This window comes from Paramisgurnus dabryanus, chromosome 6, assembly GCF_030506205.2.
Source record: "Paramisgurnus dabryanus chromosome 6, PD_genome_1.1, whole genome shotgun sequence".
Classification (NCBI taxonomy): Eukaryota; Metazoa; Chordata; class Actinopteri; order Cypriniformes; family Cobitidae; genus Paramisgurnus; species Paramisgurnus dabryanus.
This window is the reverse complement of record NC_133342.1, coordinates 35,844,338-35,988,516: the sequence shown is the minus strand read 5'-3', so window position 1 is coordinate 35,988,516 and position 144,179 is coordinate 35,844,338. Positions and strand designations below refer to the sequence as shown.

General features: G+C 38.4%; 8 protein-coding genes across 10 annotated transcripts; 4 read left to right on the top strand and 4 right to left on the bottom strand.

Moving 5' to 3' along the window:
• The first annotated feature begins 1,573 nt into the window (after positions 1–1,573).
• Positions 1,574–29,120, top strand: casq1a (calsequestrin 1a). Its single transcript, XM_065277097.1, has 11 exons — positions 1,574–1,998; positions 9,820–9,913; positions 20,877–20,977; positions 21,137–21,248; positions 21,335–21,408; positions 22,958–23,088; positions 23,171–23,216; positions 25,067–25,121; positions 27,650–27,750; positions 27,849–27,923; positions 27,999–29,120. Exons 1-11 carry the CDS (start codon positions 1,762–1,764, stop codon positions 28,350–28,352), a joined length of 1,380 nt encoding a protein of 459 aa, XP_065133169.1. The 5' UTR covers positions 1,574–1,761; the 3' UTR covers positions 28,353–29,120.
• A 4,477-nt stretch (positions 29,121–33,597) lies between these two features.
• Positions 33,598–45,009, top strand: LOC135767402 (uncharacterized). Of its 2 annotated transcripts, XM_065277103.2 has the most exons (5): positions 33,598–33,996; positions 34,435–34,556; positions 39,491–39,575; positions 42,339–43,196; positions 44,407–45,009. In XM_065277103.2, the coding sequence occupies exons 1-5, from the start codon at positions 33,723–33,725 to the stop codon at positions 44,412–44,414; spliced, it is 1,347 nt and encodes a 448-aa protein (XP_065133175.1). In that variant the 5' UTR covers positions 33,598–33,722; the 3' UTR covers positions 44,415–45,009. The 2 variants fall into 2 exon arrangements, with proteins under 2 accessions (XP_065133175.1, XP_065133174.1); XM_065277102.2 differs by having other exon boundaries at positions 42,339–45,009.
• Positions 45,010–49,482: 4,473 nt separating this feature from the next.
• On the bottom strand, positions 49,483–56,326 carry tox4a (TOX high mobility group box family member 4 a). 2 transcript variants are annotated; one of them, XM_065277051.2, is made up of 9 exons: positions 55,443–56,326; positions 54,972–55,037; positions 54,578–54,880; positions 54,164–54,418; positions 53,740–54,087; positions 53,226–53,306; positions 52,399–53,139; positions 52,164–52,315; positions 49,483–50,567 (listed from the first exon to the last, which is right to left on the bottom strand). In XM_065277051.2, exons 1-9 carry the CDS (start codon positions 55,545–55,547, stop codon positions 50,510–50,512), a joined length of 2,109 nt encoding a protein of 702 aa, XP_065133123.1. In that variant the 5' UTR covers positions 55,548–56,326; the 3' UTR covers positions 49,483–50,509. The 2 variants fall into 2 exon arrangements, with proteins under 2 accessions (XP_065133123.1, XP_065133121.1); XM_065277049.2 differs by having other exon boundaries at positions 53,740–54,090; positions 55,443–56,319.
• A 1,318-nt stretch (positions 56,327–57,644) lies between these two features.
• Positions 57,645–83,441, bottom strand: chd8 (chromodomain helicase DNA binding protein 8). Its single transcript, XM_073815005.1, has 39 exons — positions 83,342–83,441; positions 82,522–82,682; positions 81,410–82,385; positions 81,047–81,325; positions 79,712–79,828; positions 78,334–78,818; positions 78,128–78,242; positions 77,706–77,906; positions 77,494–77,562; positions 74,700–74,755; positions 73,526–73,643; positions 73,308–73,391; positions 72,973–73,110; positions 72,412–72,533; positions 71,977–72,220; positions 71,620–71,796; positions 69,019–69,162; positions 68,837–68,935; positions 68,601–68,760; positions 68,153–68,363; positions 67,877–68,072; positions 67,619–67,789; positions 67,247–67,537; positions 66,928–67,148; positions 65,762–65,964; positions 65,493–65,649; positions 65,290–65,379; positions 65,096–65,199; positions 64,239–64,362; positions 64,074–64,149; positions 63,689–63,963; positions 63,045–63,277; positions 62,307–62,951; positions 61,878–62,221; positions 61,707–61,793; positions 61,505–61,606; positions 61,314–61,424; positions 59,431–59,535; positions 57,645–59,060 (listed from the first exon to the last, which is right to left on the bottom strand). The coding sequence occupies exons 3-39, from the start codon at positions 82,304–82,306 to the stop codon at positions 58,683–58,685; spliced, it is 7,629 nt and encodes a 2,542-aa protein (XP_073671106.1). The 5' UTR covers positions 82,307–82,385; positions 82,522–82,682; positions 83,342–83,441; the 3' UTR covers positions 57,645–58,682.
• Positions 83,442–85,152: 1,711 nt separating this feature from the next.
• cbln12 (cerebellin 12) lies at positions 85,153–88,621 on the bottom strand. Its single transcript, XM_065277195.1, has 4 exons — positions 88,466–88,621; positions 87,054–87,672; positions 86,863–86,982; positions 85,153–86,786 (listed from the first exon to the last, which is right to left on the bottom strand). Exons 2-4 carry the CDS (start codon positions 87,351–87,353, stop codon positions 86,589–86,591), a joined length of 618 nt encoding a protein of 205 aa, XP_065133267.1. The 5' UTR covers positions 87,354–87,672; positions 88,466–88,621; the 3' UTR covers positions 85,153–86,588.
• A 1,391-nt stretch (positions 88,622–90,012) lies between these two features.
• Positions 90,013–94,934, bottom strand: trim110 (tripartite motif containing 110). Its single transcript, XM_073815116.1, is given in 6 exon segments — positions 90,013–90,514; positions 90,915–91,186; positions 93,168–93,310; positions 93,437–93,459; positions 93,563–93,796; positions 94,744–94,934. Coding segments are annotated over 6 exon segments (1,185 nt in total). The 5' UTR covers positions 94,912–94,934; the 3' UTR covers positions 90,013–90,169.
• Positions 94,935–99,469: 4,535 nt separating this feature from the next.
• sall2 (spalt-like transcription factor 2) lies at positions 99,470–108,925 on the top strand. The gene is made up of 3 exons (XM_065276941.2): positions 99,470–99,545; positions 101,079–104,593; positions 104,720–108,925. Exons 1-3 carry the CDS (start codon positions 99,470–99,472, stop codon positions 104,852–104,854), a joined length of 3,726 nt encoding a protein of 1,241 aa, XP_065133013.1. The 3' UTR covers positions 104,855–108,925.
• An 815-nt stretch (positions 108,926–109,740) lies between these two features.
• mmp14b (matrix metallopeptidase 14b (membrane-inserted)) lies at positions 109,741–129,157 on the top strand. Its single transcript, XM_065277060.2, has 10 exons — positions 109,741–110,235; positions 119,521–119,669; positions 120,051–120,173; positions 120,508–120,815; positions 123,950–124,111; positions 124,197–124,363; positions 124,518–124,656; positions 125,552–125,702; positions 125,788–125,903; positions 126,941–129,157. The coding sequence occupies exons 1-10, from the start codon at positions 110,167–110,169 to the stop codon at positions 127,417–127,419; spliced, it is 1,863 nt and encodes a 620-aa protein (XP_065133132.1). The 5' UTR covers positions 109,741–110,166; the 3' UTR covers positions 127,420–129,157.
• Positions 129,158–144,179: the final 15,022 nt, after the last annotated feature.

The window sequence follows — 144,179 nt, the reverse complement described above, 5'->3', positions numbered from 1 at the left end:
GTGTGAATGTCTCGATGACTAATGTTGCATTTACACCAGCCGCGGTATAGGCGGCAAAAAACGCGCTATTCGCGTGTAGTTGGACATTCAACATTTAAGTTCACTCGCTTCATTTGCGCATGAAAGCCGCGCGTGAAATTCTAGTCATTCGAGAAATTCACGCGGAAATTATCGTCATGGGAGGGGCTTCTGCGACTGCGCTGAGACTCTGCCATTCCGCTCGCTTCCTGTTATCACGTCACTATAACAGCAAGGTCCTGATTGGTTAACGCTGCACGGAAATCCGCCGAAGTTCAGATTTCTTAACTCGCCCGTTTCGCGCAGCAACGCTCAAACCGCCTGGTGCGCGCCATCCGCACTGCGTGTTCCGCGCCATTCACGCCACGCTTACCGCGTGTACCGCGCAGCAGGATAATAATCTGCATGTAATCTCGTCTTTGCATTGACTTAACATGTAAATCACCTGCGCTTGCCGCCTCTTCCACGACTGGTGTAAACTCAGCATAAAATTTCATGCGCGAATGAAGCGAGTAAACTCAAAACGTTCAAGCGGCAAACTAGACGTGGTAGACGCGAATTTGACGCCTCAAAAGCGGCTGGTGTGAACCCATGGTTACTCTACCTGATGGTCATGGCAAACAAACATTATCACTATGTAATGATGGATTATGCTAAATGGGCTGATGTATTTGACACAGTCAACATTGCATATGCAATTACATCTCCTCTACTTGCGAGGTTCTTTCATCACATCATCTCTAACACACACACAGCTTTGCTTTATCATTAACTACCAGCTGATGACTAAATAGGCATTAACCCCACAGCCCTACTAAATAAAGAGAAACATGAGAACATGTAAGATCATATTTTTATTAATAACTCACTTCTCGCCTTTCAACTTGTAATATAATCTTCAGATATTCTGCTACCCCAAAACGCACATAATCTTTAACATGTGCATGCATAAACCAAAGTCCCCCTACCAAATTTAAGCACGTAGGCCATAAAAGCATGAGCGTGTTTGTGTCACGTATCATACGTCCCATTCTGGATCAGTATCTCTTTCTCGTGGGTCCCAGACAGACGTACCATCCAGAAGCAAACTGACATCTGTGAAACCCAAGGAGGTGCACCAGCCTTGTCCCTCCATCTTGTCCTGGAGTGACCTAGTGCTAAATTCTAGCACAACAGATGAGCCAAGTGCAGCAAACAAGACACCCCCCAACACCACCCTCTCTTGGTGTCCGTCTTGTATTTTTAGCCAAGATCTGAGCTTTGTAGAGCTCAATATCGTAGAAAAATTCTAAGGTCATCACAAAACTTTCATCATCACCCATTTTGCCATTTCATACACTGTCTTGAGTCTTTGACCAATTCAAACACTTTCCTTTAATTAAAGTTCTGTAGGTCTGTAGGTTTCGCTCTACCTCCCCCTGTCTGGCTCACCCACTTCATGCCTGCAAAAAAAATGTCTCAGTCTTTTTTAGTAGCCCACTCCCATCTTACTGTCAATCGATCTTAGCTTCTCTCTCTCTCATACACACACATAATCCCACCCCCTAAATGTCCCTCGACCCCACTACTCTTCTCTTTTAGCCGCGTGTAGGGGTTTCACACAGGGGCCTCAGGACTTGGTCTTGTCTGTTCTGGGTGGCGGGGATCATAGGTCCTTTCCGATTTAATTTTATGAAGTAACTAGTCAAGTTGTTTTAAAAATTCATTGGAGTTTAATACATCTCCCTACTTAAGCATTGAATCATGAAGTGGAACCTGGTGTTCCTCGGGTTCCTTCTGACCTTCGGGCAACTGTCATGGGGCCAGAAAGGTATGGACTTCCCTGAGTACGATGGAAAGGACCGCGTTCACGACCTTAACTCCAAGAATTACAAGTCTGTGATGAAGAAATATGACGTGATGGTGGTGTACTACCATGAGCACGTTGGATCCAGCAAAGCAGCCCAGAAACAGTTTCAGATTGAGGAGCTTGCCCTTGAGGTGGGTTTGACCCAGAATTGGCCGATCTGGGGAAAAGTGGAGGGGTAGTTATTGGTAGCACCTAGTTTTCGTATAACAGTGGAATATTAAAAAACCATGGATAGTAATGAAGATCCTTCCCAGTGGACGTCTGCATGGCATTCAGGAAAGTCAAAATGTGTCAGAATGATCTATAGTAACACACAAGATGCACACAAGGTAACAAGTGTCCCAATCATAGTGTCCTAATAGGTGGAATGTTGTACATTATTTTTATCGGAGCAAGATGGATGTACACCTGACAAGTAGTTTTTAAAACCAGATATAATTAAGTATTGGTGTTGCACGGTTGTATTTACAGTCATTCGTTAGGCTTTGTGATTTTATCCTCTAGCTGTTGCATTGATTTGCTTGGCATCGCCTCCAGATTTAGTTTTGTCTGGGGAAAGTTATTGCCACCAATCTGATCAAGATAGTTTGGTGCTTGACAGGGACTGAGTGAGGGAAAAGAATCAAAACGTGAAGGACTCTCAAGAAGCATAGCAGTATGATGGTGCAGGTTTGCTGACTTTGTGAACAGGCAAGTTAAGCTCAATGGGAAGATCTGGATAGTTATTTATAGACTTCCTTTTTGCTCTTACACCATGTCTACATAGGACACAAGTGGCTTAAAGACACAGTGTTTATGGTTTATGAAAAGTTGTTAGTAATGCCAATTATAACTGCAAACACTTGAACTTGACCAAAATGAAGTAAGCTGGTGTGTGTTAACCTGCAAGTGGCTTAAACAGTAATGACTCTGTTGACTGCAGCTTAACTTATTTGACCTTTTTGGAAAACAATTAATTAACAATACCGATCTTTTCGTGGTTTTCTGAATGAGAAGAAAAGTAAGTTCAGTCAGATCAGGGGAATGCAGGACATGTCACATCAGTGATGTCAACACTGTAGACTATGGCATCTAAGTACAGAAAAGTGCTGATGCACCTCCCAATGCATCCGAATATGCCTACGCCCCTATAATATAGTATATGAAAATCATTATGTGAAAGGTGTAGAATATCCAAAACCTCAATATGCAAAAATCAGTATGTGAAAAATACCTGCATGGTCTCCTACTTCAACTAACATTTTTCGGTATGCTTTTCTATCCCATAAGTAAATACATAATTAAAAGGATAGTTCACAAAATAATAAAAATGCATCATTTACTTAACCTCAAGTTGTTTCAAACCTGTATACATTTATTTGTTCTGCTAAACACAAAGGAATATATTTTAACCAAACAGATCAGGGGCACCATTCACTTCAATAGTAGGAAAAACTAATACTATGGAAGTGCAGAGGTGGACAGTGAAGTATTTTACATTTTTCAAGTATTCATATTTTATTAGTATTTTTCTTTGGAAAACATACATTTCAAAGCATAATATAATAATTTTACTCCAATTTCATAAATACAAGTTTTTGTTTTACATTTAATATTTAAGTACATTAAATATTCAGTACTTTCTAATCTTTACTTAAGTACAAAGTACTTCAATTATTAATTAAATAAAATTAAGAAATTTTTATAATTACAATTAAAAAATAGTTTTTAGTAAAAAAGTAATTACAAATTTAATGTTATTAAATACATTTGATAGGGGTGGTTTCCCGAACAGGGATTAGCTTAAGCCAGGACTACCTTAAGTAAACTATAACTAGTTTTAACAAACATTCCTTATTAAGAAAAATACTTTTTTTGAGGCAAAACAAAGGGCACTGATGTATTTTAAGATATGTCAGTGTAGGTTGTTTTCAGTTTGGACAGCTCTTACATTTATTTTAGTCTAGGACTAGTCTAATCCCTGTCCGAGAAACCACCCCAATATGTAATACAAAGGAATAATGTGATTCTATGCTTTAAAATGTGTGAAGTCAAATTTTTCCAAAAACAAACACTCTGATAAAGTACAGATGCTTGAAAAATGGAAATTATAATACTTAAGTACTGTTCACCTCTGTGGAAGTGAATGGTGCCTATAAAACAAAGTAATTTATTGCTATTGTGTTGTTTTTCTTTGTTTGGTCATAAGACAATAAAAGCATAGTTGTTTAACCCCATAATTTAATGGTTAAAAATATTTAATATCTAATGCAGTGCATACTGACACACATTAGGTCAAAGGGATAGAGATCTTTTCACTTCAGGAAATTGTTTCCCAGTTTCTGAGATATGAACTCTTTAGGTGAAAAATTGTACTTTTTTTAAATGGTATCACCCCAGTGACAGCTAGCAAAAACATGTTGTGACCCATTTTCTGACAGTGTACAAAACTTGTTCCTTACTTTAATCTATTGTACATTCTCTTGCAATAGATTAAAGCTATTCCTAAGTAGAACAAACCTGTTTTTGAAAAGTTACCTGTCATCGTTTACTAATAGACTTTGTAGCAAAGTCTCTTTGTAAACAGTATACTTGTAATGCCAGTGTACTAGGCTCATAGGTCAAGTCGGATTATTATAGGCATTAATGACAAATTTCTTAAACAACATCTGCAATTATATACATTTGCATTTATTAATTTAGCCGACAAAAAAGCATACACTCTACAGTCCAGATTTACTAACCACTTCCCCAAGCGCAAATCACCATTTTTGCATTAAATTCCGACTGTTGGGATTTACTAAAGACGCGCAGTGGATCATTGGCGCTGTGGTCTAGTTTTTTTGCGACATAAGCATTTCTAAGAGTTTCCCTTTCAAACTGTAAGGGACAAATTTAACCATCCATTGGCCCAATGGTGGAAACCAGTCGGCAGGGCGAAGAATTTTAGCCTGTTCAGTTTTTTTTTACAAAACGCAAAATCTATGGGAGGAGAATATTTAAAAGATTTATGCAACGTGATTTACTAATGTTTGCGTGTGTGATATTACTGGTATATTGAGCTTGAAATGGCTGATATTGTCACAGAGATCAGAGAGCGCTTGGTACAAGGCAGAGGATTTTTTTTAACATGTAACCGTTTATTTGGAATGCCAGAGGAACATATTATTAAAAAATATTGTTTGCCAAGCCATGCTATTTTTTATTTGCAGGATGAAATAAAAGAAGTTACTATGATAAGTCACACAATACCAGGCATTTCAAAACCTCTTAACCCTTCATGTTTGTTCTTTTCAGTGTATTATGGCTTTGTAAGCTGAGATTTCATATCCCAAATTTTTCGCTGCGATGTCTGTGGTGCTGAACTCAAGCGCATCAGGCGTTAGTAGATCACTAGCACCTCATCAGCTCTGCTTATTTGCGAACCTGAACTAATTTGTGCTGCTCTTAGTAAATTGCATAGGTCATTATGGCTTTTTTAGATTTGCGCTCTAACGCTTATTTGCTCAGTTAAATAAATCTGGCCCTTAAAAATGGCTGGGTTATTTTTAAACCATAATGGGTAAATATTGGATATAACACATGCTGGGTTAAAAATTACCCCATGTTGTGCAGAACTACAGTTAAATCATACATAAATACAGCAGATGTGGATTTATAGAAGCTTGTGAAGTATCAGCAAACATCAGCTGTCATGTGAACAAGGCACGAAATATTACTATCATCTCCCTGAACTCTCTTAAGAAACAATAATTACATGTGGTCAACAGATTACACCAACATGTTATCACCTTTACTTTAAAAAGTGAAAGTTAAAAAGTTAAGATTGATAAGATTTTATTAATTTAAAAATGTCTTCAATTAGTAACAGCTAAAACAGATTTTTTCAACTTAATTTAAGTTAAAAGTTAAGATTGATAAAGCTTAATTTCTGTAAAAAGTAAAAGTTGGATTAACTTAAAAATGACTTCAATTGCTAATACCTAAAAAATGTGAATTTTTTTCAACTAAAAATCAACGGAGCCCCTAAGGAGACATGGAGCAAAAATTAAATGAAGTTTATTTTCACGTGTGCACGTGAAACTATCGCTTGCTCACCTGAAACTATCGCGTTTAGTTTCGCGTGCTCACATGAAATGTGAAACTATCGCATGTGATATCGCATGTGATAGTTTGCGCATGCACAAGTGAAACTAAACTTCATTTATTTTTGCTCCATGTCTCCTTAGGGGCTCCGTAGATTTAAGTTGAAAAAAAATCACATTTTATGTTGGCACGCAATAGTTTCATGTGAGCACGCAAAACTAAAGTAAAAAAAAAATCTGCACATAAAGGTTTTGCGTGAACACATGAAAATTTCATGTGAGCACATGAAACTAAACTTTAGATTTTTTTTACTCCAATGTCATATATGTCTTTTGTTAGTTGAAGTATGTTTTTTAAGCAGAGCATCTTTTAACTTTTTACAGTGTACCAACTGAATTGTTTTTCCAAAGGTTTTTCAACTTAAAATTTTCACTTGAAGTGAGAACATTTAAGCTGATAAAACTTCCATTTTTAAGTGTTACCAATTGAAGTAATTTCAGTAGATTCAACTTTCACTTTTTACAGTATTCTGGATACAGCAGTGTGTCTCAGAGCGCAACCCTCTTTAGAGATATTGATTTATTTAGCATACTTCAGAAATTAGCTGGGATGATTTTAATGTTTTTAGATTTAGATTGCCCGTATTTTGTAGGATGGACTCAAAAGTGCATCTGAGTTTGTGTTGGCTATTGTTTTAGGATCACAGACCCAGAAAAAATTCCTAAAAATCCTTAAAGGTATAGTCTATCCATTTTCCATATTAAACTATGTTATTACCTTAACTAAGAAGAGTAACTAAGAACTCTATCATCTTAGGGCGTGTACGTAAGCACTGTGGCGCGCGGCGACACTTTAATAGCATTTAGCTTAGCCCCATTCATTCAATGGTATCAAACAGAGATAAAGTTAGAAGTGACCAAACACATCACAGATTTAAAAGGGTAACTACATTGTATGGCAGAATAGCACTTTTGGGAGTACTTCGACTAGGCGCAGTAACACTCTCCCTCTCCCATTATGAGAGGGAGAAGGGGAGCGGATTTTTCAGGCGAGTTGAAGTACTCCCAAAAGTGCTGTTCCGCCATACAATATAGTTCCTCTTTTAAATACGCTCAGAAAAGCGCTACGTTTTATTTTGTACCACCAAACTTGCTCGTATAACTACTCGTCTTAAATAGGAAAAACGTTGATGTGTTTGGTCACTTCTAACTTTATCTCTAAATGGCAGCATTGAATGAATGGGGCTAAGCTAAATGCTATCGAAGTGTCGCAGCCCCAGCGCTTACGTGCACGCACACAGATGATAGAGGGATGTATCAACTCTTCTTAGTTAAGTTAATAACATAGTTTAATATGGAAAATGGATAGACTATTCCTTTAAAGGGGACATTTCAAGAAAATCTGTCTTTTTCATGTTTAAGTGCTATAATTGGGTCCTCAGTTCTCTGATTAACCTAGAAAATGAACAACCCAGTGACTTTGTTTTGGTAAACCAGTCTCTGCAAGCATGTGGAAAAATTTGGCTCCCTTTTGATGTCAGAAGGGGATAATACCGCCCCTTAATCTGCACTATCCAACCACGGCACTGCCATTTTAGTGCAGAGATCAGCTCATTTGCATTTAAAAGGACACAACCGAAAACGGCACATTTTTGCTCACACTAACAAAGTGGCAATTTTAACATGCTTTAATATATGATATTTTGAGCTAAAACTTCACATATGCACTCTGGGGACACCAAAGATTTATTTTACATCTTAAAAAAGTCTTACATGTCCTCTTTACATATTTATAATAAATAATTAGATTTTATGGATTTGATAGAACAACATTTTATACATTTTTAATTTCTTCAGGTTTTTTGATGTACCCTTATCAAAATGTACAATATTAGGAAGATAAGAGTTGTACTCTGTATGAACAGAAAAGGTGCCCAGCGAGATGATTTTTCTCCTGTCTGATTCAAAGTCTTATGGCCGTAATCGCAATAATTTTGAAATTCTTACAAATGTACATATCATACAAAAATCAGTGCTGCGATTAAGCAGTTTCAATGTATTTCAGAGCCCCAGCCCTTGATAGGCCTATCATTACATAAAAATAGCTCAATTGTAATATAAACAAACTAATTGGTTATTTATTACCCCAGCAGCTGTGGGTATTGTGTATGTGCTGCTGAACCCGCAGTAGTCCAGTGCTGATGTAATGCTACAAGAGTTATAACAACTCTTATAACAGTTTCTGGCTGCTCTCAGAACAGATGGGAGTACAGGAGGATTAAGCATGAAATCTGCAGTGTCGACTGAGAAGACGCTGGGTGCATTACTGTACCTGTCAGCGGATCCTTGGAACTGAACGTCACCGCCGCCTTGCCAAAATAGTCCTGGTTGGTCTCAGCAGTAGCACTAATAATAGATCCTTCTGCTGTCATAGCTGAGACTGCTATAATACAGTTCATCTGCTTTCTGCCCATATAAAAACACTTGTATGGCGTCTGCAACTAGTTTCCTGTTTGAACACCTTAACCAAAGAAAAAAAGATTGACATTTGGCAAAAAATACCAAGTGGGTCTATAAGTGATTCGATTTTATTAATCGTTACATTTTACAACTTTTACACTAATATAGCTAACATTTAAATTTATGTCAATCTTTGACTAATGGCCATACTCTATCCAAGGTTCATATTTTGAAGTGATCCTTGAGATTCACTTTCCTAAAGAGTTTAGCTCTGAAACTCACCTGTCTGTAACTTTCCAGTTTGGACTCTTAAGTCTGCAGGAAACTGAACCCTTAAGAACCTCTGCTAAATTAACAATAGCACCTCATGTGAATACTAAACAAAAATTGTCCCATTAGACTCATATTACAATGTTTTCTTTGACATTTCCCGGAGAGTCCTGCATAGGAAGGTCAACATGTTGCTGATCAGCGTGGCAAATAATTATTTTAATATTCTTATTTGTCAGACTCTCCACTTTAGTTTCATTGCAAAGGTCCACTCCTGTTGACTCATGACTTCTTCCAGGTTACCTTATATAGATGGGGTCCATTTGGCTATAAGCCTTTAGCTGAGTTTAGCTTAAGATTTGTTTAACAGATAGATATCGCACGCACCTTCCTATTAGATGCTAGTAGCTTATGTTGCATTCATTTATAGCACAAAAACCCTGAAATGTAAAAGAAAACACCAGACTCTGACCATTATTGTATCAGAGACACTAAAATGTTTAACTTCAATCAAACAATGATCTTCAACTCATGAAACAGACAACACAACTGATTTCATAAAAGAGCTCCAACTTCCACAACATGCCAGACATCAAACTGTATCTGTCCATAACCTTTGAATGAACTCCTTTCGGAAGGGATTGAATTATTTAAATAATGATACATTTAATGATTATAGTTGCAAACTTTGTGTATTTATATTAAGTTAAAGACGTGAGTTTATTCGGTCTTGAGAAAAGTGTGTATGGTTGTGTGCGCCTTTCAGCGACTCAGACACTCAGAGACTCCAGCCGAGCAGGCAGAGCATTTCTCCATGCCAACCTCTTCTTATGAAGCGCTGCGATTGGTGGAGGCAGCCGTCCATCATATGGGTCAAGTTTCACACCGATTTAGAAAGTGCAGGAGCAGCGCTCTTGATGACGGGCTTTTATGGATGTAAGACTGAAGGAACACTGTCTACAGTTCTTACAACATGGCCTGAAATATCTGCACGGCAGAAAAACAAAATGTGTTGTGACTGTTCATGTCTAACAGGATGATGTTTGCACTGCATTTGAAGGGTTTACAGATGTAAAAATGAGTTTCCAATTTAATACAGTCCAACAATTAAATAACAAAAAGGCATAAAAGTTGAAAGCAGTATGTTTTGTCTGACAGCTTGCTGCTCAAGTCCTGGAGGACCTGGACGATGAGGACATTGGCATCGGCCTTCTCGATGAGAAGAAAGACAGTGCTGTTGCAAAGAAACTTGGTATGTCCATGCCAAAACAAACCTCTTTTAAACACCTGGATCACGACCCCCCAAAAAATGGGTCACATGTTTGTGGATGATTATGCATGAAATAATTGTCAAACATTGCACTGTAAAAAACATATTGTGAAATTCACAGTAATTAACTGGCAGCAATTGACAAGTAACTTACTTTAGAAAAAGCACAGTAAGTTACTTGTCAATTGCTGCCAGTTAACTACTGTGTTTTTTTTCTATAGTAAGTTACTTGTCAATTGCTGCCAGTTAAATACTGCGATTTAGCCGTACTGTAAGTTACTTGTCAATGGCTGCCAGTTAACTACTGTGATTTTTCCGTAAAGTAAGTTACTTGTCAATTGCTGCCAGTTAACTACTGTGATTTTTCCGTACAGTAAGTTACTTGTCAATTGCTGCCAGTTAACTACTGTGATTTTTCCGTACAGTAAGTTACTTGTCAATTGCTGCCAGTTAACTACTGTGATTTTTCCGTACAGTAAGTTACTTGTCAATGGCTGCCAGTTAAATACTGTGATTTCTTTTCCACAGTAAGTTACTTGTCAATGGCTGCCAGTTAACTACTGTGATTTCTTTTCTACAGTAAATTACTATTGTCAATGGCCGCCAGGTAACTACTGTGATTTTTTTCCACAGTAATTTACTGGCAGTCATTGACAAGTAACTAAGCAGAGATTATATGTTTTTAATATATAGTTCATTTTGGTTTTCCCTACAGCATTCGATTGGTTAGTTATTTTCTGTAAACATTCATCAATGTTAAAATAAAGTTGTAACGGCCAGCCTTAAAGGTTGAGTTACAATTATTTAAAAACTCAAGACTGTTAAAAGAAGGAAATACAAAAAAGCAAATCTAAAACAATATAAAAGTCCAAGCGTGTTAAAAGTCCAAATGTGCAAAGTTTCCACTGTGTATATAAAATCCAAGAAAGTGATATCCAAAGTCCATAAAACGTAACTGGACAGGTAAGCCCAAATACACAAACTCCACAACCCAGCAACCGCTTGTTTTAGCTATAGCGTCAGCTAACCATGTGCTCCTGCTCCTTCCTTTTATACAAAGTTCCATGTCATGTGACCCCTCACATGACAGGCAGACGAAGCAAAATAAAAGACATACACACATAAAATAGCAAAAGGATAAAATGGCTAAGAAAACATATAAAACTAATTTAAACTCAAATATACATAAGTCACAATATAATGAGTGGTAAAACATGTATCTTGTGTGATCATGTCACAACGTTAATTATATAATTTAAATATGCTAAATTACAAAACAATACAATAAGTTTTCTGATTTGAGGGAAAATGCTACTATTTCACAGATATGTACTAAATTAAAAAATTTTTTTTACAGTCAAATACATTCAATAAATGCATGCTAACATTTGTAAAATAACATTTTAATTTGGATGAAAAAGTATGAATTCCCAAGAAATGTATCTTAAAACATCTTAAACTTTTGTTACAATCTAAAAATATCTAAATATAATTCAGTACAATCTGTAAATAAAACAAAATCATTAATTATAAATCAAAAGTACACTTCAAGTTTCCTCCAATTTTTATTAAACACAATATTACTGTGAAGTATAATAACTGAAATGCAAAACAAATTTATGTCTACAATATTTTCACTCCAAAATAAATAGTTCTAGTGCACAACACAACCATTGATTCTAAAAATGATTCTAAATTCAGAATCCTAATTTTACAGTGTATAAGTAACATTAAAATATGCCCAAAAAGGTCAGTGAAACCATACCACAACAGACAATGTTAAGAGATTGAAAAGCTGTTTTCATTTAAATTGCTAGTAATCTACTGGATCCTACAGTATGAATAAACATATTTACAAGATTTACTAAAAGTTAGAATTTATGTTTAATTCTTTTCAACATGCTTAAACACATTATTGTTTAATTTACATTAAACGTGCCTGTATTGACATTTAAGTACGAAATAATATCAGCTTTGAGTGGACTAGTTATCAGATGTTTAAGTGAATCACCAAAACATGACTCCAAACAATAGACCTTTTCCTATAGATTATGTATCATATATGTGAAAAAAGTTATTTATTAAGTTATTTATACACACTTCACTTTGATGAAACTGTGCAATTTTATTTCCTGTGTGCAGGTTTAGCCACTGGTAAAACTCTAATGGGACTGCTCTCCATTCAGATGGCTTATGTGTTTTCATGTCTCACCAGCATATGGCCAAGATGATTTCAGTGTAATACTGTTTAAAGTATCTATTAGCCTACCATGTGTATTTTCTCTAAAATTAAATATTTTAGCAGCAAAAGAAGTCACAGAAGAAGAAGCTAAGCAAGTTAACCCACAAACGAAGGAAGAAACAGCAACTTGTTGTGTATAATTTGAGAAGACCAGTAATGATGGAAGTAAATAAACATCGACTTTTGATGCAGTTTGAGTTAAATCACTCCTCAACTTGGCTCATTTTTGTTTTCACCGTCACAAACGGAAATACCTATGACACATTTTTTTTTACCTGACGGGGAGGGGTTCTGGTGGACCAATCTGACGCGCTGTAGATAGACGCGCGTCAGTAGATCTGATGCGCTGTTAAAAATTTTGTGAGGTGCGCGTCAGGCTACGCAGAGCTATGCACAGGCTACAGACCTATGCACGACTATAAATCGCCCTTTAAACTGACATACTGGGTGCATCCCAATTCAGGGGCTGTGGCCTTCCAAGGCCGTATCTGAAGGCAAATGACATCACCGGGCTGTGACGAAGGCTGTCACAATTCGAAGGCTCATTCATATAAAAGCCTCTTACTGTGGCCTTTTCCCCACTGATTCCGAGTTAGGGCTGTAACGCTATAGCTTGTCCCATTATAAAGACCTGCCTGATTATGCATCAAAAATCATAATCATTCAAAATATTCTTTATTATCATGAAAATACCTGAAACTATTTGAAGAACAGCAATATAAATATTCTTGTAGACATTTCCTGGAACAGCGTTTGCAATGCTAGCCTACTTCTTCTGTGGCACAAAGTTAGTTTCTGCACGAGAGCGCCCCCTGGCTTTTGGATGTGGCGGCATTTCACCGTAATTCATGCAAATTCATTAATTGAGAAAACGCGCATTTGCACGATAAATCGTTACAGCCCTACCGAGGATCCATAGATGTATCCTTCACAGCCTTGGCTATCCCAAAATTCAATATGAAGTCTGGGTATTTTGAAATAAACATTCAAAACTGTAGTTAAATAAAATTGTATATTTTGCTAATTAAAGGTCCTTGTGTCTGTTTTACTATTATAAATGATGTTTAAGTGATGTAAATTAATATTATTGCTGCAATGTTGTGTGTTGCATTTTGCTTTTGTATATTTCTAAGGTTGGTGAATTTTACATACTGTTGGATAGTTTAATCTGCATCAATGTGTTATATTTTCTAAAGTATACAAAGAACAATTCCCGCACACTATCTGCTTGCTGAAAAAAATGTATTTAATGAAAGTTGCGTTGCAACGTTTCGATCAACTGATCTTCATCAGGCAACTGATGAAGATCATGTTGCTCTTCATGTTGCCTGATGAAGATCAGTTGATTGAAATGTTGCAACGCAACTTTCATTAAATACATTTTTTCAGCAAGCAGATAGTGTGCGGGAATTGTTCTTTGTATATTTTGAGACTTTTTGTCGTCTTATCCTACGCACCCATCTATTGACTTCAGGTGTGCGACGCTAATTTGTTTGAATATTTTCTAAAGTAAAATAAAAAAATCTGCCACCATATTTATTTTTAAAAGTCTGATAGGTCTCAGCTTTTGTTTCCCAGTGACAAGCGTAGTGGGCGGGAAAAGCAAGTGATGCCCCCGTAGGCTAGACCGTCTCATTTCATTTCACTCCGTGGCGTTTAGAGGCTGCTGCCTTCAAATATTGAGCCTTGCCTTCAAAGTCCGCGGCCTTAAAAGGATCCAGACCCTGAATTGGGATGCACCCTTAGTTTGTTCAAACTAAACCAGTGCTCACATAGCAGTCATTGGCCAGTTTACTGAATGACAGTCATATTAACCAATTATACTCAAAGCAACATGACGAGTCAGCCAATACAATTTGGTAACACTTTTTTTCGATAGTCCACTTTAGACATTTTACTAATTATAAGTAACTTTGCAACTATTTATCCTACCAATCTTTACCGTATTAGTAGACTGTCTGCTTAATATCTATTCACACTTTATTGTGATGATATTGTGATAAGTATCTTTGCAGGTGCATGTCAACTTATTCCACTAACCCTAACCTCGTCCCTAACCCTAACAGTCTACTAATACTCTAAGGACAGTTAGACAGTTAGTTGAGATATAGTTGCAAATTAGTGAAAGTTGGTTCACATAGTTGAAAACTTATTTATAGTTGTATAAGTATTAAGTGTAACCTACAATTTATTTCAGTGTGGTAGCATATTTAATGGAATGTTGTGTGTACCATATTGTAGACAAAACAATAATCATAGTGACTTTCTCCTTTAAAGAAATAGAAAATAAATCTAATTTGTCATTACTAGCATAATACTCAAATATAATATAATAAATATACTTTAAAAAGGAATTCCCAACAAAGATTATTGAAGAAATAATTTTCTTCAGTTTATTTTGAGTATCCTGAATAAGATTAGACATCAGCATGTTGCTAACAAAAATTGTTGTTGACTGGACTTAAATACATTTACTGTAAAATGTGCTGTAACACATCATGAAGTTTGATTTCTCAGAGTTTTTAAAAATAAAACTCAATCGGGTTTAAATGTCAGGAGTTCCTGTCGGGATGAAAGTAACACTTGTTACTCTTCTCCTACTGCCAATACTGTTGCATTATGTTGAAAATGTATATTTTTTTATTTGATTTAATTTTATTGTGTTCAAACTGTTAAAAATGTTTTTTTTTTCAAAAATTAAAGTTTGTACTGTCAGGTTGCTTTAGAAACATTTGATGAAACCAAAATTTAACCGAAAATACATATAAACAAGATCATAGTCATGTTTATTTACTAAAAACAAGTGTAACACAAAAATCTATCTTGTTCTGTTCTGCTTTTGAGCCACCTATGTGTTACTTTCGTCCCTGCTGACAGAGTCTAAGGCCATTTTGTTTCCAAAATTTCACCTGGAATTCATAGTCCACACTTGAGTTACTGATCACAGCAAAAATATATCTGTCTAAAACTTTATCTTTTAAAATTAAGTTTTTCTGAAAAATTGTACTTTCGCCCCTGCTCACCCCTACTGTGAGTCTCTACAGTACAATGTTGGTTACTGTGAGTCTCTACAGTACAATGTTGGTTACTGTGAGTATCTACAGTACAATGTTGGTTACTGTGAGTATCTACAGTACATTGCTGGTTACTGTGAATCTTTGCAGGATATTTTATTTACTGTGATTTTCTACAGCACATACCTTTTTACTGTGATTTTTACAGTTTAAAAACACTACTGTGATTTCACACTGAATGCACTGTAATCCACTGTGAACTTTATTACAGTTATTTGCTGTGCATGAACACAGTTAATTACTGTAGATTTCACAAGCATTTTTTACAGTGTGATATAGGCTCATCTTAGAGACCATGAACTAAAATACATTTGATCACATAATGAAGATAAACGTGGCTTGTGTCAATGTATTTTGTGCAGTTAATATAATATATTTATTCACTGCACAACCTAATGTAGGAGGCTATTTATATGTTATGTAATCCAGAAGTGAGTGTCTGTTACTATAGGCGAGTCAAAGAGATACTATAACAAAGGTCAAGGGTCATTTTTCTAAGTTTGTTCTTTGTTTACTTACAGTTAGATTTGAATCTACTGCATGTTTGCTTGTGGCAACAATACAGTTTCATGTTTTATTTAATTTTTTTGGCTCGGTTTTGCAGACAAGGCTTAAGTCTATAGTCCCAGATTAAAATGCATTTTTGAGACGTCTTAACTGAAAACAACTTGCTCTGAGGTATTTTACGTTAAATGCTTCGTAGACCTAGCCTAGAAATCTAGACGCACCCTAGCGGCCGCAAAATATATTTGCTGCCAGGGTTTAGTCTAGGCACTCACAATACACTTAACCGGTCCAAAAACCAAAATTTGGTCAGGCCAATCACATCGTGTGTAGCGTCTGTGGGGCGGGCTTAACATGATGACGACAGAGCTGCAACGGTTCCTACTTGAAAACAGAGAATGGCTGCTGCTGCTGGCGAACAGCTATCTTTTGAAGCGGCTTTGGCCGCGACTCTGGAGGACTTAGACTTATGTTTTTCTTTGAGAGAAGAGCAAATAAACCCTACTGAAGTCCTTTTTAAGCAAGAAAGATGTGTTTGGAGTTTTGCCGACTGGTTACGGTAACTACGTCACCTTCTTCGTTGCTCTGATCCGTCATAGCGCTATCCTATTGCGTGCAGAGGCATTTTGAGGGACAACCTTATATCCCGCCCCTTGCATTGAGCCGTTTGTGTGAAGAGTTGCCAGACCTTACATCTTGATGTAGGTCTGGCTAACCAGGCTATCGTAGACCAGGTGCGTCGCACGCATTACAGTTCCATATCACTACGCCAAGTCAAAGTCACATCACTGTGGCACCATATTTGCAATGATATTTGCCTATCAATGCATGTAGCTCTGAAGAACTTCATTGTAACTGCTTAATCGCAGCACTGATTTTTGTATGATAATTTGCATTTGTAAGCTTTGTAAGAATTTCAGAATTATTGCGATTACAGCCATAAGACTTTGAATCAGACAGGACAAAAATGAATAGCAACTATACTCTCAATAATCAAGGACTTTGCTGCCGTATCATGGCTGCAGGAGGCACAATGATATTACGCAGCAGCCGAAAATAGTTCCCTTAGTATCTTCATATTTTCGGGAACTACGTTATATCGTTGCGCCTCCTGCAGCCATGTCACGGCAGCACAGTCCTTGATTATTACGCCATAATGAGAGTATAGTTCCTAGCCATATCTGCCTAGAAAATCACAACTTTTAATTTACCGTCGGTTTCAGAACTACAGAAAAGTCAAGTTTTAATTATGAAAAATATTGAAACTCTTTATGCTAAATTATGCTAAAAGTACCGCCAGACCCGTAGATCAGTTTAATTAGGGTGACCACCCGTCCCGCGTAGCGCGTGTGCGTACAGCGTTTGAAGCCCAATTCATGCGTCCCGCAAATTGAGATCGTGTCATGCATAATCAATGCTTGCTCAAAAAAAAGTTGGTCGCTCTATATCCTTGAGCCCCATGCAGCCAAACGAACATTGCTTGACAGTTCAGGCTCACTCGCCACTCGCACGCTACTGTTGCCCCTCAGCTGAACTGCTGACTAGGCTGTTGTCAACTTTTCGTTGTTGTCATGACAGCGAAGTCCGCACGCAGCCACGCACGTGCATAACTTTTAGGTGCGCGCTTTCCATTTCTAAAAATGGAGAAATGAGTCTGACTCTGCACCGCCATCATCGATTAAAAAGAGAAGGTGTGGGTACAAGAAAGATATTTTTGTGGCTAAATGTGTCTCCAGAACACTGAACAGTTTTTTTCCTGCGCCTGCCTTTACTAACATGCAAGTTCACCATCCTTCCTCCCCCTTCTCGTTCCGTGAACCTCTGGAGTTGTGATTTAAGACTTTTTTAACTGTTCCTGTGTTATTGTAGCCTGGTATAACCAGACTCTCGTACATTCATTTCATTTGTACAGAGAGTCTGGCCACGCTCCATTGCAAAGCGTTACTTCCGTTAAGGAGGGTCCATTGTTGAAGTTTAAAACTATTGGATCTGCCCAGAGTCACTCAGGATCTGCCAAAGCCAATCGCTAACATGTGTTCATGCAACGAAACCGTCCGGAAACATCAAGTCAGAATAATCAGACAAACAAAAGTTACCAACCTGGTTCTTGCTCCGGCTTTAACTTCTGTATATTCGGCAGTTTTGCAACAACGGACCGAATAGCTTTTCTCACGTCTTTCTCCGCTGCCATTACTGAACTACAACTCAAACTGACGCACGACCTCAACGTCATCGTTCTTAGCCACCCCCATCTGTTCGCTGATTGGTCCTGCAGATTTTTGCAGGAGAAAACGAAACTCTATAGAGCCATCCCAGACGTACTGCTAAAGCGAAATGAAAATTAAGCGGAAGCACATAGGAGGGCGGAGCCAGGCTAGTGTTATTGAGCAACTTCAATTCCTGTTAATTCTATAACTTTATATTATAATTTATTTAAAGTGAATAAATTGTAATGAAAAATAAATTAAATAGCTAAAGTAAATCGTAAGTGGAAGTGCATCTGTCAGTTAATTGAATGTTCAAAATATTATGAATCTTTATTTAAAAAAATACACATTGGTTGCCCTATATTCATGAGCATACATCAGCAATTACACATGTTTAGGGGAATAGGGCATTATTAATATGCCATGATTTTCAAGAAAAAAAATCTTAGTATTTTTGTCTTGTTTTCAGTTTTATCTAAATGTGTGCATAAAACAAGCAAAAAATCTACCAATGGGGTAGGCAAATTTTTCTTGAATTTAGTGTTTAAGAAAAATGTTCAAGATTTTTTTGCTTACCCCATTGGCAGGATTTTTTGCTTGTTTTGGGCACAAAATCACTCATCAGGAAAAAACATCTTAATTTAAGAATTTTTAGATATTTTTACTGAAAACAAGACAAAAATTCTAAGAAACTTTTTCTAGAAAATAATTTTTGTGCAGTGTAAGGTGTTATGTGCTAAACATGTAAACCACTATCAATAAGTCTGCCTGTGGGTTGGGTGCACCGCCGGGCTATGGAGTGTCCCACATTGTCCCTCGGAAACACACCCCTTGTCCCCCCTTGGGCTTATTAGCAGGTGGTCACCCTAAGTTTAATGGATTCCAAAATGGTAAAAATCAAATGTTTGACTCTAGGAGAGCTGGAAAATAAGAATTTTGTCCCTTTAAGAACAAAACCTGTGAAATGTTCGGTAACGCTTTAGATTACAGCCCGGAAAGTACTACGTAAGTACAGCGAATTTACAGCGTATGTTTCTGTAATTATAGTTTACTTATGAAGTACGTACGTGTAATTATAAGGGAACAATTTATAATATTTGGGGAATAAAGGGGTAACAACCAGGAAAAATACAAATAATATATGCAGTGAAGTACTGCGTAAGTACAGCGAATTTACAGCGTATGTTTCTGTAATTATAGTATACTTATGAAGTACGTATGTGTAATTACAAGGGAACAATTTATAATATTTGGGGAACAAAGGGGTAACAACCAGGAAAAATACAAATAATATATGCAGTAAGTATTTTAGATTACTAAACAAAACTTAAAATTCAGTTAATGTGTTTATGCTATTTATTAGTACGATACATTTTATTTAGAATTTTCAATAAAGGTTACTTACCTTAAGAAAGAAAAAGAGTACAGGAATTTGTTGGGTCATCAAGCAAAATTAAAAATAGGCAAGGCAACTTTGGTGAAAACAAAGCAAGCAAAACTAGAACTACACTCTTAGAACAAATGTGTTAAAAACAACACATTAGTGTTGATTCTGGGACGACACACTAAATGCGTTGTCCCAAAATCCACCCATCTCTGTGTTATTATGGAAACAACAAATTTTGTGTTATATTTTAACACAACTTGTGTTATATTTTAACACAAAATCAACACAAAATGATATATAATGTGTTAAAATTACACATAATGTGTTAAAAACTTAACACACAAAGATGTGTAAAAAATTAACACATCCTTTCTAAGAGTGTATTTTCTGTAGTTACTGTTTTGTGTTGTTACAGTCTAAGTCGAAATGTTTTACCCCCTTGTTTCACGTAGTTACAGAGTAAGTACAGAATCTGCGGGCTGTAAATTAAAGTGGCACTTGTTACCCCCTTGTTTCACGTAGTTACAGAGTAAATACAACATCTGCGGGCTGTAAATTAAAGTGGCACTTGTTACCCCCTTGTTTCACGTAGTTAAAGAGTAAATACAACATCTGCGGGCTGTAAATTAAAGTGGCACTTGTTACCCCTTTGTTCCGAAAATATTATTAATTGTTCCCTTAAAATTACATGTATGTACTGTATAAGTACACTATAATTACAGAAATGTATGCTATAAATTCGCTGTACTTACGCAGTACTTTACTGCATATATTATTTGTATTTTTCCTGGTTGTTACCCCTTAATTCCCCAAATATTATAAATTGTTCCCTTATAATTACACGTACGTACTTCATAAGTAAACTATAATTACAGAAACATACGCTGTAAATTCGCTGTACTTACCCAGTACTTTCCGGGCTGTAATCTAAAGCGTTACCAAATGTTCCTTACATATATCAGTGTAATTTTGTTTCAAGATGCACAGCAGTAATCATTTGTAAAGTCACATTTAGATACTTAAATGTCTTTATTTACATATGACTTAATAATCCTGGCTTAGTCTTGTCTGTAAAACTGGGTCATACTTATCTTATGTAAAAGTTATCTTGATTGTAGGCCTACTGAAAATACACTTAAATTCCAAGTACGCTAGTACATTGTTATTTATTTGTGCTAAATACAGTGTAAAGATTATACACTACAAAAAATCTTATTTAAAGTATAATTCTACTTCAATAGTACTTCAGTACACTTGAATAGGTATACTGTACCAAATATCAGTAATACTAAAATGTATTGAAATAAATGGGGTCTCAAATAGCACAATAAAGTACACTTAGTTGTTATTTTTAGAAGTACTAAAAATGTACTTTCTCACAGATTTTTAAATATTTTAATGCACCTTTTTGGTTGTCAAAATGAATTCAGTAGCCTACAGGAACAAGCATGACCTCTGGTGGACATTTTAAAACGTACCTTCATGTATTCATGAATTTTCCAAAGTTTATGTATGTCTTTGTGGTTTTCAGATCTTGAAGAGGCTGACAGTATCTATATCTTCTTTGAGGATGAGGTCATTGAGTATGATGGAGAGCTTGCTGCAGACACACTGGTGGAGTTCATCTATGATGTGCGTAATAAGTGAGACCTAATTCATTCCTGAGGCTATTTGTTATCCGTAATTTATTTCCTGGCATTCCTTGTCTCCTGCTTGTTCTGTATATCTCTTACATGACAGTGTATACAGGGTGTATAGTGTTATCTTTCTTTTTCTGACCCTTTTGCCTAGGTCATTGATGATCCGGTGGAGATTTTAGATAATATGCGTGAGTTGAGAGGTTTCTTTAATATTGAGGAAGACATCAAGCTGGTGGGCTTCTTCAAGAGTGAGAATTCTGAGCGTAAGTATTCGTAATGAGTCATTTTCTCCTATGACAGAATAAAGTAGTATAACAGTTCAAGTTCAACCGTGCTCTCATTGTTTTAGACTTTCATGCATTTGATGATGCAGCAGAGGAGTTTCATCCACACATCAAGTTCTTTGCCACCTTTAGTCCAAAGGTAAAAGATCTGATCTTAATTCATGCATACACACACACACACACACACACACAATTGTTGGCATATGTGGTTTATGGGGACAAATCCATAGACGCAATCCATTTTATACTGTACAAACTGTTATGTTCTATTCCCCTTAACTACCCCAGTCCCTAACCCCAATGTCACAAAAACCTGTCTTAAATCTAGAAAAAATACCATGTTTTTTTAGCTGTTTAAGTTTATGGGGACACTTCCTGTGTCCAGGAATCGGTTTAAAACAAACCGACTTAGGTTAAAGGGCACCTTTTATGCAAAATTTACTTTTACAAGGTGTTTGGCCATAAATGCAGTTTATGAACACAACAACCCTACAATAAAAAAATCCAAATCACTCATTTTTTAATGCACATTAAACAAAAGCAATTTCATGAGGCAGGCAGTTTTGATTCTCTTATCAATGTGATGATGTCACACTTATAAATCCCCGCCCACGGCCACTGACTGACAGTCCTATTTTATCATAGTTTTCGTCCTCAGTGAGTTGTACACTGCAGTATTTCATAAGTGAAATACTATTGTCTCAGTCTTTGATCATATTTATCAGATCTTTTTTAACCCTTATGTGTTGTTGGGGCCATTTTTGCAATTTTTTTTGTCTTAATTTGGCCACAACTTTCTCTGTGTTTCAGCAAATGGAATGATTTTTGGTGACAAATCTTATATTTACACATATTTTAAGAAAATGCTTTGAAATTGTATACCGTGGGCAAATTTCCTACCCTTACGTGTTGTTAGCGGCCAAAAAATGCCACTAAATTAAACTGCTGTAAAAATTTATCGGATTAATTTTTTTCACATTTTTTTTTGCATAAATCTGTTAATCAACCTCAGTACTGATCAAAACTAGCAAATGTTTGCAAAAATTCCATGATTTTAACTCTTTCATTGCCAAGTTTATAAGTAGTGTCACTGATTTGGGGAAAAAGCACACAAAAGGACTGATTTTCAATATAAAAAGGGAATGTGAACTGGATTTTCCTTTACTAAATAAAATTGCTGCTAATGTATCAGATCAATTTTTTTTATGTTTTTGCATAAATCAGTTAATCAACTTCTATCAAAGTTCATAAATGATTTGGGTAAACACACAAAAAATTACTTATTTTCAAATATATTTAAAATAAGTCATTTTGTGTTTTTATAACATAAAATAACAGATTTATGCAAAAGGAATTGACAAAAATGTTTGCTGATACATTTTTACAACCGTTTAATTTAGTGGATATTTTCATCCTGAACAACACGAAAAGGTAGTGAATTTAAACAATGCACAAGGGTTAAAGGTACAGACACAAAAACATTTTTTATCCCACCCAAGTAGGGGCATTGTGGACATGATATAATAAATTATCTGTGGGGTATTTTTTAGAGTGTGGTTTAAATATGAAGTAGTTGTCATCGATTCATCAAAGCACATGTATATCCATATTACATATTTATACAGCTCAGTGTCTTTTCTTCCACTGCTCACAAACAAGCTCTCTAAAGCAGATTTTCCTGTTTGCAGATCGCTAAAGCTCTAGACTTGAAGTTGAATGAGGTGGACTTCTACGAGCCCTTTATGGATGATCCCATTGTCATTCCTGGTAAACCCTACAGTGAGGAAGAAATTGTTGATTTCATTGAGGAGAATGACAGGTGTGTTCATTCGTGTGACAAGACATGCTTTTGATTTAAAAAATAAAATCAAGAATTTATGTTAATGAAAAAATCTCCACAGGCCAACACTGAGGAAAATGCAGCCACACAACATGTACGAGATCTGGGTAAGTTGGTCTACTACAAATCACATGATATATCTGTGAAGCAAGCAACAATACTGTACAAAACTGCTGATGCTGTCTTTAATTTTTATGTTTAATAAAATGGAAATACGTCATTTTAACTTACTATTTTAAATTGTGACCAGAGATGAGTTACTACAACTTCAAATTTTTGCTTAAACTTAATTTGATAAGTTAAAGTAATTTTTTTATAAATATTTTTGATATTTGTAAGACCGTACTGTATTGGTAATCTTTATCCCCAAAATAATAATTTAAATTTAAGAATTTTTGCAGACACTTTTATTCAAAGTGATACAGTGCATTTAAATTATACATTTCATTTTATCGGTATAACAGTTATCTGAAACTGCCGAATGTAGCATCTGTGGGAATAATTAGCATATTCATATCTATGGTACCAGCTGTGTAATTAAATACAGGCAGGGAATAATTTGCATATTCACAGATCTGCGTAATTGAGGCAAGGGTGTAGAGTTGCATTCAAGCTGTTTTAAAGCATAAAGGAATTACTGTCACATGTAAAACTTTTACATATGCTATTATGATTCTCAAAAAAGAGTTAAAAGTGATCAAATTATCGACTACAGGGGGACTTTAACATAACCCTCTGTAAGAACTACAAATGTCTCAATTGAACTACAACATCCATCTGTACATGTATCTCTCATTTAAATCATAATTCACGTTATTTTGTGTATTGTATGGATATTGTGTGCAAATATTTGAATGTTCCATTTCTATTATTTCATTCTGATTGATTCTCTTGAACATTTCCAAATTGGGTGACCAAGACTGACCAAGACAGTGCCAGTCTGACCAATCAGAGTATACTGAGCATTTTAGACAGGAGGGCTTTAAAGAGTTTAAAGGGGCAATATCATGAAAATCTGACTTTTTGTTTAAGTGCAATGATTGGGGTTCCATTGTTTCTATCAACCTAGAAAATGTGAAAAAGATCAACCCAGTAACTTAGTTTTGGTAAACCACAAGCACATGAAAAATAGGTTTTTAAAATTTGGCTCTCCTTATGATGTCAGAAGGAGATCTTAATACCGCCCCTTAATCTGCACTATCCAACCACAGCACTGCCTTTTAGTGCAGCGAGAAAGAGAGAGATTGCAACAAACCACCATCATTGTGATCAGTGTTTGCACTTCATCCACTCATTTTCATATTTTAAAAGACACATCTAAAACGGCACATTTTTGTACAAACCTACAAAGTGGCAATTTTAACATGCTATAATAAATTATTTATATGGTATTTTGAGCTAAAACTTTATGTGCTCTGGGGACACCAAAGATTTATTCGACATCTTAAAAAAGTCCTGTGACATGGCCCCTTTAAATGGCTTTAAAGAGACACTAAAACAGAGTGTTACAGACAGACTGGATAGATGGATGCTGCTATAATGTAAAATATGAAAAATCAACCCAGGCTCACTTGCCTGTAGTGTAGTGAAAATGTATCCACTTTTTGAACAATCTTATTAGGGACTTATTATAAATATATACGGTTTCATTGGACGCACGTGCGTTGTCGCGGTTTCGCATCTTGATAGACCTTCCAGTGTCTGTTTGTTAAATGGTCTGGCAAGTGGCTAAACTGAACTCTGGGACAAATACCTTGTCATACATGTTGTTATTGATTCTTTACGGGGTTTACCGGAAGTTACGTTTGTTCCAAGAAAGGCGTTTGTTTATGTTGTTACTATTTAATGTGAAAATACTGTGACCTCATTATTTAAAGTAGTATGTTCACTGTTATTATACTGGCAGTAGAGCACAGGATATTTCTGTTTGTGGACATTAACTGTTTTCTTCTCACAGGAGGATGCTATTGATGGCGAACACATAATTGCTTTCGCAGAGGAGAGTGACCCAGGTATAAACTTCATAATGTATGCACTCTAATCCAAAAACCACTTGCACAGTGTGATATATTTCATACAGTTGTGTACTTATATTATTCAAAAAGTTTATTAAGGATTTATAAATCCAGAGAAATTCCTATTTTAAATAATGGATTGTCCTTTGTCATTATCCTCGGTTTCTGCTTGTAGAAACTATGGTAACACGAGTGGACAAATGCGGAAGTGGTGGTTATACAACATCAAAGACACAGGGCTCTATTTTACACCCAGCGCAATGCAGCGCAATTGAGCGCAATGCGTGAAGCAAGTGTCTTTTGCTAGTTTCCACCCTGCGCAATTATCATTTTCACGTTTAGCGCCACGTTGTTTAAATAGCAAATGCATTTGCGCCCCCTTTTGCGATCATCGGTGTTCTGGTCTGAAAACAAAGTGTGTTCAGGCATATTGTTGGTGCGTTACAATTTTTAGTCAACTAAAATAGACTACGCCATTGACCAACAAAAACCTGGTCTAATTTCTAAAGTCAATGACGCAATATGTTTTTTTGTTATTTAAAGAGCGCATTAGTAATATGCGCCTATAAACCATACGACAACGCAGGTTTGCTTATACATGCATGAATGGTCAGCAGCAAAAAAACGCTTTTAAATATGAAAGATTAAAGGATTTAATGTAAAAGATTATTATTGAGTCTCTTGGACATAAATGAGGACTAATTATGAGACGTTAGAAAGCGCAAAGAGCTGCTTCACCTGCAGCCTGGTAATAAATGTTTTGCTTTAAACAAATGCATTTGTTTTTAAATGTTTTTTTAAATGCTACCTCACGGATTTATTGTATATGATGACTCTGTACCTGTGGATATGGTGAGATGAGAAACATTTTTAAGTAATGATTAAAAAAAATCATGATGCTGTCCAAGTGCTGAAACGTGCGGAGAGCCGTTTGTAAAATCTTTATCTCCTGTTTGTTACAAATAAAGTATTTTTAGAGCACAAAACTTGTAAATTATTTTTTGATGATATTGGATAGCCATACATTTAAAGCAATTAAAAGCCTGCTATTTTTACTTCCATGACTAAAAGAAAACGGGTTTTAAAGGTTTTATTAAAAAATAACAATTTAAAGGACAAGTTCGGTATTTTACACTTAAAGCCCTGTTTTCAGATTGTTTATGGTGAAATAGAATGGTTTTGACTGAAATTTCGACATATGCGGCTGCCCTGAGAATTTTCGGGTGTTTGTGTTTCAGCTCAGACCTCTACAATGGGTTTATAGGTGCACTGGAACAATCCTTCCTAAAATGCATTAAACTTTCGTTTACAAAGACTTGAAACTCACTGAGTGGTCAGGGGTGTTCACTGATATGCTCACACAAAAATCGCTGCAAAAGATGCTTTCCAACAGCTGTTTAAGCATTCGTTGTTAACTTGTGAACCTATTTTTCCAAACGCCTCACACCCGTACATACTTCCGCTTAGAGCTTGAATAATAGACACTCCAGCCCAGGTGGTGGGCGCTAATCCGCCTTTGCCAATTGCAAGAATAGAGACAAAGTTCCCGGCGCGGAGTAATACCGTACCTCACAGCACATCTAATACAAGTCAATGGAGTTGGCAAAAACTACGATAAAACCTGTTGGAATGCGTCTTTTGCAGCGATTTGTGTGAGCATACCAGTGAACACCCCTAACCACTCGGTGAGTTTCACGTCTTTGTAAACGAAAGTTTAATGCATTTTAGGAAGGATTGTTCCAGTGCACCATTAAACCCATTGTAAAGGTGGGAGGTGAAACACAACCCCCCCCAAAATTCTCGGGGCAGAAATTGTCAAAATTTCAGTCAAAACCATTCTATTTCACCATAAACAATCTGAAAACAAGGATTTAAGTCTAAAATACCAAACTTGTCCTTTAAGTGAAAAACAACACAATTATTTAACATTATTCTTAAACTGGGGATCTTCTTCCTCCGCTTAGTTTTCCAGTTTACAAAGTCCGTCATCTAAATAGGGATTAGACATAGCACCAGCGCAACTGGTTTTAAAGGGGATGAGAGCTGAAACTCTCATTGGTTTATTGCACTTTACGCCCATAATACTCCCATTACTCATTAAAAAATAGGACCAATCCTTTACGACCATGCGCTCGGCGCACAAACCATTTTTCCCGTTAAATTAGCAAAAGTGGATTCGGACACGCCCATTTTGACGTTGCGCTGTGCACTTTAGACAATGCGATTAGATCGTTAAAATAGGGCCCATAGCTATTGTGCCTTGCAGCTGATTCATTACGATGGCATAAAATAATGTGATAGAACGTTAGGTGATAAAACATTAATTTGAATGGTAAAAACAACACCTCGCATCGTTCCGCTCTCCTTCATAATGCCTTTAAGCTTCGCCTTTGTTTTGAAAATGCAACCTCTAGAGGTGAAATCCTACATATTGTGCCTTTAAAGGAACTTTAAATGATGCATCATATATACATCAATGCTGCTGTAATTGTCACATATCTGATATGTTCTTGGGCTTCTTTCAGATGGCTTTGAATTCCTTGATATTCTGAAGGAGGTGGCAGAAGATAATACAGAGAATCCTGAGCTGAGCATCGTCTGGATAGACCCTGATGACTTCCCCCTGGTATCCCTATGGCTTTTATCACAGTTAACATTATTGTTGTGAATATAGATGTTTAAATCAGTATTGAGTAATGATGAGAATGTGTCTGCGACCTGCAGCTTGTACCCTATTGGGAGAAGACCTTCGACATCGATCTGTCCTCACCTCAGATTGGCGTGGTGGAGGTTGATAATGTGAGTTTTACAGGAGATTGAGTCACAACAGTAAGTTTTTGGGGCTGCTCAACTAAGCTGTTCCATCTTCTGCAGGCTGAGAGTATCTGGCTGGAGATGGATGATGACGATGACATGCCCTCTGCAAAAGAGCTTGAGGACTGGCTGGAGGATGTGCTAGATGACAAAATCGACCCTGATGACGACGATGATGATGATGATGATGATGACGATGATGATGATGACGACGATGATGATGATGACGATGATGATGATGACGACGACGACGACGATGATGACGACGACGATGATGATGATGACGACGACGATGATGACGACGACGACGATGATGATGATGACGACGATGACGACGACGACGATGATGACGATGACGATGATGACGACGACGATGATGATGATGACGATGATGATGATGACGACGATGATTAAGCTCTTATCTTTATACATGTTACTATGTATTGTCCAAACTGAGTCTAAAGTTTTTGCATTTGCACTGTTCGAATCATCATCATCTAAATTCCTTAAAAATGCCATTTTCATTGAAACGTCACCTTGTTACACACATCTCTATTGACTAGCATTGTGCTCCCACATGGCATCATTTTTTCTCCCATTGACTTCACATTTTATCCAAAGGCCACATCCTATTAAACAACTTTAGGTATTCAAATAATATCTATAAAAGCCTAAATCAGTAGTAACAGGTGTGTAATGCTTTCCCTTAATTTCCATCCATTTCATTGTCTTTTTTATGAACATACTGTAATTGGCAAGTAAATACAGGATGAATACAACTGGAAGAAGGCCTCGCTTTCACGCATGTACAACCAAAACATGTCAGATTATCTGGGGGAGCAGCAACATTATTTTAAGTGTAAATCCATCTGTTAAATTTGTTGTTACTGTCTCATTGTTTATTTGTACTAATATGTGGATGGATTGTTTGTCCCACTGTGATAGGTCCTAAAGGTGCTAAGCAGGCTTTTCCTCCAGGTCATTAGTCAAAGCTTCCTTTGTTAAGACAGGATGTGACTATTTGACATTGGACAGAAAAGGATTGTCCAGCCTTCCTTTTGTGTCTGAAAAGTGCAGTAAATCACAAACGTTTTCTACTGAAAAACATTGATATTTTATTTTTTTTAATGAAGACAACTTGGTTTTAATCTTAAGTCTTTAAATAAAAAAGAATTGGAATTATGTGGTGTAAATCACAGTTTTAAAATGTATCTTCAAATGTGTCATATTTGAGACTTGCAGATTTAAAGTTTACATATATAATATACTTATAATATATTATATCATCATATATAATTATAGATTAAATATAATTTAAATATAATAAAGATTACTTAATTTAAAATTAAAAAAGCTTAATCGTTCCATCAGATATTATGATGAAATTATATTTAAAGGTGCAATGTTTACATTTTAGGCTGAACTATTGAAAAAAATGAAATATAGTATACATAACTATGTCTTCAGTGGTGTATAAAGACCTTACATTATGAACTGTATTGTTTTTATTACCTTAAAATGAGTCGTTTTTATCTTCATACAACGCGGGTCTCCACATGGAAGTCACCATTTTGCGCTGCCATGTTTCTACAGTAGCCCTAAATTGACAAACTTCTAAATCGTCACTAGGTTGTTTCAGACGATTACATGTTTGTCCTGTGGTGGCTACCGTAGCTTCTCTATGTGTTTCAAAATGGAGGGGTGAGCGGTTGACTAGATGCCACTAAAATCTACACAGTGCACCTTTAACATGATTATGCAATAAAGATGCAACAACATTCAGAGAAAAACAGTAGACATTTTTAAAATGACGTTGCAATCATACAGATCTCATTAAATGTTTTAAATCACATTACAACCTCATTGCCACTTCAGGTTCTTGGTGAAAAATGTCCAAAATTGTGATATTTACAGTATATACAACACGTCAACTTGTGTGTTACACCTTTAACCAACTTCATTCCTATATAATAAATTGCATTATGCATTTCTTTAAAATATTGATTTATTAACTTCACTTTGGTGAACACCAGAGCTGGTTTGTAGAAGTTAAAGACCAACAAAGTCTTTTAAAATTGTGCAATGGCACGTGATTGCAATTTAGAAAACTTTATTTTAGGTCATAATCTTAATTAATTGGTAATGTTTTTAAAACATATGGTGTATAAATATTGTTTACCTGGAGATACACATTTTGTAAAAGTAAAAGGAATTTTCTATGCATAAATTTTAGCAAAGACCACAGTAAATTATTGGAAAATTCAAGTTGCGTTTTCTACTCTATGTAGTTGCGTAACTATTTTGAAGAAGTAGGAACAGCTAAATGCACATAAAGACAAGGTAGAGACTAGGAACCCACTGCGCAAAGTGACATTGAAACAACGTCTTTTTTGCACATCCAATTTTGGTCCCCAGAAGGTGCAGACTAGATGACGTCTGTTTTTCCAATGTCTACTGAATGTCCAGTTTTGACGATCATTGGACCTCTGTATAGGGGCTAATTGTATTCCAAATGCATCGTTGTGGATGTCTTTTCTACATTACATTTAAAGCAACACTATGTAGTTATTTTACCTTTAAATAATGTCTCTAAAATTATTTCAGTGATAGAACAACTTTTAACTGGACAAATTGTACTGTTGCTGCAACCTGAGCAACCTCCTAGCTGCTACAAGCACACTCTGAAAGTGGCGGTGGAGGGTAGGAAACACAGCCCCGCCCCTCCCCCTGCCTGCAGAAGAGTGTCTGATACCAGGCACTGTTGCGCTTTTCAACCACATGGGGGAGCTGTAAGCCATTTTTCCATGGAAACTACATAGTGTTGCTTTAAACTTCCACTGTGCAAAGAAACGTCGAAACAAGGTATGTTCACTGGACCTCTGTATAAGGGCTAATGGTAGTCCAAACGTGTTTGTTGTGGACGTCTTTCCTACATCAAATTTAAACAAATTTGAGACATTTAGACATTTTTACACTGCTTCTATCTCTGTAGTCCCATTTCAAAAGGTGGCATACTGTTCAAATTAATTTTTCCTATAGCTTCATTTGTCACAGCAGCAGATGCTTCATTTTCTAACCCACAGTGTTCTATTTGCCTTGATAACATGTACCACGTTAAACTCAACTGGAGATGATGTAGACACAAACTGCGTTCCAGAGACATAATGAACCAGTGAATTGGAGGACAAATTAAAAAAATACATAAATAATTCAATAACAAATAATGTTTAATCACAAATAACCTATATTCATACAAAGTCCAGTCGAAGAGAGCGCATCAGGGAAAGAATATAAGGTCAATGTGCTCTCTGGTCTAAGGTTAATCTTAGTACATTTTACAAAACTTAGAAAGACCATGGCGCTCTTTTAAATTTAACAAAAAACTTTATTTTAGATGGCTACATACAAAAGGTATATAAACTCTCCAACGTGTTTCGGCCCATGTCTTCCTTGGGAGAGTGACACACACAGAAATTCAGCAACAGGTGAAAGCAGTTAACATTCATTAAGTCATGTGAGTAGTCAACAGTTGTCATGTGACCAACATCTCCATTACAGCGTTTAATGTCAATATTCTGCATGTCTTAGATGTCAGAATAAGTTACAGGCGTTCAAATGTTGAACTGCATATTGACATCAGTGGGGTCATGTTTAGAATAGCGGACCTATTTCGGTCTTGGACCGACAGACGTAATATAGACATGATCTGCACGTCCATCAGATGTCTAATGTTTAGTGGGATGCTATATGTGCAGTCTTGTCCTAGCATGGTGAGAGATTTCAGTAATAATTACAGTATTGATATCTGTATACTTTATTTGTCCAGCACGGGACACAGTGCGGGTTTATGCAAGAAAACATATTTTTGCTATAGTAACTTTTGTTATGTCTTGTCAAAACAATTTCAAAATTTAATCTCATCTGATCAATAGGGCTCAATATTTTATAATATTTCAATTAAACATTTGCCCTGTAAACATGAATGAGCCATTCAGCCATTGCATGTTTTGACTTGTCAAAATTGAAATTAATTTATTAACATCTTTTCACAACAACACTGGAACAAAAATTAAATAGTAAATATACACATACTTAATATTCAAAATAGATATTAGTCTTGTAACCAGTTTTTAACATGGTTTCTTATTTGAGGATGGACAAATTTTAGTAACAGGACTGTAGGTAACAAGTCTAAGTTTTAAGCATAGATTTAGCAAATATGTGAAGCTGCATGGAATAAATGTGCTCATAGCATGAAGACACTGAGCAAATTCTAGTGATTTAAAGAAGATGAAAACATAAAAGTCTGACTTTTTCCATGTTTAAGTGCTATAATTGGGTTCCAGTTCTTCTAACAACCTAGAAAATGTGATAAAGATCAACCCAGTAATTTAGTTTTGGTAACTCATTCTCTGCAAGCACGTGAAAAATAGGTCATTAAAATTTGGCTCTCCTTATGATGTCATAAGAAGATCTTATTATAATAACACCGCCCCTTAATCTGCACTATCCAACCACGGCACAGCTATTTAGTGCAGAGAGAAAGAGAGAGAGAAAATAATTCACAGCACAATTGAGTTTCAATTGCAACAAACCACCACCATTGCGATCAGTGTTTGCACTTCATCCGCTCATTTGCATTTTTTAAGGACACACCCAAAACAGCACATTTTTGCTCACACCTACAAAGTGTCAATTTTAACATGCTATAATAAATTATCTATATGGTATTTTGAGCTAAAACTTCACATGTGTTCTCTGGGGACACCAAAGGATTATTTTACATCTTAAAAAATTATTGTGACATGGCCCCTTTAAAAAAAAAATTTGTCAAAGAAACAATTTTTTATAGGACAGAACAATAATATTGGCCCTCAGCTACAATATCATAAAATATAGCCTACTAAAAAATTTTTGTTTGTGTTCTTATGACCTTTAGAAGATCTAGATTTATTCTGTTAAAATGTGTTTTTATTACAAGTTTTTCAGATGGGGAGTGTGTGGGAGTAACAGGGCTGAGTAAAATAACTACAATGTGTATTTGAAATATCTACAAAGTTATATTTAAAGCAAGATGCAAAACACAAAAATGCAAAAAAATAAAATACAAATCTAAAGGATTTTATGCTTAAAGGCAATGTATAGAGATAGAGAGCAGACTGATCACAAATTCTATTTTGTCAGTTGTCTATCGTTTTTATTAATGTTTTAATGTATATAGTTTAAATTTACCGCTTAATTATGTGCAGGACACTTTGCTTAATCATAAAAAATATTTTAGGGTTAGTTTTCTTGCATTTTTATACATATAACATAGGAAAGGTTATGTAAAAAATGTAGTGGAGTGCCTTCATTTGTAAAAAGTTAACATTAACACCAAGACAATGGAAACATGCATCTCTACCAGTGTTTTTTAACCAGGGGACCTCAACAATTATTAAAAATAAAGGAAAACAAGCATTATAAGCTAAAACAACCAAAAAACAAGATATTCTGTTTTGTACACATATTCTAGTTTTACCAAGCTCTACAATTTAATAGGATAGAGATTTTGAGTGTGGGGGCGCTTGAAGTCAACAAAGTTAAGATCCGCCCTTCAGATTTACAGAAGCCACATCTGGATTTGGCGCCAAATCCAGTCCAGTCCGGTACGCGTTGACGTCATCGTGGAATGTCAGCAGACACGCCCACTACTTCCATCTTAGCCATGTGGATATGACCACAAGCGATCGCTCGACGCTTCGGACTGTTTATACATTTTAACTCATATTGCACGTGAGCAGAATGTCCGAGTCAGTGTCGAGGTTTCAGGCGGAGGTGTCGGCCGTTATGGAGGTTTTACTAAAGGTGGCCGTCGTGGAGATAACGAAAGTTTTTGAGGGTCGCTCACTGGACTCTCATGGCTGCACGGTCAAAACAGGAGATCAGATCCAAACAGATTTGGTTTCTGTGCCGGACATCAGGGCTCATATGCAAAATGCATTGACTAATATGTCTGATAAGACGGTTTGTAGCGTCGGCGTGCAGGTGGAGGAGACGATGCTTGCACAAAACAACGGTATGTTTGTCAAACGGCAGACTGTTTACTAGCCTTGCATGTAGCCTGATGTTGTTTGCACACATTTGTCGATATAAACAGGAGTTATACCGGTTCGGGTGTGTCCTTTTAAAAAAGTAGCGCTGTAAAATTAATGCTGCCGTAAAGTTTGACTGATTTAAGGCAGAAGTCGGCATTTGCAGAACCCATGCTTGGTTGCATATAACAGTGCGTTTTGTCGTAATTAACAAGTAAATGTTTTTTTTTTTAAGACGCAACATATAATTTTATAATTCTTCGTATTTTTGCATAACAGAGTTTGTGCGCAAGTGTAATGGCGTACTAGACGCATTAAAGTTCAAGTGTTTATCGAGGTGAACCCAATGTGTTTTCAGACGACCAGCGTCACTTGACACTCTCACGTTTTTAGATTTAATGTTTTGTTTTGTTTGTTTTCAGATGACGGCACATCCAATGAGAAAGACAGTGTTTGTCAACAGGATTGCAAAGCATTGGAGGGCTTGTGTCCCTCTGAAAGCCTCTGTAATGTTGATCTTCCCTGCTCCATCTTCATTGACAATGTAGGTGGCGCTCCATACCGCTCCGTATCACACGGCTTTCTGTGTTGTGTGAACTTTGGCATGTTAAAGGGATAGTGCACCGAAAATGAAATTTACTGTTAATTTACGTACTCTCGGGCCATCCAAGACAAAGGTGGTATTGTTTATTTAGTAAAAAAGAAACTTTACTCCTGCTTGAAATTTACTGCTGAAATTATGGTCCTAAGTGATTTGTATAATGCAAGTCCTTGGGTGCCATGTCTCTAAAAAGGTCCAAAAAAGGCCTATACACAATGCACAATCAATAGGTCTACCTTGTAAGGAGTGTGTAAGTAAATAAGGGGTGAGAAAATTCAACAGCATTTTTTTTTTCAGTGTACTGTCCCTTTAAGAGCAAATAAAAAACAACTCTCTAGCAGAAGCACTTGTTGCTTGACCAAAGAAAAGCCTGAGGTTATAAATACTTATCTTCTCTGATATTTTCAAAAGACGTTTTCACTTGCGTTGAGTTTGTGTTGTACTGTAGCTGAACAACATTCATATAATTGAGCATGATCTGTAAATATTTTTGTGTATAATATACGTCGACCTGCATGGAAATGCCTGAAGTGTTTTAACATAAATATTAGATCTGAAACTCAGAAGGTTTGACAAAGATAGGGGCGTTTGGGGGGTTAGATATTCGAATATATTCGGATACATTGCATGATATTCGAAATCCGTTCTCAAAAGTGACAGCCCTAACTCCTACACATACCTATTCACCTTATTCCGCCACGCCCCTTTTTAATTCTTCGCTCTTCCGCATTTTGTCAACCGACTTCCGCTGCTAATATGGCAGAGTGCATTCGGTGGTTAGTTTGGTGGTTAGAAGATTGTTTGTAGTTCACTATAACTTTAGTGAAATGACAAATATCGCTACTGCTGTAAATGATTTAAATTAGGAGCACGGTTAAAACTTCATACGACGATTGGATAGTCTTATAATGTCCCATCAATCGTCTCGTGGTTAGACGATATGAATCGGCCGCGGCAAGTAACCTGGCATATTTAATTACCTCGTCCTGTCAGGAGTTGATGGAGCAGCATTGAAAATTATTAAAAGTATGTCTACCAATATTTACACAGTGATTTCGTCTTTTTTATAGCAAATGTGCACCTTAGCCAGTCCAATAACTATTTTGTTTTTATGTGGTACCATGATAGAATTCATTTGCAAACTTGCCAACACTTATTCCTTCAAATCATGAGACTTAAATCATTTTAAGTGGAATCTACAAAGCTCACATATGGTTTAAGAAATTCCTTACAGATAATATCTGATCACACTGTAAAGGTTTATATAACTGCATGGCAGGTTACATCTGATCACATAGTAAATGTTTAATATAACTGACAGGTAACATCTGATCACATTGTAAAGATTTAATATAAATGCACAACATCTGATCACACTGTAAATGTTTAATATCACTGCATGACATCTGATCACATATGAAGGTTTACTGTAACTTTACAACCGGTAAAGCAAGACCACCCTGCAATAAATTAAGACACAGCTTTATCGGAGTCATCAGGAGCTGATCCCAAGTGTTTATCTGGAAGCTGTTGGTGTATGTACTGGTAAAGTGCTTGGCGACTGTGTAATGGATGCAATATCAACCCTGTGTAAAGCTGAACCAAAGATGGTTGTTTCTCAGCAGAGATATGTACATTTGTGCCAGCTCAACACATGAAGCAGAAGCATTAAAGCAGTTTCTCGGACAGGGTTTACAGGACTAGGCCTTAATTATATTAGGACATTTTAGTTTTTACAAACAAATCCTACAAAAAAACAAGACTGGTGCGCATCTTGTGACAAAACAATGGCACTCATATATGTTGAGGTATGTCAGTAAAAGGTGTTTTAAAATTATTGTAGCTCAAATAAGCATTTTAGCCTGGGACCAGCATAAGCCCTGTCCGGGAAACCGCACCATTGTTTTCCCATATCAGATGTATGTTGCTTCAGGTTGAGTTGTGATTTTAAAGTGTAGTTGTGTTCAGAGACGGATTGATCCTCCCATTGTGTTTCTGCATCACAGTTTAGGAACATGTTGATTGTATATCATCCTCACAGTTGTCCACTGCATCAATACACATCAATGCATCTGTGAAAACAATATAACCATAAACAGTTTTATGTTAGTATTTAAAAGAAACTTGCATCATGAGAATTAATATATAAATGACACCCATACTTAAACAGAACAGTGTGTAAGAGAGAGATGCATTAAAAAGAGACAGAAACATTATACACACAACCTTTAACTTCAGTGTTAAATAATACGTAGTTTAATAGGTCATTATTATCAATATCTGAATGAGAAATGAACTGACATTCTAGCATCTGAAATCTCAGTAACTTGTAGGAATCACGTGAGCTACTGTAAGAATGCAATGTACTATAATATACTGTTGTACTATCGTAAATATAAAAATATAGGTGGACAATTAAAACCATTCAAATAGTTGCATTTTATAAACTAACGTTACTGATCTTAAGTGTATTTGTAGAACGGACATCACAAATCTAACTTTAGGCGAACGAGCACAAAGTTAGCTAAGATAGCTTACCTGAAACTGGCCACCTTTTCAACACCAGGCGTGGTTTAAAGTTACCGGAACATCGTAGTCGAACCATTACTTGGGATAAGGGTGTTCCTCAGTTGGCTTAAAATTGGTAAGAAAGAAACATAAAGGCGCTCGAGTGAGCTTTTTAAGCTTAACACGTCGCCTTCAGTCACTGCCTCAGCTGCTCATCGTCTATGCGGCCGGAAGAACGTTGACAAAATGAGCGAAATGGCGCCGCCCTTGTTGTCGTGAAAAATAAGGTGAATAGACTGAATTAACACATGCACATGACATCACTGTAATCACAGATTCGTGTTTATATAGTTTACACAGAGATATCAAGGTGATGTTTTGTTTTAAACTAGCACTTTGAAACTTTCTTCAAAAGTTTGTGTTTTCAGGACCCCAAAACACCATCGTTGTGTTAAAGAACAGCCCAACCTCATAAAAACGTTCCCATTTATGGTTGAAATTGTTGTCGTGTAAACGATCTTTTAATGTTTACTTTTTTCACAGCATTCCCTTTAGCATCTTATGCAAATGTGACTCTTTGTTATCTTTGTCTTTTCTTTCAATCAACTTCAGGGGCCTCATTTAAAAATAAATTTGATCTCACGATTATTTCTCAAAAGTGCGTACGTGTGATTAATAAAACGAAAGTGCACACAGAAAATGCACAGATAGATGTGAAATCGATATATAAAAATCTCTGCCTTTAAAGGTGGGGTGCACGATCTCTAAAGGTCAATGTTCACATTTGAAATCACCTAAACAAACACGCCCAACCCCAATAGAATCTGGACCTTCTTTTGATAGACCTGCCCCACACATACGCAACCCAGGCAACGATGTCGGTTAGTAGACATGCATCCCTTTTCCAAAGCTTTTCTTAAAAATCGTGCACCCCGCCTTTAAACGATGCCTTATTAATGTCATTGACATATTAAAGAGCACCTCACAATGTTTAAATTTTATGTTTAAAGCTTTTATTTTTCAAAAACCTGCAGTTTGCATTAGGGGTGGCACGGTCCATGAAAAAAATCGGTTCGCTTGTCTCGGTTCGGAGCGCGTGTGTGCCGCACGGTTCAACGGTTCATGGCATGCGCAATGTAGTCTCATGCCCTGAATGTGACCTCAGATAGCGTGTTTCCCTTTCGCGCGAAAGAAGAGGTGACTGGTTTGGAGTGTAAGTACTGCAGGTTATGTTACGTGTAGAAATGGCAAGTGGGAGAGAAAAGGAAGTCTGCCCGCAGTTGGAGGATGCGCCAGCGTCGTATAAGTTTGGTGTGTGAAAACATTTTTATTTCATGTTACCTATGATGACAGCGGAAATAAAACAATAGATTGAACTGCAGTCTATGGGTTGAATGTGCTCGAACAGCTACAGCTACCATTTATTTAATCTGAGGTACTGAACACTGTTTTACGTCTTTAGCGCTATTTTTAGCCTTTCATTGATAAAATTAAAGCGGCTGATTTCCGCGTAGTTCATTTTGCTAGCGTGTGAAAGTTGCGCGATCTTATTTCAGAAATTGCCCCCAAAGTAATCAGGACAGAAGTGGTCAAAAGTGGACAAAAGAGACGGATTTAAATATTACAGGTGTAAAGGTTATGTTTCTCTCTCGTCCACATATACTCTCTGCAGTATTAAAGCAGCCTCTCGGTGATAAATCTATGAGCTACACTGAAGTTGGCATTTTAATAATGCAAGTTATCTTTGTGTGCTAAAAATGCACATAAAGTTCATGTAGATGGCAATACACATTTTTCTTTTTGCCAAATAAATGAAAAGCATGTTGAAATCATCAATGTCTTCCCTCTTGCTCTATCAAAATCTCATCTGGCTTTCCTCAGAGATGGTCCCAATAATGTGCTTAAAGTCAAATTCAGTTTGTGCATGATTACATTATATAACTTTTTTAATACTGTATCCTAAATTATGGATAATTAATACATTAATAAGATAATACATTTCTGGAGTGTTAAAAATTTAAACAAAAAATAACAAGAAGAACCGTACTGAACCGAGAACCGTGACCATAGAACCGTGATACGAACCGAACCGAGGGTTTTGTGAACCGTGCCACCCCTAGTTTGCATACATCTGCTCAGACACTGACGTGGCTCTAAGCACTTTTCCACGTCAAAAACAGTTTTATAAATATGGACTTTGCTGTGGATTTTTGTGATGCAAACTTTATAATCAAATCTGTACATACGCACGCTTTATAAATAAGGCCCCAGGATGACTTGGTTTTCTCTGAACAATTTATCATATTTGTGATGGATGGAAAGTTAAATAAGCAAGTAACTAAATAATGTGTATTGTTTGCTGTTTTTAGGGGGTTGGTGTTGGAAAAGCAGACTGTATAACTGACTGTCCATGGATAGGTGACTTTAAAAAGCCAGAGACAATTCAGGAGAATGGTAACCAATCATTTTTACCTACATACCTCAGTTAATACATTTTGTGTGCAGAACTAAACTCTAATTCTTTAATTGAAAAATAATACTACACCTTGTTTTTAATGATTAAAGTACTAATGCCTTTCCTATTTTTAGGATATAAATTAAAATCATTAATAAAATGAATAGTACATAAATTCATCTGTTTAATTCCTCTAGATCAGTGGTCTTTCCCACTATTTTTTCCATGAGAGTCACACAGATAGGACAAAGTTTGATACTTTTACCACTAAGGATAAAAAGTTGCACCCAGTCATAAATCAATCTGTCATCCCTGAACATACAATATGCACTGCAATTGTCAACATTAAGTGCGTTTACATGCACAGAATAAGCTGATAACTAATACAAATCTGCTTATTATAGACCGTTTCAGCGGTAACAACATAAACAAGCCGCTGTCGCGGTCCGCACGTAACTTCCGGTAAACTCCGCTAATAATAAATAACAACAAATTCTTTAAACATAGTTTATTTATATAACAAGCAAACAAAACAACACATAGATTACCTAGGAAACCAAAACATTTGTTATTTTCGACGAGGCATTTGTTCAAGAGATCAGTTTAGCAACTAGTCAGACCATTAAAAAAACGAAACCGGAAGTAAGGTTTGGATCCAGACGTGTATCACGTGCGTCCGATGAAACCATCTATAGAAAACTGTTTTCATGCGTTTACATGCAAATCAATAAACCGGCTATGCAGACAACTGCGTTTACATGGGACTTGAAGAATTATCAGTTTTCTCGCAGGCAGTGACGTCACCACCTATAGTACACAATAGTCGATCAAAAGGTCAACCATATCTGTCTTTAGTGATGTGACATCTGAAGCGAAGCTCCGGAGCTTGTGTCGAGCAAAAAGGGGCGTTCCAGATGAAGCACCGATTCGAGGCTTGTATCGTTTCCGTGAAAATCACGTGACGATGACAAACGAGGCCTCGTTTTCTGTTGAATACGTCATTGCTTCACTCTGAGTGTCGCCTCCGGATAAAAATGGTTCGAAACTCGCGCCTCTTGTGGGTTTTGCAGTACGTTTGCATTGGTGTTGAGGTGTTGGTTGTACGTATTGGCGAGTTTGTAGTGAGTTTGTAGTATAGTTATCAGTATATATCATAGCCAGTATTATATATTATATTACACTTAGTTTAGACGATTATAAGAGTAAATTATACATAGCCTAGGAAAGTAGATCATTAGAGTAAATTAGCATATATCTAGTTCTAATACCTATAATACGTAATTATTTTGCTATATATATTATGATATATATATAGCCTATATTAGTATTAGTTTTATTATTATATATAGTATTGCTGTTATTATTATTATTATTATTATAAGACTAGACTAGGAGGACTGAGTATCCATTGCGATATTGAAACAAACAGAAGCTCCAATATCCCAATTTATATAAGCTGGCACTGACCGTCTTATGTTGTCCAGCATCATCAGTGCCCTGTGAGAGGGTGTTGCAGTTTGCGGTTTCACACTTCCAGTCCCATAAGCATTGTACTATTGCACCCCTCAGTTCAATAAGCATTGCACTATTGCACCCATCAGTTCAATAAGCATTGCACTATTGCATTCCCAGTCAGCACTGCACTCATAATAATTTATTTACACTCATTCGGGGCATTCACGGTTATCAATAACCCAAAGATCTACTGAACAATTTAATACAAAGTTGTGTATGTATGAGTTGTGTGTACATAGGTTAACACAAGCAGAGTAAAATACTTTATTTAATACACAGGCAATAGATAAAGCGAACACCATGACAATTTGGTTGCTCAGAATGAATAGATTTGTGTGCAATACATTGCTTTCCACACCAGGTGTCACTAGAGAGCACACTGTTCATGAGGCTTCGGGTAACTGAACCTTTTGGCAAATCAATGGGCTGGAAAGCCTCAGTGGTTCAGGAAGCCTCATTTGGCCATCACTATCTGTCTTAAGCTGTACTGTTGTATCTCTCCTCGTGTCTGCAGAACCTGTAAATGTAACATGAGCTTTTATTTTCACAGTTTCTCTGCCAACTGCTTTAGTCGAGGGGAGACTTTTATGCGTTACCTTGCGCTTACTTCCTCGTGTGACGTTTATCTTTCATACGCGGAGACATGCGCACATGGACAAAACCGTGAGAAAGCGGGTTAATGTGTTTACATGCCACGCAAAATCGGCGTAATGAGCAAAAAACTACCTGTGCCGATCGGTTTTTGCTTACGCTGTTTATGGGCTTTCCCCGATTAAAGAAAACCGCTTTACGCGTTTACATGACCCCACGTGTTATAAGTTTATTAAGCATAATCGGCGTAAGACTGTGCATGTAAACGCACTCAATGACAAAAAACAGGATTACCTTAATGCTATTGTTATAATGTGTGCATGCAGTGTCCTTCAGAACCACTAGGGGACCCCCTTGCTATTAATTTTACAGACCAGCTGTCATGTGACATCACTGTGCCCAAAGAGCAATTTGAAAGCATAAGCAGTCTAATCTTACGGTACTTTGATTTCAAATAACAATTGGTCTGTAACGTGCTTATCGACATGCGTCTTAATACAATGGGTCTGGTTTTCCAACAAAGCTAGTGTCCGGAGCAAAGTCAGAAAAGGGAATGACTGCATGATCATATCACCATATTATTTATTGCCAAGCAAGGGAATAAGTAACAAAAGTACATTTCAGACCTGCTTTAATGAAATAATTTTGTCTCTTAGGTCTTCAAGGACTTGTAGAGTCGTCCTCATGCTCTGTAGTGAATCCAGAGATCAGCCCATTCAACTCTGTTGTAGTTAGCATTCCCAGTGAAGACCTCAACACAGACACTATTGGCCAGCTGGACCTCGGCCTTATGGATGTAAATCCTTTATCCATTGATGAGACATCCCATGTAGATCCTCCTCAGTCCAGTGGTACTATTGCCAAACCCGTTCATCTTAGCCAGGTAACCAGTAAAAGCACTATAGAGGCCAGACACGCATCCAATTTAAAAAAGGTGCGTTTCCAGCTCAGCCAAACACCTTTTGATTGTAAACTGTTGAGGCCTTGCTCTGTGCAACTGGTGAATCTTCTGATGTTGTCAAGTTCGGTTAAAAGGACAAACGGTGCCAGCAGTAAATGCCCATCTGCACACAAAGATCTGCGAACCCATCAGAATACCCATACGGGACGCAGACTCTGCTGCTTTACGGAGTGCGGTAACGGCATTTGGCGTCTTCAAGGGGTCCTCACGCGCGGCCACCCTCTCGTCTGCAAGATCTGCGGCAAAAAGTTCAAACGCAGGAAGACCTTGAAAAGACACGAGCGCTTTCATACGGGCGAAAAGCCGTACTCGTGCAGAAAGTGCAAAAAAAGATTCGCGCTTCGGAAGAGCTTGAGAAGGCACGAGAGGTTTCACACCGGAGAAAGACCTCACAACTGTCCTCACTGCAGAAAGGCCTTCCGTCTCAAAAACAATCTCAAGGCTCACCTGCGCTTTCACACCGGTGAAAAGCCTTTCCCTTGCAACCTGTGCTCCAAGAGTTTTCGGATCTCGAAGAACCTGGAGAAACACAGACTGACTCACGCCGCGGCAGGTAGATGTCAATCTGTTAACCCGTGATTGTGTTTGCTTTCGATCTAATACCAGACACTCCTACCTCACCTAAGAACCACTGGATCTAAACAATAATTGTGTTAGAAAGTTGAAGCACATCAGGGGTGGGTTTCCCGAATAATGCAAAACTCGCTGCTGAACCTGCATGGTTGGAGAAACTAGCTAGTCACGACTGTCAGCTATCCACTTTATTGCACATCCGTCGTTTGAACCATGTTGGTTCAACAGTGTAGATGATGATGTCATGTAGGGCGGTGGTGTTCGAATGAATCATCGATTCTCATGTGTGTCTCATCAGTAAAGCCAGTTCGGTGATTAGTAATAAATCGCCATTACCTGCTTTCAGATGGAGCACCATTTACTACACAAAGCTGTATTTCACTGAAAGCTAGGCAAAACCGCGTTCATAACCGTGGAAAATCGTCTCAGATTATGAATGTGATTTTGCCTTGCTTCTTGGTGAAATACGGCTCTGTGTAGTAAATGGCGCTCCATTTGAAAGCAGGTGATGCCACTACTAATCACCGGCTTTACCGATAAGACACACATGAGAATCGGAAGCTCTATATAACGTACATTGCATCTGAAAACTGATATTGTTATCGTATTTTAGTTCTCTGTTGTTTTATTTCAAGCTATACCACAGGGCTGTTGAATGCTGTATTCTGATTGGCTGAGAAATGTTCAATGGGTGTTGATTATTTTTCTGTAAACAGCACACCTAACCTGTCAAATGTCTTAAAAATAAACACCAGAGCAATATTTGTTGTAACCAACCGTGGTATAATCGTTATAATTAAGCTTGCACAATAATGCACACCCACGGTCGTGCCGCATTACCACCTTGGGGTGCATTATTTTCTTCAAATCCAATGGCCCGTCGTCAATTATTTCTTAGATATTTCATTAAGTTACTCCTCCCAGGGATTCCCCAGGGTCTTAAAGCCCATATTTTACACCCATGCTCACTTTTCAAAAACAACTCTTTAAGTTGGCCAACAATGATTTTGGGAAACACACCCCTGGTCATCTTTTTGTTAAGTGATCAGTCAGTTTTATTCCTGATTTTGAGTTGTAAAGGGGAGTTTTGCATCTTGATCAGGAATTTTCTTCGGTTGTAAATATTTGTTGTTATTCTCTTTTTGTTATCATCAGATGATGTGTGCACAATATCATTTTCATTTTTTTAGGTAAATGAGTGTAATATCTGGTGTGTCTGAAGCATTGGAGAGAACAGTCACAACTGTTGTACAGTCGGTCCCTGCGTTATGTAGACTTCACAGATACTGAGGTCTTGGCTTTTTGGATGTCGGCTTTTCTCCAAACTTCTGGCATTTAACTGGTGTCTTAACATCCATTCAGATATGATTTCAGCTATCTGGACTTATTCAAGAGGATTCATGTACTGATATACACACTGGAGATAATCTGAAGCTGTATAGTTAACTATTCCTTTACTATCTTTACTAAAAACAAAAAAAAACATACGAGCTCTTGCTCACATTTTCTACTGTGGATTTTATATCTTCTTTCTTATATTTTGATGTGTGCTCTGTTTAGACAAAGTTAACGTTTCCAAATGGTCATAGTGGCTGTAGCGTTTTATAAACGAATCTTTGGTTTTCTGTGCACATTTTGTTTGTTTTTTACACCGGAATATTTTGTCAAATTTGTGCTTTAGATTGATATTGTAAAAGATTTGAGAACAAAATGACATTTCTTACTTGCTGTCAATCATTCCTCATAGCCATTATGACCAAACCTTTGTATATTTCTTTTGTAATAAATAATCATCTCAGTTCCTTGTTTTTTTTTTGTCATTATTATTTATACCGTGTTGTAAGTGTAGGTGTGTGTAAAGAATGAAGGGTTCTTTAAAGTAATGCATACAGATCAAACAATGAGGAAGATGACAGAGAATTGTTGTACCGTAACAGCAGGAGAGCAATTTATATATTGTGCTCATTGTGTACATACATATATATGCCACAAACACTTAGCCCATGTGTATTGAGGTATTTGGGACAGATGTGGCACTGGGCCCAAGGTACAGCCCCTCATGACCCCACAGGACAGTTCCCACCCCAGGCCACTGCTTGCATGCCAGGGCTACCCTATTTTGTTTGGATGTATGGTGAAAAATGAAAACCTCTAATGTGTGATGAATTAAAGGAGTAGTCCACTTTAAAGATGGGCCCATTGACTTACCATAGTATTTTTTTCTACTATGAAAAGTCAATGGACCCCATCTTTAAAGTGGACTACTCCTTTAAAAAAGTGGACATGTAGTGGAGAACCAGACCCGGGTAGTTATCAAGTCAACACACACATCACACTTACCCTATATATTTGTAATTTTAAGTTGATAATGAATTAATATGTCGACCAAAAAATCCATGGTGTTTAATGCATAAAAAAATGTGATGTGCAGTGCGAACCAGGTCAGAGTAAAGGCCGTGCCAGCAGACACATCCACACTTAACCTATATTTATATTTTGTTTAGGGTGCAGATGTTAGATAACTCAAGTCAATAAGGAGAGTTTACTGAAATGGTCTCCATACTTACAATTGCAGCAAATTGAGTTCAACGTTCAGACTAAAATTAAAGCTCACATAACACACGCCATTTCTGCTAATCTCATGTAAATCTATAGAGTAGTACTGCATATTTCATATATCCAAAGAGTCTTCAGTTTTATCAAATTACCAATAGTTTCCAGAAAAAAACAAACTTCTGAAGGCGCCAGTCGACGCAAGTCCCGAGCAAGCAACACTCACAAAACATTATCCCACCAATTGCCAACAAAACACAGACATTTGATGCAGTTTTACTTACCGCCTGCTACTTTAATTCAGCGTTAAACACACTTGCACAACTCCGCTGCTACCCCAGATAAACAAACTAGATCCATTGTTTCCATAAGGCTTGTTTTTTTTTTAAGCTGAACAAGGAATAGTCTACTCATTTTCAATATTAAAATATGTTATTACCTTAACTAAGAACTGTTGAATCATCCCTCTATCATCTTAGTGCGTGCACGTAAGCGCTGGGGCGCACTGCGACACTTCGATAGCATTTAGCTTAGCCCCATTCATTCAATGGGACCAATCAGAGATAAAGTTAGAAGTGACCAAACACATCAACGTTTTTCCTATTTAAGACGAGTAGTTATACGAGCAAGTTTGGTGGTACAAATTAAAACGTAGCGCTTTTCTAAGCAGATTTAAAAGAGGAACTATATTGTATGGCGTAATAGCACTTTTGGGAGTACTTCGACTCGGCGCAGTAACACCCTCCCTCTCCCATTATGAGAGGGAGAAGGGGAGCGGATTTTTCAGGCGAGTTGAAGAAAAGCGCTACATTTTATTTTGTACCACCAAACTTGCTCGTATAACTACTCGTCTTAAATAGGAAAAACGTTGATGTGTTTGGTCACTTCTAACTTTATCTCTGAGTGGTACCATTGAATGAATGGGGCTAAGCTAAATGCTATCGAAGTGTCACAGCGCGCCCCAGCGCTTACGTGCACACACTAAGATGATAGAGGGATGTATCAACTCTTCTTAGTTAAGGTAATAACATATTTTAATATTGAAAATGAGTAGACTATTCCTTTAAGCCTCCCTCACAAACAACAACACTTCTTTGGTGACGTTGAGTTCGTGTCAGCTCTTACGGTACATTCACACGGGGCCAAAGCGTTAACGGAAGGCTTGTCTGAAGTCTGGCAAACAGCCAATCATTGTGGCCGCAACACAAGCTCCGGTCTTCCATAAACGTAATTGGCTGGCTCTGCTTAGGTTATTTGCATAAGGCGATATGATTGGCTGACGCACGCGTTGCCGCTTGAAAAGTTGAGAAATGTTCAACTTCTGCCGCGAGCAACGGCACTGACGCGGCGCCGACGGATCTACAATTCAGTTCGCCAACGCTTGACGTCACCCATTAAAAGTGAATGGGAAGCGTCAACGCTTACGCCCCGTGTGAATGCGCCGTCAGTTGGTGCGTTTGTGCGCTATTCCTGTTAAGTGTCCATATAAGGACTTCCACTGTACTTCCTGCACTGAAATTGCCCATAAAAGAAATAAAGCAAGGTATGAATCTTTTATGTTCGAAAAAAAAAAAAAATTCTGAAACTTGTGCGAAGTGCATTTAGCACAGAAATACTCTGTCATACATCCAATTGCTTTTTTTGACACTTTGCCTATGTTTAGCATGAGGAATCTTAACTCTTACCCCCGGTTTCACAGACAAATCTTAAGGTTAGTCCTAAACTTAGAGACATGTTTAAGCTGTCTCAACAGAAAACAACTTGCACTGACGGATCTTAAAATATTCCAGTTCCATTCATTTGTCTCAAGATACACACCAGTAACATCTCTTTCTAAAATGTTTAAATTGAACTGGCTTTAGCAAAGCCTTGTCTGTGAAACCAGGCCCTACTCAACAGTGTTAATAAGTCAGAATTGATAAAAATAGCTTTAGACCCCCCTTTAACATTGAGACCAGTGGCCAGTTGCATAAACATAGCCGTGACATTAAGACTGCGTCTTAAGAATGATTCTTACTAACTAGCCATTAGTTAGGGCTAATCAGTCTTATTATTTGGATTTAAATTAGACCAATCTACCTTTCTATGTAACATACTTAAAACAGTTATGATCGGTCTTGAAGAAAAAAATTCATGACTAACTTTTAAGACTAGTCTTAAAGTTTTATGCAACCGGCCACAGTAAACATAGTCTTAAGAATGAGTCTGACTAACTAGCAATTAGTTAGGGCTAATCAGTCTTATTATTTGGATTTAAATTAGACCAATCTACCTTTCTATGTAACATACTTAAAACAGTTATGATCAGTCTTGAAGAAAATAATTCATGACTAACTTTTAAGACTAGTCTTAAAGGTTTATGCAACCGGCCACAGGGCTAGTTGTCTCAGAATCTCTGTAAGGTAAGTTTTGGGTAAAGGTGCTGCAAGTGTGATGATCTCTCTTTATACTGAAATGACATCAGTTACATTCTGAGATGCTTATTAAAATGGAAGTCACATGTCTTAACTATAAACAATTCCAACAAATAAACCATGCGACAGACAAAATACTGATATCTTTCTCCTCCAAGGTTAAGTGTCATCTGAAATACAGATGGGTGCACAAATGTGACTCTGTGAAATCCAGGCTAAAGTCCGATTATGAGATATAAAGCAACAGTTTTCACATTAATTTCAATCTTTAACTCTGTCAGTATTAAACATATCAAGGTTATATTTTCACAGAATGTTCTTGATGATTTTATGTAGAGAAAGTCAAATCACAAAAATGTTCACAGGCTGAGGGTCACACATCACCATTATTTCCTTTGTTCAGGGATTATTAGTAAACTATTAAAGTTAAAATAATTAAATCAGTCAAGAAAAAAAGGAAGCCCTCTAAAAGACAATGGGGCGGTTTCCCGGACAGGGATTAGACTAGTCCTAGACTTAAATACTTTTAAGAGCTCTCCAAACTGAAAACAACTTGCACTTACATATCTTAAAATACATATCTTAAAATACATCAGGGCCCTTTGGTTTTACCTCAAAATGAACACAGGTAATGTTTTTAGTAAGGCATGTTTGTTAAATCTAGTTATATTTCCTAATTAAACTAAGGCCTAGTCCTGGATTAAGCTAATCCTGGTCCGGGAAACCGCCCCTATGGGTCTTATTCACTAAGCATCCGTACACACGAATTTGTTCGTGAAAAATGCATTTGGACATCTTAACTTACAAATCATGAAATAACGAAAAACTTTCATAGTAAAATTTCTTCTAAATGTTTGCAAAAATGTAGGAACAACTTAGCTCACACGTACACAATAATCATGAACAAAAAAAAGAACGCTATAATAATATTTTTTTCCTTTTTCATGATTATTGCGTACGTGTGGTCTAAGTTGTTCTTATATTTTTGAATACATTTCAAATACATTTTAGTGTGAAAGTTTTTGTTCAATCATAATTTGTTAGTTTTAACATCCGTACGCACATTTTACGAACAAATTTGTACGTACGCATGCTCAGTGAATGAGACCCATTGAGCTGACACGAACCAGCCACCTCACCTATAGCCCATCTACATTGGGTTTGTGCTAAATCATGTAAACCACACAATTGAATGACATCTGTATGACAATGTTGCAAGATAAGACAGTGAAAATGTAAAATATAGCCAGTTTAAAAGTCAATAAAATAAATGATAATTCAGAGAAAAGAAACGGGATATTTATTTGTCTAGAAAATACTTTATTGTATATACACAAACTATATTTTTTGTTTGGCAGAGGAAAGTCGTACAAATTAGAACTGACACAATGATAAGTGAATGAAAAATCTATTTTTGTGATAACTAGTCCTTCGACTACTTTCAATAGTCAAGAAATTTTTACCAGCACTGACCTCTGCAGTTTTCTTAGCACGGTTACATAAAAAGCTCACATTAGAAATGAATTTATTGCAAACAACTATTGAAACTTCATCCATTTTGGCTGCCCCTTTATTAATACTCAAGTAACCTTTGTAACACCATTAAAAAAGCAAGCAAAACTATTTTTTATCCAAAACAAAGGTGAAAAAATTCTACTCACAGACAGATCGAAGGTACTTTTAACAAAACAAAACATAATCGCAGATTAAAGGGATAGTTCACCTAAAAATTAAAATAGTCATCATTTACTCTAATGTTGTTACAAACCTCAGTTCATTTCTTTGGAAGTCAATGGGACCGATTGATTTGGTTACATAGTAGGAAAAATGAATACTATGGAAATGAATAATGAGAGAATATTAATTTTTTGGTAAACTTTACCCTTTGACTACATACGTTTCACAATTCTTCTACATCTCAGACCTTTCACAATTATGCCATTGAAATGCTTCAGATTTGTCTCACTTTAAACCCAAATACAAGTCATGTATATATAAATCACTGAAGGTCCAAGTAAAGTACAATACTCAAAATGTAGGTTATCTTCTGAAACAAAGCATTTAGCCAAAACATGTGGTTCGCAAAGCATAATCAGTTATATTTGAACCAAAACAGACTTGGCTGCCTTGGATTACTACTCTAACAAATGAAGTGTCTGTACGTTTACAACACAATAAATGATGCTCTTTTCCCACTGCTGATGAGCTTTTTACACTAAATATATTTACAACAAATACTACATTTCACTCAGTAGATCCAGCAGAAATTTCTCTTGACAGAAGACATATGAAGGTAAGTGAAGACCCCGAACCCACAGGATTTCATTTATTTGACGGTGGCGAAGTTCTGGCCCCTAATTGAACACCAAGCCATGAAAATGTCCCTGTAAAAAAGAAACATATAGAATTTGAACAAGTACACACACACACACACACACACACACACACAATATGAAGTAGTATGCTTAAATATTTAATTCAGTTTTGTGGACAGAATAAACCATGCAGGGCCAAAAACAAACTTTTTGACACCTGCCAATATTTGCTCACTTGATAAAATTTACCAGCTTTAAATATTTCTATTGCATTAATTTACAAATTAGTTCATCATGATTCATAGATCCTTGTTATAATGTGTTACAGACAATTGTATTTGTATCAACTAACATTAACAAAGACTAATAAATGCTGTAAAAACATATTGTTCGTTGTAAATCTTTGCTAACTAGATTTATAAATGCCTTTCAGTCACACTCTTTTTCAAACATTTCTTTTTCGAAGTACCACGAGAGCGAATTATAAGCACTGTTCTCAACTTGTCCTGCAATACTTCATAAGACACAAAGATGTCACCAATGGTGCCGATGGACACCAATTCATATACTCACCACTGGAGATTGTTACCTGAATGTACTATAGCGAAGCCAAAATTGTAATTGATTATGTAATCAGTATTTTTATATATTACGTGCCTAGTTAAGCAGTTACATTTTTAATCACTTTCAAATGCAACCAAAATATATAACACAAACATTTAATTAAACTCTTTGTTCAAATTGGGACAGAGATTGTGCCATATTCATTTGCAACAACAAACTAAAAAAAAATACACTTATTTTTTAATAAAGAAAAATAAATAATGGGCGAAAAATCTTTCAGTATTTTGTGCCAAAATGTGCAATAGTGACAATGACAGAGGTAGTTGTAAAAAATTTAACAGCTCACTTGCTGACACTAGCAGAAAAAATAAACAAAGGTTTATGGGTAGATTGAAATTACGTTATGCGGAGTGTGTCAAAATAAAGGTATCTTATTTGGATATTTTATGTGTGGCATCAATGCATCGTATCATTAGAAATTTAATCGAGGTGTCGATCCAAATCAATAAGGGTGTCAAAGGGTTAAGCGTGATTAATCACATACAAAATAAAAGTTTAAAAAACTCTATTTCGGCATCTTAAAAGTAGTTATCCATTTCCTAGTACATACATAAATGTTAGGTTTTAGGGCTGTCAAACGATTAATCACGATTAATCACATACAAAATAAAGTGTTTTTGCATATTATGTGTGTGTGTACTGTGTGTAATTATTATGCATGTATAAATACACACACATTCATGTATGTATTTAAGAAACAATTACATGTGTATATATATTTATTTATATTTTTATATAATTTATATTATATATAAATAAATATAAATATATCTTTAAAACATTTTCTTAAATGTATACATGTTTGTGTGTGTATTTATAAACACACACGCAAACATTACACACAGTACAAACACATATAATATGCAAACACAAACATTTATTTTGTATGCGATTAATCATTTGACAGCCCTAAAATCAATGTATTTTTTACACCCCTAACATTTATGTATATATTAGGAAATGGATAACTACTTTTAAGATACTTTTATGCAGCCCCATCAGTGTTAAATAGTTTTGATGATTTTAACATGAAAAACAGACCTGCAGTGTGTGGCCACACACTCGTTACTGCAATATTCCTTATCCCAGTCACGGCTCTCCACAGCCGGGTTTGTGCATCCGGCTCGAACGCAGAGATTAGAAGTAGGAGCAGAGGAGGAGGCTGCAGGAGCAACACTGACCTCCATCTCCATCTGAAAAAGGATCAAAAGTTTTTGCCACAGTACATTTGTTAATTTACCCCAATCTGTAAACAAATTTATGCAAAAAAAAATACCTCCTCTGAAGCAAGTTCCTCAGTCACAACCTCATTCTCCGCGGTGACCAACTGCTCGCTAGGATGCTCCACCTGAAGCTCAACAGGTGTGGGAAGTGCCGAAGCAGCGATGGTGGATGAGGAAATAACAGGGTTGACGCTAGTCGCTGTAGTAACAATAATAGGTGCGGACAAGTTAGAATGTAATGAAGCAGGCACAATCTTTATCTGGAGAGGTGGCGGAGGCGTAGCAGTGACAGCCACTGAACTTCCCACCCCCCCGTGGGGCTTGGGCTGGAGAGGGGGCGGGGCTTGGGTCTGTACCATCTGTTGCAGACGTGGTGGAGGAGGGGTGCCCTGCATCTGCTGCAGTGGTGGAGGCTGCCGGGCGGCAGACTGCTGCATGGTTCGTATCCCAGCTGGGATCACCGTCACCATGGAAGTGGGTATCTGGTGGAGCTGAGCACCTCCCTGTAACATCTGCTTGGAGATGATGATTTTGGTGATGGTCGGTGCTGGGCTGGGGTTAGGGGTAGGGGGCTGACCGATGGCCATGGGTAAAGACCCCGTGCGGGAACGGGTGGTGACTTGAGGCAGGTCGAGGATGATATTGGACGCGCAGATGTTGGTGATGGTGTTCTGGTCAGGGCTGGGCGGAACCCGTGCGGGGCGGGCAGGAGCAGTTGGGGTGGTAGAGATGGGTGCGGGACTGGGAGTTGATGGAGGAGTGGTGGGAGCATTGTCCTCCACCTCGGTAGATGGCTGAATGAAAAAGTGAATAAAAAGTCAAGAAAGAAAATAAATGACAAATCTAATTCCTAAGAAAAAGCTTGAAGCAAATGACTCACCTTCGATAGCTGATTTGCTCTGTAGGCTGCTAACGCTTTCAGATAGTCTTTCTTGGCTGCTTCTGTTTTCTTCTTGTAAACCTGCGAGAGTTAAAACAAACATTAAAACAGATTTGGGGTTTATTTACTGCTCAAGTTATAAGGAAATGCTTCATTGCAGCATTTATGTAAGAGAGATTACTTAACTATTAATATTTGATCATGATAACAGCATTAAAGGATTGCCATTATTGATTAGTTTGGTCTGTGTCCCATTGCTGGGACCGAGGCATGTCTGCACCACAGGTGTTACATGATGATGTGAGAAATAATGATGGATTTCTTCGTTTAATACAAGTGTCTTTGTTGGGAGCTTGTGCTGTTGCAATGAGACGGTGGGCAAGTGATCACAGACCAAACTAATCGATAAAGACACTCGTAGAACGCTACCGATCACTATCGACTATACAATTAGTTGTTGCAGCTCTAATTAACATTCAGTAAAATGTTATATTTAAAGGGATCCCTACTACACCTGTTTCTGCTCTTCCCCAAGACTGTCCCACATGGACGCCACAATCTTCGACACCTCCCCAAATGTGGCATTTGGGTTTTGACCTTTAATGGCCGCCTGGGTGTCTCTGAAGAACAGAGCATAAGCTGATACCGGTTTCTGCGGTTCATTAGGATCTTTCTTCTTCCTGCCCTTCTTAGCTCCAGGTGCCACTGCCACGTCTACATTGTTCCCAGGCACCATGGCCGGCTTGCCACCCACCCTCCTCACAATAGCTGGAGGGGCGGTGGAGATCTGCGTGGAAAGTGTCAAGTTGGGGACATGCGATATGATCGCTGGAGAGGCTGAAAAGGAGTCTACCAGCATGGTCTTCTGAAAGAGAAATTGGTAAACGTTACAAGATGTAGATATCAATCAAGATGAGAGATTGATAAAAAAGACTCACTTGTCTGAAATCTTCCATGTCTTCATCCTGCAATGAGCTGGCTGGAGATGGTGTAGCTGACAGCGGCTGATCAGGTGACTTTGACACACTGCCTCCACCACCGAGACTGAGTCCTAATTGAGCACTTAGATCTGAATGGTCTATAGTAGTGAGCTGGTTGTGTCCTAGGAGACTGTGGCTCATCTCATTTATTGGAATATCAATAGTCATGGAGGAGGAACTATTGAAATGAGAGCCAACAGAATGGCCAAGATCCTATTCCGAAAAAAAAAAACAAGCAAGAAAAATGCATTATATGGTCTCAATCTACCAATTACTCCAACCCCAAATCACTTTAGAAAGATTTTATATGACTTTTGAGTTGAAAGCAAGAGAAGTAACGTATTCTCACTTATGAAACAAGACAAGGCTTACCACACCCAGCGTTGAGCCAAGTAGAGCACTTTCCCCCGATTGGTTAATCACACCCAAACTTAGGTGATCCATCCCCTGAGATGATGGATTCATGAAGGCGGATGCAAAAGATGGATCGTTCCCCCCTACCACCACAGCATTACTGTTGAGACTGTTACTGTGAGACCTTGACCTCCCAGCCTGTTCGGCCAGCTCTCCAAAATGAGCCTCCACATCTTCTACAGTGAGGGCAGAATCTGGATCCAGGGAGATGGGTGGGATTTCAAATTCCTCATCACCCAGACTGGGCGTATGAAATGTTTGCTAAAATAGAGGAAGGAATCAGTTGTTATTATTATAAGCATTGCATGTTGACTTTATGTTTTATGAATTGGAGTGAAAGTAACGGTAGTACCTCAGATGAAAGAAAATGATGACCAGGCCCACTGATGGTCAGGTAGGAATCGCTGCCACCTGCAAACTAAGAAATAAAGGTTTAGCCTTGGAAATACATCACAAAGCCTAAGACTAAATATGTCATACGCACAGAAATAAATGACGACAGGCTATTGAATTATTTGAAAATAATGCACACCCAACGTGGTAATTGGGTGTGCATTATTCTCAAATAATTCATAGGACCATAGTCAATTATTATTCTTATACCACGGTTAACACAGACATTGCTATGGTGGTTATTTTAAGACATTTGACAGGTTAGCTGTGCCTTTATAATGCACAACCCTGGAATATTTCTCAACCAATCAAAATGAAGCATTTAACAGCCTCATGGTATAACATTTGATATTACTCAGTAATGCGTATATACACACAATACTAAATCATAACACAAAGCATGTGCGCTATTTAACGAAGCCAAACTTACTTTGTTCACCGATTCGTATCCATTGTAAGACGATCCATCCATAAACTCGGAATCAACATGTTGACCAGTCCCGTCAGTGAGATCCGGATAAAAATTCAGATCCATGATAAATAAATGCACTTATAACACAAAGTCTTTACGTATCCTGAGGTTACGAGCGACGGGCCTTTTAACAATCCAACACACACAAATGAGAGACTTGCAACAAAACCTAAATCTAAAGACCAAGTGCCTGGTTTAGCCCGGAATTTCTTAAAAAATTGAAATACAAATGGCATTCACCAAAGGAACAACCAAAAACGCAGCTTCTTGTTTTCGGTATTGTCCAGCATGTGTCCTGTGATCTCCGCCGCTTTCCTGAATAATGCTGATAAATGTCATTAACCGATTCCTCGCGTAGCCTAAATAGTGTCAACAATCGTTTAAAAATAATAATAATAATAACTTGTGTAGGCTACCAGTTTAGCCAGCTAGCAGCAGCTACGTTTAACTGGCTAAATGGTGCAAGTTGTGTTAGTGTTAAACCCAACGTGGGGTTTCATATAATGCTGATGGTTACAGGACGAGGAGAAATATAATCTTGTTGTTTGTTATTTATAATATACAGCGCCTAAATAAATAAGACTACAATTGTATTATTCTTAAAACATTTAAGCAGGGGTTTACTAGCTTAGACATTTGCTGCCTGCTAGCGCTTCAAAATGGACCGATGCGATCGGTACTCTGCCTGTTTTGTCTGTTTGCGTTCACAAGTCCCATTAATCGCACTCCGATCTCACGTTCAGCCCGGTTTTGCTATAATTTCAGACAATAATTATCATATTGTCCAGAGCGTAATAAAAAATACCATTATCTCATGTGAACACTGTTTTCAAATAAATTAGAAAGTTTCTAAGTGGCATTTAGGTGTCAGCGGCTGATATCGCAGTCACGTGGTTACTGACACTTTTCTCAGTGGTGATTGGACAGCAAACACAGACGTTTAAAATAATTTGATATCGATATTGAATCATTTTGTAGAATGACGACGCAGCTTTCCATTTGTATGTCGAGTTGCAATCCGCCGTGTAGTTGTTTTAATAAGTGAATGTTTATAAATAAGGGTTCTCAATTGTAATAATGTACTAAAACGGTTCTGGCTAGAAGGGATACAGCTAACGTTACAGCAAAATCTTCTCGCGAGAGGTTGGGTTTATGGTTCAGAGGCCCGCGAGATTTCGCGAGATTTTGGAGTTTTGGCCGTAGCAGTATCCCTTCTTGCCACAACCCCGGGGCACCCTCGAACAGCCATGCGCCTCCTGGAGGATGGGTATTTTTGTCTCGTACTAAAAGGTTAACGTTTACCCAATGGCTAGAATGGAAATCGTTCAATAAAATGATGCATCTTGGAGTAACTTGTACTAATTCACAATAGAACACTAACCTCGTTGCTTTTATAAAAGTTACCACACACAAAATACAAATATTTCAGCAAAAACATTAAGTAAAATCACCTTAAGCATTCCTTCCGCTGGAAAAAATAGTCCCTGACCGAGCGTTAACCATAGATATGTATATAAAGGCTAGATGGCTCAAGGCGGAGTCCCTAACGTCATCACCTGGCGGCCATCTTACGACAGGGCGCTCGCTCACTCGTAGCATTGAGTTTAATGGTGCAGGTACTTTTAAATGACCATAACTTGCTCAATTTTCTACCGATTTTCAAACGGTTTGGGTTTTTACAAACGTTATTAACGTGGCTATAATTCTGGATGCTTTAACATGTTTCATGAATTTATTTTTTATTTTTAGTATAGGTATGCAGTGTCATAGGTACATCTTTGACGTTTATAACAAACCAAACCGTTTGAAAATCGGTAAAAAATTAAGCAAGTTATGGTCACTTAAAAGTACCTGCATCATTAAAACTCAATGCTACGAGTGAGCGAGCGCCCTGTCGTAAGATGGCCGCCAAAATGCGGACGTTGCTCTCAATTGGCCAGCAGCGCGGACGAGCCATCTAGCCTTTATATACATATCTATGGCGTTAACTACGACAGATGCGCGTTTACCTGGGAAGGGTGTGCGCAAGGATACACACAGTATCGTAAATAAAACACCGACCCATCAGAATCAAGGACCGGTTTTTTCATCAATTCTTATTTACACGGGCTACTTAAAGCTAAAGATTCCAGCTAAGGTGAGAAAGCATTTATTCCTTTCGGTAAAATAAAATATTGACTTTCCTTATCCAGCATAGTAGCAGATGTTATTTAACCCCTTATTTCATGTTTTAAAAAAGCACCTAACTTGCCATTTTAAAAGTTTAACAAAGTTTATAGCTCACAGAAATGTGAACTGTCCATAGGTAAAGTAAAAATACAGTTAGTGGATAGTTGTTACAGCTGTACAGTTATTACAACAGTACAACATTCAATGGCTATACATAAGCCACAATAAAATAAATTCATCAAGTCTCCATGTCTATGAATGTTAGGAAGTTTGCTTGTACGCAACAGAAGAGCATGAGGATTTGCGCTTTCATTCAGAATGTCAATAGAAATGTTAATACAAACACCCAGTGTGTTTTTGTAAGACACATGAAATAAATTAAACAGACATCAGTTTCCAATGTAGACTGCTATTCATATTTATATCACAGAGACAGTTTGAGTCAGTTCATGAAACAGGAATAAACTCATAATTTTTGCATCACTGCAGGCATAGGACCAACTATACAATACAGCCATCATCTGTCTAACAACATTTCAGTAACTAACCCTAAACCCCAAGTCCTACCCTCCCCCCTACACACACGCACGCACAAAAAAAATGATATACATCCAACAAAAACATGTTCTTCACCAGACCGAGGCACCACGACGGCTCAGCTCAGTGCATGACTCTGAATCCTCCAGCACACTGTTATACAGTTCAGCCTGAGGGTGGGAAACCTTTCAGAGCCATAATGGATGAAAAGGGCTTGCTATGGGTAAGTGACATATTTTAATCAGCTGGAATTGGGGTTCTGCACAACGTGCCAAACAAGATGTAAAAAACAAAGAAAAGCGAGTGACGCCTGTTCCTCTCCTCAATTCACTCAAAACGGTCCAGTAGAAGGCCAACCCCAGAAAAAAAGGTGTTACTCAATATTTAAAGCAATAACATCAACAATAATTATAAAAATAATGAAGGCAGAATATAATAAAATAAAAGACTGTCATGATCTCACTCTACTACATTGAACACATTGCGATTTGGTCAATCCTCTGAACTCGAGGAAGAGTCTGAATTTTTAGGTGCCATGATGACATCATCCAAAATGGCCTCCCTGTCTGAGCTATCGTAGCCACCTTGTGACAAACTGTCGCCTTCGTCCATATCCAGAGCGCTTGGCTCCATTTTCACATCGTAGGCAGGAGTAAGAAAGTGGTGAGATGATGCGAGGTGGCCGTCGTCTTCCAGGTCCTCATCGTCCATCATGTACGCTCCGTCAGAAACTAACGTCTCGCCTTCTCCACCTCCAAGGAGAGGGTCATCAGACTGGATTGAAGGGGTGGAAAGGTAATGTCGGCTCTTTTTGGGGATTGAAGAATGTGGACTCAACAGTCTATGGAATAAACTCTCCGGCAAGAAGCCCTGAAATTCAAAAGAATTCAAAAAAGCAATTCATTGTGTTGTGCTTAAAAATATGACAAAACGTAAAAAACTTGTACATGACTTTAGATTTTATCAGAAAAAAATGATATAACCAACATACGCAAACATAACAGAAGCATCATTTTTTCTGTCTTACCTATACATAACATTTTAAGGTAATAAAATCATTCAGGTACAGCAAATCATTGCCGTATGCAAACTACGGTATGAACACTGCGATATTTCGATCATTTGTATGTATCTTGCGGGCATATTCATACATTTATGCAATCTGACAAGACCAGAGCAGATGAGAATGACAATTTGGTTAACCAATACACAATACTAAGATAATACAGGAAACACTGACCGAGCCGCGAACAGTATCAGACCACTCTGCGGTAACAGCGTGGTTAGGATTCTCCTCCAGGTGCTCCCTCAGGTCCTGTAGTGCAGGACCATATATTCCACCGAACTGAAAAGCAACATACCATAAATTCATCCAATAATTCACACAAAATTACACCAGTAAGCAGTTACATTAATAGTTTATTCTGGGTAGGTACACACCAAAATAATTTTTACATCTTATAAGATTTTCAAAATGTGATAGAGCACAAACATGATAAAAAATCCTAGATTTGCTCCCATAGTGTGTGGTGTGCCATAATGTGTAAAAAGACAGCACACCACACACAAACAGATTTTCAAACAGAGTCTCAACTGTGAACACAGGAAATCTCGCGAGACTTCAGAATAAGCATGGCGGACGATGTGCAGGAAGAAATTTCAATGATAGTCTATTACGGTAGGTTTTACACGACACGTTGTATAAACATTCGTGCTGTTGCCAAAAATCAACAAGCTGATCCTCCATCTTTGCCGTCCACATCAACTTCACTTTGTGCTGCGCCATGACTGCTTCCGTCTTACATCATCTCGCTTTCTGATTGGATATTGTTTTGTTTCACGTGATAAACTCAAGAGCGTGCATGCGTTTGTCCTCGGGGTTCCCCCCACACATCAGGATTTCTTGTTTCATATTTACGATTCGGGATCGGGGCGGCTTCGACGTTCTTCCGATCAGGTACGGACACTCTTAACACATCTCACACCAAGAGAAAATCTAAAACAATAATCTGTAGAACCATCAAGATAATCGGGACATAGATAGGATTGTCAGAAGGGGGGGAAATCGGCTCAAAATCAGCCCGATTATCTTTTGGTGTGTACCCAGCATTAGACACATCTTAGAAGCTAGCAAAATTTTCCTCAAAATTAATCATTACTTTTAATTATCAGTTACATAAAATGTGTATTGATCAAACTGAATTTAAAAGATAAGACTGATAGACCTCTCACAACTTCCGTATTTATGACCGGAAATACGCAATCGTCGCGGAAATCTACTTCCTCTGCAGTCAAGGCAATGTAAAAAGCCGTATCTGTTCCATCAATTCCCTGTTGATGGTGAAGTTAGACAGAAGTGGATTCAGGCTATCCGGCGAGACTTATAATGTGTCGTTTTAGTTAACAGTTCAGTAACAGTTAGACTCGCTCTCTACTTACCTAGAAATTTATGGACAAATTCTTCATGGAAAAAGTTTTCCTCCATTAGTCGTGTCACATCAGCAAATGTAATATTTGGCAAATTCCTTAATTAAGTTGTGTAGACTCTTTGATCCATTTTAAACTTGCCCGGGTTTATGTTTTTCTAGTGTGTTGACGCTTGACAGGAACTCCGCTTACACGACGATTACGTATTTCCGGTTACTGTGAGAAAGGTCTATTAGCCCGAACTAACTGCTAGTTTTTCAGATTTGTTCTTACACTGTAAAAAGTTGGTTTAACTTAAAAAAAGTACTGCAAGTTATCCGGTTGCCTTAAAATTTTGAGTTAATTAAACATAAAAATATTAGTTGACAACATGTTTCACACAACTTTTTTACGTTAAATTAACTCATAATTTTTAAGGCAACCAGGTATCTTAACTTTTTTAACCCTTTCCCGCCACTGACGAGTCATCTCATCAATTAAGAGAAAATGCTTCCCTGCCAATGACGAGTTCTCATCATAAAAAAACGCTGGCACTAGCTAGCAATTTTTTTAAACGCTGGCAGGGAAAGACTAAAGTTGAACCAACAAATCCTCCAAAATAAGCCATTCACATATTTTTCAGGTCAAACAAGTGTTGTTTTTAGGATGCTGTGTGTTAATGATGTCAGAGATGGCTAATATCTTCGCTTTCCTTACTTTCTTGCCTGTCCTTAAGTCTATGACTTTAACTCGTTCACTGCCTGTAAGTGCTGCACCAATTTCCACCTTCTTCCTCCTCCTCTTCCTTTTGGTCCTGTTCACCAGGAGCTGTAACAATGACAGGAACATTATCAGATGAATAAATTCATTTAAAACTGAAGTAGAGTTTAACAGGGGTTGGTCCTTACCTCTAGCATGTCTCCCTCCACCTCGTAGTCTGGATTCTCTTTGAGCCAGTTGGGAAGGTCCCTCCTTCGAGGAGCATGGTGAACTCCCTCCGCACCTATTAGCTAAAGCACAGACACCCACCGTGTTATCACTGGGCATAACTTTTAAAGTATTATTGTGTTTGACACACAAATAGATGTCTGAGAGAGTGCATTTATGTACCTCCTGGTCCTTTCGTTTCTTGCGTCCACTGTCTTCCCCATTTGGCATCAGAGCTTGCTTAGAGAACGTCAGCTTCAGGCCCTCTTCCTACAGTGATAGATCCAAACATAAAAATCAGAACAAGACTTTATTTTTAGATTTCTACAAATACATTTATGAGCACCCTCTCACCTTCAGGAGTTTCACTGTGAACTCTGTATCTTGGCCTTCGACGGATTCTGCAGACAGGGCGCTGTTGCTTTTACGTGCCACTCGGGGGTAACCCAGGTCACCTCCAAGGTCATGGTCTTCAGGCGCTCCACTGAGCTGAGTTTCGGGAATGTAACGGCGGCCCGATGGCCAGTGCCCAGTTATTACGAGGTAACAGAGGTTATCTATTCGGTTTATCAACGCGCGATCTTTGGGCCAATCGACTCTGAGAGGGTCAGTAAGGGACTCTTGTGGGGCGCCTTCTTGGGATGCGGTCAGCGACAGGATGCTGTTCTCTTCATCGCCATCACACATCTTAAGAGCTGCTGTTGGAAGATCGGACTCGTTACATTTACAAATTACTGTGATGTCATCACACACCATGTTTTAAATAAAGATGCATATCCTCACCTTGTTCTCTCTCTGCATCGCTGTCTCCGCTGTCGTCCGAGCTGCCCGAATTACGCGAAGACGACGACGAGCCCGAGTCTGAATCAGAATCAGAGTCTGAAGCTGCTTCGCTTCTCTCTGCTTTCTTCCCACTGGACCCTGCATGTTTGCTCGGTTTCCAAGCCCAGCCAACTTGCCCTCCAACTTTTCCCACAGAGTGAGAGAAGTGCGTGGCCAGGGAGTCCGAGTGACACAGGGTGTCCGTCCCCACTAGGCGAGAGCCATCGTCTAGCCCCTCCTCTTTCATATTGGTCAGGTCCTGCGATTGGCTGAATGCGAGAGTCTGTGAGGCTGCTTGGGCTTGCTGGTTCTGGAGGTAGTCGAGGCGGGCCTGGCTAAACGAGTACTGCGGGTCAGCGAAGATCGAGAGTTCGGTGCGACTGACCCCATGTCTGGAGGCGGCTAAGAGCAGCTCGTGGTCGTGCTGTGGGATGCTCCACCAGTTGGGCAGGTCAGCGCTGGGTGGCGCCAGAGCGAGTCGTTCCTCCAGCGACGGATGGGGGAGAACGCGCTCGCGTAGCCGGCACAGCAAGCTGACCCTGTAAAGTGTGCGTGAGGCTCTTTCTTCTGTGATGGGGGCTAGGGGCTGGGACATGTTTTGAGTTTCTTTAAAGAAAAAAGGCAGAAACAGAACAATTAATCCAACTATGAACTATTAAGTTGAGCTCTCCTAGAACAATTAAACTAATTCAAACGTACCATCACCACGTGCCGGTCGAAGGTGGCACACCTGCCGACACATAGACATGAAGCACTTGAAGTAACGCGTCAAGCTCTCATCCGTTTTCTTATCAAGCCGAGCAAAAGTACGGAAATGCGTCCAGTCCATGTAATGCTCGTCCCCTTCGGGAGCGTCGGCCTCCTTCTTTATCCTTTCTACTCCAAAGGTTGATACCACCCTGTAAAAATCACATTCCTCCCGACGGGTCCACCTGAAATAGGGTTGCCAACTTCAGCAAAGGGAAATAAGGGACAGTCTTGGTGGTTTAAATGAAAGTAAGGGACAGAATAAGGGACACTCAAAATATCTGCACTGTACAACGTAGTGCATTGCAGTATCTGTAGTTAAATATGTGAATGTTTCCCAATTGGACATTAAAATGAATCTCGGATTTGTTTTTCTTAATCTAGTTATGTGCTTAATTGTAAAACTAAATCAATCATAATAAAATGGCAGACACATTACACACTAACAACCTGCCTCCGCAAATTGTGACTACAAAAATATTTTTATTTATTTTAAGAGCATGTTGTCTACTTCAACGCCAGAGCTTTAATACGGAAACGCTGCTTTGATGTCTTAAAATGCGGGACGATTCCTGAAAAGCCAGACTGAAGAGTACCTTTGTTGCCGTTCTTGTCGGGCTATCTCTTTGAGTTTGGTGGCTTGTTCGCAGCGTCTACGTCTTCGATCGCCCTTCTCTGCAGCTTCGATCTTAAGTTGCTCCCGTCTGTAACTGCGCTGATACGCTGTGATAAGGCGACGCAGTCGAGCTGTGAGCGATGAGCTTGTTGGCCAATAACACAAATCTGAGGATCCTGAGGAAGCGCTTTCGACCTGAACGGGTGCGGAGCGATCCTCCACACAAATCTCATTGTCTGCATTCACCGAATCACCCTGAGGAGCAAAACATGTATGATTTAATGCAAGGTCTTAATTAAAAAAAATTATATATTTAAGTATGTAGGTAATAACAGGAAGAATAACGTCAACGTGAATGCGTTTACCTCTTCATATGCATCCTTGGTGTGTCTCAACGCAGGTTTAAATTCTGGATCCTCCGAGTACTTGTCGTAGTCCCCACTTAGACAGAAAAACACAGTGTTACAAAAAAAGAACAACAAAATTTATCAAAAACCCTGACACTGCAATGTTGGCGATCTCAAACTCACGCGTCCCCAAGCTCTGGGTCTACTGCTTGCTGCTCAGCGTTAATGTCCTGCTCATTTGGGCGTCCACATCGCTCAACGAAACACAAGCAGGGGTCAGCACGCATGGTGGTGTACATCTCATATCCTGAAACAAGAAAAATAAAATGGTTAGTTTTGAACACTACAAGAAACTGAGATGTGCATGATTTTCCTTGCATGAGAGAGCTTGTAATGCAAACGGCTTTGACCTTTCCTTGAACTAGTGAGCGAGTTGTTTCCAATGACATGCTTGGATTAAATGGTAGCATGTTTAAGAAGGTTGCGGTCTTGTCACAGTGTCACAGGAAACTAATGCCCCACCCTCCGATACTATTGTGTATCTGCGATCTTTAAGGCTGATCTTACTATGGAGAATATCGGCAAACACTAACGCGCGGGGGGGGGGGTTTGCGTTTATTAAAGAGTAACTAAACCATAAACCAACTTTTTTTAGTTAATGATCTGTAAGAATGGGGCTTAATTAGTGCTTGAGTAACTTTTTTTGACATTTGGGCTATAAAGTGTTGCAATGCTACAATATATGGTGTAAAAACATCTCCAGAGTGCTGCCCTCTTCTGGTTGAACGGTGGCTACTGCAGTTTAATTTTCCTATTGGATGTAACGGTACAGCGTGATGTAAGCGGTACGATCCTACAAAAGCAGGTTTAAGTTCACCACGCCCTTTTTACGATCTCACCACACCCTTGGTACGAGCTCAGTTCGTCCCCTCTATCTCCGCTGGGGTCTGCCCACTTTTCTTGTATTTTTCAAATATTGCCAGAGGGTGGAGTCAGGCTCTGACCAGGGGTAAACCTTTTTAAATAAGGGTCACACATACCATGCTTATAAACTCCGATAAGCAAGCATCGATCGGCTTCTGCGTCCCACCAACCGGATGGAACATCCTGCTGCTCCATTTCAGGTAACCAGATATCAATATCCCTGCACAGAAACACACCTGCCATCAGTCAAGTGTCACCGTTTGCTTTCCATGTGCATGGATAAGATGCACATACCACTATACAACTATACCTTGCATCAGCTCCTCTCAAAACAGAATCGGCATGTTCTCCGATGACCTCCTGCTTCAGGTAATAAAGCATGCGTACTCTCAACAAGACTCTGAGAGGGAAAAGAAATGAAAACAGCAAAGCAAGTCACAATAACTACAAAACAGAGTGATGTCCTATAGAGGCAGCTTTTTAAGGTGGCATGTTGCAAAAAAAAATACATACTTGTTACACTGGTGCTTGAGGTGCTTGCGATAACTGTCGTCCACGAGCAGACTGTCAGGATTGTACTTGCGGATCCACTCAACCTTCTGCACATCGAAAGAGCTCTGAGCCTTCACCCGTTTGCCCTTCCTGCCACGAGGGACTGGAATGGATAGACCTAAAGCAAAGTAGAAACGTTTTATAAAAGCTACCTGATATGTGACTGCGAATGATGGCTGCCAGTATCAAACCAGACACGAAGAAGGCATCAACTAATGAGCAAGCCGTACCAGAATGGTTAAGCAGAGCTTGAGGTTCTCGTCCATTCTCTGGCGGCGTGATCAGTTCCCAGATGAAGCTCTTGATGTTCTCATCTCCACGATAATGCAGTAGACAGAAGACCAAGATCACCCGGCAGATGGTCTCCACATCTCGCTCGCTGAGTCGCCGCTTACACCGAGCATGAGACAGGATATCCCTCCAGCGCCCCCAACTGTCCAGATAAAGTCTTGTTAACATTTGAAGTAAAAAAAACGGCAGCGTTCATTTGGTCTTAACTAGGGTTGTAAAATTCTGGGAATTTTTAAGGCTGGAAACTTTCCATGGGAATTAAAGAGAATAAACTGGGAATAAACTGGGAATTTCCCATAAATTCCCTTAAAGGTATAGCGGAAGATTTTCTTTTTCCGGGGAATCATCAAGACTATTGGTCATCCCAGTTATCAATCATTCTGGTGATATTTTGACGTAAGACCATCGTACTTGCTCGTCCCTAGGTTCTGCGCATGCACAATTTCAGGTGTATATATGTGGTGGGCTACGGTTTCAGCCATTCATTGAAGCTTGCATTCTCACCGTTTTTCTTTTTTTCAAAATGTCTGAAGGTCGCAAGAGAAAAATGTCTACGAAATGTATGAAAAGAAGTGAAAAGCCTATGAAGAAAGAAACAAGACCAGAGTGTTTTTGGGAGAATATTTTACAGGCTGGCATGTGCTAAAAGCACAGGATGGGCTTTCCACTGAAGTTTCTACTCGACAGTTAAAGTTTGTCATTTTATTTGGAGAAATCCATTTCAAATCACTGCTAGTAAAAGTTGATGTAAGCTATGATTAGCGACCCACTCAGACACCCCTAAAACATTTCAATGTTCAATGAGCCATGCCTACAGCAACTTGTAAACCGAGCAAGAGAAGAAATAGGCTCGTGCATGCTCTCTCTCGTGCACACTTTTAATAGGCGTTCCCTCTCTGGAGCAGGTAGAGTGTTGCGCATGTATATTTTTTTTAAAGTGGAGGGGCGGTTCTTTTCACAAATTTGGGAAAATCTTCCACTATACCTTTAAAGTTTCCAAATTGGAATACTTCCAAAATTCCCCAGATTAAGTTCCCATGGAAAGTTTCCTCCCCCTTGCAACACTAGTCTTAACATGATTAATAAGAAACAAATATTCACAAACCCATAAACAAGTAAGTGTTTCTCCACTCGGAAGCAGTCCGTCCGTCCATAGCCTCCGCCAGAATGCCGGTCGGACCGTCGGGAGGTCCGGGATTGGCGAGAATTATGTGCTTGGTAGTCGTCATCACTGTCCACATCAGACAGCTCACCGCCCTCACCGCGTAGAGTTGAAAACTGACGAGTTTGCTTTCTCACTCTTGGTGTGTCTATCACTAATGTGTTCTGCAAGCGGTAAAAAAGACAGAAGAGGAAATGAGTGACGGCCAGACTACAAGGATACAGTGATGAAGATCAAACCCACATTATACAAGCTACACTACCTTCCTGTTGAAAGTGTCCATGTCCAAATCTGCTTTCTTGGCCCACTTCTGCCAAAACTCAGGGTCATCTAAAGCAATATCAGTGCGGTTCTCAGTTGCTACGAAGCTGGCCTTGGAGAAGGTGGATCCCTTTCCTTCACTCTCTATGGTGATGGTAGTTGCCCTCCTCTGAAGGATCTGATCAATATCCTCCTCGCAAAAGCGACTGCCCTCGTCGTTCTCATCCATTATGGCAGCATAAGCACCTTTACGGAGTAAATCCTCAATTTCCTTCTTGGAAAACTGTTGTATCTGCAGAAAACAAGTTTACAGATTACTCTTATTCTCTTAAAAGGGCAACGTAAAGCTTAATATACTTCTTTCTATTCTTACCCCATTAACACTGCTCTCCTTATTTCCACTCATGCTTTGTAAGACAGCTCGATCAAGCCCCAGTTTAAGACTGGCTTTGTCCAACATCTCCCTTTCGTAAGAGTTTCTGGTGATAAGACGATACACCTTCACTGCTTTAGATTGACCGATACGATGACAACGGGCCTGAGCCTGTGGGGCGGAGAAGGAAAAGAAGGATGATATAAAAAGTCATTTATTTTGATGCTCTGAAATAACGACTCCAAGAGAGACCCCAACCTGAAGATCATTCTGTGGGTTCCAATCCGAGTCGAATATGACACAGGTGTCAGCAGCAGTTAGATTAATGCCCAACCCTCCAGCACGAGTACAAAGCAGGAAGACAAACCGGTCGGAATCTGGTTTGCTAAAGCGATCGATGGCCGCCTGGCGCAGGTTTCCTCTGACCCGCCCATCGATGCGCTCATACAGGTATCTAGCGGAAACATTGCATTTAATATAACAAGGCGAACATGTTTGTTTTTATTTCATCGTTTATATAGTGTACAGCTATACCTCTTGTGTATGAGGTAGTCCTCGAGGATGTCAAGGCAGCGCACCATCTGGGAGAAGATGAGCACCTTGTGTCCACCGGCTTTGAGGCGTGGAAGTAGCTTATCCAGCAAAACCAGTTTCCCTGCAGAGCGCACAAGAGCCTGGAGATGGAAGTCTGGAGCCAGAGGATCATAAACCTGCCTCAGCTCAGCCACTATCTTCTCCTCAGCTCCTGCATGAAACAAGAATATAAAAAATTGAAATTGAAAAAAGTCTGTAGATGTTCGAGAAGAGGAGCATGCAAGCAATCGTGAGATTCAAGCAATAAAACGTTTAATAAGCAATTTTTGATCAAAGTTAAAGGTCATAAGAACTAAATTTAATTTAAATTCAAACGAGGTGAATAAGAGAGAACTTCTACACAGACGAGGTTGTGAATGTTGTTGTGTTATGGGGTGAGGTTCAGCACCTGTAATGAGGTAAGGATGGTTGCAACACTTTCGAAGCTCCATCATGGTGTTGAGGAGATTGGGCACATTGCTGTTATGTGTGGCTCCCATGCTGAGGAAGCTGAAGTTACGCTCCAGAATAGCACGGTAATACTTCTTTTGAACGTCAGTCAACTCCACCTGAGGACCACAGCATTTACCACCATCAGAATCAAACGTACAAAAGCATACTGTTATTTAAGAGCCTTATATGCACCTCTATAATGGTCTCCTGTTTTGGGGCGAGGTTCTTTTCTACGTCCTCTTTAAGCCTACGCAGCATCATGGGCTTCAAGATAGACTGCAGTTTCTGGACCTGATAAACGTAGACAATGAGAGCATTAAGAACAGTTGACCTTCTCAATCTTACCTCCTGGATTTGTAACCGCTTATCTTTACCTGTTCCTCCGTTTTAAGATCTCCAAACTCGCGGAGAAACTCGATTTCAGAGGGAAACTGAGCTGGTTCCAGAAAGTGCAGAAGGCTGAAGAGTTCCTCTACTGTGTTTTGCAATGGAGTGCCTGTCAACAACACTTTATGCTCCTGTAAAAAGGGAAAAACGAATAATGCATGTCAGAGAGGAGGTCACATTCTATATTGTTCTGAATCTGATCTCTAACAAAAGTCCTTTATAAAAATACAATTATCTTAGCTTTTTGCTCAAAATTTGATATTTTTGAAGAAACCTACCCAATCTTTGAGAGGTGATTAAAAGAAATCAAATAAAGATAGGGTGAAAAGTTATTTTTTGTTTGAAAGCAGATGGGCTGTTCTTTCATTTGAGATATTGTATGTTTATATATTTAAAGAAGAACACTGGAACATCTGGAAGGCATTAAACTTTTGTGAAAATCATAAAAAATCCTGTCACTGGACAAGGACTTTGCTGCTGTAACATGGCTCCAGCAGGCGCAATGATATTACGCAGCACCTGAAAATAGTCCCCTTGGTCTTTCAATAGCAGGGATTTTCAGGTGCTGCATATTATCATTGTGCCTCCTGCAGCCATGTTACTAAAAAGAGTAAAGTTTCTAGCCATATCGGCCTAGAAAATCCAACTTTTAATTTACCGTCGGTCTTAGTCACTGATCTATATAAATGACTGGATTGCGCATGACGTCACACTTGTGAAGCCACCGCGCCGCCATGTTAGTATACCCAAACGTTCTATTAAATCAGTGGACGTTATCAGATATTAATGATAAAACATCACTTTACTCGTCTTCGTTTTTATATGTGAAGTAACCCTGTACATTATTACAACACAAACATCCTAAGCATGTAAATAGTTATTTACTGAAAGTTGTACATTTTGCGTTTTAAACAGTTATTATACATTCATCTTTATTACAGTATCAGATCAGCAGACAGACCGCAGCATATTTATTATTAATGACAATAAACGTGCTCATTCTGAAATCGAAATAAATAATCATGCTTTGTACCGTATGTGCATGCAATAATTTGCTAGTTTTGTAATTATGTTATCTAAACTTACAAGTTACCTAAACTTATTTAGAGAAATAACGCTGACCGTCACCGTGTAGCTGAATGTCAAAAAAAACTTTATTTATACCCGTGTCATTAACAAATGCAGCAGACACACTCACCTTAACGGTTTTTTATAAATCCATTATCCTGCCCGATTAAAACAAACATTGGAAAAACACCAAAATTAACAATTCATTTACGTACACATATCCTAAAAATTAACCTTGTGTAACTGATACGCTGTAAAGGGGGTAAATTTTGATCATGATTTTGAATGGAAGTCAATGACGCCCTCTGCCCGGTTGAGTATACCAAGATGGCCGCTCGAACTCTGCGCTGGCTTCACCTCACGCAGTTACGTCAAGCGTTCTATGCGCAATCCAGTCATTTATATACATCAGTGGTCTTAGTACACGATGTAACTACAGAAGAGTCAAGTTTTAAATAGGAAAAATAACGAAACTCTTTGGGTTTTTTTAGCACGATGCTAATGGTCTAATCAGATTCAATGGATTATGCTAAGCTATGCTAAAAATGGTACAGCAAGACCCGGAGATCGGCTGAATGGATTCCAAAACGGTAAAAATCTAAATGTTTAAATCTAGGGGAGCTGGAAATTAGCATATTTTCAAAAAAGTGACCCTTTAACACATTTTAACTTCATTTTATATGTTACACCAACTTATCACTAGCCAAGATAAAAAAATAAAAGTTAAAATGACTTGTAAATCCAAGTTGATTATACTTAAAATGTATCTTGTCAATTAAGAGAAAACACTTCCCCTGCCAATGACGAGTTTTTACGGCAATCTATTTTTACGCTATTATCCACTAGGTGGCACTCTTACCCAACTTAAAAAACATTTAAGCATCCACTGATTCAAAAACAGTAAAAACTTTTTAAATTTGATCTCTAACAAAAGACCTTTACAAAAATGCAATTATCTCAACTTTTTGCTCTTAAATATTAGTAGGTTAGTAGGTGATCAAAAAAGAACAAATGAAGATTGAATAAAACTTTTTTTGTTTAAAAGGAAAGAGTCTTTTCTTTTTATATATATATAAAAAATTCTGAAAAGCATTAAACTTTTGTTAAATCAAAAAATGCTGGGACTGGCGGCAACTTAAAAAATATGCTGGTGGGGAAAGAGTTAATAACGCTAATAATCATTAAAAACCATTGCACAATGTTACAGAGATATGTATCAGGCTATAAACTAGTTATAGACAGATAAAATGCAGTAGCCGAAACATAGGTTGATATTTGGAATTTTAATAAATCTTTTTGCTCCTTAAATTAATTGATCCTTATGAAAATATACTACGGCAAGACACTAAATGTGACATTACTCACTTTTTAATGTGACATTTTGTTAAGTTAAGCCCGGAGTATAGTTTGACTCGGATGTATACGCAGACGTTCACCACTTGCGCATTGCATCAACATGCAATGCCTCTCCTGGGCCATATAATAAACACCCTGTGTTAAAACTTAAATAAGCCACTTACAAGGTCAAGCATCTTAAGGCTGTCCAGCAGTTTGCAATTTCTGTTCTTCAGTCGATGAGCTTCATCAATAATAACACATCGCCACGAAATCTCCCTCAGCTCAGGGCAATCTGACAGAATCATCTCAAAGGTTGTGATGAGAGCATCAAACTTATAAGCTCCTGGAATCAAATGTCCCTAAAGAAGACAGAAAACATGACAAGAAAGTCAGGATAAGAGCACCAGAAAAGGTAAAATCTCTAACCAGTATAAACATGCCTGAATGCGGGGGGAATCGCATACAAACCAGTTCATTGGCTTACTTAACCTAGCTCTACATTTCCAAGAAAAAAACTAACACAATGCACATAAACAGACCTTGTCATCTTTGCAGTACATCTCATACTGCTGAATCATCTGTCGGCTGGCCAGACTGCCGTGGTAAACGATTGCATTCATATCAGTCCAGTTGGTGAACTCTCTTTCCCAGTTTGTGATGGTGGACAGAGGCGCAATAATGAGGAACGGCCCCTGGACACCTGCAGAAAACTCCTCAGACAGGAGAGCTATGGACTGAATGGTCTTTCCAAGACCCATTTCATCTGCCAAAATGCAGTTTTGCCTTTGGAGGAGGAAAAGGGGGAGTGTGAATTGGACTGAAAGCATTAAAGTTATGTCAACATTTAGTACCACACAACCTAAAGGGTAACAAACATGGACTGATCTCATCAATGATCAAAACATTCCTCTACATTTGTGAAATACAGTCTTTAACATCCATCAACATTAGAAAGGCAACTGTGGCCACGCTACCTGTTGTACCAGTTGAAGAGCAACCAGTTGACTCCTTCCAGCTGGTACTCTCGAAGCTGATTCCCATTTTTATACTCCCTTGACTCGTCAAGCTTCTTCCAGGAACTGGCAGGTGGCCGAGGCTGAAGGGAGATTAAGATAAGTTGATATAAAGCAGTCTTTCCTCTCTCATTGAAAACATAAAACAGACCCAAGTCAGAAGATTGAAGTTATAAATAGGAAAAATATCAAAACTTTTTGGTCATTTTTGAGCGCGATGCTAATGGTCTAATCAGATTCAAATGGATTATGCTTAAAGTGGTACCGCCAGACCCGGAGATCAGCTGAAAGAATTCCCAAACAATTGTTTCACTATAGCGGAGCTGGAAAATTTGCATTTTTTTTTTTAAAGTGGAGTGTCCCTTAAAAAGCGAATTATTTGGTTGCATGTAAAAGTACCTAATGATAGATACCCAGGGTCATGCAAATCAAATGTTATTATGAGTAGGCATTGGGAGAGGAGAAAGAGATTAATTAATAAATTAATAAATGATATGTGATATGAGAAGGACAGAAGCTCACGGTTCTCTTGAGGCGTGCCGGCCGACTTTCAATCTTTCTAAATTCTTCCACTTTTCCTTCATCAATGTCTTCCTTCAGCTCCCAAGTTGCATCTTCGTAGGGCAGTGAGCACCATTTCACCAGGTAGTACACAACCGGCTAGGAGAGAGAAAATAACACTTCATCAAAATCAACTAGTATAATAATATTTGCAATCTACCAGTAGAAATAAATTGTCTTTGCTTACTAAACACAACAACACGTCCAGTGTACCCCAATTCATAAAGAATTCACTCTTACAAACTCAGCCTAACAAATTTTACAGCTTTCCTTCGGCAAAAAAAGGGTCCCTTTACCTCCCCATTGTCCTTATCGACACTGTGCGATTCATCCAAGATACGATCAACCTCCACATAGTCTGGATTGAAGGGTTCCTCATCCTACAAAAAAAAAAAAAAAAAAAAAAAAAAAAAAAAGAGTTAAGTGACATAAAGGTGTGTACTTAACAGTATAACTATACTTAACAGCCACAAGCCATACACAGCAAGGCACATTTGCTTAATTTTAACTTTACCTCTTGGAAGAGATTTCTCATCTGTGCCTGTTTGGTCTTGAATCTCTTAAGTTTCTGATTGATCCTTTTATCTCTCTCCAGCTGCTCAAGACTGGCCCACTCACAATGCATGTATGAGCTAAAGGCACACATCACAAATTACAAACATATTCCCGTGACACATTAAAAGGTGTCTTCACCAGTGTTGGGCAAAGTTACTTTTAAAAGTAATGCATTACAATATTAAGTTACTCCCAAAAAAAGTAACTAATTCCGTTACTTTTTCGTTACTTTGTCTTGGCTGAGGCTTGATCTCTTTCAGGCTTTGCAGTTGTTTTTATAACTGAAAAGTTCTGCATTCAGAAATTGCATATTTCATCACAAAAATGTTGAACTCTGGCCTGCCATCTCAGTTTCTGACTCAAACTGTTCCCACACAGGCGTGTATGCATAGAGTGCATAATGTGACTATGTTTAGTTTAATGCAGTACATCATTTTTTTTAATCGAATTAACTATTTCACCGCCATTGACGAGATATCTCGTCAATTAAGAGAAACCGCTTCCCCGCCAATGACGAGATTTTCCGTCTTTTCGCAATACCGCTATTATCCACCAGGTGGCGCAACTTTTTAAACCCGGAAGTATTGCCCTGTGGCAAGCGGCTGCATGTCCGTGTCTGTTTTAAAGATCGCTCTGAATGGGATCTCTATGAAAAGTCCGTCACAAAAATAGAATTATCTCTGCTTTTTGCTCAAAATGTGGTGTTTTTGCAGAAACCTACCCATATTCAAAAGCTGATTACATAATAACTACTGAAGGTAGGATGAAACCGTTTTTTTTGTTTGAAAGCAGAGGGTCTGTTCTTTCATTTGGTATATTGTATGTTTATATATTTAAAGAAGAACATTTTCTGGAAGGCATTAAACTTTGGTGAAAATCATGAAAAACGCTGGCGCTGGCTGGCAACTTTTTAAAAAAAACGCTGGCGATGAAAGAGTTAATTAAACTAAAAAAGTAACTTGCATTACTTTTTAAAAAAGTAACTCAAATATTAATGTGTACATTTAAAAAGTAATGCGTTACTTTACTCGTTACTTCAGAAAAGTAGTATTATTACGTAATACACGTTACTTGTAATGCATTACCCCAACACTGGTCTTCACTATACATTAATCCGAAAGAAGCTGACTTACTAGTTTTTGTATTTGACAAAGAACTCCTCCACATTGATATACTGCCCTGTTGAAACCTGTAAACGTAAAAGGCAAGCAGCAGTCAGATCGATTCTTTATAAAATGTTGTCTAGGCCACACAATTTATTGAATACAACATAAATTGAAATATGATTACACCTTTAATGCCATAAATTAACAGTAGTTAAAGGACAAGTTCGGTATTTTAGACTTAAAGCCCTGTTTTCAGATTGTTTTTGGTGAAATGGAACGGTTTTGACTGAAATTTCGACATTTGCGGCTGCCCTGAGAATTTTCGCGTGTTTGTGTTTCAGCTCAGACCTCTACAATGGGTTTAATGGTGCACTGGAACAATCCTTGCTAAAATGCATTAAACTTTCGTTTACAAAGACGTGAAACTCACCGAGTGGTCAGGGGTGTTCACTGATATGCTCACACAAATCCATATTTTTCCAAACGCCTCACACCCGTACATTCTTCCGCTTAGAGCTTGAATAATAGACACTCCAGCCCAGGTGGTAGCGCTAATCCGCCTTTGCCAATTGCAAGAATAGAAACAAAGTTCCCGGCGCGGAGTAATACCGTACCTCACAGCACATCTAATACATGTCAATGGAGTTGGTAAAAACTACGATAAAACCTGTTGGAATGCGTCTTTTGGAGCGATTTTTGTGTGAGCATACCAGTGAACACCCCTGACCACTCGGTGAGTTTCACGTCTTTGTAAACGAAAGTTTAATGCATTTTAGGAAGGATTGTTCCAGTGCACCATTAAACCCATTGTAGAGGTCTGAGCTGAAACACAAACACGCGAAAATTCTCAGGACAGCCGCAAATGTCGAAATTTCAGTCAAAACCATTCTATTTCACCATAAACAATCTGAAAACAGGGCTTTAAGTCTAAAATACCGAACTTGTCCTTTAAGGGCTTCTGTAGAAACATGGTGGCACAAAATGGCGACTTCCACGTAAGGGGACCCTCGATGTATGTAGATAAAAACTTCTCATTCTAAGGTAATAAAAACATAACGGTTCATTATGTAAGGTCTTATATACACACCTGATAATATAGTTTTGTATATTATATTACTTTTCTGTCAAGAGATCCTTTTAAAAGTTACACACTGCACCTTTAAATAAGGAGACATCGAAAACTTTCTGGGAGGAGGTACTTCAGGACCAGGATTGGGAAACACTGGTCTAGCTGTATCAGCTGATGTGTCTTTCCCATATATTCGTTGCAATGCCGTTGCTGCTAGTGCCTGCATCAAAAGCTCTGCATTTCTTTTTTTGTGCACAGCATTCAGTTTGGCAATTACAAGCTGCACTGCTAGTAAATTTATAACTAGCCAAACTAAATGCAGTCCTATCTCCTTTTTCCTAGCGGGCCTTGTTTTATATAATGTTGGTTACTAGGTTACCAATACCGTCATTCGCTTTCGAAAAGATTCACTTCACGAAACCCAGCTAGTGTTTTCGCAAGAATTAAGTGTAACTGTGGCCAAATCATTTATGAGCCCTATTAACTTCCATAGTATTCGTTTATCCTTCTATAGAAGTGAATGGGTCTCATAAATGGTTTGGTTACAACCAATCCTCAAAATATCTTTCTTGGTGTTCATCAGAACGAAGAAATTTATACCGGTATGTAACAACATGAGAGTGAGTATATGATGACAGAATTCAAATCATTTTTGGGTTAACTTTCCCTTAAACACCAATGTATACGGAGTAAAACAACGCAAGTATCAATAACAGTATTGTTTGTCTGGAAGTTTATGGATATTCTTGTACCGACCCAATTATGGCCCTTTTACACTGCATAGTACCCCATGGTTTGGTTGGCTTAGTTTGGGTCAGCTTACTTTTGGGAACTTTTCCATTAGGTGCAGTACATAGTAACCAATACTTTTTTTAGTACCACCTCGGTTGGGGTTCCAAGCGACCCGAGCTGGTACCAAACGTGACGCGAAAACACTGTAGATCACTAATTGGTCTGAAAGAATCGTCACTACCAGCGTCATTGCTATAATGTAAAAGATTAGCTTTACTTTATTGCTAGTTTGCGCTGTCTCAAGCAAACATGTCGTCATCTGTGCTCTGCTATAAGTTCCCAAACTCCCTTTTAGCGATGAAAAACATCCATAGGTTAAGAATCAGGGACACCATAACAGTTTTTTCCAGACTTGCATCATTAGCGACGAGCACGTCAGCATTATATGCAACTTCAATGAGGCACAGAGGAGCGCGTCGACCGATGCCACGGGTGTTTGTGCAGAAACTGTCATGTGAGACAGAGGTAGTGATAAACACGATGTACAAACATCTATGTGTGGTGGCCAATTTTAATTTTGTGGCGGACTGAGAAATAAATAAATGAATGGGAATGTACAAGGACGCTCTCACTTGTATGATGTCACAGCAGTAGGCAGCACAAATATAACGACACGCCTATAATCCCTCCCACTCCGAAGTGATACTAAACTCAATGGAAAACCTAACCACCCAAAATGAGGTGGGCTGACCCCACCCAAACTAAACTAAACCGTGGGGTACTATGCAATGGAAAAGCGCCATTACTTACCAGTTCTCGATGCCCATCCCTAATAATCCCCATTTAAAAAAAAGACACTTCAAAGTTTTAGGTTCACACACAGTTCAACATTACAGCTGCCGATTTTTTACAGTTTAGATTTTTTGCCTTGAAATATAAACATTTATAAGAGATTATAAACATTTATTGCAATTTAAACTCTATTCTGAGTGATGATAAGTAGTGCGAACATATACTTGCCTCTTTTTTGGTCAACCGCATAGATAATATTTTATCCACAATTGCAGCATCTTCCTCACTTGGGTTCTCCTAAGGCAAAAATCAGATTCACATTAACCAACCTACCAGTTTCAAAAAAAAGTTTTTTTGTCTCAAATCTAACCAGTTATGAGAAAGAAATATGTCAGCAATTGAAAACAGTCTAAGCAGCTTTGACTAGCGTGCTGACGCACCACAAAAAACTGCATGCTTGGAAGATTTTCCCCATCGAGCTCCTGTTGAAGTTCCCCTGCCATGGGCTGAACATGTAGAGTAGACACGGCAGGTGTGGTCACGTCAACATCTGCATCCATTTCATCCTCATCATCTGTGATTTTAATGTCCAAATCCTCGGTGTACTTCTTTCTCTTCACTTGCCGGTTAGAGCGCCGTTTCTGTTTGAAGTTACAGTATGTCAGTACATCAGGCAAGTAAATCCACCATACATCATGCTATTAAATTGTCTGCTAATGCACTTCAAAGGCTTAATTCGATTCAATATAAACAAGGACCAAGCAGAGGTGGGCAGTATGACCAAAATCTTAATATTTTACATTGTATATAAAACAATACAAAACTGACCAACACATTTCTATTTTATATATACACACAGCACCTGCGACATGTCCTCTTCTAGCGTGCGGGGCGAAACAGGTGGGCTAAGATCTACGTCTGAGTGGTCAGAGGACCCATTTCGTTTCCTTTTCTTACCACCCACTAGCGTGATGGTGCTACGAAGACAAAATAAAGAACACAGCCGCTAGACACAACCCTAAATAATGCGGAAACAGTGTTCAAGGTGGGCAAGCAAACATAACTTACTTCAGCTTAGTCTTGCATTTACTTTTACTGCCTCCAGCTCCAACAACCGGAGTTCCCGGAGTCTTCGCCTTCGATTTCTTGTCTCCACCCGGCACCACTTTTCCTCCTCCTGCGCTCAGGCTTTTCTTTTTGCTACCTCCTCCGCCGCCGCCACCTCCTCCTCCTTTCTTTTTGGCTCCGGCAACTCCCACGGCACCCTCCAGGGCCGCCGCGGTCTGTCCAGGAGGAAGCTCATCATGGTTGAGAACACGAGGGATGTTCCTCTCTCCTCTGGCTTTGGCCCGGGCAATGGCCTCGGCAACAATGCGATTCGCCTTCTCCTGCTTGCACAGGGTCTCCACTCGTCGCACAGGCTCCTGCACCTTTGCCAGACGCACACCGGAAGACGCAGCTGTAGTGTTTGTGCTGGCTCCAGAGCCGGCAGCCGAGGTATTGATAACTTTCACTACGGAAACAGTTCCACCAGCACTGGAGACCGCGTTTAACTGTGAAAAGTGACACGGATAATAATAAGTACATGAGTAATGAGTAACCTTACCTTAGAATCTGAATGATAAACAAGTTACTGAATCATAACAAAGGCAAGAAATTCACAAGCGTTTAGCCTAGCCCCATTCATTCCTTAGGATCCAAACAGGGATGAATTTAGAAGCCACCAAACACTTCCATGTTTTCCCTATTTAAAGACTGTTACATGAGTAGTTACACAAGTAAGTAAGTATGGCAGCACAGAAAAACACATGCCGATTTTTTAAGTGGATAAAAAAATGAGAACTATATTGTATGGCAGAAAAGCACTTAGTCTTCAGCACTTCGACCTCGGCGCGCAGTAACATCATTACTCCTGACTACTTGCTCAAACTTCCATTAATATCAATGCGCCCGAGGTTGAAGTGCTGCAAACTAAGTGCTCTTCCGCCACACAATACAGTTCTAAATTTTTATTTACTTAAAAAAAATCGCCACGTTTTATTTTGTGCCACCATACTTACTTGTGTAACTACTCATGTAATAGTCTTTAAATAGGGAAAACATGGAAGTGTTTGGTGGCTTCTTAATTTATCTCTGTTTGGATCCTAAGGAATGAATGGTGCTAGGCTAAATGCTAACACATTCACAATGCGCTGTACAAAAATTTTGTGCATGCATTGAAAAAAGATAGGTATGTATTAAATTGTCTAAGTTGAGGTAAGACCATAGTAAAATATAAAAAAAAGGGTGGTGTTTTCCTTTAACTGTCTCCCTACATACATTTATACATTTCTTCCCGCAAGCAGAATAAAATTAAAATTACAGGTGGTATATCATAAATACATTCATTCATTTATTCTTGTCTACTATTAAAGACAACTGCCAAGATATTTACAAGTCATCCTACCTGCGGCTGCAGCAGTAGTTTAAGAGGCACTGCCACTCTTTGTCCTCCCTGTCCTTGAGATATCTGCAACACTTGAGGGCTCCCACCAGCATTAGCTGCTCCAGAAACCAACTGAAACTGTTGGACACAAATAAAAAGTATATATTTACCACTAGTTAGTTGAAAGCCCACCCTTAATAGCCATAGCCCGATATATCAGACAATATTTGAATTTGTTTTAATATTGGCATCCACCGTTAATTTTAATAATCAGATGATATCTTTCTGTTCAATACATTTATTGTTCCCGTAACATTGTACTCAGGGTTTGAAATTACCTTTTGGCTTACCGGCCAAAGTGGCTAGTGGTTTTTCAAAGTTACTGGCCACTCAACTTTTTTGCTGGCCACAATTTGATTGTTGAGAAAATACATTTTACATAAGCAAAGTTGAGTTTGGCATGCTTAAATTACTTGGTTTAGCCAGATTTAAAACCCTTGCGAATGCAGATTGACCATGCATGTTATGAAATATCACTTATATTACTACAAGTCATAAACATGCAGTTTAGTAATGCATGAATAGATACGTTTCTAATGAATATAATAAAAGTGGTGAAGGGATGACTGAAAAGATAAACAAAAAAAAAACCCTAGACAAACACCTTGAATCCTTATTAACAACAGCAGTAAATACTGTAGTGTAGATCGCATCTATAAAAATATGTCGTCATGCGCTTCATTGATTGTCGCTGGGTGCAGGTAGGATTTATGGGAGTTGTAGTTTGGCAGTTGCACGTTGTTTACCATTTCACGTGACTTTTAAGAAAACTACAATTTTAAAATGACATTCAACCCACCAAATTGGCTAGTGGGATTGGCTGACTTACCAAACCCTGTTCTGTTCATTTCAAACCCTGGTTGTACTGAAATGTAACTTTCCATGTGTTCATGTTTTAATGCCAAGCTACATGCCACTAAGCACGTAACTGTAAAAAAACAGACGTTTGTCATTTTTTGCTTTCTTTTCACAAAGATACAGACAAGCAAAAAACAGAAATAAATAAGTTTTTGATCAAATTATAACCTACACTTTGAGTTATGAAGTAAAACAGCCTGTTATTGATTATAGCAGATAGACAACGCTACACTAAAAACTTATTTGTACAAATGCCTTGTAAGTATTTTTCTAGAGGATACTATACACAATGTTTATTTAGCATCACCAATTTCCTGTTTGTCTCTGTAAATACATCTGTGTTATATTGGCCACACATCAGCCCACCGATCACATTGCATTGGCAACTAATAACCAATCAAACACTCTGCAAACTGTACGACCTGTCTTTTTGCTCACCTTTGCTCCCTGTTGGTTGGGCTGTTGTTGCACCTGCAGCTGAATGGTGAGCACTTTTGGCTGCGCCCCCGTCTGACCCGCCTTGGCTTGTGCAAGGGCCGTCAGTTGGCCTCCCTGCAAAACAAACTTCCCTGGCAAAGAGCCCAACACCAGCCTGGGCTGCTGGCCTTGTTGACCTGCCCCGGCAGCCGCAGTTCCCGCTACCGTCACCGTCCCGGCCTGGCCGGCTCCACCCTGCGAGGGCTGCTGTAGCACCAGAGTGATTCTCTTAGCTTCACCCTAAAAAGACAGACGAAGAGAGGCTACATGAGTTTTGGGCCCACAAATGAAATACAATAAACCACAATTAAAGCGAAGACCGACCTGCTGTGGCACTGCTGAGAGGGTGACACCTTGAGGTCGAATGGTTGCTGTCGTTCCAGATGCCGTAGCCTGCGTCTGTAGCGACATCTGCGCTTGAGACTGCACTTGGACGGACTGTGGCTGCAGCTGACTCTGCGTGGATATCTGAACCTGCACAGGCTGCGTCTGCGCCTGTGACTGGGGCACAGAGGTCAATAACACCTGCTTCATTGGGCCATTCGAAGTCTGAACCAGCCTTTGGACCCCAGAGCCCACTTTCACCTGCCCCTGACCAGGAGATGTGGCATTTAATACTGTCCCCCCAGAAACAACTGCCATTCCTGGCCTAAGAGGGGTTCCTGTTAGAACTCTGGCAAGGGTGACTTTCCCTGGAGAGCCTGTGGCTCCTGTTACACCCTGTAGCACTTGAGTCTGACCTTGAGGACCCTTAAGTATAACAATTTTGGGGCCCGACTGCCCCGCACCTTGTTGAGTAACAGCAGCAATCTGCTGAGCCTGTACCTGCTGGGTGACGACCTGAGCGCCTGACACAGGTACTCCAACGGGGGAGCTCAGCAAAACTGTTGCTGCCCCGCTGCTGTTACCAGCCACAGAGAGAGAAGACTGAGGCACCGCCTGAACGGAAATTGGAGTTTGGGAAATGGAGATCTCCTGTGACACCTGGGTGGGCTGATGCTGTTGAAGAGTTTGAAGCGGGACAGGTGTTGGGACCGGATCAGGGACGGCATCACCGGGTGCAGGCACGCCGGGGTCTGCAGGTGGGTCGACTTGGCCCAAGGCCAACTTCAGTGCCTCCTCGACCGGGTCCGAGGAGCCTTGGGAAAAGGCGTCCTCTGGCAGGGAATCCAAATTGAACAGTGGCGTGTCATCAAAAAGGTCCATAATGGGGTCTGCCATCTTTTTAAAGAGTTTGTGAAAACAAGCAAAGAATGCGTGATATCCAGTGTTGGTACATGAACATCCAACAAGAAATATGCTGTGTAAGAGAGAAACAACCATTATTCCGTTAAAGTTAAAACATCATAGCCTAATGCGTAGCCTCACAGAAGGAACAGTCTCATGTATAAATAACAAAATAGCCGATTAAAATGAAATAAAAACAATAAGGGTACCTGTAATGATGAATTATTAGGGTGTGAGGAACAGGAAAAGAGAGTATCCCACCAGCTCACCCTCCTTTACTCTCTCTCCTCCGTCCCTCTGGAGTTAGTTTTAGCTTCTCTGGTTGGAGCGAATACAAAGCAATCCATTAATAAATGTGTGCGCTGATGCACTAAAAATATAAAAAAAGAGGATAAAACATTAATTTGTATCAATTAAAGCGTTTACACTACATGCATCTTACTGAATGGCTTTCCCATCACTTTGCATTAGATACCTGACAGACCGGTGTGCCCGCAGAGCCGGTATCATAACACTGTTGTGAAAAGTCAAACAGAGCTCAACGCTGTGTCATTTAAATAAATTCCCTACGCTTTTTATCTTATATAATTCAGTTTGTGCTTTAGATAAACGCAATAGATACTATAATACAGGGGTCGACCTGCCATCAAAATGAAACAACAGTCCCCGACAAACCCCATCAATGTTCACAATGGCGTTTCCTACCGCTGTAAATGCTAAGTATGTGTCACAGCATTTTGTAATTTTCATAAAGGCCGATTTAAACTGCATATATGTTTCTCCATCCTTCATAACACACCTCACAGTCTCTCATTCGGACTCTCTTTCAATCTCTCTCATCAACAAACCGGACCAAACCAAAGGCAACGTGCTACAAAAACCATAGCGCGACTATACGAACAGACACGGACAAGGCCGCAAAGCTGTTTCGACTTGGCTAGGGCGTATTTTCTAGTAAAATATGCCCTAGTAACGCAGCCATCCACTGTCCCAACTTTCCCCGCAATAATTTCGGGGTGCTAAATTTACCTTTGCATCGACACACATGGCTTTCTCCGTCTCACAACACTGTACGATTACAGGAAACGGCCAGCGTAGAGCAGGAACTAACCTCTTGCCAGAGCTGGCGTCGAAAGCGCAGCCCCCAAGTCATCCGCCGGGCGCTGATTGGTTAATCGTCACAGGGGCTGTCAGAAGTCAAACATTCCGTTGGCGGAAAAGGTTGTCAATCATTTCGGTGTGCGGAATTACGGGCGGGAGACGTTAATGGGGTATCGGTCGTACGCGTAGTTTGGTTGAGGTTGCACTCAATGCGGCCTACTTGTTATCGGAGGGTTTGGAGATGCTCGCGTGTAAGAATTAAAATACTAGTGGATTTATTTCTTTATTATTAGTCCTTAACATGAAGTTTCGTTTACGTTTATGTTATCAATTCCATTTTTTTAACTCATGTGCTCCAATATTTGCCAATAAATAAAAGAAATGATAAAAATCTGCTTTTTATATTAAACCCATTTTGTCAAATATAGATTTATTATTTGATCCGGTTAACGTGTTAAGTTGAAAAAATGCATATATGAATTATAAATTTTGATAATATGGAAGATATTTATTTTATATTTATAAAAACAATTTACTGTTCAACATCATTTATGTTATCAATTCCATTTTATAACTCATGTGCTCCAATATTTGCCAATAAATAAAATAAATTATAAAAATCTGCTTTTTATATTAAACCCATTTTGTCAAATATAGATTTATTATTTGATCCGGTTAACGTGTTAAGTTGAAAAAATGCATATATGAATTATAAATTTTGATAATATGGAAGATATTTATTTTATATTTATAAAAACAATTTACTGTTCAACATCATTTATGTTATCAATTCCATTTTATAACTCATGTGCTCCAATATTTGCCAATAAATAAAATAAATTATAAAAATCTGCTTTTTATATTAAACCCATTTTGTCAAATATAGATTTATTACTTGATCCGGTTAACGTGTTAAGTTGAAAAATGTATATGAATTATACATTTTGATTATATGGAAAATATTTATTTTATATTTATAAAAACAATTTACTGTTCAACATAATTTTCAATACTGTTTCGATTTATTTTTAATGTTTAAAACACTACCATATTTTTGATATTTTTTTGTCAATCAATCAGTGAAGAAATATCCGCACACATATATTTTTAATATTATTTTATACCTATCATAAAGACAATTTTTTATATATTGGTATACCCTACTTTCTTAAAGTGGCATGGTATAGATATTTATTCAGATAAATGTTCATAAACAGGCCAGGTGAATGAATAAAGAATTAACATCATTGATTCTTTGTATGTGACTCTCTTTCTTCTCCCATTATTTCTTCCCTGCAGTTGGTCCCTCTCCTTTTTTTTTCGTATATGCAAGTGTGAATAATTGTGTTTGTATAAGAGTGTCTTTAAACCAATGCTCCGTACTTTATTGATTGTGACAGTCCGCCCTGCATGATCCATAGGAGTCCAGTGTATACTTGCATGTCTGCTTGCCAAAAGTCCCATCTGCCTTCGCCTGACTGGTGTCACTGTAGTTTGTATCCGTTATCCATTATGCTTATGCTTGTATCTGTGATGATTTCTGCTTTATGTTGCCAGCTACACTGCTGAGAGCTATATTTACAAACAGCTGCTGTTATAGGTAACACAGCAGAGGAAACAGGAAAGAAGAAATCTTCATCAAGTGAGATCAGATGTAAACATTCAATCAAGTTCAGGATCACAGAGTAAGAAAATAACCCACATAGTATAAGAAGAAATATTTGTGTTTGGTTCAAAGATTATGTTTAATAAGACTTTTTAATTACAATACACACACCTAGCTCAACAAGCAGGCAAACATAAGCAAATTTAGATAAGCCATATTTTAAAGTGATTACATATCATTTCAGTAATTGAACAGTTTTGATCAAAGTTAAAGAAATTCATCATTTTAAACAGTTTTTATTCTTAGGGGCACTTTTACTATGACTTGAGAAATACTTGTTTTCAGAAATACATATAAGTATCAGTGGCGGACGGTGACTTCTTTTTTCGAGGGCGCTTGATGCTAAGTTCGTCACAACATGTATGTAACCCGTCATGTGTGTGGTTCGTTGTGTTCAGCGCATCGAGTGATCCTGTGTACATCACATGTCTTGTCAAAATAAGTGCCTGCTGCAGACGCATCTAAAGGGTTTATGATAAAAGAGACACTCGCGTTTGCCAGATAATCGCATAAATCTCATGCGTAATCAGAGTTTACTGTTAAGGGAGTGTCTTGCGTGTATTTTGTGAACGTCTCTTTTCAAAATTTTGGTTTTGACGTGTGCAGCAGGCACTTATTTTGACAAAACACTTGATGCACATGGCTCACATGACGCAACAAACACATATTTTGAAAACGCAAGCAACACACGACACACCGAACCCCTCGGATGAGCAGTCATGAGACGCCACTGATTAGCATACAGACCTGATTTGAAAAATGTAATAGAAAAAAATAACAGATATTCAAACAAATGATTACTGACAATTACAATCATAATCTTTAATTAGTCACTTTGATATTTAATTTGAATAAATATCTCTGTTTTAAATGCTCTCACACCTAAAAAAATAAAAGAACAAACACAAGCACTGATTTTGTGGCATCTGTCCTGTTATTAAAGGACACCTATTATGCAAAATCCCCTTTTACAAGGTGTTTGGATATAAATGTGTTTTTGAAATAAATCCACCCACTCCTTTTTAAATCTACAATAAAACAAAGCAGTTTCATTAGACATGCCGTTTTGATTTTCTTGTTAATGTGATGTCACACTGATAAAGCCCCACCCACAGCCACTGACTGACAGTCCTGCATTACCATAGTTTCCATCCTCAGCAAGCAATATGCAGTCTGCCATATCTTAATAGTGACATAAGAGTGTTTTCACAGGAATCATATCTATTTTAACTGAAAGCACTTGCTGTTTCTTTCGGTAAGGGAGTGGGGGGCAGTAGCTCATTTGCATTTAAAGGTACACACATTAAAACAGCGCATTTTAGAAATAGGGGCATTTTGGACATGCTGTTAGAAATAATCTGTGATAGAATAAATGACAGACACATTCTGTGCACACCTGAGACTTATATTACATCTTGTAAAAATGGGCATAATAGGTGCCCTTTAATATTCCCCATATTGCAAGCATGTAACCCTGTATCCATCTTGTCTCTCTCACATCATCATTCTTTACAACGGGAAGACCAGGAAGCCTGAAAAGGTTGAGTACTTCCAGCCTCCCATTAAGTTGCCTCTCTCTAGTTTGAGGTAAGCCTTGTCTCCTCTCTCCATGATCACAAGCCCAGCATTAGTGGCTGCCTCCCGTGTCACATCCTGGTCTCCAGCAAAGGCTGAGATCATCGGCCATCCATTCAGCATCAAACTCACCTGTGACATGGAAAAATTGCGAGTGACTTTGAGTGAATACTATAATTCTGACAGGCACCATGCCTCGAGTCGTTACCTGTATGGTTTGTCTGTTATATGCCTTCACCACGTGGAAATTAAAACTGTACACCCCTCGTCTCGGAGCGAGGAAGATGCTGCTCTCCTGGTCAAAATGACCACCCACGTTCACCAAGATCTAACAAAAAGAAACAGATTAAGGACTGGAAAAAGTAAAATGATTTATAGTCAAAGAGCACAATTATTTACCTGGTCAAAGTAGATGATCATGGTACGGTTGCTCATGTCTGTGGGTTCATGGTTTGTCTGGCGTGTGGCGGAGAAGGCGACTCGGCCGGTACCCGAACGCACTGACATACCCAACGCATTCCCCGCCGGCTCTGAAGAGGGTGTAGAGTCACACACCACCAGACATTTACCCTCCAGTACTATGGGCTCAGTGTCATTTTGCCCTCGTACCACTACAGGGCCCATTGCAATAAACAGACACGTCAATAGCATGGGCAGCCCAGCAGATAAACTGCCAAAGTTGGGCGGCATTGTCTTCATTATTCCTTGGTATATCTTCAACTAAAATGAGGGGCAGATGGTTGACAGGTTGTCTTCTGCAAACTCTTGAGGAACTGAGATGTTATGAACTACCATTCAAATTATCAATCTTTTTATGTTGTAAATATGTCCTTGTTTCTTCTTTTCAACCTGACGTTCTCTTTTTCTCAGTCAATCCGTTTTTCCGACTTGCCGTCCTGTCTGTCACGTTTTTTTGATGAAGATCTACTCTGTGTGTTATATTGCCCGTAGGGGACCAATGGCAAGGACATTTAGAGGTTTCTCATCAATCCGAAAAAAATCCATCATCACAGCCAACCTGTGAAAAGAGAGAAAGACAAGAGAGATAGAAAGAGGTAAGGTAAGAGGAAGTCCTCCCACATTTTCACCCAACAGGTATGCTGGTGGAGGGGAGGAGGAGCAGTGAAGGATGAAGATCATGAGGTAACAGTTTGGATCTCTTTCAGCTGATAGGGAACAGCATCCAGGAGAGAGTGAGAACAAGAGAGAGAAAACAGAACAACTCCACTGAGAGACCATCTGTCTGTAACACGCTTTCACTTCCCTCCTGACGCTCCACAACATGCAGGACTCTCTCTCTCTCTCCCCTACACACAAACTCCAACCTACTCTCTCTCCTCAGTGTCCTGGCACACACTTGAACGGACTGTAATATGCCTCATAACCAAAAATATATCTATAAGAATAGGAATCTATAATACAGATGTCATTCAATGAGTAGTGAATTCTTTACTGCTGGACATTTACATTTAAGCGTTCAGCAGACACTTTTATCCAAAGCGATATTTAAGAGTAAGGAAAAACAATAGAGAGATTCATCTTAGAGTCAAATCTCATTGTCAATAACAACTATTTCTGTTTAGTTTCGGTTTTGCATGCTCTTCAATTCTTTAACAACTTTATGCCTAAAACTTCACCCACTAAACATTTATCCGTCGTCACATAAAAAAAATATAACTTATTTTAATTTACAGCACTTGCAGTAATGCAATACATCACAAATGACAAAATATCTTTTCATCCAAGCTTATTCTAGGAAAAACACAAGATAAAACACATTTGTAGGCTTAATCATAAAAATAGAAAATCACCTGATTTAGTGGGACGTCCTTTGGGCTCTCGTAAAAGATGTGAAGTATCAGATCTTCTGTAGGAGAAATACTCATCCTATCTACTAAAGACACTCCCCCCTGCTCTACCACATTTAGCTCTCTCTCTCTTTCTTTCTCTCGCTCTCTCTCTCATCAATGTAACATCTTACTTTACCACCACCACCACCACAGGAAAATGATACATAGCAAAATGGCAATCAATTTTTTCAGGTTATATATGACGTTATTTTAAAAGGTACATTGTGTAACTTTTAAAGGGGTCATATTATGAGATTTTTTTTAAAGATGTAAAATAAATATTTTGTGTCCCCAGAGTGCGTAAGTGAAGTTTTAGCTCAAAATATAATATAGATAATTTATTATAGCATGTTAAAATTGCCACTTTGTAGGCCTGAGCAAAAGTGTGCAGTTTTTGGGTGTGTCCTTTAAAATGCAAATGAGCTGATGAAATACAAACACTGATCACAATGATGGTGGTTTGTTGTAATTGAAACTCAATTGTGCTGTCAATTATTTTCTCTCTCTCTATTTCTCTCTGCACTAAATGACATTGCCGTGGTTGGATAGTGCAGATTAAGGTACCGTATTATTGTAATTCACCTTGCTACCTACCTCACAAAAGTGGCGAAATCTGAACAACCTAATTTTCACAAGCTTGCAGGAAATGCCTTACCCAAACAAAGTTATTGGGTTGATAATTTTCACATTTTCTAGGTTGATAGAAGCACTGGGGACCCAAATATAGCACTTAAACATAGAAAAAGTCAGATTTTCACACTATGACCCCTTTAAAAGGATTTCTTAAAAGAAATGCAATATAATATACATAACTATATTGTAAGTGGTGTGTAAAGACCTTACATAATGAACTGTATTATTTTTATTACGTTAGAATGAACCGTTTACATAATGAACATTTTATAAAAATATAACATTAATGTCTTTTATATTGACTGAGTAAGGTCATGTCAAAGATTTAAATCAATGTAAAATCAATGATTGAAATTAAACTTCAATGCTCCTTATCTCATGATTATTAACTTTAACCCCTTAAAGTTCCAATGTACACATTGAGACAACTGCAGGAACACTGCATTATTTAACAGAAAACTTCATCAAATACAACAACTCAAAAAGCTAAACATGTCACATATCTGTGAAAAGCTGAGATTCTTGTGATTTAAATGATGTAAACCCTTTTAAGATACAATCGACACGGCAAGTACAATTAGTATCCATTTTAGGATGTTTTTTTTAGCTTTTTTTAGGAACGCTAAGGGGTTTTAACCTGGATGTCACAGACAGGGTCATGTGTAAGCTAAGATAATAAGTATACAGCAACTAAAATAAACTAAAACTACTTTATGACATGGAAAACCTAATTCAGAAAATGCTTAAATTAAAAAAAGACAGTAGAAAAACTGCTTCATCATTTCACAAATATTCAACTTTTTTATTTTCTGAAAACATGCATCACAATCAAAACAGCAAAAAAATGCACAATAATGGATGAATACTTGTGTATTTAAAAAAGTGTTATGGTTACAAGGGCTGTCAGCTCTGTTTGTCTTGCATGAGAATATGTATTATGACACTTGCACCCATGATTATGTGAAGCCCATGTGACAAGTCGCTTTTTGTCAGAGGAAAACATACTTCAATTCTGTCCACCTCTGCTTTTTGTCACTGTGGCTGTTCACTAAAATAAATTTTAATAGCAAAGTCATTTCCGGTCTCTACCAACGAATAAGTGCAGTCATATTTCTTAAGAATGGTGATCCTGCTGTTCAGTTCGGGTTTGTAGAGGCCAAAGCCCAGGCAGATGGGTTGGGAAAAGGTGGTGTTGAACCTGTGCAGGGGGAGCGGGGTGGATGATGGTCCCACCTCGGAGAAAGTGATGGAGCCAGAATCACAGTCCAGCGATACTGCCAGGTGTTTGCCAGACATTTTTGTGGAGAGGGGGATTTTCTTATGGTTATGCCAGGCTGCCAGTTTCTGGTCATGTTGTTGTGCAAGACTCCAGGATATCTGATTCAGTAAATCAATGGATTAATCAAAAATCAATCAGTTTGCTTAACCCCCACAGAAATTAAAAACAGGGCAGAATGGACCCTTTGACATGATACAGTATACTTTGATATTATTCCCTGCTAAATAAAACAATAAAAACCATCACAAATATATTATAATGGAATTAATGGTTATAACGGGACTTGTTTTGGTTTTGATGGAAACCATAATGCTCTCTGTGGGCCTCTGCTGGTGATGTGTTGGTTTCTGGCGCATATCTGGCAGATGGGAACCAACAGAACAGAATTTAATCCTAAATTAAATTTATTTCCAGCAGGGAAACACACTAAAAGTTTAACAGTATACACTTCATCCTTAGCTAGACTATTGTGTACAATGTTTTGGGATCACACTGTACCTTGTTGCAGCCAAATGCTGTCTCCTCCTTGCCTTTTCTCGCAGTGTTGTGGTAAGTCACAGCTAAATCCCAGAAACCCTCCACCTCCAGTTCTCAATAATAGGTTCCTGAAGAAAATCTCTGACACGAGACCACCTGAGACCAATGGTCGAAACGGTCAGGATGCTCGGCGACAGACAAACGGTTTTTGACTCTCATTACTGATCGTAGGTCATCTGAAACTCTTAGTAGAGGATGAGCTGAGTTTTTGTCCGTGGTTAATGAGCTTCTTACTAAAAAAAAAAAGAAAAAAGGGAGAACCTGTCATTAGGATTTGAGCCACTAGATGGCACTACTGGACAAAACACAAGAAGCAGCTATGGCCGTTTCTCACTCGGAAGACTGCAGCCTCCGGAGATCGCATTTGGAGGCTGCATACGTCTTATTTCAGAATATTAACAATGATAAAGTTAACTATTTTTCTTAGTTAATCATAAACTGTTGTAACTTGCGCATGACGTGCGAATGTAATGCTTAGTTAACTTTAATAAATCAGGCATGATGACGTATGCAGCCTGCATATGCGACCTCTGGAGGCTGCAGCCTTCCAATGTGAAACGGCCATCGAATACTGTGAACCAATGGGAACCAGTGAACCAAAAGTTTGGGGCACATGTGTATTGTACAGTATTTTAAGGATGTATAACCTAAAAATAACCATTAGGAAACTTTCTTTATACAGTAAGTTGTTACAAAAACTCCCATAACTCATTGTTATTTGGTTCCCCAAAATAACCAAATGCTAACGTTTGGACAACGTACTATGTAAGTAGTCACGAAAGAGACCTACTTGTATTTAAATCTAGTACACATTTAAATATTAAAATTTACTTTGTTAAAGGCGCTCTAAGCGAATAATGTGCGACATTCCTGTTGATGTTTGAACTGTTTTCAAACAGACAGAGCGTAGCTAACTCCTCCCCCTCCCCCTCCCTTCCGTGCTTTCATGAACGCGCCCAACCCCCACCCCCAAATCCTTCTTGTCGTTTATTGGCTGGAATACTTTGTTTAGTTTTGTGCTGCTAGGTTTGGCCATTTGTTGATATTGCCGTTTGTGAAGCCTGGGCTGTCTACAGAGATCGCGTTTTTTTTACAGTTTGATCAGCGGACAGGCAGCAAGCAGATAGTGAGGAGATGTTTCCGGTATGTAACAAAAAATGTTTTATGGTCTAAAACGCTTCAATTCGCTTAGAGCACCTTTAAGAACCAATTTGTGATCCAGTCTTCTCTGTCCTCTGAGATTTGGAGCATCAAAGTTGGATTTTAATCATTTATTACTTAGTCAATGATATTAAGTTTATGTTCTTTACAATCCCAGGCAAAATATATATTTTTAAATATAATTTTAAATATTTTAAAATATACAAAAAAGCAACAAAAAAATGTGCATTGAAATAGAAATATATTTTAAAAGCCTACTACTTTTTTATTTTTTAAATTGTGAAAAATATTAAGAAAATAAATATATTTTATTTACTCGTTGCATTGGAAGAAAAACTTGTAAACATAACAGGATTAAAAGATTAAAATTAAATATATTTTCAACTGCAAAAAGATGCTTATTATTTTATACTTTATTACATTTAATACAACCATTATATTTTGGCCAGAAAAAAAATATTTTGCCATATGGGTTGTAAAATTAGAACTGTATTTGTTGCCCCTGAAATACATTTTGAAATATATGCTAAAGTGGACATATTATGAAAATCAGACTTTTTTCATGTGTAGGAGCTATAAATAATCCACCTAGTAAAAAACATCAACCCTGTAACTTAGTTTTGGTAAACCATTCTCTGCAAGCATGTGAAAAAATAGATAATTGAAATTTGGCTCCCCCTGTGATGTCAGAAGGGGATAATACTTAATCTGCACTATCCAACCCCTGCACTGCCATTTAGTGCAGATATCAGATCATTTGCATTCAAAAGGAAAGATAAAAAAATTAATACATTACATTAATACGTTACAATAAATTATCTATATGATATTTTGAGCTAAAACTTCATGTACTCTGGGGAAACCAAATATTTATTTGACATCTTAAAAAAGCCTTGAGAAATGTACCCTTTAATATATGAAGGTTAAAGGTGTAACAGTAGCCAAAAATACATTGTATTGGTCAAAATGATGGATGGTTTTATGTAGAAAACAGTAGATCACAAAGACTCACATGTTTACTCGTGTGATAATTGTATGAATGTGAATACCCACAGAGCTCTCTCTCAAGTTCAATGAGGCAGCGCAGAGTCTCAGTTATGAACTCTCTGTATTTATATTCCACATTCTCAATCATGCGTTTCTTATTCATATTTGGCTTAGCTGGTGTAAACACTGGTGAATTGAGTTCTGCCATCCTGAAAGGCATGACAGAGAGAAAACTATAAATATGCTTGCTTTATCTTTTGTACATACAAACTAACATATAACTGCACTCACAAATTACAACTAGGTTGCCAAGTTTACTATGACATAAGACTTACTGTGAATCCTCTGACTGGAACACCTGTCAGCAGAAATGTATTTGTAAACAGATGATGATCGTCCAGTATTTTCACAGAAATATGGGCCATGCTCATGGCACGGCATGATAAAGTATAGCAACATACCCAGATTAACAAGAAGGGGTCGCTCTCCTCAAGCAGCTAGCCTAAGCATTGAATGTTTTCAGTCTGGTTGAGGTATCCTCTCATCCTGTTGCAATCTTCTTGCAGTATCTGTAATGTCAGCTGTCTCTCCTGCTCAGTGACGTTTGTCACAGCTGACACCAATCTGCACACCTGTGCTTGCAGGGCTGAGCCCATCTGTAACACCTGCGAGACATCACTCATAAAGGAGTCCTGCTAAAATGAGTCTTGTCATCATACATTAGAAATAAGAAGAAAATTTTAATCTTGGGCATTTTGGACTCAAATTTGATTTGCCCATATGCACACAAGCGTCACTAGCCTAGAAATCTAGACGCACCCTAGCGGCCACAAAATATATTTGCTGCCAGGGTTTAGTCTAGGCACTCACAATACACTTAACAGCTCCAAAAACCAAAATTTGGTCAGGCCAATCACATCGTGTGGAGCGTCTGTGGGGCGGGCTTAACATGATGACGACAGAGCTGCAACGGTTCCAAACTTGAAAACAAAGAATGGCTGCTGCTGCTGGCGAACAGCTTTCTTTTGAAGCAGCTTTGGCCGCGACTCTGGAGGACTTAGACTTATGTTTTTCTTTGAGAGAAGAGCAAATAACCCTACTGAAGTCCTTTTTAAGCAAGAAAGATGTGTTTGGAGTTTTGCCGACTGGTTACGGTAACTACGTCACCTTCTTCGTTGCTCTGATTGGTCATAGCGCTATCCTATTGCGTGCAGAGGCATTTTGAGGGACAACCTTATATCCCGCCCCTTGCATTGAGCCGTTTGTGTGAAGAGTTGCCAGACCTTACATCTTGATGTAGGTCTGGCTAACCAGGCTAAAGCGTCACCACACTGCATGTCAACCCTGCTGAAAAAAACAGCATGCCAGCAAGACCAGCATATGTTGTGTTTTGGTGCTGGTTTGCTAGTGAACACCAGCTAAGCCAGCACCAAGCCAGCATCAGCACCAGCTAAACCAGCACCAAACCAGCATTAGCACCAGCATCCCATGCAGGTCATACCAGCAAGACCAGCATATGTTGTGTTTTGGTGTGGGTATGCTGGTGACCACCAGCTAAACCAGCATCAAACCAGCATAGACAAGGATAATTCCCATGCCGGTCCATGCTGGTTTGATGCTGGTTTTTTCAGCAGGGAAGTACAAGTCGATTTTTCTCAATATGTTGATTTTTTGGAGCCCCTGATTTTCGACACCTGCGACGGGACATGTCGGTCAGCGGTTCAACTAACAGGTGGGTTCTGTAAGCAGGCCGCTGCAGGTGCATCCTCACTCTCCTCTTCTGGACAGCAATCACAGACAACCATCCCATGCTCCTCCAGACCCCATGGGCATACAAACCCTCCACTACCTGAGACACTCCAAGCGTCCCGTATCTTGGGACAAAACAGTGGCACTGATATATGTTAAGATATGTCATTGCAAGATTTTTTTTAATTAAGGCAGCTGAAACATGCATTTTGCAACATGCCCTACCTAGTCTGGGACTAGGATAAGCCCTGTCTGGGAAACCACTCCAAGTGTCCAATTGTTATCTGAGACACACATTATGGGGTGGTTTCCCGGACAGGGATTAGCTAAAACCAGGACTAGACCTGAGTTTAATTAGACAAAATAACTAGTTTAACAAACATACCTTACTAAAAACATTACTTGTGTGCATTTTGAGGCAAAACAAAGGGCACTGATGTATTTTAAGATGTGTCAGTGCAAGTTGTTTTCAGTCTGGACAGCTCCTATATTTATTTTAGTCTACTAGTCTAATTTCTGTCTGGGAAACCACCCCTTACTGTAGTACAGACTTAGTCCAACTGTTTGGTTAATCTGCCTCCCATTTAACTATTTATAGTCTGTTCCATTTGACTTCTGGATAAATTGGGTAATCTCCTATTGATCTCTATGATCTTAAGTGTATCAAAGGCGATACATTCTGCTTTCCCAACTCCACATTGTATGAATTGTGTTAAAAATAACACAGCAAAATTTACAAGGAATAAATGCTATTGGTGAAGAAATTTACAAATTTGTAACATCAACCAAAAATCATTATCCATCAATTGACCCCAATGTTTTCTGTACTACAGACACATTCAGAATGAATAATTCAAACTCTCAGTGGCTTTCTGTATGATTTACTGTATTAACCTGCTTTATTTAAAGTAGTGTATAACCTTTGTTTTCTGAAGGAAAATGTGGAAACAGACTTACCTTTCGATTTTTAGCAGCTGATATAAAAGAAAAGGTGAAGGATAAAATACGAGTGCCTGTGGCAGCTGGTTTATCCTTCACTGACTGACCTTTCAACACAGAAAACTGTTAAGCCATCATGTGACCTGATCTTAACAGAAGAGATCTGACAGGTGAAGAAACAGAAGCAACTACTTAACCTGGTGGCAGCAATTACATTAGACCAGTGGTTTTCAAACTTTTTCCGCCCGCGTGCGGCCCCCCTTGTGTACGATGCATTCCTTCGCGGCCCCCCAAAGAAAATTTATGACAAAAACTGTTCTAAAATGTAACATTTTAATTTAACAAAACATATTAATTTATACAAAGTAGTGCTGTTGGTTAGTACCCTTATTTTTTTTAGGTTTAATTACACAGAATTCATGATAAATGAATGTATTTTATAAAATGTCATAAAACTGGGGCCCCCTTGGCACCATCTCGCGGCCCCCCTGGGGGCCCCGGACCCCAGTTTGAGAACCACTGCATTAGACAATGCTAAGTAAAGTAAATAAGTTGGGTGTTGAAACGAAAGACAAAATAGCTGGAGAGACATGAGCTTACTATTAGTGATGATTGTAAGATAAACAGCCATCTAAAGATTTGTTATAGGATCCCAGTTATTGCACCTGTAAGCTTTTAACAGAGAAGTATTTTATGTGATCCCGCTCTCATAAAGAATGCAATAAACACAAGTCTTGGCATTTAAAAATACCTCTAACAATTTTGCATAAATAATATGAACAATTCTAGAGCATTAAATCAGCATTGGACAGATATAAATAATAATTCAGGGTACTAGGCCTGGACCACAAAACCAGTCATACAATACATTTGTATGGGTCAAAATGATTGATTTTTCTTTCTTTCCAAAATCATGAAGATATTAAGTAATGACCATGTTGCATGAAGTTATTTGTACATTTTCTACCATTAATATATCAAACGTTATTTTTGTAAGTGGATGCAGTAATGACTTCATTTGGAGAGCACCTATTTAATTGCTAAAAAACAACGTTATTTTGTGTATTTGGTATAATACAATGTGTTTGCGTGGTTTATGGTTAGAAAACCAAATTATTTTCCACATACCGTACATTTTTATAGCCCAGATATCCCTATCTTCCTAAAACGCACTGATTTTGTACAAACCTCATCGATCTGAAAACCACTGTGTCCCTGATTGGCCAGCTAATCTGTACGATGTGATTGGCCTAAATAAGTCTGATATCAGTCGGAAATGTGACGCCCCTTCCCATGTTTGAAAGATTCGCTCACAATGCTGACAGGAGTTATTAAAACAACTTACAGGCTGAGTCCGAAGCGGGGGAATTATGATAATAACCGTCGTGTTAACGTCAACAGGCCCAGGATGTAAACTGTTGCCTACAATCCGTGTGTTTGTTGTAGTCCAAGATAAGAGATTTACGTTGGAGACGATAACTCACGTCATCGTGTACTTTGGGGTTTGTACCTTTTGCATATCGTTAACATGTACACACTTACACACCAAAGGAAATGTAAAACAGTGAATCGGACCATATGTGCTTTTTAAATGTGATTTTCTCAATGTTTTGATTATATTGGGCACTCATATTCCAGATTTTCAAATAGTTGTATATCGGCCAAATATTGTTGCAAAGTATGTTTGTTATTGTCCTAACAAACCATATATCAATGGAAAACTTTTTTATTCAGCTTTCAGTATAAATCTCAATTTCAAAAATATTGACCCTTGTGTCTGGTTTTGTGGTCACATATAGACAAGTTTGCTCTTAATTGTAAAACCTAAAATGACATAGCCTACTATAAGCAAATACAAGTCGAGACTTTTTGTTTTCTTTATCTCTTCTTTAATGTTAACATCTTGATGTTACTTTTTAAATCCAAAGCACATTTTATTAGTCACAAACAGAGAATAAACTATAACATTAAAAGCTGGAGATGTGAGTGCTGGTGAACGATCCTGCAGAGACAGTGTCTGAATCAGACAGACAGATATATAGACACAGACAGACAAACAGAGGCAGACAGACAGACAGACAGACACCCGCCGATGCCGCAGCGCCAGTGTCTCAACAAAGACTCAGGCCGCGCGCGCGCGAGAGAGCGAGGGCAGGAGAAGAGAGAGGGCCATTTTATCCAAATACACAGAGACTCGAGCAGAGAGAGAAGGGGGAGGGCAGGACTATGGGAATGACAGCAAAAGCGAAACGTCATTTTTCGATATCGCAATAGTGCCATTAACCCAGATATTTAACAGCGGGTGACAAATATGCATTCGCGACTGTAAGTGAATATAGAGTGTGCTCAAGACAATACAACAAATAAATCATTCAGATGTCAGAGCCGACTGCGCATCATGGTGGTGGCAAAATGCCGGAAGAGCAGTGATGATATCCAGTCGTAATCTATCCTGTAACATTACAAAGAGCCGTGAAAGATAGCCTACATAATCGTCTTCTGGTAAGTAACACATTGTTAGTACTCTTTACGTTCCCATAACAAGATATGTCCGTGCAAAGCATGTCATATAGACATGGGAAAATATGAATCATAATTGGTTATGATCATAGAGCGCGCGTCCGAGGACGCAACAGGTCGCGCGTACAGTAGAACTGTAGTTCCCGCGAGGATCTGGCTGACGTAATTATGACATTTCGACATAGTTTTACGACGTGTACTACGGTGTATATTGTAGTGTTTGAAAAATAAATTCATGTGTTTTAGCATTACTATTAGTTAAATAATAAAGTTTTTCAGGCATTATTATATTTCCTGGACATGATATTTGACATAAATGTTTTTAAAATGTGATAAATCCAAATTATGATTGGCAGATTATGAATAGCCTCCTATTAAATAGACGGATGCATTTGGCTATTAAAAACGAATTAATGTATTATGGTAGACTGATTTAAACCCTGATCTAAATACAAACCATATTACACAAGCACATTTAGATACTGTTGTATTATTTATATTCAAAATCAATGAAAAACTGAAGACAGGCCTGCTGATTTGAGTTTTTGCATTTGCTTTATGGCATTACAAGACATGCATTATGATAACTGTGAATACATGTGGTCAGAATTTTGATGCACAAATCTGTGCAACAAGTTTAAGTAGGCTATATTTAATATAAAAAAAAATGTAAATGAGGTTAGGTGACACACACTTCTATCTCAATCTTACTTAAACTGATGCTTAATATTACATGTTTTTATTCACTACCGAAATTTACAGAAAGGTTCATGGGAACGCCTTAAAACTTGGGGGATGTAAGCGAAAGGAGGGGTATATGCATGAGTAGGTGGTGTTCTGCGTTATTTGAATGCGAATGTAGTGGGAGAACAAGCTGAGATTGTGTTTGAGACAGAAACAGGAAAAAGGAGGAGGAGAGTTGTCTCTGGATTTTAGTTACACTGAATAGACACAGATTTGGTTTGCCAAGTACTTCACTTTTGAGACATTGCTCATGTATGCACTTACGATTTAGCCTTTTGTTTCATTTATAAATGATATAGATTTTTTTATGGTTGCATCTCAGACAAGTTAATTTTTCTAGTAATTTAGATTCACAAGAAAGACATACAATGTAATTGAACCAATGGGCCAAATAGCCACTGACTTTTTCGCGCATCATGTCACGCAGGAAACAGAAAAGACCTCTGCATTTTTTCAGTCCCATCCTGAACACTTCATGGCTACTTCAACATGGTGAGAAATATTTTAATGTTTAGTAGAAGAGCTCCACTGTTTCTGTCAGTAAGCGCCGCTGTACTATAAAACGTGTTTCATTTGCATTATCTAATATTTTTTGCTTTTAAGGTAAATGTAAATTTGATTCTATAACCATCCAGATCAGATTAGATATAGCGAAAATCTAAAAATCTGACCAAATTTGTGAAGCAAACATAAAAAGTAGGGGGATGTGTGATTATACTGGAAAAGGTGGACCACGTTGAAAAAATAGCGCCACTTTAGTGCTCTGGAATGGCATGAGACTTCATTGTCTCCTTGAGTCTTTGTGGTCGTGCAGTCAGGCATTAACCGCTAGGAAGTGTCTTGAACTGTAACTTAAATGTAAGAGTTCCTCAAAGTACACTTAACTCCTTCTATATGAGTGTTTGTGCATCACAAAAATCAGTTGTGAACCTGTCTGTGAAAACCCGGCTGAAGTCATTTTTTAAATAATGTAAATAACATTCTGTGATATCTTTTATATTGACTAACTTTGATGCTCCCAAACTCATAATATGAGATTTTATCCTTGATTGTACGGACAGCATCACGTTTTGTATCCCATTGCATCCTCTGTAAGTTGATTTTGTAAATTTGTCCTGTGCTTAAGGTCACTTGTTTCAAGTAATCTTGGAGTTCTTAGTGGTAAACCACTGCGCTAAGACTTACCGACCTTTCAGGCTTCATTGGGTTTGGACAGAAGATTTGTTTAAACATATGAGATGTAACAGCACATTTTTACTTACTCAGCCTCATGTGTTTCTAGGAAGTGGGTCGGTGTAGTGGTTTGGGAATTTAGTGGCGAGGTTCATTGTCCATGTTCATGTGTTGCTGTGGAAACAAAGTTGGCTGTTAACGGGTGCAAAGAGCATTGTAAGCTGCTTGAAGGATGGGGTTTCAGATCAGAGGGAATGAGGGTGTAAAGAGAGGGGAGGAGAGAGACGCCCATATACAAGGCTGAGTGAAGTTAAGGGTGAATAAATAGGAGCAGCACAAATTATGATCATGTTGGTCATACTTTATTCAGTGTCCTTATTATTGCTTTTGAAATTAGTAAGACTTTCAGGTGCATTATATAATCTAAAATGCTGGGTTATTTTCAACCCTTGGAAGACCCTTTTTGATCCAACCATGGATTGACACATCCCTGCAATTTGGTTTAAAACATCCAAGTATAGGTTAATTTTGTAACCCTCTAGTTGGGGTCATTTTTTGACCAAACCATGGCTTAAAAATAATATGACAATCTAAGAGTGTACTGATAGCAGATAACTGTAGTGAACAGGTGGTTCTAGTGGCTGCCTCTGTTAGTCATATACAAATTACATATGTATTTGATACAGGCATAAACATTTTGTGAACAGTGACCAGTATCGTATAGCTCCTATTTGAACTTGTACTGGTGGTATATATGAAATAATATTTAGTTAACTGTACACCAAATGTTGTAACCATTGGAACAGTGATGAAATAAATTGTGAAACCATTTGTGTCTCTCTCATTTCTTAGAGGAGCAGTTGGCAGTAAAGTCACTCACTTCTACTCTTGCAAAGAATTCTTCCTCATCCTCTGCAACGCAGAACTGCCAATCCTCCTTGAGTTTAAACCCATCTGTTGAGAGGCTCACAACAACCTCTCTGCCCACAGCCAGCCACCTTGCCCCTCACATCCCCTGCCACCTCACAGACTCTCACCCTATTCCTGACACCCCACAATCCTCCAGTCTGTACTGTATGTCCACCATTCCACCAGCAGTTCCCTCCACGCACAACCACATTCACACACTCATGGCTTCTCCAAAGTTGGGTGTCTCAGCTACCACAACCTCTTCTTCATCTTCCTCTTCTGCTGTTTCCCTCTGTGTGCCTCCACATCCTGGAAGTCCCAGTCCTGTACCCGAGGGTCCCCCAAGCCCAGTTACGCCCTCTCCCAGCCCTAGCACAGCTCCTCCAGCCCCAGCATGCGCATCTGTCAGCATTGCTTTTATCCTCGAGGAACTGCGCGTGCTACAGCAGAGACAAATTCATCAGATGCAGATGACTGAAGAGATCTGCAGGCAAGTACTGAGACTGGGAGAAGAGTCATGTGAAAGGGATTCAACTCCATTCATGCTACCATCTCTGCCACAGCTCTGTTTAAAAGGTTCGGATAGTAACCCTATGCCCTCTCGGCCAAACCCATCCCCTCCCCCTGCCTCCATGACTCCTCTTTTGGCATGTTTCTCATCCCTGCTTCCCCCTCAGACCACCTCTAAGCCCTCTAAACATACCCACCCTTTATTAAATGTCTTGCGCCCCCATAAGACACAGTGTGACAGTGGGGTAATCGCACCGGGAAATTTCAACAGTGCTCACTCCTCCACGTCCTCATCTGTCTCCATGCCTGCCGCTTCAAACATCCCACTTGCAATTTCCCTTGGCCTACCAGGTCAGAATTCATATGAGAAATCATCTAACATGACAGGAGCCAGTGGGCAAGGTAGTCTGACTTTTCCAAACCAGGCTCTGTCAGTAGCTGCTGTCCCTTCAGCTCCCCCACAGGATACAAAACTCTCTGTGCAAGGAGGTTCAACTTCGTTATTGGCAGGACGTATGCAGCACTCCTGTCGTTTTTGTGGAAAAGCCTTCAGCAGTGATTCATCCCTGCAGATACACTTGCGCTCACACACAGGGGAACGTCCTTATCAGTGCCCTATATGTTTCAGTCGTTTTACCACACGAGGAAATCTTAAGGTTCACTTCCTGCGGCACCGTGAACAAAACCCTGAACTCTCTTTCTCTCTGTTTCCGTGTTCCCTATTTGCATCTGTGACCGGGGGATCAATGGGAGGATCAGCACAAACGCAAACTATCAGCTCTAACAAAATAAGCGCTGCTCAGAAGCATAATAAACAGCAAGCAGAAAATGATTTGTGTGGTGAAGGCCTCGAGGCCTTCCCACGCACCACAGCCTCATCTCTACCTCTGCCTCCTAGTATTGATCTGGCTCTGCTGACCACTGCACACTCTCTCCTTCAGCTCAATTGTACATCTGCTGCTGTATCCTCTACATCCTCTATAGCCTCTTCAATCACATCCTCATCGTCATCATCTCTCGCCTCAACTCTTCTTTCAGCTCCAGCCTCCTCTACTTTCTCTGTTGCTGGGGTGTATAAAGGATTGAAACCACAGCACTTTGATGAGAACACCCCTCCGATTCCTAGCTTGCTCCCCCATTCTGCTTATTCTCAGCTTGCTAACCTACCCAAAATCTTTTTCCCAGCATCTTCCACCCACCTTCACCCAGGCCACGGGTTTCTCAGGCCCACAACTCCAACAGGATCCTTCATGTCAACCACACAGCAACACATCTCATTTCCCTTAACTGCTTCTTCCACCACCACATCCGTGACCACCCCAACATCAGACACATCAAAACTGCAAAGACTGGTGGAGAAGTTAGAAAAAGAACCAAATGGTCAGCCCCAGTGGGTATCATCTACTGGTGAGACTTCAAACAGCAGCTTTAGTGTAGCAGGAGCAATAAGTTGTAGCAGCGGTAGTTTAACAGGGACAAATACATTCAGTACAAATGTGGTCACTTCACTTCCATCATCTATGATCCAAATACCATCATCCCTCTTCGGCAAGGAGTCACCTTACCTAGGACTCATGAATTCTGCAGGGGCACTTGCCCCTAATCAGTGTAGCGTCTGCCTTCGGGTGCTAAGCTGCCCAAGAGCGTTGCGTTTGCACCAGGCTACCCATTTAGGGGAGCGTCCCTTCCCGTGCAAACTCTGTGGCCGTTCCTTCTCAACCAAAGGAAGTCTTCGAGCGCACCTGGCCACCCATAGAGCCCGCCCACCAAACAGCCGTGCCCAAAATTCTTGCCCACTATGCCAGAGGAAGTTTACTAATGCCCTTGTGCTGCAACATCACATCCGCATGCATTTAGGGGGACAGCTACCATCAGAGCATCTCCCTGGTACTTCAACAGAAGTTTCTGATGCTGCTTCGGAAACCAACCCTAGCACTACTGATGCTCAGTTATTACATTCAGATATAGAAACAGTGTTGGATTCTAGATGCTCATTCAACAGTCATCTAATCGCAGTCAATACTGCTCCCACAGGATCTCCTGTGACTGCCGGCCTGCCTGGTTCACTTAGCCCAGGTCCCATACAACCTTTCGACCTAAGCCTTGACCTCTCCATAAACCCAACCCCGCATTCACCTCTAACTAGCAAAGATGATGCCCCTGATCTCTTTGTTAGTCTACCGTCTGCTGTAGAATCTGCTGCCTCCCTTGCCTCTCCAGTGTCCCACTCAGTCTCAGCAACATCAGATCCTTCTGCCACTGATGACCTTTCCAACAACACTGATAAACAAAGTTTGGGCTCCTCTACTTCTGTGAAAGCCAACGTGCAGAGAGAAGAATGTGAATTTATGAGTGAAAATAGATCACCCTTGATGAATCCCTTCACTGGATCAAGATCTAACTTGGAAGATCTTCTTAATGTTCAGGCTCATAATGCATCAAGGGTTTCTCGGCCACATCCAGCATCAACATCACCTTCTCTTCTTCCATTCAGCACTGAGAGTCTGACTTCTCACACAGCGAGCCGAATGGAATCTGATCATGGGCTTGTCCAAACATACAAATCAATCTCTCAAGATTTCAGTAAGGAGGAAAAGATTGATGACAAAATATATAAAACCCCAAAGAATGATCAAAGGGCAACTCCAGATCTGAGTGTTAACATGAATATAGTATCAGACGCTTTTGACAATACAAGTGAAGATGCGACTGAGACCGCATCTGAGGAACCAGAGGCAAAGATACAGAAGACAACAAAGGATGGTCAATGTAGTTCAACTGCAAAGGATGAAGTTGACATTAAAGATGCGCTGGCAACTGAAAAAGACAGAACAGAACCAAACATATGCATGTCACTGACTCCTAGTCTTCCACCTCCCATGCCAGAGAAGAAAACCTACCATTGTTCTGAATGTGGAAAAGAGTATGCAAGTCGCAGTGGATTGAAGGTAAGTGGCCTTAATGAAAACATTTATCTGATGTAAATATATAATTTAGTACAACAGAAAGTTAGAAAAATTGTTATTTAGCTCTTGGTTAGATTTGACAGTGACAAGTCTTTTTATAACTTTTAGGGACATATGAAGCACCACGGAGGAGTTGCGAAGGCACATCGAGCTCCTGCAAGAATGAAGGGACCGGAGAGAGTGTCGCAGAATGAGCGACCACAAGGATACCATTCAAGTCATCTGCCACCAGGACAACAATGAGTTTCTTCAGCCAGCACCTGTTAAAGAACTTTCCGTAAACACAGGAAAAGCAAAATAAATCTAAACAACAAGTCTCACACATCTATAAGCACACACAGTAACTCATGCAGAGTCATTTCGTGGCTTTTTTCAAACAGAAAAAGTTACAGATCATGCACACAGACCCTAATTTTATACTAAAACATACAGTAAGATGGTGATAATAACAAAATACGATGTCATATATTAAAGGTGCATTGTGTAACTTTTAGAAGGATCTCTTGACAGAAATGCAATATAATATACAGTACAGTGCAAAAGTCTTAAAGGTGACATTTCACAAGACATTTTTAAGATTTAAAGGGACATTCCACTTTTTTAAAATATGCTAATTTACCAGCTCCCCTAGAGTAAAATAAAGCAATAAACCCCGAGAAGCAGTGGGTTACCAGTGCATTTTATAACAGCTAAGGGGCGTTGTTAGGCACGACGCGAAGCGGAGTGCCTAAACCCCCTTAGCTGTTATAAAATGCACTGGTAACCCAACGCTTCGAGGGGTTTATTGCGTTTATAAAACGGTTACTTCATATGCATAACGTTAGCGGGATTTTATAAAATAAAACCCAAAAAAGTTGTAATTATATTAGTACAAATATTACTCTTCCGCCAAACAAAGTAGTTCCTCAGAATCAAGTGAGACTGAAACAGAGCGCAGTTCCCAACCAACAGAGATGCAGCAAAGACACAATGAAAATATGATTTAAGACTGTGGTGTTTATTTTATAAATCACCATTCATCTAATTTATAGATTAACATTTATATCGTGCAACTGTTGAAGTGATGATCAAATATGCGTGAAAGCATGCTGAACTCTTTCCCCGTCAGCGTTTCTTTTTTTTAAGTTGCCACCCAGTTTTAGTTTAATGCCTTCCAGAAAATTATCTTCTTTATATAAACATAAAATATCAAATGAAAGAACAGACCATCCGCTTTGAAACAAAAACAAACAAAAAAGCATTTCATCCTACCTTCATTTGATCTCTTATCACCTCTCAAATTTTTTTATTTAAAGCGGAGATAATTCCATTTTTGTGAAGAACTTTAGTAAGAGATCAGATTCAGACGGAGCCATGAACAGTACTACACGGTGTTTTCAGTGAATGCGTCAGTGTTTAAGTTTGGTAAGATCGCCACCCAGTGGATAATAGCGGACGTATGAACTTGAGTTATAAAATCCTCAGACAACGTTTTCTCTTTATCGACGAGATGACTCAACAATATTTATTGACATTCATCTGGATATCGCCATTAATTGTGCCATTTTAGACAAATTAAAAATATGATTTAAGACTGTGGTGTTTATTTTCATAAATCAATACGCAGTAACAGTGGCGCAGTGATACCTATGTAATGTGGTCTGAACCGTGAGGTTACCGGTGTATTTTATCACGGCTTAGAACGCGTTTCAACCAATCAAAATGAAGAACCAGAACTGCCCGTTTTATAACATTTAATTCTTACCCTTTTGGAATCCATTCAGCCGATCTCGGGGTTTGGCGTTAGCACTTTTAGCATAGCTTAGCACAATCCATTGAATCTGATTAGACCATTAGCATCGCGTTAAAAAATAACCAAAGAGTTTCAATATTTTTCCTATTTAAAACTTGACCCTTCTGTTGTTACACCGTGTACTAAGACTGACGGAAAATTAAAAGTTGTGACTTTCTAGACAGACATGGGTAGGAACTATACTCTCACATCAGTGACTTTGCTGATGTAACATGGCTGCAGCAGGGGTAGTGATATTACGCACTGCTCGAAAATAGTGCCCTGCTATTGAAAGTAACCAAGGGGTCTATTTTCGGCAGTATGTAATATCACTACGCCTGCTCCAGCCATGTTACATCACCAAAGTCACTGATAATTACGCCAGAATGAGAGTATAGTTCCTAGCCAAATCTTTATTTTCCGTTGGTCTAAGTAAACAATGTAACTACAGAAGAGTTTAGGCTATATTTCCTTAAAATGAGCCCTTTCTATCTACATACACTGCGGGCCCTCTTACATGGAAGGGGCCATTTTGTGCCGTCATGTTTCAACAGTAGCCCTAAATCAGGGGTGTCCAATCCTGCTCCTGGAGCGCCGGTGTCTTTTATTCCAACCCTAATCAAACACACCTGATCCAGCTAATCAAGGTCTTAGAAGGCAGACTAGATATTTTGAGGCAGGTGTGTTGAGGGAAGTTTTAGCTAAACTCTGCAGGACACCGGCCCTCCAGGGCCGACTTTGGACACCCCTGACCTAAATGGACAAACTGCTCTATAGAGTGTGTTTCATCACTATGTTGTCTTAGTTAAAACAAGTTTGTCCTGTGGCAGCAACCGTAGTTTCTTTATGTGTTTGAAAAGGGAGGGGTGAGCTGTGGACTGAGCTGTTGCAATTTGCAATCTCACCATTAGATGCCGCTAAAATCTACACACAGCACCTTTAATGCATGTGATTCGAACGTGATTGATACATGCTTTTAATTTCAGATGCTGTCAGTTCTTACACTGTGCCTGGTTATATCTTGCAGTACTTCCTTGAACATGATGTGTTTGTTTTTTTGTTTTTTTGATGACTGAATTATTTTATCAAGTTTGATGGTTTGTTTGTTTTCACACTCAAGATGTAGCGATAGCAAATAGTTTTGAACTATAGCTTTAGGCGAGGAACTGAAAAAAGTTGCTTGAATCTCTTTTACTTTTATTTTTTTACTTGCTCCCACCTCACAATGTGTTGCAACAGATTTGGCTTTAGTGACAAAGTCAAATATATTTCATTCTCATAAGCAGTAGGTTTCATATTTGAAGAGATTTGAGAGCTAATGGATGGTCTGTTCCAAATGTCTGTTCCAAGTCTGTTCCTGTGTACAAAATTCGAAGGGAGAGTATTTTAAATTAAGATTTACAGAATCAATAAGTAGTACATCATCTTGGTTCTTTGTGGATACCTGTTACTGTTATATGCTGAAGGTGCAGAATCTGAAAATGTTTTAACCGCCCAATATTCAAGCATTTAATAAATAATGTTTTGGCACAATCTGGATGAGTTTGATAGCCTTAAACTGTTCAGTAGAAAGCCTTTAGGAAGCGGGAAGTACATGTAAATTTATTTCCTGAAGCAAACCATTTGACTTTGTCTTCAGTACTTTTGACTAGTTAATACAGGATTTAAAACACTTCAGACATTGTTATACTGCGACTGGACCCTTTTAAAAAGTACACCTTTGCACCTACAGAGTTAATATCGGTACCTAAATGGTGCATAATATCAAAGGCCTGGAACCAATTTTGAAAGTGTAGGAATATCAGAACCAGATAAAAACACAAAAAAACCCAATTAAACTGTAAATATGACCTTTCAACCATTGTGTCCATGGTTGTCCTGTCTAGCTGTAAAGTATACATCTGCTCTTGACGTCGACTAAAGAGTCGGTTAAGTTTAACAAGCCTGTATGTTAGTCAGTGTAAGCTCTTGTTACTTTGGTATTGTTAATGTAGCTATTGAAAAGGTAGAAATAAACAGATTCTGAGATAAACCACTGTCTAGCTTAAAGTGTAGCTCTCTCTACAGTATATTATACTTGGTGGAAATGTTTGTTACTAAAGTGATGTTTGTTTTTGTATTTTCTGTCTTGATTAGCTACAGAAAAGGATTCTCTTGTGTATCTTGCATAAATATGAATTGGATGTGCGAGTCTCGCTGTGAGCTGTAATTTCATGGTACAGAAAAGAAGTAAATAAAAATCAGAATGTTGAGAATATGCTATTCTTTTAATGGACTGCTGTTTCTCCCCCTAAAACAATCAAACCCTCGGCACTGCTCCTCTGTGTGCCACATCAAGCGCAATGAGGGAGAAACAGGAGGAAACGTTGACAATCTGTCTGTGGACAAACCTCTAATCTCCTGCACCATGACAACCATAGAGGCACAGAAAACCGACTGAAAACACAAGAGTACAGGCTGTGTGTTTGAGTTTTGGGGTATGGGTGTTTATTGCTCTGCTAGCAATGCAAATGTCATGGGTTTGATTACCAGGGAACGTACAGCTGTACAGTATAGTACCTTAAATGCATATTTGCTTTGTGTCTGACAAATGCATGCATGTAATGTAACTGTTGGTTTGCTGCATGTGGCGCAGATGTAAATCACAAAACATTGACACCTGAGCAATGGCATCACTGTTTAATAAATTTAATTGTATGTGTGTATGTATGAATAAGAAGAGAAATCCAAAATATAAGGTATAGTAACTTTTAAAATGTTTTAAAATGACACTACAATGGCTCCATACATATTCTAACACGTGTAATGACAATATATCACCAGTGGATGGCAGGGTTGAGCCTTAACATTCAGCGCTTGATGTGGCTTACTTATTAAATGCATAAAAGTGGCCAAATATTCTTTTCCCAAACAAAAATATATCTTTGTAATAAATAAATATAAAAAAAAAAAACATATTCCACTGTAAGTCCCTATAAGCAAAATTATAATATAACTTAATGGCTAATGATATTAATCGTGTATTATACTTGGGTGAAAACTACTGATCCTATTTTTAATTTTAAAAGTAATGTCCCGGCATTTTATCACTTTAATCAGTTCAAATCATTCTGACAAATCATTTAAATACCACAAAGTGATAGGTGGTAAACACCAAATAATGTGAAGCGAAACCACGTATTAAATTTGCAAAAAGCAACAGAAAAAATGGTTTTGGCGGATGAAGTTTATTATATTCTGTCCACAAGGACGTACCAACAGCAGAAGAAGTTAACGGGATAGGCTAAAGTTGAAGAGGGAGGGGTTTTGGAAGGTTTTTGGCAACCACACTTCTTCCAGCGACCACGTCTACACAGCCCAGAGAGAGAGAGAGAGAGAAAGAAGAAGGGCTGCTGCTGTTCATACGAGACCCGAGGACTGAAATTTGAGGCGACTAACACGATGAAAGCAAATTAAGACAAAGATCCACAGAGATATTGCCGAGGATACATGCTTTTATCTATACACCGCACTCTCTTTCTCTCTCTCTCTCGATGCATCTTCAATGTTAAGTTTAGTGCATAACATTACAAGATTGTAACCCTTTAGCACACCAGTCAATGCGATCGATGCCAATAATTGTTTACATTTTGACAAACTTGCGCAATTCTTCTCATTTGAGCTGTCAAAAGTTCCCGTCGCTAGTTTTGTTTCGTAACGCGTTATGTTTTGACATTTACAAAGCTTCGTCAGACTTTATAAACAGTACTAAAGGTGTTTTAACAAAGGACCGATCAGCTGAAGAATGATTTGGAGCTGCGTGCTGCTCATCTGTCTGTGCGCGCGCGCCGCGTCCTCAGCCTTCAAACCTGAGGTAAGTATTTTTTTAAAATATATTATATTATATACTCTGATAACAGACACATTTATAATGTGCTGACTAGTAGATAAAAGCCGTAGATCAAGAATATAAATACAGATAAAGACTTTGGTTTGTTTTAAATAACAAATTGCAACTTCTTTATTACGTGCTAAAATCCATATAAATTACTTACGTTTAAAAAAAGCAAACATTTGAGTTGGATAAAATCCTCTAAACATAAAAAAGCATTACTAGTACGTGCATGCCAGGACACATGTGACCTTTAGTAAAGTAAGTGCAGTGCAAGTATAATATACATATCATACTAAGGGTCCTATTTAAAGGGATTGTTCACCCCAAAATAAAACATTTCTCAATTGTATGTTGTTACAATCATGTATAAATTGCTTTGTTCTAAAAAACACAAAAGAAGATATTTTAAGTAATGTTTGTAACCAAACCAATCATGAGCCCCATTCACTTCCATTTTAGGAAAAAATAATACTATGGAAGTGAATGGGGCTCATGATCGGTTTGGTTACAAACATTCCTCAAAATATCTTCTTTTGTGTGCATCAGAACAAAGACATGAATCCAGGTTTTAACAACATGAGATTGAGTAAATGATGACAGAATTGTCATTTTTGGGTGAACTATCCCTTTAAGGGTCTTTCTTTTAAAATCGTAATAGGATGAATCTGTCATCTGTGGGACATGCAACACAAAAATCAAAAGAAAGAAATAATAATAATTTGTATTTTAACTAAATTCAATTATATTTTATTTATATAGCGCTTTTCACAATTGTTTAATTGTTTCAAGGCAGCTTTACATTAATAAATGCAGGAAAAAACACAGAAAAATCATAAAACATAAGGAGCAGAATACAGCAGTTAAGATTAACCATACTAGCGAGCGTAGTAAAAATGTAACCAATGGAAGAGGGTGCGAAGTTAAGCCATTGTCACCAGACACCCCAGGGGTTGAAAAAACCCCCTAGGAGAAAAACCCCGTGGGCAAAAAGTCCTAGAAGGGGGAAAACCCCTATATATTTATAGACTATTATTACAGTTTTATTACTATTATTAAATGTCACATTACCGTAGAAAGATTACATTCTCATGACTGTAATTCAAATGATTATACATCATTGTAGCATTTGTTGTGTCACTTGATTATATATATTAAGTAAAGTATTTAAAATATGTTGGGGCAGATGTGCTTGTCAGAAACATATTTACAATTTCAATTAAAATAGATTTTGTATGCAAAATAATTTTTACATTGTTTAGAGATTTAATAGAACAAATAATGCATTTAAATAAATTACAATAAATTTTAGGGTTAACTTTATAGCACTTTTTATTTATTTTCCATTATCTGTGAAAGTGAAATTCAGGAGGGATTATGTTTTGATGTGTATAATTTAGTGACGATTTGAGAAGAGGAATTATCATATTGAAACGATCTCATTGGCTACCGTTCAAAAGCATTATTTAGTGACAGATGTTTCGCGTCAGGGTTTTTGACCTCAAAAATCTCAGATCCATGTGCTGAGTGATCAAAGTAAACACTAAGAAAGCAGAAGAGTTGTTGAGGATTCTGAATTAATGCAAAAGACGGAGACCACAGGGATGAAAAGATGCTGAGGAAGCGAAACCGGGACGACCAATCACCACAGGAAAACAGGACGAACAGAAAAGTCATGACTGTAATGTTGTGGTCAGGGAGTGGAATGGATATGCTGAGGATGAGATGGGGGGAGGAAGATTCTGCCCCTGTAAGCTGAAGGATTTAATAGTTGACATCTGTCTATAGTTATGGTCAAAAATGAGAGGAGGGGTTTAGACAGGTTGGCTCTTTTTCTGGTCAACTTGGGAACACAGGAAGTCATCACAATCCTGGAGGAAGTTCTCCTGATTCCTCCAGGATATCCTTATGCTACGGACCCCGTGCACACCTGCGATTTTAAAAGGGATTTGTGTTAATATCCACTTCCCTTTGTTGCGAATGTCACAGAAATGTAAACTGTGGTTATGATGTCACTCAATTATCTTTGGTACACCTCTCATAGGAAGTCATAGGAAGAGTTATACTCACGTCAATGCACATGTGAGGTTAAGGATAACTCATGCATCATAGCACTTTATTGCAACATGCATTTAGCCACAGATGTATAGTCACATCCTTGAAAAAAAACAAAGAAGCAGAGGAAATGGGCAGGGGGGTTTCTATACAGCCTTTCCTTTGAACAGATGTGTGATGGTGGCACTATTTAAAGTTAGTTATGGTTAAGTTTTGAGAAAGATAACGGATGTTGATGGGGGTGGCATGTTACAGAAAAGTGACATAAGAGATTTATTTGGACAGGAAACGTTGTGGGTTGAATAATGGATGTCTGCATAAAGAATAGAAGTCATTGTAGGCTGTAAGGTGATGTCATTTCAGAAACAAGAGGAAGACAGAGAATGAATGACCGCTGTAAATGACACTATAAATGGTCCGCTTCCTGTGTCGCTTTTGGCCAAACAACCCACATACCTATGCAAAAAGTATTTTTGCCCTTCACTTCTATGATTCGCAGAAAGCAGAAATGATCTTCATTTTACAGGCCACGTGTGAAAAGTTGATCTGTCGCTTTTTAAACAGCAGCTGGTAAATTTGCACATATTGTCTGGAAAAATAATCAATATATCTTCGGCTTCCTTCCACATCATTTCCAACCACAAAAATTGATGGAAATTTTTGACATTAAAATTAGCTGGATGCTGCTTTTTCGCCTCATAGAAACTCTAAGAATAAATTCCAAGTCGAGATCCAATTAGGGATGTCCCAAAACAAGTAATGCCGTTCCTATGAATCTGAAACTTTGTTTTATGATACGTGCACAGCCTCATGTGAATTTAAAGGTGCCATAGAATGTAAGTAGAGAGTGGAATTGAAAATATTCTCCTTACAAAACCCCATCGCTTCAGTTCAGAAGACATTTAATAAATGTATGGATTTGTTTTTAATAGATGGATGCGCATTTTTAAGTTTCGAAAATGGGGCACTATTGAATACCATTAAAAAGGTGAAAAGAGCCAGGACATTATTTAATATAAATCCGATTGTGTTTGGCTGAAAAAGAAAGCTATATACACCTAAGTTGGCTTGAAAATGAGTCAAATATTGTCATTTTGGGGTAAACTATTCCTTTATTTGATATAAGGGTTGCAGCTATCTGCAGGACAGCGGCCCTTAGGGGGAAGAATTTGACACCCTTGTATTAGATGATCTCATTCGAGGATGAAGGTCTGATGTTGATATGGTGTTAATACATTGAGTCAGCTGTTGAGGGTCATTAGAGTAACTTAAACAGCTGAATTGGCTGCTTTGGATTCAGATTTACCGCACACACAGACACAGATTCAGTGTTATTCCATTGGCCCAGAGTTAAATGGAAGATGTGAGTAATTTTCGCCTGAAAATTGCATGCTTTTTACGTTGTGTCTATGACATTACCAATGCATATGTTCACAAACACACTTAAACTTAAATTGGTGTTTATTGCTTCTTTGTTTAGTTTAGACCATTGTGCAAGATGTAAACAACACTGGTTCAGGAGCACTTTAGGTTTCAGTTGTTTAACACTAATTAAACCTTGGGATAAAATACAACCAACAGAACCAGCCCAGTCACACAAAATGATGTAGCTATAGTCACAGAATTTTTTTTTTTTTTTTCGTGATACTGTCATGAATTACTGTTTATGTGTCATTGTCACGTATTGGTAACTCAACTGTTTTGTCCTATTTTCTTTCCATTTTTGCTTCGGTTTAGGGTTAGATTTAAATAAAATGACATCCTTACCCAAAACCAACTCTAACCTTAACGCCAGGCGACAATGGTTTAAATTTTAGAAAATATTTTTTTAAAAATCTGAAAAAAAATGTACAAAGCAATAGACGGTTTCAGCAGTAACAACATAAACAAGTGGTTTTCGTGGTCATCACGTAACTTCCGGTAAATTCCGCGAAGAATAAATAACAACAAAGTCCTTTTAAAGTAGTTTATTTATTTAACAAGCAAAATAAACAACACGTAGATTACATAGGAACCCAAAACATTTGTTAATTTCGACGAGGTATTTGTTTCGACGAGTTCAGTTTCAGCAACTAGTCAGACCATTAAACAAACAGAAGTTCGGACCAGACGCATGTGCGCCCGATGAATTGGTGTATACTTAAAGTGACATCCTAATGCATACACCAAATCAAAACCCTAAACCAAAGCAAAAATGGTTTAAAAACAGGAAAAAGCAGTTGAGTAACCAATACGTGGCAATAACACATAAACAGAAATTCATCATACAATCACAATAAAACGAGGAAATTTGTGACAGTATCACGAAAAAGAATTTAAAAAAAATTACGTGACTATAGGTAAATAATTTTGTGAGACTGGGTAGACGGAACATATAGAACTGAATCAAAAAGTTAAACGAACATCATTAAAGGTGCCGTAGAATGCAAAACTGTATTAACCTAAGCATATATGAATAATAAGGAGCCTTAAACACGATTGCAAGCAAAATATTGAAATGTTACAGTTGAGATGTACTCCCCAATATTAAATAACACATTAAATTGAGTACAATGTTGTTACAGTACTGAAAACAAAGTTGTGACTGCTAAGTTAGCGCTATATGCTAGTTAGTGCTATATGCCAGCGTTCAGACTGAAGTCTTCTACTATTGACGTTACAGTTACATTTTGCAGGTCCATACTGAAAAAACACAAACTTACCACTCAGAAATGTCCATTAACAATCTCAAAACAATTAATTATTCCTCAAATTGATTATCTTTATCTGATACAGACTCAAACATAAGGTCTGTATACACACACACAGAGCTACTCAAATGAGCTGCTCTGAGAAACAGCCAATCAGAGCAGTGCTCAACATTAATATTAATTACCCTTTCGACCCTTTCCTAGGGTTGTAAATGGACATGTAAACCCATCTCTGGATCATTTTTGCACTTGATAAAGTCACATACCTTCAGTGTAGATATCAGAGAACAATTTAACAGATTGGATCAATGCATTCTTTGGCACCTTTAATGAAAGCTGTTCCAGCTTGGCCTTACAAATGTTGATTCTTACATAAACACATACGGATCATCTTGTGAGTCTGGCACCAACATGTATTCATACTAAAGCAGAGAAGGAGGACAGTGTATCCAGTCATTCACATCAATCCTAATAGTGTTCAACTCTTTGGGGAAAAACGAGTTAACTTTCCTGTGAAGGTTCGAGAGCCGTTTTCATAGAAAAGACTATAAAGGCTCTGTGAGTAGGACAGGAAGCTTGGCAAACAGATGTGCACTCTGCCGGGACGGGTTTAGTTAGAGTTTACAGGCTGTTTTCGAGGTACGTTGCACAATAACAAGACATCACACATGATGTTTACTTCCATTCCAATTGTGAAATTCCAGTTTGTTCCTAAATCCTTATTTTTTTACACTATGTTCAATCTCATTACAAGCCTTTTTCTCCTCATATGGACATAACAGTGAAGCTTTGTTTGTGCTGTCGAGGGCTGAGTGTGAGCCACATATGGCCAAAGAGGAACAACTGCGGTAAAAAAAAACCCACTTATGACACAAAAGACTTAATTACAATTATAAGGAAGCAAACAAAGACATCTCAATTTCTATAAATAAGAAAGACACACAAAAAAAGAGTGAATGAGGATGCAATAATTGAGAGAAAACAGGAAGTTCGAGGATTACATCGTTGATCTGAAGCATCTGACTGTGTTTTCAGCCATAAATAACTTAAAAACACATGGTGCCAGACATGACAAAATACTCACGAAACAAATGTGATCATAATGAGGAACCGCTGCTCTTAACATCACTCACATGGTTAAACTCCTGCTATGTCATATGATCATGTGTCAACTTTTAGACTAAATGTTTAATGCTTTCTCATTTGTAAGTGGTTTTGGATAAAAGCGTCTGCTTAATGAATGAACATAAATGTAATGTAAATGTGATCCACATGTTTTTCTCGCCATGAGGGTGTATTACGGCCTCACTGGGTGTGTCTACATTGTTGCCTTTCATTCCTGCAAGTGCATGTGAAAGAAAGAAGCGGAGGAGGTATGGAAGGAGGGATTATGGGATAAAGGCTCTGTCTCTGAGGTTTGAATGGTATTAAACTGACTGACAGTGTGGTTTAACTGGAGACATTAACTGTCTCTTGGAGGAGGTCACAGACAGATAACATATCGCTTTTCATCACTTTATCATCATTTTGTATCGTTCCATAACGGTGCGAGCGTGCACGCTTTTATGTTTCTTCTGTGGGATGCAAGACCGGCCCAGTTTGAGAATCCAGATCGTCTGTCTTAGACTCACACTTGACGTATAGCTCTGTTTGTGCAGTCGTCTATGTTTAAGGGGAATTTTTAATAATGGCTTTGTGTTACAAAGCTTTTAAGCTTGTTGTTTAATGAATTGAGGAATGAACTCTGCCCAGTCCCTTGAGTTTGTGTTGCCCATCTACCAACCCTAAATGTAGTAACTTGTTTTGTCAATAACATTCACACTCTTGCTAAAGCTGTTTATTCAATGCATAGTCATTAAGTGCCTGGATGTCTATCAAAATGTGGCTGAAAATGCCAGGTATACAACATACAACGTTTTTTGTTCAGCTGCACTTTAGTTGCCAACATACAGTTTAGTTTATCCACAATGTGCTGGTTGGTCTACACATCCTCATGCCCATGGCGTCAATATTTGACACACTTGACCATGCGTCAATATGTTACGCGGAGGGTATACCTTTCGCGTCATTTTTTGACGAACTGGGGACTTCAATACTATTACGTCCGTTGCATTCTCTTTCCTATTTTCTTACCATTTTCGCGTCGGTTTAGGGTTAGATTACGCATATTAAACAGTGTACGCGAAATTAAACAGTTTAAACAGTTGTCACCTGGCGTTGGGGTTAGACACAGTTGTCACCTGGCGTTGGGGTTAGAGTTAGGTTTGGGTAGGGATGTCATTATGTAAATCTAACCCTAAACCGACGCGAAAATGGTAAGAAAATAGGAAAGAGAATGCAACGGACGTAATAGTATTGAAGTCCCCAGTTCGTCAAAAAATGACGCGAAAGGTATACCCTCCGCGTAACATATTGACGCATGGTCAAGTGCGTCAAATATTGACACCACGGGCATGAGGATGGTTTGGGTTGGTTGTTGTGGTATTTTTCCCACCCCTTCTCCACTGTGATTGGAAGGCGAGTGAAAAGTGACATTGACAACTAATGTTTCACCCTAAGTTGAACATTTTTGAACGCTGGACCCACCAGCTGTTGGCGTTTTTAAAAAGCGTGGCACTTCCATTGGAAACAATTGAAAACATATGTTGGTTGTTGTTTTTAACGCTTTGGTGTACCGCATGATTTTGAGATGTGTCAGGTTAAGCCCAGATTATAGATGGTTTCTCCAGTAACAACATAAACAAACGGCTTTTGTGCAACAAATGTAACTTCCGGTAAACTTCCATATAGAATCAATAACAACAGTCTTTTTAGAGTAAATGGTAAATGGACTGCATTTATATAGCACTTTTAACAGACCTACGGCCATCCAAAGCGCTTTACAATTAGCCTCACATTCACCCATTCACTCATACACATTCATACACCGATGGCGGTGTCAGCCATGCAAGGCGCCAGCCAGCTCGTCAGGAGCATTTGGGGTTAGGTGTCTTGCTCAAGGACACCTCGACACTTGGTCCGGTGGAGCCGGGGATTAAACCACCAACCTTCCGGTTTGTAGACAACCTACATGAACCACTAGGCCACTGCCGCCCATAAGTAGTTTGTTTCTGATAACGAGCAAAATAAATAATAAGTAGATTACCTTAGTTTAAATCATAACTAAAGTTTATCAAAAACTACACTTAGCTAAAGTTACTGTGTAAAATGTGTACTATATAATTAGGGATGCACGATATATCGGCCGACATATCGTTGTCGGCCGATAACTGCTTATTTTTAATATTATCGGTTATCGGTCTGATACCAAAATTAGGCCGATAAATGAAAGCCGATAAATGATGGATTATTTCAGTTTGTTGAACCACTTCACTTGCTCATTGCTGGCCAAGTGGAGTTTTGATTGGTGCTTTCTGTGACATAGCACGAAGATGACACGTGTTGCGAGCTTAAGAAGAGTATGCTAGTCTAGCGCAAAGACAAGATGTCCGCGGTCTGGGAGTTTTTCATTGTGAAATTAATATGAATATTTATCGGCCTATAGTCCGGTTAGTCACATATTGGGTCTATTGAAAGAAGGTTGATATTCTATTGAGGTAGGGGCGTGTTTGTTAAGGTGATTTCAAATGTCAACGCTGGCTTTCAGAGATCATGGACTCCACCTTTAAACATAATCAGAGTAATATTGGTAAATGTAAATACAATCAATGTCAGCAGCTTTGGATTTCTCCTGTACTTCTATGCCGTTCTAGGATTGTGATCAGTTAAATCCCATAAATATTATTAATTTAATATTTTATTTTAATTTAATAATAATAAATGTAAACAGTCACAGAATTTTTTTTGTTGAAAACTTTATCTTTAACGCACTAAGATGGGATATTATTACAGCTGGTTTAAAGATTTTGAAGTTGAAGTGGCCTTTTGGTCAGTGCTCCGGAAATATAGCATAACAGTGCTTTGGGCACCCAATATATAAGATGGCTGAATCGTGGTCTTCCATCCCCTATAACTTGCTGTCTATATCAATTGACCTTTTAAAATATATATATAAAAACTCAAAAGTATAACTTTATAAAGATTTTAATCTTTGATGTAGGTACCTAATATCTGATTGCAGTCATATTAAAACGTTAGTCCATTTTAGCTTCAGATGAAAAAACAAAACAAAACAAAACATTGTTACACTTTATTGGTGGTGGTTGAGGAGATTCCCCTGTTCATATGTAAAGCGCTTTGAGTACTGAGAAAAGCGCTATATAAATGTAAGGAATTATTATTATTATTATTATTATTTATTTTATGGTGTCATTGTTGGACATGCTACATATAATTATTGTAGTAATAATAGTAATTTATGCTAAATAACACGCCACTAACCCTAAACCAACCCTAACCCTATAGTAAGGAGGCTACTTGCTGTTAATCATTATCAATCAGTACTTCAATTATCGAAATAGGGACAACATAAAAACGTTTGGTAACTAACTTTTGGATCATTAACGAAATTCTTTTCTTCCAGGCATGGCTACAGCAATATGGTTACCTGCCACCAGGTGACCTGCGTACACACACCGCCCGCTCTCCTCAGTCCGTCACATCTGCCATTGCTGCCATGCAGCGATTTTATGGCCTGACAATCACTGGCAGTATGGATACTGGCACTATAGAGTAAGTATCTGTTTTTAACTTGTATTGTATTAAAGTATAAGTTAAAAGATGTGCATGTCTTTCACACTTAAAAGATGCACCTTGGTGATACTTTTACCCTCCATGGGCTCTATGCATATTTAGGGCACCTGTGGCCAGATCAGCAACTGTTTATAAATATCTTGTGTGGAGTTATTTTGTCTCATCACTTCTGTGGTTTTAGTCACGAAGGGAGAGAATGGAAAAATAGAGCTTTGTTTCAGCAGCCGCCTAACGGTGCTCGATGGTGCATGGAAGATGTAGAATATATGAGGACAGAAATAATGCCCGCCCTGTCCAAAGTCACTGAAATGAGATCTGTTGTGCGGTGAATGATCTAATGTGTTGGCCGGTAATTGTCAGGGCGATGAAGAAACCCCGCTGTGGCGTTCCAGACAAGTTCGGAGCAGAACTAAAGAGCAACCTGAGAAAGAAACGCTACGCGATCCAAGGACTGAAGTGGGATAAAACTGAGATCACATTCTGGTAAGAGACAACTTAAGGTTTGATAAAGGAGAAGTGATTATAAAACTGCGTTTAGGTCATTTTAAGGCCAAAAATCCAGACCATTAACGATTAATTGAGGTTTGCTGTCATAAACGTTTAGATATGGTGGTGAGTACACGCTTGCCTTATGGAAAAGTCATCTTTGGCCTACTACTGTATAAGATTCAGCCCTGGCCAAAATTCCTGTGTGAATTGTCCGTATTGTAAATCACTTTCCCTCTCCTTCCTATATTCCGTATTTGGCCTATATGGCCTACTTTTTCCGATTGCCTCTCAAATGCACCCTTTCTTATCATCTCTTTCTGCGTCTCAGCATACAGAACTACACTCCGAAAGTTGGGGAATACGAGACGTTCGAGGCCATCAGAAAAGCCTTCAAAGTGTGGGAAAGTGTTACGCCCCTGCGGTTCAGAGAGATCCCGTACAGTTCCATCAGAGACAAGTCGGAGAACTTTGCAGACATCATGCTCTTCTTCGCCGATGGTTTTCACGGTGATGCCAGTCCTTTTGACGGTGAAGGAGGCTTCTTGGCTCACGCATACTTCCCAGGGAATGGTATTGGGGGAGACACACACTTTGACGCAGCGGAGCCTTGGACCATCGGAAACCGCGACTTGTTGGGTAAGTTAACACTAAACTCTGATTATATTTCAGATTAAGCGAGTATCTGGCAAACGTGAGCGTCTCTTTTATCATTAACCTATTCGAAGCGTCTGCAGTAGACACATATTTTGAAATGACGTGTGATGCGCATAGGTTCACATGACGTGCCGAACACATATTTTGCCAAACACATGACAGGCTAAAACATGTTGTGGCGAGCTTCACATCATGCACCCTCGAAAAAGAAGTCACCGCCCGCCACTGTTTTTGAAAAACATTTCAGTGTGTGTTTGGTGGTTCTTGTTAAGGCTTGCATAAGATGCATTGAAAACGGCCTGTTTCGAATGTTTTTGTGAGAAAGCAGCTCACATGTCCAAGCACGAGCGCCAAGCCCTGGACTTTATCTCTTTATGAGCTTATCTCTCTCTCAAATGATTTTTCTTTCTTTGAACTTTCCTGAACTGACTCCTCATATTCAATACACTGGAAAGCCCCAAAGGCCACAATGACAGCCCTCATCTGTCATTCTGTGTTATTTATCCTTTAGCCTTCTGGCTGTCCCAAAATAGTCGCCGATTATCAGGTTGATTGATGAACACAAAGTTTTATGCCTCCAGCCTTTCTTGTTTATTAAAGTCCATGAAAATCCAGTTTTTATTGTTGTTTACACTTACCAACAAAAATATTTGTGAATATATTAAATAATATAATGTGATATTGAATCTAGTGCTTATATTTTTCAATATTCTGCAGCACCGTATTTTCCTGACTACAAGTCGCATCAGTCAAAAATTGCGTCATGAAGGGGAACAAACATATATAAGTCACACTGGACTAAATGTCGCATTTATTTAGAATTTTAATAAATTTGGAAAGGCAAGTTATTCAACTAAACAATAGTATACAGAACATACAGGCTGAATAGATGTCCGCAGCATATAGGGCCCTCTCGGGCTGTAGACGGTAATGTTTTCTCTTGGTTCATGTTAGTCAGTATGAATTAATTTTGACATATAAGTCGCACCTGACTATAAGTCACAGGAAAAGCCAAACTATGAAAAAAGTGTGATTTATAGTCTGGAAAATACGGTATATGAATGAACCATGTATGTGCATATTGATAATATATATTTAGCAATAAGACAAAAAGAATACTACATCCATATACAGCATGTATTTATTTGAGTAAAGACAATATGTAAACATTTACAATTTTGTATATTGTAATATATATATATTAGAGCTGGGCATAGATTAATCTAGATTAATCTCATACAAAATAAAAGTTTTTTGCATAACATATGAGTTTGTGCTGTGTATGCTGTGTATGTGTGTTTGTTTAAATATACATGATATTTACACACATCACAAACTCATATATTATGCAAAAAATTACTTTTATTTTGTATGAGATTAATCTTGAATTGTGTTGATATATTGCTAATACACATTCAGATATAAATGTGACTATATGTGCACCATATTCCTTATGTATTATTCTGTATTTTTTTATATATTATTACAATGTAATCATTCTATATATACTGAGAATTCTTGAATTTATTGACCCTTCATATATAACAAAATATATATTTTCCGTGAGGGTTATATGTTTATGTGTTATTTTTAAAATGCTTTAAGATAAACCATGTTGCAATTTATTATTCAACACCATTGCTGAGTATTTTCTATATGCTGCTTTTACACCAACAGCGTTTCAGGCGTCAAAATCATGTCTACCGGGCCTAGTTTGCCGCTTGAACAGTTTGAATGCATTTGCACGTGTAGAGCCTAGTAGACGCGCGGAAAAAGCAAGCATTTTATGCGCGTCAGAGGCAAACTTCGCCTTTTGTGGGAGGGGAAAGTGCTATGCTATTTATTAAGAGAGTTACCAGTTTGTATTTGGTAACCTTACTGTAGGGCGAAAATAAACGGCGCGGGTCGATAAACGTCACGTGACTCTTCCAAGCGAGGTTCTTTTTATTCCTGTCTCCTCTATAGAAATAAGAACTTGTGTCGTATACAGTAGCTCCGGGTGACTGCTTACGGACAATATCAAGCGTTGGTTGAATGAGTGACTCCGGTTGGGGCTGCCACCACAGCAGCAAGCAGGCTCCTGATTGGTTAACGCGGCACGAAATTTCGTCAAAGTTAAAATTTTTCAACTCGGGTGTCAGCCGCAAAATCGCGTGAACCGCAAAATGCACCAAAAGCACCATTCGCGCATACCACGCACAATGCTCAATTCGCGCCTTTCGCATGAGCTAGACGCGCAAATGAGGCGGAAACGCGTCTTCCGCACCTCTCCAAACGCCTCTTCCGCGCCACGGTACCACAAACATGTAACAACTCACATCAGTAGTTTGAGTTATGGAAGCTGCATAGACTCGCCGCTTAAATAATCGCAGCACAGCTGCTTCAGCTCTCCTTCTGTGATGCACAATTCATGTAGCATCTATTTACATATATCTATGGTCAGAGCTACGAACGGGTGGAGGCGGGGACGGCCTTTCATATTCATAAATTCCCATATACTAAATGAGGCAAAGGTGTAGAAATACATTCAAGCTGTTTTTACGCATGAAGAAAGTGTCACAGGAAAAACGTTTATATATGAAGTTTATTTAACTACATTTGGAAGGAGCATGCTCATATAATCCAAACAATCAGCAGGTGCCTTTAAATAGCCGTCCCTCACCTCTCCCCGGTGACAGTTTTTTTAGCATCCCTTCTCCACCCCATCACTCTCAGCTTGCTAATCTAGTTAAAGATTAAAGAGGGGAATTTCTTCTGAGTTTCAGGATAAAATTCCGACCTTGGAGCCCTCCCCTCGGACAGAACGGCAAATATGCTTTATCTCATTTCCTATTGATTACATGTTAATGTGAACTCTTAAAATGCTTTTATGATGCTCAAGCATGAGTTTTATGAACTACGGGGGACTTTAAATAAATGCAACGCACAGAACATGTGTTAAATCGCAGGGAACACATACTGTTAATAAAATGTACTGTATACCTTGTAATACACTGTAAGTGTTTTTGTATAAAAGCGTCTATGATCTATGAAAAATATATTATGTGCTATATACGATTATGTAACTAAGGTTGGTTAAATCTATTCTATATCAGTTACTTTTATTTTTAACTCAGGTAATGATGTGTTTCTGGTGTCTGTGCACGAGTTGGGTCACGCTCTGGGCATGGAGCATTCGAATGATCCCTCCGCCATCATGGCTCCCTTTTACCAATGGATGGACACTGACCACTTTGAACTTCCTGAAGATGACCGTAAAGGCATTCAGCAGCTTTATGGTAAAATAAATCATCCCATAGTACTGACAACCATCATTTACGGTTAAAATTTAATGTAGATGTTAAATATCTCTGTGCTCTGCAGGACCAAACACCGGAGGCCGTCCGCGACCACCCGTCACCCCTCACACGCCCAATCACCACCCAGACCCCACACCACCCAGGCCAGGAGGACCCAGCTTTGGTCCTGATATCTGTGAGGGCAATTTTGACACCATTGGCATCTTCAGAGGAGAAATGTTTGTATTTAAGGTAATTACATTTGAAGCGTGTATACAAAAGCTGAGTTTGATTGATTTTTGATTGAAAAAATGTACTGTGAGTTATTTTGGATAAAAGTGTCGACTGAATGCATAAATGTGTATGCATGTGTATTCAACGTGAACACCCTAAACCTACGTTTCAGGATAAGTGGTTCTGGCGTGTCCGTCACCAAAGGGTTATGGAAAATTACCCCATGCCAATTGGACATTTCTGGAGAGGTATGCCCACAACTATTGGTGCTGCCTATGAAAGAGAAGATGGGAAATTTGTCTTCTTTAAAGGTAGGAGTCAACTTGTGTCCATTGATTTATAAGTATCACCAAAACTTGTAAATAGAGATGTTACGATTGCCGGTTTAATGGTTAACCACGATAAAAATATCCAGTGGTTAGTCTTTTTTATTACTGTTTAACCATGCCAGTGTCACGGCTGGAAAACCCCTGTCTAGAATCAAACACTTTTAACCCTGGAAAACCCACGTGGTCAAATTTGGCCAATGTTAATGGCTGCTTCCCAAAATCTTCTTGGGTTCTCCAGGGTTAAGCAATAACGTGAGACAAACACATTCATTCACGTCTACTCCCATGTGTTTGTGATGACAGTCTTTACTGACTGAATTTAAATCCCAAAAATTTTGACATTTAGGGAAATCTAGTTATACTGAACACATGTTTACTCAATATTTCTTTAGAGAGATCCATCTTTTCTACTCATTTTCCATTTAATGATGGGATCTGATGAGTTTAAAGCTCTTTTCTACTCCTGGGTCATAAAGTACACCATATTTCTCAACACACGCACGCAGACTTGCTGATTTATCCTGTGTTTACATAAAAATCGGATTTCCTAACTTGTGTTTTATCTGAACTAGATGAACATTTATTTTATAACATGACCCCAAATGTGCCATGATTAATGTTAATGTATGTTATTTTTTTGTTGTTTATGCGAGCAAACGTGCACTTAAAAGTAAAATAAAATGTAAAAAGTCCTTTTTTATTTAATTTCTAGAAAGTGCTCACAAAACCATGATAACATTGACAATCGTGGTGATTTTGGTCACTATAACCGTGATGTATAGTAAAATTTGCATGCCGTTTCATTTCTACTTGTAAAGTGCTCTACATGTCCCTCCAACATTTAAAAGCAATGCATTTCGTCATCTCTGGTTTTTAGGAGACAGGCATTGGGTGTTCAGCGAGTCAAACTTGGAGTCAGGTTACCCAAAGACCCTGAGGGAGATGGGCAGCGGTCTTCCGAAAGACAAACTGGATGCAGCTCTTCTATACACGCCTACTGGCAACACTTACTTCTTCAGAGGAAACAAGTCAGTAGCTGTATTGTCCATAACATGAGTCATGAATTACTGAGTACAAAGAGAGCGTATAACTCCATTTCTTATCTTCATTCAGATATTATCGTTTCAATGAAGACACAAAGTCTGTGGATCCAGACTATCCCAAACCTATCAGTAAATGGCAAGGCGTTCCAGACAACATAAAGGCTGCATTCATGAGTTCAGATCAAAGTAAGACTTTTTGACATTTAATAAGCAACTTTAGCCTCACTTTCATTCATAAATTAGCAAAGTAGTTGGATTGATAAAATGCCGTAAGAATTTGAAGGTCAACTTATATAAAAATTTGACTTTTTCATGTTTAAGTTCTATAATTGGGGCCCCAGTGCTTCTATCAACCTACCTAGATAATAATATGAAAAAGATCAACCCAGTAACTTAGTTTTGGTAAACCATTCTCTGCAAACATGTGAAAAAATGGCATTGAAATTTGTCTCCCCTTGTGATGTCATAAGGGGATCTTATAACAATAAAAACACCTCTTAATCTGCACTATCCAACCACGGCACAGCCATTTAGTGCAGAGAGAGAGAAAATAATTGACAGCACGATTGAGTTTCAATTTCAGAGATCAGTGTTTGCACTTCATCAGCTCATTTTCATTTAAAACGGCACATTTTTGCTCACACCAACAAAATGGCAATTTTAACATGTTATTATAAATAACCTATATGGTATTTTGAGCTAAAACTTCACATATGTACTCTGGGGACACCAAAGATTTATTTTACATCTTAAAAAAGTCTAGTGAAATGTCTCCTTTAAAATAGGGTGTAGCTAATACAGCAAACCGAACGAAGGGAAAATGTAGTTGGGTAAGTGTGTATACAGCGTGGAAAATAAGTATTTGTCACATCAGCATTTTTATCAGTAAGGGGATTTCTAAGTGGGCAAAATTTCCACCAGATGTAGCCATCAAGCCAAATATTGAATTCATACAAAGAAATCAGAACATTTAAGTATACAAGTTGAGTCATAATACTCAACTTGTATGTAGTGCAGTTATGTTAAGCTAATGCCTAGTGTGAAAAGCATGCATGAAATGAGAAATGCAGGTTCAAGTCTGGCCTATTACCTCATCTGCCTCCTTCCACACTTTTGTTTAAAACAAGATATACAGACCGTGTTATTTACAGTTATTTTCCTGAAACAAAGCCAGGATGTAGGCAAAGAGTATTATCCCTGAATTTTCTGTCTTAAATTCACAGGTTATACCTACTTCTACAAGGCCAACAAGTACTGGAAGTTCAATAACCAGTTACTAAGAGTGGAGCCTGGATATCCCAAGTCTGCGCTTAAGGATTGGATGGGCTGTCCCAATGAGGAGCCTACAACAGGTGGCGGAGGAGGAAGTGACCGCGACCGTGAGCGAGAACGGGAGCGTGAACGGGAGCGTGAAAGGGAGCGCGAGAGAGAGCGTGAGAGGGAACGCGAGAGAGAACGCGAGCGAGAAAGAGAACGTGATTATGGAGGAGATGACAAGAGAACCGATGAAGAGGTCATACAAGAAGACACCGAAGTGATCTTGATTGAGCCCAGCAGCAGCGGAGGGGCGGCGGCCGTGGTGATACCGCTCATGTTATTGGTGTGCGTCATCTTAACGCTCGGAGCGCTCCTTTTCTTCCGCAGGTACGGCACACCCAGACGCTTGCTATACTGCCAGAGGTCTCTACTGGACAAAGTTTGAGAAGAAGACTGAACAGGAGAGGATTGAGAATATGGAAAAGGGGGGACTTGATGGCAAAGCAGAAACCAAAAATCTAAAAGGGTCGCTTTTATTGTTCACTTTAGAAATGATGCCACTCAGACGAATCTCTGCATTTTTTTATAGTTTATAATCAGTGGTCTTCGCATTTCCACCTGTGCCGAGCTCTTCCCGCACGCTGTAGACCGGCACACGGCACCCATTTCTCACCTGTGTCACATCTGTACCCTCTTCTCTAACGTTCTTACTCTTCCGGTGTAGCCAAGGACGCCAGCTCATCGCTGTTTGTTTAGCCTTTTGTAAATGTCTTGATTTCTTATAGTTGTGTTTGTTGTGTACCTCCGACTCGTTGTGAATTTGTCACCTTTTTGGCGCAGAAGCTCACATTAATAAAGATTTCCGTATCACGGGTTGCACCTGATATATTTTTCACTAACATAAAAAGTACCAAATGTACCATGGTACAGTGCTGCCGTGCTGTTTTGTTGAATGCGCTTTCATGGTACAGGGTTCCCATGGTCATGGAAATCCTGGAAATATCAGGGAATTTTCAAATTGCGATTTCCAGGGAATTAATCATAAATTGCTTGTACATGTCAGCGTTTCAATGTGTAAAAATTCCTTGTTGCACTTAAATTTTAAATAAAGTTATTTCAACTTATTTCAACTTTTGACTATTTAGAAGGTGGTATAAATTATAAAAAAATCTAATTTTCCCCAAAAAATCATAAAATTCCTATTTTATACCAACGCCTCACTATTCAAGAAAGTTGACTTGTTTTAGTCAAGTGGTTTAAACTTCAAAATTTAAGTGCTTCAAGGAATTGTTACAGTTCAGACAGAGATGTTTTTTTATTTTTTATCCTTAAACTACAAACAACTTGAAAGTCATAAAAAAATCATTGTTCAAAATTTAATGGAGTGTCTGAACCCTGACTGTCATTCAGAATTTGGGACATTTAACCCTTATAAATAAACGATTATGGTATATATCAAAATATCTTAGTATACCATTTAATATCATCACTGTAACATTATACCAAAGTACTTTTTTGTGAGGACAAACTCACATATGCACAAACTCACAAAATCCATCAGATATCATTAAATACATGGTTGGCATTAGCTCATGAAAACATTAAAACCACACAGGGCTGCAGTCCCTGTGTTGTTCCCAATCCATGCAACCCTGAATCTCAGGTTAAATAACTAAAGAAAATCGATACTTAATCCACTAACGAACTTTAAAAGCCTGTGCTGTCTGTCTGTGTCCTTGAGTAGTTTGGCTTTACATTGTACTGTATTTTAAAATATTTTCTATTATTGATGATGATGTCATTGTCATTATGACTATTACTATTGTTATTGTTCTCCATGTCAAGAATGTGTTTTTTTTCCTGATTTAACAATTGTCATTAAATTGTCCTGCTGGACAGGCACTAATGTAAGTCTTATAAAGTGGCCTTTATCTGGGGTAAAGTGAATGGGTGGGTTTTGTATTTTTAAGTGAAATAAATTTTTAGTATGAAAATGGCATTTTTACTTCTCGTGTTTACAATTATTTGAAACTTGTGGTGCTTTTTTTGGAATATAACTTTGGTGAAAAAACAACAACAATAATAATAATTGAGTGATAATGATCATTATCTAAAAATAAATTGTGCTTGTCTTTCGAACCTTTTAATGTTTTAAGTCAGAAATAAAATATTTTGTAAGTTTACTTTGCCGTCAGATTTTCTTTTTCTGTTTATCCCTCTTTCCATTCAATCCTACACCGAACCAATGTGAAAGGAAAAGCGGTTCTCTCTATCCCGATCTCCGTCTGCTCCTCTTAACCTGTATCTGAGTCCAAGTCTCCGTGATATTTTTTTAAACTGCTCTTCACTTCTCTGTGTCCCCTGTAAGAATCAGAAATAAATTAAATGAGGGTCTCTCATTTGATGTCATCTGAAAAAGACCCCCCTCCCAATCATGTTTTTGTTTAGAAATGTGTTTATTTCTTTTGTTTTTGGCCATATTGCTTTTCCCCTTTCTTCTTGCTGGCACTCGGAAACACTTGGCCATATAAATGCGATGGAAAAAACAGGCCAGTTCCAAGGATTAAGTGAAACCAGGAATTATTATAATTCTGCAAACCCTTTGGCACTGTTCGTAAGGAAACATATCTCTGTTATAAAGTGTATGTGTGTGGATCCTTGAGAATAATTACACTTCCAGATAGAGATTAGAGTAAAATCATACAGTTTTTTCTCTAGCTCAACTGGTAAAGCATTGCATTAGCAGCGCAAAAGATTTAGGGTTTGATTCCCAAATGCAAGTTATACCTTGAATGCACTAGATAAAAGCATCCGGAACATGCATTAATGTAAATGTCATATATATGTTTAAGTGAGAGATGACAGATTTAATCCTGTACGTATATTGACATCTATTTCAGTAGATGCAGTACGATTGCTGTTTGGAATGAGAGTCTTTGTGAATTGGATAATGTTTTGGCACTCGAGGTTCAGTCACGAGGCTTTGAGGAGCAGGAGGGGGGTGGGTGGACATTTGGAGGCCATGATCAAGAAGAATTCCATTATAAACATCTGGAATCCAAACTGTCTCAATACCACAACACTGCAGGAGAGAGAGAGGAAGCTTATCTGTTGATGCAATACCACCTGGACTATGTTTAGATTTCCATCCAAACTATGGGGCAGTTTCCTGGGCAGGATTTGGTTTAACCCAAAACTAGGTTAAGTTATATTAGGACATTTAAGTAGTTTTTACAAACAAACTTTACAAAAAACAATACTGGTGTGCATCTTGAGACAAAACAAAGGCACTGATATATGTTTAGAAGCTGTTCCAGTTAAGATTCAAACAAGCATTTTAGTCTGGAAATAGAATAAGTTTGGGAAACCACTCCAAAGTGTAACTCATTGGTAAAGCATTGTGTCAGCAGTGTAAAAGGTTGTGTGTTTAATCCCAGGGAACACAAATGCTGTAAAAAATTATCATTCATGTGCTGCAAGTCGCTTTTTGATGAAAGTGTCTGCCAAATGCATAAATGTAAATAAGTGTGCAGGGTGCATAAAGATACAGGACTTTTTGTGGTGTAAACCTCTTAAAGTCACTCTGTCTTGTATGTATTTTATTCAGAGCGTAGCACCCTAAACAAGTATTTCAACTTTTTAAGGCAAGTTCAGTCTTTTCCCAGCTGATTCTGCACAATGAAAAACAACCTCAGCACTTTTGCTCTGCCCACAATTCCCTCAGTCTCTCTCTCTCTCTCTCTCTCTCTCTCTCTCTCTCTCTCTCTCTCTCTCTCTGCAGGCAAGTAGACTTGAGACTCTGAAACCCTTTTCACACAGAGTTTACGGAAAATGAGTCCGGGATTTTTCCGGGATCGTTTGTTTTTTGGTTTATTTACACAGCCAATGGTTATCCGGAATCTGTGCGTGGATTTACACACATATTGTAAGATCCCGTATTTATGAATATCAGCTGACGTCATTCTCATCTCGAACTTGTCTTACGCAATTTTGAGGACCTGAAGTCCTCAAAGAGGACCTGAATATGAAGAGGACCTGAATATGTTGTAAGCATCAAAATCGCTATTTTAACAACACTAAGAAGGCTCGACACAACATGATACTTTGCTTGAAGTATCACCTTGATCTTTACACGTGAACTTGAGCATTGAGAACATTGTTTGTGTAGACAGAGTTTACTAAAAAGAAGGTTTTGAACAACTCACTTTGGTTGTTTTGGTGTATGCTGGCCAGTTCAGAATAAATGGTTAAGTTGATTTCAGCTCTTCAGTGTTTGTTCACTTTTATTTGCTTATAGACAAAGATAAATTCCCACATTTCTGCAATGCCTTTGATTATTTTATTAACTTCTCTGATGGCACACACACACACACACACACACACACACACACACACACACACACACACACACACACACACACACACACACACACACACACACACACAGACAAGAAGGGCCTAATCATATGCATATTCCACATTTTATCACAAGTGTTTTAATGCAGTGACTTGCAAAGGTCTTGGTCTTGACTTGGTCTCGGCCTGTCTTGGTCTTGGTCTCGACCCTTTACAGTTTTGGTCTTGTCTCGGTCTCGGCCTGTCGGTTTAGTTGGTCTTGACTACAACACTAGCATTCGGAAATCGTTTCTTTATGTCTGGAAAAGACAGCGAGCGGACATCATAACAGTCAGAGTCAGATGTTCAAAACCTTTCTTTTTATAACACAAACAATGTTCTCAATGCTCGCGTTCATGTGTAGAGATCCAGGTGATACTTTGAGTAAAGTTTCATGTTGTGTCGTGCCTTCTTACAGTTTTTTTCAATTGCTAAACAACAGTGAGCACAACTGCAGCGACATGTGCAAAACTCTAACTACAGTCTGCACTACCAAAAGTCACCTGAGCACAACTTTTAACACATGGCTCAAAACAGCTCATTGCAGCCAAACACTAAACATAACCCTCACTGAGATAACACACACTGTCACTCACAACACACTGAGAGGAAAAACACTAACAGCAAACACCAATACACAAAATACAACTACAATAACTTTTTATCTTTACAGTTTCAACAATTTCAGTGATGTCACACAAAGTAATGTTTTCTTCAAATAATGATTTATTTATTGATTTATCACATGATTTATAATTTTTTTTTCAGAACATCATAATTCTTTAAGGTAAATGAAAATTAGCAGTTTGCTTCAGTAGTCCGCAGTAATTTACGGAATTACAGTAATGAGAAAATAAAGGTAGAAACTAAAAGTACATGAAAGGTAATATTTTATATATATAAAATATATATATGAAATTGCAATCAGCAGTGTTTCAAAAAGGCACAATGCTGAAATCAATTGTGTTTTGAATGTGTGGTTGACAGTTTTGACAGCAGTGTGTTAGCATTTGAACAAAGTGCTGTAAATCCACAGTGTTGTGCAGGTTGTGGTTAAAGTCATGGGATAAGTGTGTAAAGTTTTGAAAACTGTGTTCAAGCAATGAAAAACGAACTAGAGTTTGGTCCACATGAACTGCTGCTGTGCAGACTGTAGTTAGAGTTTTGCACATGCGACTCCAGTTGTGCCCACTGTCATTTAGCAATCGAAAAAAACTGTAGTGTTGTAAAAATAGTGGTAGTTCGGTAGCAGCGGACAGCGGCGGACAGCGGCTGGAAGAATGCATCAGGGATCGAGTAGGCATCACACCCTAATATTTTTTAAAGTAGGGTTTCTTTTCATGACAGTCAAGGTGTGAAATGTTGTCTTTCCTGTATCCGTAAGAATCATAGACAGTAAAAGATAAGAAATCCATAAATCGTAGTAAGCTAGCCAATTCTTGTCAGTAGCCTACTGGTACTCGGTAGGTCCCCAAGATGGCGGCAGGCAACTGGAATGACATAAAAGGTCACATGACTGATACACGTGATGTATTTAAGGTCCTGTACTTAGTATTTTTTCCACAGCATCTACATTTGCTAATTATCCATGATTTTTCTCTCGAGAAACTACAAGCGTGCATTTTAGTTAATAATACAATTATAAAGGATTCTAGTCTTCTATGTGGTGAATGATCTCAGCTTCAGAGCCTTGATTTCTGCTTCAGTCCAGTTTGCAGATATTTCCCGTCGTAAATGTTGATCCCTGTGTCAAAGTGCTGATCCATAATTTTTTGTTGCGATGACACGCACATCCTCACTATGGTACGCCCCTTACGGCATTGTTTTTTGCGTCCCTTCCACACAGAATGCTTTCCGTGAAAGTAACAATGTTAGTTCCTCTTTATGGGAGCGATCCCAAAACATTTACGTGACGTGTTTGTGTTTACATAGAAGCCTCTTTGGGAAATTTTCTGTGACCAAAGTGCTGTGTGAATGGGGTTTTAGTTTCTGCAAAATTTTAACCAAGCTTAAACTGAAATCATTAAGAAGAACCACAAATATCAGAAGTCTTACACCTAAAACACATTTTTGTCCCAGTTCATCTGTTTTCACTGGATCCAGAAGGACTTGCATGCACATCTTCTGTCTCTGCTTGTTGGGGTTTGTCACATGCTATTTAACAGCTTTGCTTCACGGAGGGTTTCTGGTTACAAAGAAATTCCTTATGTAAAAAAGACTTGAGATGATCTGATAATGTGGAAAAATGAATAGTTTCAAGTTAGTTTTGATTAAAGGCTAGAGATCTATATTGCAGTACTTAGATCTACTAATAAAGACCACTTGCTGTAAATATGATCAAAATGAGGTGAAAGAACCTTGCCTTTGTAAGAAAGAATAGCAAATGATTTATAAAATAAATTCTATCATTTCTTGTACAAAAGATTTCTGTGTGGAAGAGCTGGAGACATCTGTTTAAAGGATGCTGATAAATGCAAACACATGTTTTTCCATCATCAGATCTGTACAGAATGCAATTTTTCATTAATAATGCAAAAAAAGGTTACACATGATTTAAAGGGGACTTTTCACAAGGCTTTTTTAAGATGTGAAATAAATATTTGGTGTCTTCAGAGTGTGAGGTTTTAGCTCAAAATATCATATAGATCATTTATTATAACATGTTAAAATTGACACTTTGTAGGTGTGAGCAAAAATGTGCCTTTGGGGTGTGTCTTTTAAAATACAAATAAGCTGATCTCTGAACTAAATGACAGTGCCGTGGTTGTAAAGTGCAGATTAAGGGGCGGTATTATCCCCTTCTGACATCATAGGGGGAGCCAAAATTCAGTGACCTATTTTTTGACATGCTTGCAGAGAATGGTTTACCAAAACTAAGTCACAGGGTTGATCTTTTTCACACTTTTTTAGGTTCATAGAAGCACTGGGGACACAATTATACCACTTAAATCTTTCCCTGCCAGCGTTTAAAAAAAGTTGCCAGCCAGCGCCAGAATTTTTCATGACTTTCACAAAAGTTTAATGACTTCCAGAAAATGTTCTTCCTGTACCGAGTCCAGAATTATCTTATTTTGACTTAATATAAAATATTCCTTTAATTTTTAATGTTCTGTCATGGACCCAGTACCACATATGAGATACTGTTTGAAAGCTTAGACTCTCTACTTTCTGCAGATATGCATCACTTGACATATCTTTTAATGTAACAAAGTTATTTACACTTAATTTATCACCCCCCCCACACACACACACAAAATTTATTATATGATTTAATATTCACATATTTCATATTTTTCAAGTATGACAAACATGGGCAAGTCATCAAATGAAAGCTCTCACTCTCAGGAATAAGGCTACATCGTTATTTTTGTTCTCAACACATATCCAACAATCGTCGAATGAATAATGATATAAAAAATGGTATTTTGTAAACAAATGGGAAACTTGAGTGTGAACTGCCTCAGATAGCACAGATAGCCACAAATGCTATTTTCTACTTTTGATAGAGATAAGTTGCAGAGCGATCTTTAAAACATACACAAGCTGTGTCCCAATTCAAAGGCTGCGACCTTCTAAGGACGTATTTTAAGACCGATTGCGTCACAGCAGCGCGACTTGAGGCCAGTAAGGCCGTCCCATTTCAAAGGATGCTTAGAATGAAGCCTCAAAATGCGTCCTCATTTCTACGCGATGTTAATAGAACGAATGGATCCTTAACAGCCGAGGATATCCCAAGAGTCATTGCGCGTCTGCAACGGCTGCATATAATGGGTGGATATTCTAAAATAAACAATTAAAACCTTTATTAAATAAAAGTGTATTTATCAGAAAACATTTTTTCTTGTCACTGTTTTAGTATTATAAGTTATGTTTTGTGTTAATAATATTCTTTTTATGTTGCGTATATTTATGAGGTTGATTAATTTGGTAAACTGTTGAATAGTTTAATATACATCAACGTGCCATATTTCTAGAATAAATTAATAATTTTTCTGATGTCATATTTATTTTAATAAGTCAGAAACGTGCAGGCGGGCGCGTTCAGCAGGTGACGCTAATTATGGATCCTCCGAAGGTTAGACCGTCTCATTTCAGTTCTCTCCGCGAACTTCTGAGGCTTCCACCTTGAAAGACCGAGTGCTCATCTTTTAAGGTCGAATGCTCATAAGGTTGCAGCCCTTGAAATGGGACACAGCTACAGAGTTCTTTCTCTTTCACGTGAGGCGCTAGTTCCGGGTTGTATAAGTTGCGGAAGTGCGCCACCTGGTGGATAATAGCGGTATTGCGGAAAGCCGGAAATTCTCGTCATTGGCAGGGGAGGGTTTTCTCTTAATGACGGGGAAAGAGTTAAACATGGAATAGTCAGATTTTCATGAAATGTCACCTTTTAAAAAAAAGGTTTAAATTGAGAAACTCAAAGGGGTGGTTTCCCAGACAGGGTTTAGATAAGTTTAGTTTTTACAAACAAACCTTACAAAAAACAATATTGGTGTGAATCTTAAGACAAAACAATAACACTGATGGTAAGTTGTGTCAATGCAAGATGTTTTTAAATTAAGGTGCTTAAACATGCTTTTAGTCTGAGACTAGGGTAAACCCTGTCCAGGAAACCGCCCCAAAAGGCCCTAATCTTCACAGGTTCTTTAAACATCTATACCAGGGGTCTTTAACCTTTTTGTGAGTAAGACTACCACAATGGATAAAACAATCTGGAAGGCTACTTTTTTTGATATAGTGTACAAAAACTTTTTCGTTTTCTTGTTTATTTTTTTATTTTAGTTTAGTTTTTGATATTTTTTATCATTGTTTAAAATGTTAACATGCATAAAAGAAGCCAAGCTAATAAGAAATATGTAAGAAATAAATATTAAATTGAGGCAATTGACAGAATATGCTTTGGTGGGCAACTCAGAGACCACTGATCTATACCACTGGTTCCCAAACTTTATCAGCGTGTGGCCCCCCTCGTGTACGGTGCATTCCTTTGTGGCCCCCCCAAAGACAACTTGTGACAAAAAACTATTCTAAAACTCAACATTTTAATAAAAAAACATTAAATTATACAAAAAAGTAGTGCTTTTGGTTATTAGCCTTATTTTTTTAGGTTTAATTACAGAGAATTCATGATAAATTAATGTATTTCATAAAATGTCATAAAACTGGGGCCCCCCTGGCACCATCTCGCGGCCCCCAGTTTGAAAACCACTGATCTATACCATAGCAAAAAGTAATCCTCACTCTTAAACATTCATATCTATATATGTTTAGGCATATACAGTGTTTGCCAGATAACAAACAAAACACTTGCGTTGCGTCCGAAACCCCATACTATGACAGTATGTACTGAATGAGATGAAGTACCTACTTACTGACCGTTAAAACAGTAGGTACTGTATAGTATGAATCCTGGTACACTGTAAAAAATTGCTGTTAAAAAACAGCCAAATTTAACAGTATGATTCTGTTTTTTAACAAAAACAGAAGTATACTGTTAAATTCTGCATTCTGTAAAAAAACAGTTTTCAGAATAATGTGAATTTACAGCCCTGAGAGTCCACCGTTAAAGACTGCGTCCCAAATCACACCATACACCCTCGTTCACTATTCCCTACATTAGTTTCCTAATGATCCACCTGAAATCAAGTCAATGAGTTCAAGTACTGAAGCATTAATGATGGACACCTGCTGCTAATAAATAGAATCACTAAAGAAAAGATAAATAAAATGATAAGAGATGAGCAGAAACACTTACAGACACAAAGACTTAGATGAACATCAACTGAAAATAACACAACACATTAAATCTCTCCATATATCACCAGAGGAGAATTAAACATTTACACAAACACCATTACCATCTTCACTTATAAACCACGTTGACTTTATTTCTGTTATACATTTAAAAAAAGTTCTTAGTGAGAACAAACAGGGCTTTACTATACTTTACAAGCATTTTCTTTAAAGTCACCATTATTGTGATCACTGTTTTCATTAGTTGGGCTCTTGACTTGGTTTACAGTCTGGTTTCTATAACTGTGTCTTTATGATGCATGTTTGTTATGGCAAAGAAAATCAAGAGATGATATACTCTTGTGAGGTTGGATGTCTGATTATTATTATCTTACCAGCCTTATGAAGCTTAATCATAACATTTAGTAGTACTTAGGGATGTTTATGACTAAGTATTTACATATTTGAATGAGAATTATTTTAAGAATATTATTACAGTAATCTGATATCTTGATAGAGTTGTATACATTTGGATTTTTGCAAACTTGAAACCAGTTCTCAGATGACACTCACAGACATCAAGAATCAGCCTATGATTCTCAACTAGGGTGACAAAAGAGAATGGGAAAACAGTTCATCGGCCTAATGAGTTTTGTACTATGCTGATACCCAGCATGCATTGCAGCATGACGCTTTTCATTTGATAGTCACCATTGTTGAGATTCATAGCCTGATTCTTGATGTCTGTGCATGTAATTTGCCTGTGTTTTTTTATTTCACTTATTCACAATGATTATAAGATTCCTCTGGCTACCTCAACACTCAGTGTCTGTCACATTATAGGATTACTATAAGGGGTTGCCACCCATTTAATCACTTATGAGCTTCTGTATAAAGTCAATAAATTACTTTTAACTCATGACACTAACACCATAATAATCGTAATTCAGTGACAATAAATTATTTATACTTTTATGCCATATTCAATTCCTTTCAAATCACATTGATAAGGCATGACAAAATGTAACACCAAAAGGCCAACCAACGGATCAAGAGTCCTACTAAAGCAACCGCTGATCACGAGAATGGTAACTATTATTTAGGGACTACACTATTAGACTAGAGCTGTCCAAACTCAAAACAACTTGCACTGACATATCTTAAAATACATCAGTGCCCTTTGTTTTGCCTGAAAATGCAGAAGTAATGTTTTTATTTAGGCATGTTTGTTAAAACTAGATATATTTCCTAATTAAACCAAGGCCTATTCCTGGTTTAAGATAATCCCTGTTCAGGAAACCACACCTTATGATTTACTTCTGAGCTAATGTACATATAAAATAAAATCTAACTGGTTTGTAATAAGTGAAGATGTTAATGCTGTTTGTGGAGTTGTTTGATGATCTTCTTGTGAGATCTTAGGAAATCTGAGTAAGTCTTGAGTTTCTTCTAAGTCTGTAAATTGAGTTTCTGCTTGTTTTCTCTTTAATTCGGTTCTTGTTCATCTTTTATTCAGTGATTGTGTTTGTTAACAGCAGCTGTTCATCATTAACTCAATCATCACTTCATTATCTCATTAACTTCAACATTGGCTCTGTTTCTTTTACTCTTTGTAGTGTGGACACATTAAGCAGTGTTCTTTTGACACCAAAGATTTTTAAAGGGTTAAATGTGTAAGATATAAAAACACAGAATGCTAATGTTTTTTAACAGTCCAAAGGAGACCGTAAAAAAACATTATCTTGCTGGCAACCAAGCTGCCAGTTGATTACTGTTATTTAACAGAATGTGCTGTTAAAAAACAGAAAACTTAACAGTCAAATTTGCATACAGAAATATGTTAATTTCACACAGACATTAGAGAAAAGTCCTTGTATTTTGTTTTTTTAAATCATGTGAACTTAAAAACTGATCAGGAGATTAACATAAGATGATAATGTGAGAGATCTCTTAGTGTTTAATGTTCTGTTTTGTTAGGATTTGACTCAGTTTTTGGGTTACCATTGTGCCGAAGAGTAGTGTGGTTGTTTAGGTCAAGGATGGGCAGTAAATCATTGATGTTATGCTGCCTGTTGTTTTATTTTAAAGCAGTAACTTTGTAGTTTGCTCGTGATGAACTACATGAGATTTGTGTGAAAGTTTAAATGTTTGGAGTTCAATTTTAGAAGTAATATTTCTGTTCAATGGACTCAAATGAATTAAGTTCATAATACTAACACCCCCATATAAATATATATATATTTATAAACTTGAATGGATCCTGCAATTGGTTTCCTAAATGAAATGAGTTGCTTTCAGGGCATTATAACATTAGCATACTGTTAAAATAGGGGAGCTGTAAATTAACGGAAGTAGAACTGTATTTTAACAGAGGCAGAACCGTAAATTAACATTATCTTGCTGGCAACCAAGCTGCCAGTTGATTACTGTTATTTAACGGCACAATTTTTAACAGTGTAGTGTGAATAAGATTCGGACATACTACATCCGCCATGTTGATACATCATGTGACATACGTCGTCATTATGTCATGTCAAACCAGCGCGAATAAAGGGTATGCACGTGATGTCACCTAAGACAAAAGTGACTGCGGTTACGCCCACTGAGTGGCAAAAAGTCTGAGCATTAGCATGTAGAGTAGAAAAAGCATTTAAAATGGGGGAAGTTGTTGTGACTGTGCAAACAAATTCAACAAGAATTGAGCGATCATAGTAGTATTAGGCAGGGCAAACATATATGTCGGGAAAAGAGATGTCTGGTCACATGCCAAGGTACCCGGACTAATGGTTGTTTGGCAAGTTGTTAGGGTCGCTGTCAAGGCCAACTAAATTCAATTTAAGCTGATAATTGCCATTTTTCTTTTAAAACCCAGCCATTTTTTCAATGTTTTGACACTCATTCTTTCGGGGCAACCTTCCGTCAAAGCATACCCTCTACAGTCGCATCGCCGCTTTTTGATGACACCTCTTCTTCTTTGTTGTATATCTCCTCTTCTGGGGCATCATGGGATAGTGAAGTGTCCGTTGTGTGCACACTTCAAAATTTAACCAGAAGTAGTAGGTCATCCGGGTACTTTTCATCTACTGTTTTTAAATACTATGAATTCGGACTCGCCTACTGCTTTTCGCCTACTATATAGTATGAAAGTATGCAGTTTCGGACGCAGCCTTGCACTTATCTTTTAAAAGTGCTTAATAAGTATTAACAGCTGTGTTTTGCGAACTTCATAGAGAAAGCACATCTGTATAAATAAACCCACTGGGTCTGTCAGCTCATACTTTTTACATAATTTACCAGCTATAGAAAACATATTTCTTCATTTCATCTTACACATCAGATGGTAAGTCTTACATTAGTGCCTGCAGGGGTTAGTAAAGATTTTAATCTATCTAGGTAATGCTGAGTGTGCAAAAAATGCACATAAACGCGAATAGAGACACCTGCAGTAATGTGTCGATCTATGGGAAACATTTAAATTGGGTGTGGTGGAGTTTTTCCCACAATGCCAGACAGAGTGCTTGCGAAAAAACACAGGTTATAGGAAGTAAAACAATCGACACCTCTTAACTGGTCATGATGGTTTTTCCCCTCTTGTTTAAAAGGCAAACTTATATAAAGCAGGCAGGAAAAGACTCCCCACCAGGAGCTGCTGAATCAGACTTTTACCTTCCCCCTGCCTACAGTAACCAAGCCCAGTTATCCCCAGTCTGACCCAGTCACATCCTTTAGGAAACCCCCCTGCTTTAATTCAGGCCTATATTAGTTAACTGGACGATTTCAACACCTTATGACTTGAATGACTGGACTGCAACATCAGAAGCATGATGTAAATATTCCCATCTATGTCTGACTTAAATCCTTTCACCAGTGTTTCTTATGAAGTTGTGTTGCATTGGACCTCCTCCCCTCCTCCACAAACTATAAACCACATATGGTTCTCATATAGAAGTCCATGGCATCACAAAGTCCAACTGAAAGCAAAACAAAGACGGAAACAGAAGAGAAACATGATGCACAGTTACAGTAAAATCAACATAAATATTATAAACAAAAAAGTGAAAGTGGTTTCCAGGTTTTGTGTCATAAGCAAAACTGCCAAATGTGTCTTTCTGCATTAAAAAAGAAACTAAGTTGTTACAGCTTAAACTGGGTTTGGGGTAACAAGAGAAAGAGGGGGTTAGAAAAAGTTCTGAGAAAGCCACATCAGAGGTGGGCTTTGAAAACCGAGCTGGGAGTCTTGTGGTCCGTTTCTCTAACTGCTGGACACAAAAGGCAATATGGTGGGATGGGGGTGTCTGTTAAAGATTGCTTAGTGGGGTTAAAATCTGTTTACACTGCTCATTCATCAGCAGTTAGCACAGAACTGACAGGATGTGGTATAGTGGCCTCAGGGCTGGACATTATGTTGTCCTTACATTCCCTGACTTAAACCTGTACCTGTGAGTTTTAGTTTTTACTTTGACAAAATGCACAATTTTGTAGCGTTGTCGCCGTGTTTCTTTGCTTTGTTTTGACATTATACCCACCCTTATGTTTTTTTAAATCCATATATTATGGATATTTTGGAATACAAAAAAGTTTGGCAGATATGGTCACTAAGAATTGGACAAGAGGCAGAATTACTCCTCACACTACCTATACTACTATAACTTACTCATAGTACTGTACTCACACTCTTCGTACTTCTGTGCTCACGTAACTTACTGTACTCACACTACTCTGTGCTCACCTAAAGCACGATTTATAGTCGTGCGTAAGTTACGGCGTAGGCTATCCATAGCCTGTGCGTGGCTCTGCATAGCCTGACGTGCACATCGCAAAATTTTTAACAGCGCGTCAGTTCTATGTGGACCACAAACGCTGTGATTGGTCCATCAGAACCCCTCCCGTCAGGTAAAAAAAACTGTGTGCTACTGTGGTTACACGCGTGGATACTGCCTACCAGCGGTTTGCGCGTGTGTTTGCGCGTGTGTTTGCACGTCGACGCGGACAACGACGCAAAAGTATAAATGAAAACCGACGTGGAACCTACGCCGTCGCGGCTACGCCATAGGACCTATGCACAACTCTAACGAGCCCTTAACTTACTCCACTCACACTACTTGTACTACTGTGCTCACCTTACTTACACCACTCACACTACTCGTACTACTGCGCTCACCTAACTTACTCCACTCACACTAGTCGTACTACTGTACTCAACTAACTTACTGTACAACACTACTCAAACTACAGTACAGAAAGGGTTACAAAGTCTACAGGCAAACAATCTACAAATGGAGATGCTTTGGGACTGTTGCTATTCTACCAAGAAGTGTGAACCTAGTGAAAATGACACCAAGAGCACAACAAATACTCATCAATGAGGTTAAGACATAACCCCGAATGACAGCCAAAGATTTTAAGACATCATTGGAACTTGCTAACATCTCTGTTAATGAGTCTACAATACGTAAAACACTGAACAAGCAGGTTATCCACGACAGGACACCACGAAGGAAGCCACTGCTTACTAAAAAAAACATTGCTGCACGCCTGAAGTTTGCAAAAGAGCACATTGACACTCCACACAGCGGTTTTGGCAAAATGTTTGGTGGACCGATGATACTAAGAACTATTTAGTAAAAACACTCAACGGTACATCTGGCGTGGAAAGGTCATGGAATATCATACAGAAAACATTGTCCCAACTGTAAAGTATGGTGGAGGAAACATGATGATTTGGGCCTGCTTTCCTGCATCAGGGTCTGGCCAGCTTGCAATCATTGAGGGGAAGATGAATTCCCAGGTATTAGACAGTTCTTCAGGATAATATGTAAATGTCTGAAAACCTCATTCACACAGCACTTTGGTCCCAGAAAATACCAGTAAAATTGACAGACAAGCTTCTGTATGAACGAAAACACGTCTCGCAAATGTTCTGGGATTGCTCCCGGAAAGAGGACCTAGTAACATTGCCGTAAGATATCCAGAAAGCCCTCAGTGTAAATGACATGCAGAAACAATGCCGTAAGGGGGGTGTCATGATACCGGCAAAACATTGGCAGTCTAAATGAACCAAAAATCCAACGATCCCAGACAAATCCCAGATGCATTTTCTGTATATTTTCCGTAATGTCTTTGTGAAAAGGGTTTACGTTAACTGAAACTGTGTAGAAGGTGGGTTATGCATGAGGACAATGACCCAAAACACAAGAGCAAGTCCACAACAGAATGGCTTCAGAAAAACAAAATCCACCTTTTAGAGTGGCCAAGTTAGAGCCCAGACCTCAACCCAATAAAGATGCTATGGATTGACTTAAAGATGGCCATACACATGAGATTTCCAAAGAATATGACAGAAAGCAGTTCTGCCAGGAAGAATGGGCTTAAATTCCTCCTCAATGATGTGCAGGTCTGATGCACAGCAACAGGAAGCACCTGGTTAAGGTTATTGCTGCCAAGGGGGTCAACCAGTTATTAATTCTAAGGGTTCAATTGCTTTTTTCACTGCCTTTTAAATGATAAAATTATTGATGTCATGATGATAATTGAATGAGTGTGTTCAATAAAGAAATTAAAGATCAGAATTTTTTGTCATTATTTTAAGACACATTATGTTTGTCAATACCCTTGACTTGCGTATGAAGTGAAGATGACAAATTTATTCAGAAAACCATGAAATTCCAAAAGGTTTACCAACTTTTTCTAGCCACTGTGACTGGACTGTTTAGACTGGATGTGGTTTGTGAATGACCATAGGCTGCACTAATAATCAAACCTGCTTTTGAACTAGCCAAAGAAAAAGAATGTGATTGTGAACTTTTGAAAAAAAATTCAACAAGTTCCTGCTAATCCAAGAGAGTCTCCAATCTGTCTGACGCACACACTCTCTTAAACTGGGTTCTGGGTAATAGCTTACAGTTTTAACTACAACATGGTTATGGTCGCTTAACATACTGTAACAAATGCAACAGATTGCTAACTCAACAAATCAAGCAGTGCTCCTGACAGCATACAGGAAGAGATTGTGGGTCACAGAACTGGTGCTGGGCTGGGCAATGTGTGGGCATGGGAGGTTCGACCAAGTTCACTTGCCCT

Bases quoted from the DNA above. Each gene is read 5' to 3' on its own strand.
- casq1a (XM_065277097.1), top strand. From the start codon at position 1,762: ATGAAGTGGAACCTGGTGTTCCTCGGGTTCCTTCTGACCTTCGGGCAA. The intron at 21,249-21,334 runs GTAAGTATTCGT...TCATTGTTTTAG, and splicing joins CAAGAGTGAGAATTCTGAGC to ACTTTCATGCATTTGATGAT. The intron at 23,217-25,066 runs GTAAGTTGGTCT...TTCTTCTCACAG, and splicing joins ACAACATGTACGAGATCTGG to GAGGATGCTATTGATGGCGA.
- LOC135767402 (XM_065277102.2), top strand. From the start codon at position 33,723: ATGTCCGAGTCAGTGTCGAGGTTTCAGGCGGAGGTGTCGGCCGTTATG. The intron at 33,997-34,434 runs GTATGTTTGTCA...GTTTGTTTTCAG, and splicing joins GATGCTTGCACAAAACAACG to ATGACGGCACATCCAATGAG. The intron at 39,576-42,338 runs GTAACCAATCAT...TTTGTCTCTTAG, and splicing joins AGAGACAATTCAGGAGAATG to GTCTTCAAGGACTTGTAGAG.
- tox4a (XM_065277049.2), bottom strand. From the start codon at position 55,547: ATGGATCTGAATTTTTATCCGGATCTCACTGACGGGACTGGTCAACAT. The intron at 54,419-54,577 runs GTAAGCCTTGTC...TTTTCGGAATAG, and splicing joins TTGGCTCAACGCTGGGTGTG to GATCTTGGCCATTCTGTTGG. The intron at 53,307-53,739 runs GTGTAGTAGGGA...TAACTCTCGCAG, and splicing joins TTGGGGAAGAGCAGAAACAG to GTTTACAAGAAGAAAACAGA.
- chd8 (XM_073815005.1), bottom strand. From the start codon at position 82,306: ATGGCAGACCCCATTATGGACCTTTTTGATGACACGCCACTGTTCAAT. The intron at 77,907-78,127 runs GTGCTGTGTGTA...AACTTCAAACAG, and splicing joins TAGAAGAGGACATGTCGCAG to AAACGGCGCTCTAACCGGCA. The intron at 62,222-62,306 runs GTGAGGATATGC...ATCTTCCAACAG, and splicing joins CGATGCAGAGAGAGAACAAG to CAGCTCTTAAGATGTGTGAT.
- cbln12 (XM_065277195.1), bottom strand. From the start codon at position 87,353: ATGAAGACAATGCCGCCCAACTTTGGCAGTTTATCTGCTGGGCTGCCC. The intron at 86,983-87,053 runs GTAAATAATTGT...TCTTTTTGTTAG, and splicing joins TGATCATCTACTTTGACCAG to ATCTTGGTGAACGTGGGTGG. The intron at 86,787-86,862 runs GTAACGACTCGA...TCCATGTCACAG, and splicing joins ATAACAGACAAACCATACAG to GTGAGTTTGATGCTGAATGG.
- sall2 (XM_065276941.2), top strand. From the start codon at position 99,470: ATGTCACGCAGGAAACAGAAAAGACCTCTGCATTTTTTCAGTCCCATC. The intron at 99,546-101,078 runs GTGAGAAATATT...CTCATTTCTTAG, and splicing joins TTCATGGCTACTTCAACATG to AGGAGCAGTTGGCAGTAAAG. The intron at 104,594-104,719 runs GTAAGTGGCCTT...TATAACTTTTAG, and splicing joins CAAGTCGCAGTGGATTGAAG to GGACATATGAAGCACCACGG.
- mmp14b (XM_065277060.2), top strand. From the start codon at position 110,167: ATGATTTGGAGCTGCGTGCTGCTCATCTGTCTGTGCGCGCGCGCCGCG. The intron at 110,236-119,520 runs GTAAGTATTTTT...CTTTTCTTCCAG, and splicing joins CCTCAGCCTTCAAACCTGAG to GCATGGCTACAGCAATATGG. The intron at 124,657-125,551 runs GTAGGAGTCAAC...TCTGGTTTTTAG, and splicing joins GAAATTTGTCTTCTTTAAAG to GAGACAGGCATTGGGTGTTC.